We start from the raw sequence: 144,179 nt of genomic DNA, 5'->3' as shown, positions 1-144,179 counted from the left end.
TCGCTGTGCGGTGTAATGTGAGTAACAGAAGTCGCTGTGCGCTGTAATGTGAGTAACGGTAGTCGCTGTGTGGCGTAATGTGAGTAACGGAAGTCGCTGTGCGCTGTAATGTGAGTAACGGAAGTCGCTGTGCGGTGTAATGTGAGTAACGGAAGTCGCTGTGCGCTGTAATGTGAGTAACCGAAGTCGCTGTGTGCTGTAATGTGAATAACTGAAGTCGCTGTGCGCTGTAATGTGAGTAACGGAAGTCGCTGTGTGCTGTAATGTGAGTAACGGAAGTCGCTGTGCGGTGTAATGTGAGTAACGGTAGTCGCTGTGCGCTGTAATGTGAGTAACGGAAGTCGCTGTGCGCTGTAATGTGAATAACCGAAGTCACTGTGCGCTGTAATGTGAGTAACGGAAGTCTCTGTGCGGTGTAATGTGAGTAACGGAAGTCGCTGTGCGCTGTAATGTGAGTAATGGAAGTCGCTGTGCGGTGTAATGTGAGTAACGGAAGTCGCTGTGCGCTGTAATGTGAGTAACGGTAGTCGCTGTGCGGTGTAATGTGAGTAACGGAAGTCGCTGTGTGGTGTATTGTGAGTAACGGAAGTCGCTGTGTGGTGTATTGTGAGTAACGGAAATCGCTGTGCGGTGTAATGTGAATAACAGAAGTCGCTGTGCGCTGTAATGTGAATAACGGAAGTCGCTGTGCGGTGTAATGTGAGTAATGTGATGCTGCTGTGCGGAGTAATGTGAGTACTGGATACTACTGGGCGGTGAAATGGGATTGTATCTGCACACACACAATTTTGTTATACTAGATTTGGAACTATATAGAGCTCCGAAAAATGACCCCTGTTGCATTTAGGTATTCACCATTATTTGTGGGGGTGCTATCGACTACAGCTAAGATTAATCAAAGGAGAAAAAGAAAAAAGGACTGTATTGTCGATGCACAAGAAGAAGGGTGACCTAATCATCACAACCTTCTGAAAAAATTCCTAACATTTAACTTTTATTAATGTCGAATTAAAATGTGTGATGATAACTAACACACAAACTACGAGTATAGACGAAACATAGAGGTTAAAATCAAGACATATACAACATATACCACGAGTGCAATGAAATAATAGATGTGATTAAAGATTAAAATATGTGTCCGCGTGTCTGTTCTTATGTCCAATTATGTAGTATTGCTCTAAATCTTAACTCAGTCTGATAATCGTTGTCAGCAGTTGGTCTCCATCTATTCACATGACCATTTATCAGTATCTATAATGTCCGGAATATCCCACTCCTATGTTTATAATTATGGCTGACAATATAATTCCAATAGTATCTATAATATATTCTACAAGTATCCACACTGTGTATATCTTATATTATAGGCAGAAAGATCTGTCTTGTTCCCCACTCCCAATGAAGTACTTTAATAACACTTGGATGGGTCCCACTCAGTCTAGACTGTTCATGTCCAAATATGCAGCCTTATTAGGGTGGAATATCATTTACTGTATATATATCATTTATTCAGTACTAGATACATCTTTCCTGAGCCTTCTAAGGAGCATTCATGGAAAATACAGGTTGGATTCTTCTGCCTGAGAAATAGCACATTCACTATATTGATTAGTGCTTGTGTGTGGATTATTGTTATGGACAGTGCTAGTAGGCTACAATATACCAGTATTTCTATGTAATTGTATTTAATGTGCTTCTTGGTTTTAATAAGACTCCCTGTAATCACGTAGGGCAATTGTATCAGAAATCATGCCATTTCGTATAGTGAGAGTGAATACCTTCCTCACGCCTCAGTGTAAATGTTATAGATGTACAGCAGTATACTATATTCTAGTGCCCCTCTTAAAGATGGAACCTTCTATACTACCAGATTCAATATATCTGGGTTAGAGAGGGATAATTATATCCCTTGTCGATTATGGGTAACCAGCTAATTATTAATGGTAGATTATACAATGTTGGCTTATATTACTACCTCTAGAGATGTACACGTACTAAATTAACTGTGCTAATTATTTCTGAAATAGCACAGGTTCTGAGGTATTCCTTATAATGTCAATGTACCTGCTGCATAAGTTGATATTGAAACACTTGATCTATTGGCATTTATTAGATTGTATCATAAGTGTCTCCAGTCCACATGCCTTTTAAATTATAGGTAACCAAACAATTGTAAGTTATGAATTGAACGTTGCTGGCTTGATTGCTGCCTCTAGAAACATAGATGTGCTAAATTATCTGTGCTGGTTATTCTCAAATAGCCCAGATTCTGAGGTATTTCCTATGATGTTCATGTATCTGCTGCACAGATTGATACTGTAACGTTTGATCTATTGGCATTTGTTAGATTGTATCATGCATGTCTCCACATGACTATCAGGTGGCCTAAAAAATTAGCTATGAAACATTGTTGCATTTCTGTCTGTTTAAACCACAGCACTATATGTTACAGCTTTCTCACTGACAGATATACTACATATGTCTACTGAATTCAGGCACTAGCTATCCCTTCATAGGAATACAGATCTCTGCCTACTATTCGTCAGCCCTGACGAAGCTGTCAGAGTAACGGCGGAACACGCGTGTGGGCAGCGTGTGTCCGCGTGTCAGTCTATGTCATACTTGCCTACCTGACCCTCTCCATGAGGGAGAAAATGCTCTGTTCCTGGACTTTCCTGGTAATGTATGATTGCCATCACCTGTGGTGAGCTAGTTAATTGATAAGAAAGGTGTTTCACCACAGGTGATGGCAATCATACATTACCAGGAAAGTCCAGGAACAGAGCATTTTCTCCCTCATGGAGAGGGTCAGGTAGGCAAGTATGGCTATGTCCTTGCTCATATATTAATTCAATGTATAACTAGTTCTGATTATGTGATTAGTTAGATTCCAATAGCACCTACAGCACTGAATAGTAGGCAGACGGATTAATTAATGATAGAGATCTGTATTCCTATGAAGGGATAGCTAGTGCTTGGGTGGGTTATTTTGTTTCTGTGCAGGGTAAATACTGGCTGCTTTATTTTTACACTGCAAATTAGATTGCAGATTGAACACACCCCACCCAAATCTAGAGGGCCCTACACACTGGCCGATTTTTTGAAAGATATGAACGATCTCGTTCATAAATGAACGAGAACTCGTTCATATCTTTCAGTGTGGAGACTCCTGCGATGAACGATGCGCGGCCCCGCGCTCGTTCATCGCTGGTCTCCCGTCGGCTGTGCATGCAGGCCAATATGGACGATCTCGTCCATATTTGCCTGCACTTCAATGCAGCCGCGTGACGGGGGGAGTGAAGAAACTTCACTCCCCCCGTCACTGCCCCCCCACCGCCGGGTCGCTCGTCGGCCGTATCCGCCGTCGGCCAGTGAGTAGGGCCCTTAACTCTCTCTGCACATGTTATATCTGCCTCCCCTGCAGTGCACATGGTTTTGCCCAACTGCTAAAAAAAAATACCTGCTGCGATCAACTTGGAATTACCCCCCATGTGCACTGCAGGGGGGGGGGGGGGGGGTCAGATGTAACATGTGCAGAGATATTTAGGTTTGGGTGGGTTATATTGTTTCTGTGCAGGGTAAATACTGGCTGCTTTATTTTTACACTGCAATTTAGATTGCAGATTGAACACACCCCACCCAAATCTAACTCTCTCTGAACATGTTATATCTGCCTCCCCTGCAGTGCACATGGGGGGTCATTCCGAGTTGTTCGCTCGCAAGCTGCTTTTAGCAGCTTTGCACACGCTAAGCCGCCGCCTACTGGGAGTGAATCTTAGCTACTTAAAATTGCAAACGAAAGATTCGCAATATTGCGAGAAGACATCTCTGTGCAGTTTCTGAGTAACTCGAGACTTACTCTGCCAGTGCGATCAGTTCAGTGCTTGTCGTTCCTGGTTTGACGTCACAAACACACCCAGCGTTCGCCCAACCACTCCTCCGTTTCTCCAGCCACTCCCGCGTTTTTCCCAGAAACGGCAGCGTTTTTTCACACACTCCCATAAAACGGCCAGTTTCCGCCCAGAAACACCCACTTCCTGTCAATCACATTACGATCACCAGAACGAAGAAAAAACCGTGAGTAAAATTCCTAACTGCATAGCAAATTTACTTGGCGCAGTCGCAGTGCGGACATTGCGCATGCGCACTAAGCGGAAAATCGCTGCAATGCGAAGAAATTTACCGAGCGAACAACTCGGAATGACCCCCATGGTTTTGCCCAACTGCTAACCAAATTCCTGCTGCGATCAACTTGGAATTACCCCCATGGTTTTGCCCATTAGCTAACAAATGTGCTGCTGCGATCAGATCTGAATTACCCCCTGAGTGACACCACCACTTCCATATGCTGTTTGATGCATTGGATGAGCAACAGAGTATGTTGGTCAAATATTGAGGCGTGTCGAAAACGCTGTTACTGGTTTTGGTTTTGTAATTCTTCCAAAAATTGACAAAAAAGCTAGAATCAGATATTTTGGGCCTTGTTTTGTTCCCAGAGTATTACTAACCTCAATAACATTAATTTTATTTTATTAATAAACCATAGTTTGTGTTTTTTGTGTTTTTGTTTAGACAGGTATATGCTTCATATCAGTGCCGTAACTAGGTAGGGGGCCTTGCCCACAGCGCACATGTGAGCAAGGCGCACCATCTGTCAGCACACCTACCCGTACGGCCAGTACTACTGTCAGTAGTGACAGTCCCCGGCCGGCGCCGCCGCTTGCCTCCCGCCTCTGCATGTGAGGGGAGCGGGAGCGCGGCTGTAGCCGCATCTATCAGCAAACAGCTGCCCCGTGTCCCGCTGCCGCCAGGAGTCCCGCTGTGAGTGCAGCGGGGTGTGGAGCGCCGTCGGAGGTTGGACCCGCGGGAGCCAGCTGCCCGGCGCCCCTCTCCGCTGCCCACTGCACAATAGATCGTTCAGCGGGTGCAGCCGCGCTGGGTGTGGGACACGCTTGACAGACAACAGCCCCCCCCCTCACCGCTACCACGAGGCGATGTCAGGTAGGAATGAGTGGCCGGTCGACATGTTTCTAATCAGCGCTGCCTTGCACCGGCCCCACATGGCGTCTCTACGGCTGCAGGAGCGAACGGTCAGCTCAGGCTGATGGGGGAGATGTTATCTGTAGTGCGGAGCTCAGGAGGATACACTGCCCTGAGCCGTCACCGCTCCCCACGAGGCGCTGTACCCCGCTGCAGAGCTCAGCTCATCAGTTGTGGCCGTGTGTGTATGTATGTATATGTTTATATATATACTAGGTGATTCAGCGCGCCCTACGGGCGCTCTTCACACCATCGCAAGGGGCTACGCCCCTTAACCCCTGCATGCCTTTCTGACATTCAATATTTGTATTATATGGAGTATTACCAGCATTCCTAGTTTTGTTATTGGTTAAATATTGCGCGACAAAAGGGCATCCGATGGTGAAGGGGGCGTATCCCCTTGCGACGGCGTGAACAGCGGCTGCAGGGCATGATGTACAGAATATAGGTGTAAGTTCAGCATGGGGGGGGCTTGAAAAGGGGGTGGGTGCAGTGAGGTGGAGGTGCCTCTCCGTGACGCTGATCACCCCTGATTCAGAGACTCACTGGTAGCGGCTGCGGATGGTGTCCAAGGTGCTGCGTGTGGTGGAGAGGTGGCCTGTGGATGTTGGAGGGGGTCCAGAGGTACTGCAGGTGGTGGAGAAGTGGGGGTGCGGATGGTGGAGGGGTCCAGAGAGACTGCAGGTGGGGTGGATGGGGGAGGGGGTCTGTAGATGTTGCTGGTGGGTGAGGGGCGGGTGTGTGGGGGCCAAGGATGAAGGAGGGGGTCTGGAGGTGCTGTACATGGGGGAGGGGTGGGTACTGCGGATGGGGGGAGGGAGGTGTTGCAGGTGGGGGAGGTGTGGGGGAGTGGGGGCCGTAGAGGAGTTCCGGAGGCGCTGCGGGTGGGGCAGGGGTGTGGCGGGTGGGGGAGGGGGAGGTGCTGTGGTGGATAGGGGAGGTGTTCCGATGGCGCTGTGGGTGGGGAAGGTTCGGGTGTTGGGGTGCCGCGAGTGTAATAAGGGGTCAGGAGGTGCTGTGGGTGAGGGAGGGGCGGGGTTGATGCGGATAAGGGAGTGCCAGGTGTGGGGGTGTCGCTGATGGTGTATGGGGACCATAGCCGCTGCGGGTGGTGCGGGGGGTGGAGTAGGAGGTCTGGAGGCGCCACGGGTGGGGGAGGGGCGGGTATGCGGTGCCGTAGATGGGGGTGTGGGTCCGGGAGAGCTGCAGGTGGGGGAGGGGCGGGTGTGTGATGGGACTGTTTTGGCCAGCAATACATTTAGCCACGTGGAAGTGAGCTCCATAGGCTGGCCTGTGTATACTGCACCTTTACATTTTTGTATTTTTTGGGTGCGTTTGGGAGAGGACCGGGTGCAGGGGGTGGGGTGTGGTTGGGTGAGGGCTTCCAGAGGTGTTGCGGTTGGGGGAGGGGTAGTTGCGGGGTGCCGCGGAAGGGGTCTGTAAATGCAGTGGGTGGGGGATGAGTGGCTGCAGATGGAGAGGGGGTTCTGGAAGTGCTGTGGGTGGGGGAGGGTCGGGTCGGGGAGGGGTGGGAACTGCGGATGGGGGAGGGGTTGGGGAGGTGTAGCGGCTGGGGGAGGGGCACTGTGGATGAGTTCTGGAGATGCTGTGGGTCAGGGAGGGACGGGGGTGTCACGGCTGGGTGAGGTGGAGGTGCTGTGGTGGATGGAGGAGGGGTTCCGGTGGCGCTGCGGGTGGGGAAGGTGCGGATGGCGCGAGTGGAATAGGGGTTTGGGAGGTGTCGTAGGTGGGGGAGGGGTGGGGTTGATGCGGGTGGGGAAGTGGCAGGTGGGGGGGTGTCTGCGATGAGGTCCATAGGCGGTGAGTGTGGTGGAGGGGTGGGTGCGGCGGGTGGGGTAGGGGGTCTGGAGGTGCCACGGCTGGGGGAGGGGTGGGTTGGGGGGTGCCGTGGATGGGGGAGGGGGTCTGGGGGAGTTGCAGGAGGGGGAGGGGTGGGGGAGGGGCGGGTGTGTGAGGGGACTGTTTTGGGCAGCAATACATTTAGCCACGTGGAAGTGAGCTCCATAGGCTGGCCTGTCTATGCAGCACCTTTACATTGTTTATTTATTTTTTGGTGCGTTTGGGGGAGGTGCGTGTGCAGGGAGGGGATGTTGAGTGAGGGGTTCCAGAGGTGTTGCGGGTGGGGGAGGGGTAGTTGCGGGGTGCTGCGGAAGGGGTCTGTATATGCAGTGGGTGGGGGATGAATGAGTGGCTGCAGGTGGGGCGTGGATGGACGCGGGGGTCTGGAGGTGCTGTGGGTGAGGGAGGGGTGGGTACTGCGGAGGCGGAAGGGGTTGGAGAGGTGGAGGGGCGGGGGAGTGGGGGCTGTGGATGAGTTCCAGAGGCGCTGCGGGTGGGGGAGAGGCGGGGGTGTGGTGGATGGGGGAGGGGTTTGGATGGGGCTGCGGGTGGGGAAGGTGCGGGTGCTGGGGTGCAGTGAGTGGAATAGGGGGTGGGGAGGTGGGGTGGGTGGGGGAGCGGTGGGGTTGACGCGGGTGGGGGAGTGGCAGGTGTGTGGGTGTTGCTGATAGGGGATGGGGTCCATAGGCGCTGCGGGTGGTGGAGGGGTGGGTGCGGTGGTGGGGCGGGACTGTTCTGGGCAGCAATACGTTGAGCCACGTGGGAGTGAGCTGCACCTGTACATTTAATTTTTGGTTTGATTGTGGATTTGTCATTGTGTGGTAAGTGCAGTTATAGGACGTGGGAGCCTGTTACATGTGGCTGGGTGCAGGGTGCATGGGGTCTGTGCTGCAGCCCCCTCCTCTCTGTCCCTCTCCCCCCTGACATGCTGCGCAGGCGCAGTGGCGGCAGGTGGGTGTGTGGGCCGGATGGAGACGAATAGGATGACAGAGACCCCAGCATCGGGCGCACGGAGACCCTGCCTCCTCCCCCTCACTTACCGGCACTGACAGTTGTGCGCCCCACTGGTTCCCTGAGCAGAGCCGCACGCCTGGGGGAGGGGCAGGTGTTTGGGCGCCGCAGCAGATCTGGTGTGTAAAGCGCTCTGGCAGCTCCTGCTGCTCTCATGCCGGCATCCACATGAGGGAAGGGGTCCTGGCGGCCGAGAGTGACACCCACCAGCCCAGTACCCGCCGTGTGCAGGAGCCAGAAGGAGCGTGCCGGGGAATCGCAGGCAGGACGTCCTCCTCCTCTCCTCGATCTGTGACTCCGCCCAGATCTGTGACTCCGCCCAGTGTTACGGCCAGGCACAGAATCACAGATATGGGCTATTATATAGGAGATATATATATATATATATATATAATCATCTTCATCTGCTACTATGTGCTGAGTTGTAACTGTGGTGGGGTATATATATATATATATATATATATATATATATATATACACTGAACAGACCATGTGGTACAGTCACGCACACTTATGTTATTTTTTAATTAGATAGTTCATTCATGAGGCCTATTGTTTCACTCTGTTACTGTCTGTCAGTATGCATAATAACTTGAACAGCATCCACTTGCACAGTGTGTTTTGTACTCTCATGCTGCTTGTAGCGTCGCCGCAGCATGTGTCCCGGACCCCAGGAGTGGCTCTGCGCCTGGATGCTGCCTACCACCTCCAGATGACTGACAGAACACACACACACACACACACACACACACACACACACACACACACACACACACACACACTCACTCATTCACTCTCTCTCTCGTGCAAAACAGGGGGGGATGCGTGAACTCTGCTACTGTAATGTGCAAAAAGGGGGGATGCTGTCTGCCGTAATGTGTAAAAAGGGGGGCGCTGTCTGCCGTAATGTGTAAAAAGGGGGGCGCTGTCTGCCGTAATGTGTAAAAAGGGGACGCTATCTACCGTAATGTGTAAATAGGGGAATCTGTCCTCCGTAATGTGAAAAAGGGGCTCTTCCTGGTGTAGTGGTGCTACTGTGCGGCGTAATTTGAATAATGGAGACTACTGTGCACCGTTATATGAATTGGTGTTATTTTGTGGCCACACCCCTTCCCCGTGAAGCCACGCCCATATATTTTTTGCACGCGCCGTGGTGCGCACTACCGCCGTTTTACATTAAGGGGGGGCACCGATGCCGTTTCTTGCACACAGCGCTAAAATGTCTAGTTACGGCACTGCTTCATATAAGCAAAGAGAAGAGGGAGATTGCATTGGGTGAAAGAAGGTGGGTAGCTATGCCCTCCTTGGTGCTAGTCACACCTCACGGCACAGACCACACCCCCATATCAGTAGTCACACCCCCTGCGGCAGCCCCCAATAGGCCCTTTATAAATTTCAGCTCCAGGCCCACCAGGACCTTAATCTGGCACTGATTGCACACCCGATAAGGTAAATGGCTGGGGAGGCACTGGCTAGTATCAGAGCCAGATTTACACACAGTATATGAGCCCAAGGGTTCATTTGGGCATTATACACCTGCAGCAGTATATATTGCTGGAAATTTGGTGAGTTTTGATCAGAGAAGTGCAGAAAAGGTAGGCAGGGGAGGCACTGACTCAGATGTCATAGACCTTTACTTCAGAGTTTTGGCTATAAAAATGATTAGAATAGCACAACGAAGATATTTGTAATATATTCTTTGTTTTGTTCATATACTTTATATAGTCAAAACCCTGGCGTATACTGGAGTATGACAGGAAAGGCTCTGCCTCACCTCATGTCACTGCACCCGAAGTGCCATTTGCACAATCAATTGTCATTTGCACACTCACTGCACATACATCACTTTATGGCAGTTTGCAATGCAATACACAGACCTCAGTGTAATTTACACCACAGAATATTTTTGTACTAATAGTTAAACTGCAGTTATATTTGCACAGACCCCATTGTATGACCTTTTGCAATGAGCTATGGATTTTTGACAGACAACAAAAAGGAGATTTATGGTAAGAACTTACCCTTGTTAAACCTCTTTTTGGTACACTGGATTCCACAGGGAATAACATCAGGGTGTAGACTAGGATCTTGATCCGAGGCACCAACGGCTAAAAGCTTTGACTGTTCCCAAGATGCTCAGCGCCGCCTCCTCTATAACCCCGCCTCCATGTGCAGGAGCTCAGTTTTGTTAACCAGTCCAACGCAGTTGCAGGCAAAAGAGACGACTGCCGTTAGTAGCCACGTACACCACTTTCTCACAACAGGAGACGGTATCAGCGGCTAATGCCATACCAACCCAAAGAAGCTAAGTGCGTCAGGGTGGGCGCCCTGTGGAATCCAGTGTACCTTGCAGAAAGATTTAACAAGGGTAAGTTCTTACCATAAATGTCCTTTTCTGCAGCGGGGTACACTGGTGTTCCACAGGGAATAACATTGGGGATGTCCTAAAGCAGTTCCTTATGGGAGGGGATGCACTGTAGCGGGCACAAGAACCCAACGTCCAAAGGAAGCATCCTGGGAGGCGGAAGTATCGAAGGCATAGAATCTTATGAACGTGTTCACTGAGGACCACGTAGCCGCCTTGCAAATTGTTCAAGGGTCGCACCACGGCAGGCCGCCCAAGAAGGTCCAACAGACTGAGTAGAATGGGCTTTGATGGTAGCAGGATCTGGAAGGCCAACCTGTACATAAGCATGTACAATCACCATTCTAATCCATCTGGCCAAGATCTGCTTATTCGCAGGCCAGCCACGTTTGTGAAAACCAAAAAGGACAAAGAGAGAATCAGACTTCCGAATGGAAGCTGTCGTCTTTACATAGATTCGGAGAGCCCGTACCACATCCAAAAACTGCTCTTTGGATGACAATTCAGGAGAGATAAAGGCCGGAACCACAATCTCTTGGTTAAGGTGGAAAGAAGACATCACCTTGGGTAGATAACCAGGGCATGTCCGAAGAACCGCCCGGTCACGGTGAAAAATCAGAAAGAGAGACAGACAGGATAAGGCACCCAAATCTGAAACCGGTCTAGCAGAGGCAATAGCCAGCAGAAATAAAACCTTAAGAGTAAGCCACTTAAGGTCTGCAGACTAAAGAGGTTGAAACGTAGACTCTTGCAAAGCCTCCAGAACCACCAACAAATCCCAAGGAGCCACAGGTGGGACATAGGGAGGTTGAATACGTAAAACAACCTGAGTAAAGGTATGAACATCAGGCAGAGTCGCAATTTTTCTCTGAAACCATACTGACAAGGCAGAAATATGAACCTTGAGGGAGGCCAGCCGAAGGCCCAAGTCCAGGCCCTGTTGTAGGAAGGCCAAAAGTTTGGCCGTGCTAAACTTGTAAACATCATGATTGTTAGATGCGCACCAAGCAAAGTAAGAATTCCAGACCCTATAGTAAATCCGAGCAGAAGCCGGCTTACGGGCCTTCAACATAGTTTGAATGACCGCCTCAGAAAATCCTTAGGCCCTCAGTACGGAAGCTTCAAGAGCCATGCCGTCAAAGCCAGTCGGGCCAAATCCTGGACCCTGAACGAGGAGGTCTGGTCGTTGCGGAAGCAGAAGAGGATGCTCTAGTGAGAGACAATGTAGATCTGAGAACCAATGCCGTCTGGGCCACGCTGTAGATATTAGAAGAAGGATTCCTCCTTCTTGCTTGAACTACCTCACTACTCTGGGCAGGAGTGACACAGTAGGTAACACGTACGGCAGCTGAAAGTTCCATGGAATTGCCAGTGCATCCACGAACGCCGCTTGAGGATCCTTTGTTCTTGCTCCGAAGACCGGAACCTTGTGATTGTGTCGAGATGCCATCAGGTCTACATCTGGTAGGCCCCACTTGTCCACTAGGAGTTGAAATACTTCTGGATGAAGACTCCACTCTCCGGCGATGACTGTGGAAGTCTGCTTCCCGGTTGAGGACCCCCGGAATGAACACTGCCGATATAGCCGGCAGATGGCGTTCCGCACATTGAAGAATCTTTCACACTTCCAACATTGCAATGCAGCTTCGAGTACCGCCTTGATGATTTATGTACGCCACCATGGTGGCATTGTCTGACTGTACTTGAACAGGCCTGTTCAGTACCAGATGCCGGGCCAGTTTCAGAGCATTGAACACTGCCCGCAATTCCAGAAAGTTTATTGGGAGGAGAGACTCCTCCCTGGTCCACCGACCCTGAGTAGAGTGTTGCTCCAACACCGTTCCCCAACTCTTCAGACTGGCATTCGATGGTCCTGCAGCCACCAGGTCAGTGACAGACGGACCTCCGGAGACAAGGAGATCATTTGAGACCTGATACGGTGAGGCAGGTCGACCCACTTGGCAAGAATCAGTTTCTTCAGAGGGAGGGAATGAAATTGAGCATACTCCACCATGTCGAAAGCCGACACCATGAGGCCTAGTACTTGCATCGCTGAGTGTATCAACACACGCGGACGAGAGAGGAAGCAACGTATCTTGCTCTGAAGCTTCAGGACTTTCTCCTGTGACAAAAACAACCTCTGGTTGTGTGTGTCCAACAACGCTCCCAAATGCACCATGCTCTGGGCAGGGACCAGGAAAGATTTCTTCCAGTTGATGAGCTACCCGTGGGCTTGCAGAAATTGGACCATCAGATCCAAATGACGGAGGAGAACTTCTGGGGAATTGGCCAGGTTCAGCAGATCGTCCAGATACGGCAGGATCCGAATGCCCCGACGGCGGAGTGAAGCCGTCATAACTGCCTTGACTTTGGTGAAAATTCTCAGAGCTTTGGACAGACCAAATGGTAAGGGCCGGAATTGGTAATGGAGATTGCCAATAGCAAACCACAGGTATTGCTGATGTGACATGGCAATAGGGATATGTAGGTAAGCATCCTGTATATCCAGGGATACCATATAGTCCCTTGTTTCCAAAACCAGGACAACAGAGCGAAGGGTCTCCATATGAAACTTAGAGACCCTCACAAACTTGTTCAAAGATTTGAGGTTGAGAATGGGCCGGGAAGAACCATTCGGTTTGGGGACTAGGAACAGCGTTGAATAGTACCCCCTGCCCCTCTGAGCCAGAGGCACCAGTACTACCACTCTGGTGTCCAGGAGGGATTGTACCACTAAACGGAGAGTTGTTGCCTTCACCTGATCCGAAGGGATGTCTGTCAGGCAACAGCGAGGAGCGGGACGTGTCTTGAAGTATATAGCGTATCCGTGAGTGACGACTTCCCGCACACAAGCGTCTGAAGTGGTCTTCAACCATACCTGGGTGAACTGTAGAAGTCAGCCTCCCACCCTGGGATCCCCCAGGGGGAGGCCCACCCCGTCATGCCGCAGGCTTGTCAGATATGGAAGCCAGCTGACGGGCAGCCCAGGCATGTTTAGGCTTGGGCTTGGTGGTTTTGGAATTGCGAGACTGTTTCGGGTACCTCTGACCCTTTGCTTTACCCGGAGGGTGAAAGGAAAGAAAGGAAGTACTCTTAATCTTCGGGGCCGAAGGAGTAGTACTAGGTAGACATGTAGTCTTAGCAGACGCCAAGTCAGCGACAATCTTGTTGAGATCCTCACCAAAGAGGATGTTTCCTTTAAACGGGAGCACCTCCAGGGTTTTCTTAGAGTCCAAGTCCACCGACCAGGACCGCAACCAGAGAATACGGCGAGCCAAAATGGATGTCGTAGCAGCCTTGGCCGCCAGAACACCTGCATCTGAAACTGCTTCTTTAATGTAATGAGATGATGTGACAATATAAGAGAGACATTGTCTGGCATGTTCAGAAAAATTGGACGGAAACTCAACCTCTATTTCCTGAGCCCACGCCTAAATAGCTTCTACGGCGCAAGTAGCCGCAATGGTGGGCATATGCGCAGCCCCTGCAAGCAGCCCTCCACATGCTTATCCGTCTGCTCCTTGAGAGAAGTGATGGTAGTGACAGGCAGAGCAGATGACACCACCAGCCGAGCGATTTGCGAATCCACCGGCTGTGGTGTTTCCCAATTTTTACTTATTTCTGCTGCAAGGGGATAGCGGGCCAGCATCTTCTTGTGCGGGGTGAATGTCTTTCCTGGGTTCTCCCAGGATTTCTGACGTATGTCAACCATGTGGTCAGAATGAGGTAAAACCAATTTAGTAACCTTCTGACATTTGAACCTGTCCGGTTTCTTAGATGTAGTAGCAAGATCAGGATCATCATCAATCTGAAGAATGAGCCTCATAGCCTCTAATAGATCAGGAAAATCCGCCTATGAAACAGATTCCCCATTAGAAACGTCATGATCAGAGTCTGTGGGGTCAGTATACACGGCATCTTCATTGGAAGAGGTATTCTGAACATGCGTGGATTGAGAGGAGGTAACAGCCCGCTTAGAGGACTTCTTAGGTTTAGTCTTAGGCGTGCGAGGGTCAGGAATACGTTTATCCAAAGAGTTATTCAATTGCTGTAACTGAGTGGACAGAGCATCTGTCCATGGCGGATTAACCGCAGGGACCATATAAGGCTGATGAGGCACAGGAGGTCCCATGGGCAACGCGAGTCTAGTTACCAGCATAGTCAGTAAATTAGAAAAGGCAGCCCAAGGCGGGCCCTGATGTGCCCCCGTTGTTACAAACTGACTGGGGGGTACAGAACCCCCAAAACCTGAACCCTCCACAGCCATGTTATCCTCAAATGCATCTGGGACATCATAACCGCGCACGGTGGAATCAGCCCCAGACCCATCGCCCCCTGTAGCTGACATGATATGAAAGCGTAAACCACGGGTGACACAGTACAAAGGCCCTCATTCCGAGTTGATCACTAGCTGCTTTTGGTCGCAGCGCGGCAATTAGTTCAAAAAGCGGCATTTTCTGCACATGCGTATGGGCCGCAGTACGCACGCGCAAAGTACTTTTACACAAAACTATGCAGTTTCACACAAGGACTAGCGATGCTTTTCAGTTGCACTGCTGATCGTTGTGTGATTGACAGGAAGTGGGTTTTCTGGGCGGAAATGACCCTTCCTGCTAGCTAAAAATACACTCAAATTTATTCCTACGAGCAGCAAAAAAAGGAATAAAAATCATAAACCGATGTGGCTTAACAAAAAGATAAAGGAACTTATGGGCAAGAAAAGGAGAGCATTTAAAAAATACAAATCTGACGGGGAAGCAGAGTCATTTCAGCACTATAAGGAATGTAACAAAATATGCAAAAAGGAAATAAGAGCGGCTAAAGTAGAAACTGAAAAACTAGGAAAGCAAAGCGAATCCCAAAAAATTCTTTAAATACATTAATAGCAAGAGATTAAAGAAGGAGAGTATAGGCCCTTTAAAAGACAAGTTGGGAGTCTTAAGCAAAAATGATAATGACATAGCGGACACACTAAATGAGTTTTTTTTAACAGTATTCACTAGAGAGGACCCAATTCAGGGACTAACACATAATCTCAATAATGAGAATATCCCACTGATAGGTACTTATTTATGCGAGGAAGTAGTCTGTGACCGATTAAAACATTTAAAGATTAATAAGTCACCAGGTCCCGATGGTATTCACCCAAGGGTTCTAATGGAGCTTCACTCTGAACTTGCAAAACCGCTATTTTTGATCTTTAAGGATTCAGTAATATCAGGTATGGTTCCCAAAGACTGGCGTAGATTTTGCCAAAGCATTCGACACTGTACCACACATGAGACTTATGTACAAGCTACAAGAATCAGGGCTAGGAAGCACAATATGCACTTGAGTAAAAAACTGGTTAGATAATAGGGAGCAGCGCGTTGTGGTTAATGGATCTTTTTCAACTTGGACCGAAGTGCTAAGTGGTGTGCCGCAAGGCTCAGTATTAGGACCGCTATTGTTCAATATTTTCATTAACGACCTAACAGAAGGTCTAGAGAGCATGGTGTCAATTTTTGCAGATGATACCAAATTGTATAAGGCTATAAATACAGAGGAGGATGCCGAGTCTCTTCAGAACGACTTAGTTAAATTAGAAGCATGGGCAGCCAAATGGAGAATGCGCTTCAACACAGACAAGTGTAAGGTAATGCACTGTGGTAACAAGAACAAAAATTACACCTACCTACTAAATGGGGTAAAATTAGGGGATTCTGTACTGGAAAAGGACTTAGGTGTCCTCATAGATAGCAAACTAAGCAGCAGTACCCAAAGTAGGACTGCAGCAAAGAAGGCTAATAAGATATTAGCATGCATAAAACGGGGAATTGATGCTAGGGACGAGAGTATTATACTCCCGTTATATAAATCACTTGTGAGGCCACACCTTGAATACTGTGTACAATTCTGGGCACCTTACTACAAAAAGGATATCCTGGAGCTAGAAAAGGTTCAAAGGCGGGCAACCAAACTAATTAAGGGTATGGAGATGCTGGAATACGAGGAAAGGCTTGCAAGACTAGGCATGTTTACACTGGAAAAGAGGAGATTAAGAGGGGACATGATCAACATTTACAAATATATAAGGGGACATTATACAGATCTTGCGCAGGACCTGTCTTTGGTTAGATCAACACAGAGAACTCGTGGACACTCGCTCAGGTTAGAGGAGAGGAGATTCCGCACAATACGGCGTAAAGGCTTTTTTACGGTAAGGACGATACGTGTTTGGAATTCCCTGCCTGAGGGAGTTGTAATGGCAGACTCAGTCAACACCTTTAAGAATGGGTTAGATAAATTCCTAATGGATAAGGATATCCAGGGTTACGGGGCATAGTCACGCACTATGGTTATTATAAAAAAGAGGGGTAAAATGTAACGGCAGTCATCAACTTCAGTCAAAATTTTCTACAAAATAATCATGCACAGGAGACCACAAATAGGTTGAACTCGATGGACAATTGTCTTTTTTCAACCTTAGATACTATGTTACTATGTTACTATGTTACTTTTCAGGGAGTGTGCTGAAAAACGCAGGCGTGCAAGTTAAAAACGCACGAGTGGCTGAAGAAACGGGGGACTGGCTGGCCGAACGCAGGGCGTGTTTGCGACGTCAATCAGGAACTAAACTGACTGAGGTGATCGCAAGGTAGGAGTAAGTTTCGAGCTGCTCAGAAACTGCATGAAAATATTTTATAGCAGAACAGTGAACCTTTCGTTCGCACTTCTGCTAAGCTAAGATACACTCCCAGAGGGTGGCGGCCTAGCGTGTGCACTGGTGCTAAAAGCAGCTAGTGAGCAATCAACTCGGAATGAGGGCCAATATCAGCAGATATACTACCTAACACAAACCCCGCCTGCAGTATGACAGGATTTCTGAGGTAAAATGTGACTGAAAAACACAGAGAAAAATACAAAATACGTATATCCTGTGAAATACCTATATTATCTAATAACCTTGATGCACAGAGCCTCCTCAGGTTACAGAATATAGGGATAGCAGTAGGAGTGAGATACACAGAGTAGAGATCACCCAGCAGCTAAATACTATTACTGAGTAAAGCTATGTAAATAACCAGATATGTCAATGCACAGTAATAAGATTCGGTTTTGAGAACCGAGTAAAACCGAGTAAAACCGAATCCGCTCATCTCTAGTAAAAACTGGATGAATATCACAGGCTACTTGTACTAAATAACCCTGAAGTATGCACTTGTTCTCAACTAACACTGTCTAAACGATATGTAGAATACTTAAGTGTCTTGTAAATGCACAGCGCTGATGATGCAGGCAGCTTTACAGAGGAGGCATTTTATTTATTTATTTATTACCAGTTATTTATATAGCGCACACATATTCCGCAGCGCTGTACAGAGAATTTTTGCCCATTCACATCACTCCCTGCCCCAGTGGAGCTTACAATCTATTTTCCCTACCACGTGTACATGCACACACATTCATGCTAGGGTTAATTTTTGTTGGGAGCCAATTAACCTACTAGTATATTTTTGGATTGTGGGAGGAAACCGGAGTACCCGGAGGAAACCCACGCAAGTACGGGGAGAATATACAAACTCCACACAGTAAGGGCCATGATGGGAATCGAACCCATGACCTCAGTGCTGTGAGGCAGTAATGCTAACCACTACACCATCCGTACTGCCCACAATCACTCGGCAGTCCCAGAATCAGCGCAGCTGTGTGTAATGGCGCCCAAACGCTGACAGGGAGTGAAGGAGACAGAGAGATGCAGCTCCAGGGAGGAAACATTTACTCTAAATGGTGTCCAGCGGCTGGGGGAGGGGCTACAGGCCAGAGCCTTATCCCCTTGCTGGACTTCACCACCGGGTGCTGCGGGCCTTAATAAACTGGATTATAGCCTAATCTGACCTGTTCCCTTGCCCTGGTGGTCTCGTGGGGTCCCTGTACTGCCACAGTGTCCACGCCAGTGCGTGCGGCCCGCCTCCTAATGGCCGCAGCTGGGGGACCCTCTTACCTCCTCCCTGAGTGCGGCCACGCGATCCCGGAGAACTTTGGTTAGTGTGTGTGCCCTGTGTGAAGAACCGAAGCCTCCGCTGTAAGTACCTGGCAAGCAGGGACGCGGGAGTATGCAGCGCTGCTGGGGGAGCTGATGGAGCTGCAGCAGGAGATATCAGAATGATATCTAGCACTAGAGTGCCTCTGCTGCAGCCTTTGACATAGGTGGTCATTCCGAGTTGTTCGCTCGTTGCCGTTTTTTCGCAACGCAGCGATTAGGTGGAAAATGCGCATGTGCATGGTACGCAGCGCGCATGCGCTAAGTAATTTAACACAAAACTTTGTAGATTTACACAAGCTCGAGCAACGTTTTTTCATCGCTCGAGTGATCGTAGTGTGATTGACAGGAAGTGGGTGTTTCTGGGAGGAAACTGGACGTTTTCAGGGAGTGTGCTAAAAATCGCAGGCGTGCCAGGTAAAAACGCAGGAGTGGCTGGAGAAACGGAGGAGTGGCTGGCCGAACGCAAGGCGTGTTTGTGACGTCAAACCAGGAACTAAACGGACTGAGGTGATCACAGTCTAGGAATAGGTCTGGAGCTACTCAGAAACTACAGCAAATTATTTAGTAGCAGTTCTGCTAATCTTTCGTTCGCTATTCTGCTAAAATAAGATACACTCCCAGAGGGCGGCGGCCTAGCGTTTGCAATGCTGCTAAAAGCAGCTAGCGAGCGAACAACTCGGAATGAGGGCCTTAATCAAATGAGCAGTGTGGCAATCAACATGAAAGGTTTGGTGCTGTTGATGGTAGTTGGCAGAAGATGATGGCATAAGTGAGGGAAGAAAGACCATATGAGAAAAGAGGGTCCCGCTTATAAGAGCTTACGATCAGGGCCAGTTCTGGCGCTCTGAGCGCCCCGGGCGGCAATAGGGGGCGTGGCTTCGTACAGGGGGCGTGGTCATTTACGCCCCCTGTACAGACTGAAATGATGTGCGGTGCGCGATGACGTCATCGCGCACCGCACAGTAAAGGACCTCTCCACGAAGGGAAACTAGACACGTTCGCGTCTAGTTTCCCTTCACAGCGGCAGCGGGGGGGGGGGCTGCGGCCAGCGTCAGCAGGCGGGCAGCGGGGGGCACACAGCAGCAGCGGATCTTGCCCTGGTGCGGCGCCCTCCGGACGGCGCCCTGCGCCCTCCGGACGGCGCCCTGCGCCCTCCGGAAGGCGGCGCCCCGGGCAAAAGTCCTGCTTGCCCGTGGCAAGATCCGCTACTGCTTACGATCTAAAGGAGAATAGGAGACAGACAGGGGTGATACAGAGAGGAGAGACAGTGAGCAAGGAGTATGATAGCTTAAGCCAGTGGCTTATCAGAGTATGACCTGCACAAAACCTACTTTTACTTTAACATCTGAAGCTTCAGTTAGATGGCTTTTATGAGAAGAGTAGGGGAGAGATTTAACTAGAGATGTGCGGCTGGAACTTTTCATGTTTTGTGTTTGTGTTTTGGTTTTGGTTCTAATTCCACTTTCATGTTTTGGTTTTGGCTTGGTTTTGCCAAAACCAACCTTTCGTGTTTTGGTTTTAGATCTGGATGATTTTTGAAAAAAACATAAAAACAGCTAAATTCACAGAATTTGGGGGTAATTTTGCTCATACGGTATTATTAACCTCAATAACATTCATTTCCACTCATTTCCAATCTATTCTGAAAACCTCACACCTTACAATATTGTTTTTAGGCCTAAATGTTGCACTGAGGTGGCTGTATGACTAAGCTAAGCGACACAAGTGTGCGGCACAAACACCTGGCCCACCTAGGAATGGCACTGCAGTGGCAGACAGGATGGCAGATTTAAAAAATAGGCCCCAAACAGCACATGATGCAAAGAAGAAAAAGAGGTGCAATGAGGTGGCTGTATGACTAAGCTAAGCGACACAAGTGTGCGGCACAAACACCTGGCCCATCTAGGAGTGGCACTGCAGTTACAGACAGGATGGCTTTTAAAAAAACTAGTCCCCTAACAGCACATGATGCAAAGAAGAAAAAGAGGTGCAAGATGGAATTGTCCTTGGGCCCTCCCACCCACCCTTATGTTGTATAAACAGGACATGCACACTTTAACAAACCCATCATTTCGGCGACAGGGTCTGCCACATGACTGTGGCTAAAATGACTGGTTTGTTTGGGCCCCCACCAAAAAAGAAGCAATCAATCTCTCCTTGCACAAACTAGCTTTACAGAAGCAAGATGTCGACCTCATCATCATCCTCCGATTACTCACCCCTTTCACTGTGTACATCCTCCTCACAGAGTATTAATTCGTCCCCACTGGAATCCACCATCACAGGTCCGTGTTTACTTTCTGGAGGCAATTGCTGGTAAAGGTCTTACCGGAGGAATTTATAATTCATTTTGATTAGTGATGAGCGGGTTCGGCTCCTCGGGATCCGAACCCGCCCGAACTTCACCTTTTTTTGCACGGGTCCGAGCAACTCGGATCCTCCCGCCTTGCTCGGTTAACCCGAGCGTGCCCGAACGTCATCATCCCGCGGTCGGATTCTCGCGAGATTCGTATTCTATTTAAGGAGCCACGCGTCGCCGACATTTTTCACTCGTGCATTGGAGATGATCGTGAGAGGACGTGGCTGGCGTCCTCTCAGTTTCTATAATCAGTGGGCTGCAAATTGTGCTGCAAATATCTGTGCTCAGTGTGCTGCAAATATCTGTGCTCAGTGTGCTGCAAGTGCAAATATCCACGTTCTCTGCCTAAAAAACGCTCTATATCTGACTGTGCTCAGTGTGCTGCAAATATCTGTGCTCAGTGTGCTAATTGCTTTATTGTGGGGACTGGGGACCAGCAGTATTATATAGTAGGAGGACAGTGCAGAGTTTTGCTGACCAGTGACCAGTGACCACCAGTATTATACGTTCTCTGCCTGAAAAACGCTCCATATCTGTGCTGCATTGTAGTATATAGTAGGAGGACAGTGCAGAATTTTGCTGACCACCAGTATAACTATATATAGCAGTAAGGTACAGTAGTCCACTGCTCTACATACCTCTGTGTCGTCAAGCATACTATCCATCCATGCAAGAGACAAAATTACCAAGGTAATTTGTCCGGCGCTCGTCAAGAGGATATGCTTGACCTTTAAGCTGCTGTTTAAAGGGATAGTTAGTCCCTGGATAGACAATAGAATAAGAATATATACAGCGCTAAAAAAACTGGATATGGAAAAACAATCACAATTTATTATAAAAATTGTTGCAACAAATAAATTCATATATATATAAAATAGTTTTTCATATGAAAAGATGTCAAACAGGGCAGGCACAGCAAGTTTGTTTGGTAAGTTACCACACGAGGATGCCGGACATCATGCACTGGTAAGAGTCCCTGGAATTATTGCCACAGTCCTGGGTGCCGTTTTCAATGCTAGCAGTTAGAGTCCAAATGCAGAGGCAGACCTTTATGTGCTTGGTTCCGGACCAGAATCGGTCCTATTGAAAGCTGGATCTATTGCGCCTTAATGGACTTCTGCAGTTTTCCCAATTTGCTGTAGGAGCTATACACCACTGGAATCACCATCTATACCCGGAACGAGCCTAGAAGTCCAACAGCAAATTGGGAAAACTGCAGAAGTCCATTAAGGCGCAATAGATCCAGCTTTCAATAGGACCGATTCTGGACTGTGGCAATAATTCCAGGGACTCTTACCAGTGCATGATGTCCGGCATCCTCGTGTGGTAACTTACCAAACAAACTTGCTGTGCCTGCCCTGTTTGACATCTTTTCATATGAAAAACTATTTTATATATATATATGAATTTATTTGTTGCAACAATTTTTATAATAAATTGTGATTGTTTTTCCATATCCAGTTTTTTTAGCGCTGTATATATTCTTATTCTATATACTATCCTATTCTATATACTATCCATCCATACCTGTGGTGCATTTCAGTTTTGCACAGTTTGCTGACCACCAGTATATACTATATAGCAGTACGGTACAGAAGGCCACTGCTCTACCTACCTCTGTGTCGTCAAGTATACTATCCTTCCATACCTGTGGTGCATTTCAGTTTTGCACAGTTTGCTGACCACCAGTATAACTATATATATATAGCAGTACGGTACAGTAGTCCACTGCTCTACCTACCTATGTGTCGTCAAGTATACTATCCATCCATACCTGTGGTGCATTTCAGTTTTGCACAGTTTGCTGACCACCAGTATATACTATATAGCAGTACGGTACAGAAGGCCACTGCTCTACCTACCTCTGTGTCGTCAAGTATACTATCCATCCATACCTGTGGTGCATTTCAGTTTTGCACAGTTTGCTGACCACTAGTATAACTATATATATATAGCAGTACGGTACAGTAGTTCACTGCTCTACCTACCTCTGTGTCGTCAAGTATACTATCCATCCATACCTGTGGTGCATTTCAATTTTGCACAGTTTGCTGACCACCAGTATATACTATACAGCAGTACGGTACAGAAGCCACTGCTCTACCTACCTCTGTGTCGTCAAGTATACTATCCATCCATACCTGTGGTGCATTTCAGTTTTGCACAGTTTGTTGACCACCAGTATAACTATATATATAGCAGTACGGTACAGTAGTCCACTGTTCTACTTACAGTACCTCTGTGTCGTCAAGTATACCATCCATCCATACCTGTGGTGCATTTCAGTTTTGCACAGTTTGCTGACCACCAGTATATACTATATAGCAGTACGGTACAGAAGGCCACTGCTCTACCTTCCTCTGTGTCGTCAAGTATACTATCCAACCATACCTGTGGTGCATTTCAGTTTTGCACAGTTTGCTGACCACCAGTATAACTATATATATAGCAGTACGGTACAGTAGTCCACTGCTCTACCTACCTCTGTGTCGTCAAGTATACTATCCATCCATACCTGTGGTGCATTTCAGTTTTGCACAGTTTGCTGACCACCAGTATATACTATATAGCAGTACGGTACAGAAGGCCACTGCTCTACCTAACTCTGTGTCGTCAAGTATACTATCCATCCATTCCTGTGGTGCATTTCAGTTTTGCACAGTTTGCAGACCACCAGTATAACTATATATATAGCAGTATGGTACACTAGTCCACTGCTCTACCTACCTCTGTGTCGTCAAGTATACTATCCATCCATACCTGTGGTGCATTTCAGTTTTGCACAGTTTGCTGACCACCAGTATATACTATATAGCAGTACGGTACAGAAGGTCACTACTCTACCTACCTCTGTGTCGTCAAGTATACTATCCATCCATACCTGTAGTGCATTTCAGTTTTGCACAGTTTGCTGACCACCAGTATAACTATATATATAGCAGTACGGTACAGTAGTCCACTGCTCTACCTACCTCTGTGTCGTCAAGTATACAATCCATCCATACCTGTGGTGCATTTCAGTTGTACGCAGTATATATAGTAGTAGGCCATTGCTATTGATATATTACTGGCATATAATTCCACACATTAAAAAATGGAGAACAAAAATGTGGAGGGTAAAATAGGGAAAGATCAAGATCCACTTCCACCTCGTGCTGAAGCTGCTGCCACTAGTCATGGCCGAGACGATGAAATGCCATCAACGTCGTCTGCCAAGGCCGATGCCCAATGTCATAGTAGAGAGCATGTAAAATCCAAAAAAATAAAGCTCAGTAAAATGACCCAAAAATCTAAATCAAAATCGTCTGAGGAGAAGCGTAAACTTGCCAATGTGCCATTTACGACACGGAGTGGCAAGGAACGGCTGAGGGCCTGGCCTATGTTCATGGCTAGTGGTTCAGCTTCACATGAGGATGGAAGCACTCATCCTCCTGCTAGAAAACTTAAAAGAGTTAAGATGGCAAAAGCACAGCAAAGAACTGTGCGTTCTTCAAAATCACAAATCCCCAAGGAGAGTCCAATTGTGTCGGTTGCGATGCCTGACCTTCCCAACACTGGACGGGAAGAGGTTGCGCCTTCCACCATTTGCACGCCCCTGCAAGTGCTGGAAGGAGCACCCGCAGTCCAGTTCCTGATAGTCAAATTGAAGATGTCACTGTTGAAGTACACCAGAATGAGGATATGGGTGTTGCTGGCGCTTGGGAGGAAATTGACAAGGAGGATTCTGATAGTGAGGTGGTTTGTTTAAGTCAGGCACCTCTTTTTTTCTTTGCATCATGTGCTGTTTGGGGACTATTTTTTTGAAGTGCAATCCTGTCTGACACTGCAGTGCCACTCCTAGATGGGCCAGATGTTTGTGTCGGCCACTTGGGTAGCTTAGCTTAGCCATCCATCGACCTTGGTGCACCTCTTTTTTTTCTTTGCATCATGTGCTGTTTGGGGACTATTTTTTTGAAGTGCCATCCTGCCTGACACTGCAGTACCACTCCTAGATGGGCCAGGTGTTTGTGTCGGCCACTTGGGTCGCTTAGCTTAGTCACACAGCTACCTCATTGCACCTCTTTTTTTCTTTGCATCATGTGCTGTTTGGGGACTATTTTTTGAAGTGCAATCCTGTCTGACACTGCAGTGCCACTCCTAGATGGGCCAGGTGTTTGTGTCGCCCACTTGGGTAGCTTAGCTTAGCCATCCATCGACCTTGGTGCACCTCTTTTTTTTCTTTGCATCATGTGCTGTTTGGGGACTATTTTTTGAAGTGCCATCCTGTCTCACACTGCAGTGCCACTCCTAGATGGGACAGGTGTTTGTGTCAGCCACTTGGGTAGCTTAGCTTAGTCACACAGCTATCTCATTGCGCCTCTTTTTTTCTTTGCATCATGTGCTGTTTGGGGACTATTTTTTGAAGTGCCATCCTGCCTGACACTGCAGTGCCACTCCTAGATGGGCCAGGTGTTTGTGTCGGCCACTTGGGTCGCTTAGCTTAGTCACACAGCTACCTCATTGCACCTCTTTTTTTCTATGCATCATGTGCTGTTTGGGGACTATTTTTTGAAGTGCCATCCTGTCTGACACTGCAGTGCCACTCCTAGATGGGCCAGGTGTTTGTGTCGGCCACTTGGGTCGCTTAGCTTAGTCATCCAGCGACCTCGGTGCAAATTTTAGGACTAAAAATAATATTGTGAGGTGTGAGGTGTTCAGAATAGACTGGAAATTAGTGGAGATTATGGTTATTGAGGTTAATAGTGCTATGGGATCAAAATGACCCCCAAATTCTATGATTTAAGCTGTTTTTGAGGGTTTTTTGTAAAAAAACACCCGAATCCAAAACACACCCGAATCCGACAAAAAATTTTCAGGGAGGTTTTGCCAAAACGTGTCCGAATCCAAATCACGGCCGCGGAACCGAATCCCAAACCAAAACACAAAACCCGAAAAATTTAAGGTGCGCTAATTTTGATGAACATCACCTTCTCCACATTTAGTGGAAGTAACCTCCTACGCCGATCGCTGACAAGGTTACTGGCTGCACTAAACACTCTTTCGGAGTACACACTGGAGGGGGGGGGGGCAACTTAGGTAAAATAAAGCCAGTTTGTGCAAGGGCCTCCAAATTGCCTCTTTTTCCTGCCAGTATATGTACGGACTGTCTGACATGCCTACTTGGATGCTGTCACTCATATAACCCTCTACCATTCTTTCAATGGTGACAGAATCATATGCAGTGACAGTAGACATGTCAGTAATTGTTGGCAGGTCCTTCAGTCCGGACCAGATGTCAGCTTTCGCTCCTGACTGCCCTGCATCACAGCCAGCGGGTGGGCTAGGAAATCTTATCCTTTTCCTTGCAGCCCCAGTGGCGGGAGAAATTGAAGGAGGAGCTGTTGACGGGTCACGTTCCGCTTGAGTTGACAATTTACTAACCAGCAGGTCTTTGCACCTCTGCACACTTGTATCTGCTGGAAAGAGAGATACAAAGTAGGATTTAAACCTAGGATCGAGCACGGTGGCCAAAATGTAGTGCTCTGATTTCAACAGATTGACCACCCTTGAATCCTGGCAAAGCGAATGAAGGGCTCCATCCACAAGTCCCACATACTTTGCGGAATCGCTCCGTCTTAGCTCCTCCTTCAATTTCTGCAGCTGCTTCTGCAAAAGCCTGATGAGGTGAATGACCTGACTCAAGCTGGCAGTGTCTGAACTGACTTCACTTGTGGCAAGTTCGAAGGGTTGGAGAACCTTGCACAAGACGGAAATCATTCTCCACTGCGCTTGAGTCAGGTGCATTACCCCTCCTTTGCCTATATTGTAGGTGGATGTATAGGCTTGAATGGCCTTTTGCTGCTCCTGCATCCTCTGAAGCATACAGAATTCCACCTCGTTACCACCTCTTGATTCAGTTGATGGCGGGGCAGGTTCAGGAGTGTTTGCTGGTGCTCCAGTCTTCGGAACGCAGTGGCAGAATGCCGAAAGTGGCCTGCAATTTTTCGTGCCACCGACAACATCTCCTGCACACCCCTGTCATTTTTCAAAAAATTCTGCACCACCAAATTAATTGTATGTGCAAAACTTGGGACATGCTGGAATTTGCCCAGATGTAATGCACACACAATATTGGTGGCTTTGTCCGATATCACAAATCCCCAGGAGAGTCTAATTGGGGTAAGCCATTCTGCGATGATGTTCCTCAGTTTCCGTGAGAGGTTGTCAGCTGTGTGCCTCTTAAGGAAAGCGGTGATACATAGCGTAGCCTACCTAGGAATGAGTTGGCATTTGCGAGATGCTGCTACTGGTACCACTGCTGTTGTTGTTGCTGCGGGAGGCAATAAATCTACCCAGTGGGCTGTTACAGTCATATAGTCCTTAGTCTGCCCTGTTCCACTTGTCCACATGTCCATGGTTAAGTGGACACTGGATACAACCGCATTTTGTAGGACACTGGTGACTCTTTCTGACGTCTGTGTACATTCTCGGTATCGTCTGCCTAGAGAAGTGGAACCTAGATGGGATTTGATACCGGGGACACAGTACCTCAAACAATTCTCTAAATACCACTGAACTAATGGTGGATACCGGACGCACGTCTAACACCAACATAGGCCTCAGTTATCCGCTTTGCAAAAAGATGACTGCTGTCATATTTCATATTCCTCACAAAGGCCAGTTGGACAGTCAATTGCTTACTTAAGTAGTACAAGTGGTCTTCCGACTTCCCCTCTGGGATGACGATCGACTCCCAGCAGCAACAACAGCAGCGGCAGCCACAACAGGCGTACAACTCAAGGATCCTACAGAGGAATCCTGGTTAGGAGAGGACTCCTCAGTCTTGACAGTGACATGGCCTGCAGGACTACTGACGTTCCTGATTGAGGACGAAGTTGACGTTGAGGGAGTTGGTGGTATGGCTTGCAGGAGCTTGGGTACAGGAGGAAGAAGGGATTTAGGTGTCAGTGGACTTGCTTACGCTCTTACCCAAAGTTTCACAACTTGACAGTGACTTCTAATGAATGTGCAGCAGATAACGTATAAGGAAGGATGTTCCTGGGTGGTTAACATCCTTACCCCTACTTATTACAGATTGACAGAGGCAACAGATGGCTTGACACCTGTTGTCTGGATTTGTGGAGAAATAATTCCACACCGAAGAGGTGGCTTTTTTGGTAGTTTGCCCAGGCATCACAATGGGCTTCTTCATCCCAAGGACAACAGGTGTCTCCCCCGGTGCCTGACTTAAACCACATCACCATCAGAATCCTCATCGTCAACTTCCTCCTCAGCGCCAGCAACACCCATATCCTCATCCTGGTGTACTTCAACAGTGCCATCTTCAATTTGAATATAAGGAACTGGACTGTGGGTGCTCCTTCCAGCACTTGCAGGGGGCGTGCAAATGGTGGAAGGAGCCACCTCTTCCCGTCCAGTGTTGGGAAGGTCAGGCACCAACACACTTGGACTGTCCTTGGGGATTTGTGATACCATCTCAGAACGCACAGTTCTTTTCTGTGCTCTTTCCAGCTTAACTCTTTTAATTTTTCTAGCGGAAGGATGAGGGCTTCCATTGTCATGTGAAGCTGAACCACTAACCATGAACATAGGCCAGGGCCTCAGCCATTCCTTGCCACTCTGTGTCGTAAATGGCATATTGGTAAGTTTACGTTTCTCCTCAGACCATTTAAATTTCTTTTTTTGGTTCTTTTTACTGAACTTTGGCTTTTGGGATTTTACATGCCCTCTACTATCACATTGGGCATCGGCCTTGACAGACGACGTTGATGGCATTTCATTGTCTATGTCATGGCTAGTGGCAGCAGATTCAGCACTAGGAGGAAGTGTTTCTTCTTGATCTTTTCCTATTTTATCCTCAAAATTTTTGTTCTCCACTATTTTTTGGGAGTTATATGAGACAATATACAGCACAGGAATGACTGATGAGACAGGACACTACCACTGGTCTGATGCAGCACAACACAACAATACTGTAAGGGACTTGTGGTTGTTGTTGTTATTATTATACGGCAGCAGTGAACATATAGCTGCAGCGTATATCGTCTATCTATCTGTCTATCTATCTGTCTATCTATCCTGTTTGCCATAATGTGTAAAAAATGGGACGCTGTCTGCCGTAATGTGTAATAAATGGGACGCTGTCTGCCGTAATATGCAAAAAATGGGACGCTGTCTGCCGTAATATGCAAAAAATGGTACGCTGTAACATAGTAACATAGTATCTGAGGTTGAAAAAAGACAATTGTCCATCGAGTTCAACCTATTTGTGGTCTCCTATGCATGATGATTTGACTAAAATTTCTTACTGATGCTGCTGTCAGCCATTGCATTTTATCCCTATTTATAGTAACTATAATGCATGACTATGCACCATACCCCTGGATATCCTTATCCAATAGGAATTTATCTAACCCATTCTTAAAGGTGTTGACAGATTCCGCCATTACAACTCCCTCGGGCAGGGAATTCCAAACACGTATTGTCCTTACCTTGAAAAAGCCTTTACGCCGTATTGTGCGGAATCTCCTCTCCTCTAACCTGAGCGAGTGTCCACGAGTCCTCTGTGTTGATCTAACCAAAAACAGGTCCCGCGCAAGCTCTGTGTATTGTCCCCTTATATATTTGTAGATGTTGATCATATCCCCTCTTAGTCTCCGCTTTTCCAATGTAAACATGCCTAGTCTTTCAAGCCTTTCCTTGTATTCCATCGTCTCTATGCCCTTAATTAGTTTGGTCGCCCTCCTCTGTACCTTTTCAAGCTCCAGGATATCCTTTTTGTAGTACGGTGCCCAGAATTGTACACAGTATTCAAGGTGTGGCCTCACAAGTGATTTATATAACGGGAGTATAATACTCTCGTCCCTAGCATCAATACCCCGTTTTATGCATGCTAATATCTTATTAGCCTTCTTTGCTGCAGTCCTACTTTGGGTACTACTGCTTAGCTTGCTATCTATGAGGACACCTAAGTCCTTTTCCAGTACAGAATCCCCTAATTTTACCCCATTTAGTAGGTAGGTGTAATTTTTGTTCTTGTTACCACAGTGCATTACCTTACACTTGTCTGTGTTGAAGCGCATTCTCCATTTGGCTGCCCATGCTTCTAATTTAACTAAGTCGTTCTGAAGAGACTCGGCATCCTCCTCTGTATTTATAGCCTTATACAATTTGGTATCATCTGCAAAAATTGACACCATGCTCTCTAGACCTTCTGTTAGGTCGTTAATGAAAATATTGAACAATAGCGGTCCTAATACTGAGCCTTGCGGCACACCACTTAGCACTTCAGTCCAAGTTGAAAAAGATCCATTAACCACAACGCGCTGCTTCCTATTATCTAACCAGTTTTTGACCCAAGTGCATATTGTGCTTCCTAGCCCTGATTCTTGTAGCTTGTAGATAAGTCTCATGTGTGGTACAGTATCGAACGCTTTGGCAAAGTCTAAAAAGATTACATCCACGTCTTTACCCTGATCTAGGTTTGCGCTTACTGTTTCATAAAAGCCAAGTAAGTTGGTTTGACAGGATCTGTCCTTCATAAACCCATGTTGATTCCTTTTAATGACCTTATTGGTTTCAAGGAACTTCTGAATACTATCTCTTAGAATACCTTCCAATACTTTCCCCACTATAGATGTAAGACTAACTGGTCTATAATTAACTGGTTCAGCTTTACTTCCCTTTTTGAATATAGGCACTACTTCCGCTATACGCCAGTCTTTGGGAACCATACCTGATATAACTGAATCCTCAAAGATCAAAGATAGCGGTTTTGCCAGTTCAGAGTGAAGCTCCATTAGAACCCTTGGATGAATACCATCGGGCCCTGGTGATTTATTAATCATTAAATGTTTTAATCGGTCACAGACTACTTCCTCGCTTAAATAAGTACCTATCAGTGTGATATTCTCATTATTGAGATTGTGTGTCAGTCCCTGAATTGGGTCCTCTCTAGTGAATACTGTAGAAAAAAACTAATTTAGTGTGTCCGCTATGTCATTATCATTTTTGCTTAAGACTCCCAACTTGTCTTTTAAAGGGCCTATACTCTCCTTTTTTAATCTCTTGCTATTAATGTATTTAAAGAATTTTTTGGGATTCACTTTGCTTTCCTTTGCTACTAGTTTTTCAGTTTCTACTTTAGCCGCTCTTATTTCCTTTTTGCAATTTTTGTTACATTCCTTATAGTGCTGAAATGACTCTGCTTCCCCGTCTGATTTGTATTTTTTAAATGCTCGCCTTTTCTTGCCCATAAGTTCCTTAATCTTTTTGTTAAGCCACATCGGTTTATGATTTTTATTCCCTTTTTTGCTACTCATAGGAATATATTTGAGTGTATTTTTAGCTAGCAGGAATTTTAGTACCTCCCATTTCTCCGTAGTATTTTTTCCTAAAAACAAACCTTCCCATTCAATATCCCTGAAAAATACCCTCATCTTTTCAAAATTTGCTTTGCTAAAGTTTAAAGTCCTAGTTGAGCCAGTATAGGGCTGTTTGTAGAAACTGATATTGAATGTGACCATATTGTGGTCGCTGTTTCCTATGGGTTCCCCTACTGTCTGCCGTAATGTGCAAAAAATGGGACGCTGTCTGCCGTAATGTGCAAAAAATGGTACGCTGTCTGCCGTAATGTGAAAAAAATGGTACGCTGTCTGCCGTAATGTGCAAAAAATGGTACGCTGTCTGCCGTAATGTGCAAAAAATGGTACGCTGTCTGCCGTAATGTGCAAAAAATGGTACGCTGTCTGCCGTAATGTGCAAAAAATGGTACGCTGTCTGCCGTAATGTGTAAAAATGGGACGCTGTCTGCTGTAATGTGTAAAAAAGGAACGCTGTCTGCCGTAATGTGTAAAAAGGGGACGCTGTCTGCCGTAATGTGCAAAAAATGGGACGCTGTCTGCCGTAATGTGCAAAAAATGGGACGCTGTCTGCCGTAATGTGCAAAAAATGGTACGCTGTCTGCCGTAATGTGCAAAAAATGGTACGCTGTCTGCCGTAATGTGCAAAAAATGGGACGCTGTCTGCCGTAATGTGTAATAAATGGGACGTTGTCTGCCGTAATGTGCAAAAAATGGGACGCTGTCTGCCGTAATGTTTAATAAATGGTACGCTGTCTGCCGTAATGTGTAAAAAAGGGGACGCTGTCTGTCGTAATGTGTAAAAAGGGCACGCTGTCTGCCGTAATGTGTAAAAAGGGGACACTGTCTGCCGTAATGTGTAAAAAGGGGGACGTTGTCTGCCGTAATGTGTAAAAAAGGGGAAGCTGTCCGCCATAATGTGTAAAAGGGTCTCTACATGGTGTAGTGGTAGTACCGTGCGGCGTAATTTAAATAGTGGAGACTACTGTGCACCGTTATATGAATTGGTATTATTTTGTGGCCACACCCCTTCCCCACGAAGCCACGCCCCTATTTTTTTTGTGCGACTGCGGCGCGCACTGCACCTTTTTTGCATAGAGGAGAGGGGCTCCAATGCCGTTTCTTGCACACAGCACTAAAATGACTAATTATGGCACTGTTGCTAGGTATCCATTTCCCTGGCCCTGAGCAGGTCCCCCTCACCAGATCCTCTCCAGGGGTGAGGCGGTGGACTTAGATGGAGGGGGGGGGGGGGGGGCCAAAGCATTTTGTCGTACATGGGCCCACCGCTCGCTAGTTCCGCCACTGACTGTAAGGGACTTGTGGTTGTTGTTATTATTATTATACGGCAGCAGTGGACATATAGCAGCAGCGTACATCATCACTGGAATGACTGATGAGACAGGACACTACCACTGGTCTGATGCAGCACAACACAACAATACTGTAATGGACTTGTGGTTGTTGTTATTATTATTATTAGTGATGTGCACCGGAAATTTTTCGAGTTTTGTGTCCTGGTTTTGGATTCGGTTCCGCGGCCGTGTTTTGGATTCGGACGCGTTTTGGCAAAACCTCCCTGAAATTTTTTGGCGGATTCGGGTGTGTTTTGGATTCGGGTGTTTTTTTACAAAAAACCCTCAAAAACAGCTTAAATCATAGAATTTGGTGATCATTTTGATCCCATAGTATTATTAACCTCAATAACCATAATTTCCACTCATTTCCAGTCTATTCTGAACACCTCACACCTCACAATATTATTTTTAGTCCTAAAATTTGCACCGAAGTCGCTGGATGACTAAGCTAAGCGACCCAAGTGGCCGACACAAACACCTGGCCCATCTAGGAGTGGCACTGCAGTGTCAGACAGGATGGCACTTCAAAAAAATAGTCCCCAAACAGCACATGATGCAAAGAAAAAAAGAGGTGCACCAAGGTCGCTGGATGACTAAGCTAAGCGACCCAAGTGGCCGACACAAACACCTGGACCATCTAGGAGTGGCACTGCAGTGACAGACAGAATGGCAGATTTAAAAAATAGTCCCCAAACAGCACATGATGCAAAGAAAAAAAGAGGTGCACCAAGGCCGCTGGATGGCTAAGCTAAGCGACCCAAGTGGCCGACACAAACACCTGGCCCACCTAGGAGTGGCACTGCAGTGTCAGACAGGATGGCAGATTAAAAAAATAGTCCCCAAACAGCACATGATGCAAAGAAAAAAAGAGGCGAAATGAGGTAGCTGTGTGACTAAGCTAAGCGACACAAGTGGCCGACACAAATACCTGGCCCATCTAGGAGTGGCACTGCAGTGTCAGACAGGATGGCACTTCAAAAAAATAGTCCCCAAACAGCACATGATGCAAAGAAACAAAGAGGCGCAATGAGGTATCTGTGTGACTAAGCTAAGCGACCCAAGTGGCCGACACAAACACCTGGCCCATCTAGGAGTGGCACTGCAATGTCAGACAGGATGGCACTTTAAAAAATTAGTCCCCAAACAGCACATGATGCTAAGAAAAAAAGAGGCGCAATGAGGTAGCTGTGTAACTAATTTAAGTGACCCAAGTGGCCGACACAAACACCTGGCCCATCTAGGAGTGGCACTGCAGTGTCAGACAGGATGGCACTTCAAAAAAATAGTCCCCAAACAGCACATGATGCAAAGAAAAAAAGAGACGCAATGAGGTAGCTGTGTGACTAAGCTAAGCGACACAAGTGGCCGACACAAACACCTGGCCCATCTAGGAGTGGCACTGCAGTGTCAGACAGGATGGCACTTCAAAAAAATAGTCCCCAAACAGCACATGATGCAAAGAAAAAAAGAGGCGCAATGAGGTAGCTGTGTGACTAAGCTAAGCAACCCAAGTGGCCGACACAAACACCTGGCCCATCTAGGAGTGGCACTGCAGTGTCAGACAGGATGGCACTTCCTAAAATAGTCCCCAAACAGCACATGATGCAAAGAAAAATGAAAGAAAAAAGAGGTGCAGGCATCGCAACCGACACAATTGGACTCTCCTTGGGGATTTGTGATTTAGAAGAACGCACAGTTGTTTGCTTTGCTTTTGCCATCTTATCTTTTTTAAGTTTTCTAGCAGGAGGATGAGTGCTTCCATCCTCATGTGAAGCTAAACCACTAGCCTTGAACATAGGCCAGGCCCTCAGCCGTTCCTTGCCACTCCGTGTCGTAAATGGCACATTGGCAAGTTTACGCTTCTCCTCAGACGATTTTGATTTAGATTTTTGGGTCATTTTACTGAGCTTTATTTTTTTGGATTTTACATGCTCTCTACTATGACATTGGGCATCGTCCTTTGCAGACGACGTTGATGGCATTTCATCGTCTCGGCCATGACTAGTGGCAGCAGCTTCAGCACGAGGTGGAAGTGGATCTTGATCTTTCCCTATTTTACCCTCCACTTTTTGTTCTCCATTTTTTAATGTGTGGAATTATATGCCAGTAATATATCAATAGCAATGGCCTACTACTATATATACTGCGCACAACTGAAATGCACCACAGGTATGGATGGATAGTATACTTGACGACACAGAGGTAGGTAGAGCAGTGGACTACTGTACCGTACTGCTATATATATAGTTATACTGGTGGTCAGCAAACTGTGCAAAACTGAAATGCACCACAGGTATGGATGGATAGTATACTTGACGACACAGAGGTAGGTAGAGCAGTGGACTACTGTACCGTACTGCTATATAGTATATACTGGTTGTCAGCAAACTGTGCAAAACTGAAATGCACCACAGGTATGGATGGATAGTATACTTGACGACACAGAGGTAGGTAGAGCAGTGGACTACTGTACCGTACTGCTATATATATAGTTATACTGGTGGTTAGCAAACTGTGCATAACTGAAATGCACCACAGGTATGGATGGATAGTATACTTGACGACACAGAGGTAGGTAGAGCAGTGGCCTTCTGTACCGTACTGCTATATAGTATATACTGGTGGTCAGCAAACTGTGTAAAACTGAAATGCACCACAGGTATGGATGGATAGTATACTTGACAACACAGAGGTAGGTAGAGCAGTGGCCTTCTGTACCGAACTGCTATATAGTATATACTGGTGGTCAGCAAACTGTGCAAAACTAAAATGCACCACAGGTATGGATGGATAGTATACTTGACGACACAGAGGTAGGTAGAGCAGTGGACTACTGTACCGTACTGCTATATATATAGTTATACTGGTGGTCAGCAAACTGTGCAAAACTGAAATGCACCACAGGTATGGATGGATAGTATACTTGACGACACAGAGGTAGGTAGAGCAGTGGCCTTCTGTACCGTACTGCTATATAGTATATACTGGTGGTCATCAAACTGTGCAAAACTGAAATGCACCACAGGTATGGATGGATAGTATACTTGACGACACAGAGGTAGGTAGGGCAGTGGACTACTGTACCGTACTGCTATATGTATAGTTATACTGGTGGTCAGCAAACTGTGCAAAACTGAAATGCACCACAGGTATTGATGGATAGTATACTTGACGACACAGAGGTAGGTAGAGCAGTGGCCTTCTGTACTGTACTGCTATATAGTATATACTGGTGGTCAGCAAACTGTGCAAAACTGAAATGCACCAAAGGTATGGATGGATAGTATACTTGACGACACAGAGGTAGGTAGAGCAGTGGACTATTGTACCGTACTGCTATATATATAGTTATACTGGTGGTCAGCAAACTGTGCAAAACTGAAAAGCACCACAGGTATGGATGGATAGTATACTTGACGACACAGAGGTAGGTAGAGCAGTGGCCTTCTGTACCATACTGCTATATAGTATATACTGGTGGTCAGCAATTTGTGCAAAACTGAAATGCACCACAGGTATGGATGGATAGTATACTTGATGACACAGAGGTAGGTAGAGCAGTGGACTACTGTACCGTACTGCTATATATATAGTTATACTGGTGGTCAGCAAACTGTGCAAAACTGAAATGCACCATAGGTATGGATGGATAGTATACTTGACTACACAGAGGTAGGTAGAGCAGTGGCCTTCTGTACCGTACTGCTATTTAGTATATACTGGTGGTCAGCAAACTGTGCAAAACTGAAAAGCACCACAGGTATGGATGGATAGTATACTTGACGACACAGAGGTAGGTAGAGCAGTGGACTACTGTACCGTACTGCTATGTATATAGTTATACTGGTGGTCAGCAAACTGTGCAAAATTGAAATGCACCACAGGTATGGATGGATAGTATACTTGACGACACAGAGGTAGGTAGAGCAGTGGACTAGTGTACCATACTGCTAAATATATAGTTATACTGGTGGTCAGCAAACTGTGCAAAACTGAAATGCACCACAGGTATGGATGGATAGTATACTTGACGACACAGAGGTAGGTAGAGCAGTGGCCTTCTGTACCGTACTGCTATATAGTATATACTGGTGGTCATCAAACTGTGCAAAACTGAAATGCACCACAGGTATGGATGGATAGTATACTTGACGACACAGAGGTAGGTAGGGCAGTGGACTACTGTACCGTACTGCTATATGTATAGTTATACTGGTGGTCAGCAAACTGTGCAAAACTGAAATGCACCACAGGTATTGATGGATAGTATACTTGACGACACAGAGGTAGGTAGAGCAGTGGCCTTCTGTACCGTACTGCTATATAGTATATACTGGTGGTCAGCAAACTGTGCAAAACTGAAATGCACCACAGGTATGGATGGATAGTATACTTGACGACACAGAGGTAGGTAGAGCAGTGGCCTTCTGTACCATACTGCTATATAGTATATACTGGTGGTCAGCAAACTGTGCAAAACTGAAATGCACCACAGGTATGGATGGATAGTATACTTGATGACACAGAGGTAGGTAGAGCAGTGGACTACTGTACCGTACTGCTATATAGTTATACTGGTGGTCAGCAAACTGTGCAAAACTGAAATGCGCCACAGGTATGGATGGATAGTATACTTGATGACACAGAGGTAGGTAGAGCAGTGGACTACTGTACCGTACTGCTATATATATAGTTATACTGGTGGTCAGCACATTGTGCAAAACTGAAATGCACCACTGGTATGGATGGATAGTATACTTGACGACACAGAGGTAGGTAGAGCAGTGGCCTTCTGTACCGTACTGCTATATATATAGTTATACTGGTGGTCAGCAAACTGTGCAAAACTGAAATGCACCACAGGTATGGATGGATAGTATACTTGACAACACAGAGGTAGGTAGAGCAGTAGCCTTCTGTACCGTACTGCTATATAGTATATACTGGTGGTCAGCAAACTGTGCAAAACTGAAATGCACCACAGGTATGGATGGATAGTATACTTGACGACACAGAGGTAGGTAGAGCAGTGGACTACTGTACCGTACTGCTATATATATAGTTATACTGGTGGTCAGCACATTGTGCAAAACTGAAATGCACCACAGGTATGGATTGATAGTATACTTGACGACACAGAGGTAGGTAGAGCAGTGGCCTTCTGTACCGTACTGCTATATATATAGTTATACTGGTGGTCAGCAAAATTCTGCACTGTCCTCCAATTATATACTACAATGCAGCACAGATATGGAGCGTTTTTCAGGCAGAGAACGTATAATACTGGTGGTCACTGGTCACTGGTCAGCAAAACTCTGCACTGTCCTCCTACTATATAATACTGCTGGTCCCCAGTCAGCACAATAAAGCAATTAGCACACTGAGTACAGATATTTACAGCACACTGAGCACAGTCAGATATGGAGCGTTTTTCAGGCAGAGAACGTAGATATTTGCACTTGCAGCACACTGAGCACAGATATTTGCAGCACACTGAGCACAGATATTTGCAGCACAATTTGCAGCCCACTGAACATAGAAACTGAGAGGACGCCAGCCACGTCCTCTCACGATCATCTCCAATGCACGAGTTAAAAATGGCGGCGACGCGCGGCTCCTTAAATAGAATACGAATCTTGCGAGAATCCGACCGCGGGATGATGACGTTCGGGAGCGCTTGGGTTAACCGAGCAAGGCGGGAGGATCCGAGTCTGCCTCGGACCCGTGTAAAATGGGTGAAGTTCGGGGGGGTTCGGATCCCGAGGATTCGAACCCGCTCATCACTAATTATTATTATTATTATACGGCAGCAGTGGACATATATCAGCAGCGTATATCGTCACTGGAATGACTGATGAGACAGGACGCTACCACTGGTCTGATGCAGCACAACACAACAACACTTTATACAGCTACACTGGATATATGGCAGCAGAGAACACCAACACTGTGACTGGCTGGACTGATGCTGCACAATACACTGACTACACTGGACTGGTCTGCACAACACAGCACCACTTTATACAGCTACACTGGATATATGGCAGCAGAGAACACCAACACTGTGACTGGCTGGACTGATGCAGCACAATACACTGACTACACTGGACTGGACAGCACAACACAGCACCACTTTATACAGCTACACTGGCAGGAGAGAACACCAACACTGTGACTGGCTGGACTGATGCAGCACAACACTGACTACACTGGACTGGACAGAGCAGCACAACACAGCACAAGACTTGCCACCCCACTTTCCCGACCCCACACAGACACTGGAGGACGGAGACACGTCTCTCACTATACTCTCCGAGACTGGAGTGAAAATGGCCACGACGCGCGGCTCCTTATATGGAATCCAAATCCCGCGAGAATCCGACAGCGGGATGATGACGTTTTGCCGCGTTCGCGTTTCCGAGTCAGGCGGGGAAACCTGAGCTGGGCTCAGAACCGAACTCGGAAGGCAAAGTGCGGTAGGGTTCGGTTCTCTGAGGACCGAACCCGCTCATCTCTAGATTTAACCTATGTTCACATTCAGAGAACATCTGTTTGGGTTGTGCTGTGATAAATGGTGCCTAAGATCCAATGACATTTATAACCAAACAAAATTAATACTGTAAGACAAAACAAAGTAAACTCTGCTTGCCCAAACAACTATAAAAGTATGTGATGAAATTATTATATTTCCAGCAGTTTATAAAGTGGCTGACAGCTTCAGATTGCCTTCAGGTTATCATTGTGCATAGGGCAGAGTTCCCCAAACTGTGTGCCGTGGCTCCCTGGGATGCCTCGGGACACTTGCAGGGGTGCCCTGGGTTGGTGGTCCAGGACCAATTCAAATTATTCATGGTCATTATAATTGGCAAAACCAGTGCTGGTGGCTGCCAGTCATAAAACATGTGGCCAAACAGAAGCAAATCTTGTCCCTCACCACACAACTGACCCTAGGGATGACATATAAACGCGATCTACTTAACGTAATATTTCTTTCTAAATTTCTCAATAAGAAATTTTTGGCCTAGGGGTGCCGTGAAATAAATTCTGACATTCTAGGGCGCCGTGATTCAAAAAAGTTTGGAAACCACTGGCATAGGGCATAGTGTAGAATTTCAGTTAGAACCCTTTTGTTACTTCTAGACACACTTTACATGAGGAATTCTAGTTTATATGCATATGTACCAATGTTAGGAAAACATTAAAAAGTACATGTAATGAAGACTCTACCAATCCCCCTGTACCCTCACTATCATGATGAATTTAAGACACAAGGCTAGTCTGATAAATTTTCCGTACAAGAACGAAACGCGTCACTGAGGAGAACAGATTTTTTATACCACTTTGGGATCATTGAGCAGGCAGAATTAATTCTCTTAGTACTGCTGGCACAAATGTCTTTCCCAGACAGGAACATTCTGATTAAAAGTACTGTCACTTCAACAGAGGAGGTCCAACTGGGGAGTTTTCAAATGATTGGTGTGTGATCTGGGACTGCACATTGCCAATTATTTGGAGACTTTCTTAAGCAATAAGTTCCTTTGGACTTCCATTTGACCGGTGAATATATTGGGCACTAATCTGCTTTTAATAATCTATAACGCATTATGCATCATACTAACCTGCTTATTGTCACTCACCGCGGGCAGCGGCGGCCGCGCTTGTCCCTGCGGGTGACCTGGTCTGCCCGGCGCCTCTCTTCTCCCGGCGATCTCTGGTTCCAGCGGCGGGTCGGCGCGTTACTCCGGCGGCTTCCCGGAGCGAGGGCGCCGCCATCATAGTGAGGTCAAGGAGGCGGAGCAGGACTGACGTCACCTGCCTGCTCCGCCAATCAGGCAAGGGCGGGGAATTCAAAACCAGACGCCGGGCAGAGATCCGGTGCCTGAGTATCTTCGTTTCTCCCGCAGAAGCTGTGATTCCAGAGCTCCCACGTTCCTGTGATCTCCGTGCCTCCAAGCACCCTGTACCTCCAAGCGCCTCCGTGCCTCCAAGCACCTCCGTGCCTTCAAGCACCTCCGTGCCTCCAAGCACCTCGTGCCTCCAAGCACCTCCGTGCCTCCAAGCACCTCGTGCCTCCAAGCACCTCCGTGCCTCCAAGCACCCAGTGCCTCCAAGCACCTCCGTGCCTCCAAGCACCTCCGTGCATCCAAGCACCTCCGTGCCTCCAAGCACCTCGTGCCTCCAAGCACCTCCGTGCCTCCAAGCACCTCCGTGCCTCCAAGCATCCCGTGCCTCCAAGCACCTCCGTGCCTCCAAGCACCTCCGTGCCTCCAAGCACCTCCGTGCCTCCAGTGCCTCAGCATTCAGTCTCACTGTGCTCCCGGCACCTGTGTGTCTCAGTACCTGTACTACCAGCACCTCAGTGCCTCCAACACCACAGTGCCTCCAACACCACAGTGCCTCCAACACCACAGTGCCTCCAACACCTCAGTACCTCAGTATTCAGTATTTCTACAAGTCTTGTCTTTCAGGAAACCTTCAAGAATTCTTCCGTGCTTCCTGCCTGCCGTCTTAATCCTGCATGAGGAAGACCTACATCCGGCCATCTCTACTGCGACCCAGTAGCGGTTCCTCTTCCCGGTCATCGGAAGAAGCCCCGAGTCCACAACACTCCCAAATCAGGTCAGTGACAGTATACTCAGGCCAGATGGACCCGGGGAATCGGAACACGGACTCAAGTGCCATCCAGAATCTGGCTTCCCGAGTACAAAGTCAGGAAGCGGCGCAAGGCCAGGTGATGCAGTACCTCCAGCAGTTGTCCGGGCGTCTGGGTCAGATTCAGGCGTCTCTAGCCTCTGTAATTCCGGCACCTGTTCCAGTAGTCGCACCAGTTGCTGTTGCCAGCAATGTTCAACCATCGGCCGATATCACCCCACGCCTTCAGCTGCCTACTCCGTCCCGCTATAATGGGAATCCTAAAAATTGTCGCGATTTCTTAAACCAATGCGAGGTACATTTCGAGCTACTTGCACACAACTTTCCTACAGACCGGTCCAAGGTAGCATATATTATTTCTCTGCTGGAAGGGTCTGCCTTGGATTGGGTGTCTCCATTATGGGAACGATCTGATCCCATGGTTTCCAACTATACCAACTTCATCACGTCCTTTCGAAGAATTTTCGACGAACCCGGCAGAATGACCACTGCTTCTTCCGACTTGCTCCGTGTTCGACAGGGCGCCCGTTCCGTGGGTCAGTACGTGGTTCATTTCCAGACCATTGCCTCCGAACTACGCTGGAATAATGATGCCCTGAGAGCTGCCTTCTGGAACGGTCTTTCCGACCGGCTGAAAGATGAGCTGGTTACTAGAGATCTGCCGGATCCATTAGAAGATTTGATTTCCCTTTGCGTCAAGGTGGATCTTCGGATGCAGGAGCGTGGAAGAGAACATAGCCGTTCGGATCGTTCCAGGTTCCGGAATCCTACTCCTAGACCGGTGGCCTCACCTAGCTCGGACGAGCCCATGCAAATTAACCGATCCCGACTGTCTCCGGAAGAACGACAGCGTTGTCGTGAGGGTAAACTCTGCCTTTACTGTGGAGCCGCAGATCATTTTCTTAAATCTTGTAAATCCCGTCCGGGAAACGGGCAGGCCTAGCTTGTTCCGGAGGAGTCAAGCTGGGAGTTACGACAAAAGCTTCTCCAACTTCGGACTGTTTGCTTCCTGTAACTCTAGTCTCCGATTCAGTCTCCAAGTCTTGTGAAGCCCTGTTGGATTCCGGGGCTGCGGGGAACTTCGTATCTTCCTTCTGTGCCCAAAGCTTGGGTTTAAAGTTACGGCCTATCGAGCGGCCAATTTCACTGACGGCTATCAACGGGACTAGAATTTCCAAAGGTCTTATAATGTGGCGCACGGGGCCAGTTAAGCTGCAGGTCGGGGCTCTACATCAGGAAGGTCTGGAACTCTTGGTAATCCCAGAAATGCACCATGATCTGGTTCTTGGAATGCCTTGGCTAAAAAGTCATAATCCCCACATCGACTGGAAGTCTTCACAAATTCTGTCCTGGAGTTCCTTTTGTCACACTAATTGTCTCACTGTTAGGGTCTCCTGCCCTGTGCTGCCACGTCGTCATGGCAACCGGGAGACAAGTGCTAGCGGAGTAACCTGAGCGCAGCTGATACTCCGGTTCGGGTCTTTTGCTGTGCAGTGGTTACAGGCATGGGATCCGGTGCTGGTTTTTGTGCTCACAGTCTGTGAGGTCTGAGGGGGGCGTGGACAGCACCTGCTTTATAAGGCCTCTTCTCAGGTTAAGCAGATGCTGCTGAATCTTTGTTGGTTAGTCAGTTCCTGAAAGTTAGCCAGTACTGTGTAGCTTTGTATTTTGTTGTTGCTTGCTGCAAATAGGCCTGGGCATTTGGTACTACACTCTGCCAATCCAGACCTAGCAGTAAGACTGGAGTCAGTCGTTTAGCCTGCTGAGGTTCTTTTGCTATCCTGTGAACCCAGCAAGTTTGTGGCTGTACTTTCAGACCTGCCTGCATAATCCTCTCTCACTGTGCAGGGCGTCCATGTGTCAGTTTAGTGGCAGTAAGCTGAACCTGGGCCCTGCAAGTGAGAATTAGGATTGTGGAGACTCTCCTTGTGTCTATTATTCCATCTCTGACCAAGGAGTTTACTGCCACACCCGTTGGTAACCCTTTAGGGTTTTGCTGTTGCCCTTAGCAACAGCATTTCGGGTTCTCTACGTATTAAAACACAACATCTTGCTTTTTCCATCTGAGCATTTCTAATACTAGGGAGACACCCAGTTTCTTAGCCTCTGGGCTTCTCTGTTCACTCTGTGTTGGTTTTGTTACCCTATCACCTTCTGTGTACGTTATGTCATATTTCCCAGTCTGTCTGTGAGTTCATTTGTTTTGCATCCCTCTCTGTTCAGACACCAGTACATTCCTGCAGGCACTGGTGTGTATAACAGTTCAAACACCAGTACATTCCTGCAGGCACTGGTGTGCATAACATATTCAGCAGCCCAATACTCCTGTTGAAATTTTGTGGGAATATGGAGCATACCCCTCAAAATACGTTGCAACAGGTGGTCGATCAGGTGCAGGTCCTGACTCGTCAATTTAATGATTTGTCCATTAAAATGCACACCTCCCAGGCCGCTGGCGGAGCTCCCGCAGCAGCAGCACCTTCAGGGGTTAAGGAGCCGAAAGTAAATCTTCCGGATCGTTTTTCTGGAGATCGCTCGCAGTTCTTTTGTTTCAAGGAGAGCTGCAAGTTATATTTCCAGCTTAGGCCTCAGTCTTCTGGGTCAGAGATTCAGCGGGTGGGCATAGTGATTTCCTTGCTACAAGGAGACCCACAGGTCTGGGCATATGGGTTGCAGCCTGACTGTCCGTCGCTTAAAAGTGTTGATGCTTTTTTTACGGCACTGGGCATGTTGTATGATGACCCTGACAAGACGGCCTCAGCCGAGGCTCAGATTTCGATCCTTAAGCAAGGGCGAAGGCCAGTTGAGGTTTACTGTACGGAGTTTCGGAGGTTGGCCCATGATACCCAGTGGAATGACCCAGCCCTGAGACACCAGTACCGAAGAGGTCTTTCTAACCAGATAAAAGACCAACTGGTACAATATCCCTTGCCTGATAGCTTGGATCAGCTCATGCAGTTATCCATCCGGGTGGATAGACGGCTGAGAGAGCGTAGGCTTGAAAGGGAGACCGAGGTTTCCTTCCTTCCCAAGGGAACCTCAGACTCTGAGGAATTTTCCGAGGAGCCTATGCAGATTGGGGCTACCCGCCTCTCCTCGCGTGAGAAGACGCGGAGGAGACAGCAGGGGTTGTGTTTGTACTGTGGGAATAAGGGTCATGTGGTAGTATCATGCCCAGAAAAGCCGGAAAACTTCAGGGCCTGAGGGTGATGGGAAATATCCTGTCAGGCCAGAAGTCAGAATTTCCCAAGAAGACTTTTATCATTCCGGTGACCTTGAAGATCCTCGGTCAAACTGTCAAGACTGAGGCCTTTGTGGACAGTGGGGCGGACTGGGTTTTTATGGACCGCCAATTCGCCCTGAAACACTCTGTTTCCTTAGTACCCTTGGCGTCGGAAATTGAGATTTGTGGGTTAAACGGGGAACCATTATCCCAGGGTAAAATTACCTCTTGCACTAGCCAGATTTCTTTGTTTATTGGAGCCACACACTCTGAAAAATTGTCCTTTTATGTGACTGTCTGTACTTTTGCCCCATTGGTGTTGGGGTTACCCTGGTTAAGGGCCCACAATCCTCAATTTGACTGGGTCTCTGGGGAGATTCTTAGTTGGGGTACTGATTGTTTCAGGAGTTGCTTGAGCCTTCCAGTCAGGCTCTCGCAGCTAAATTTGCCAGGATTGCCAGGGTGTTATGCAGATTTTGCGGACGTGTTCTCCAAAAAAGTTGCAGAGGTACTACCTCCCCATCGCCCCTATGACTGTGCCATTGATTTGTTGCCGAATGCTAAGCTTCCCAAGAGCAGGTTGTACTCCCTGTCACGTCCTGAGACTCAGGCTATGGCAGAGTACATTCAGGAGAACTTGGCTAAAGGATTTATCAGACCTTCACAGTCTCCAGTTGGGTCGGGGTTCTTCTTCGTGGGTAAAAAGGACGGTTCATTGCGACCCTGCATCGACTTCAGGGAATTGAACCGTATCACGATTAAAAACTCATACCCACTGCCTCTCATTTCGGTCTTGTTTGACCAGCTTCGTACTGCCACCATTTTTTCTAAGATTGACCTACGCGGTGCGTACAATCTAATCTGAATAAGAGAGGGGGATGAATGGAAGACTGCCTTTAATACCCACTCAGGGCATTATGAATATTTGGTGATGCCTTTTGGGCTCTGTAATGCCCCGGCAGTCTTCCAGGATTTCATGAACGATGTGCTCAGGGAATATTTGGATAGATTCTTAGTTGTATACTTAGATGACATCCTAATCTTCTCCCATTCCCTGGAGGAACATCGGAAGCATGTACGCTTAGTCCTCCAGAAACTCAGAGACCACCGGCTTGGGGCGAAGCTGGAGAAGTGCGAATTTGAAGTTCAGCAAATCGCATTTCTAGGATATATTATCTCCCCAGAAGGTTTCCAAATGGAGGGTTCCAAGGTACAGGCAGTCCTGGATTGGGTGCAGCCCACTAGTTTGAAGGCGCTTCAGCGTTTCCTGTGCTTTGCAAATTTTTATAGACGATTTATCGCTGGATTTTCGTCTATAGTGGCGCCCTTGGTGGCACTCACTAAGAAAGGGGCGGATGTTGCTCACTGGTCTCGTGAGGCCAAAGCGGCTTTTGCCCGTCTCAAAAGGGCATTTGTCTCGGCCAAGGTGCTGCGACACCCAGATCCAGAGCGTCCTTTTGTGGTGGAGGTGGATGCTTCTGAGATGGGTATTGGGGCAGTGCTCTCTCAGATGGGAGTGTCTGATAATCGCCTTCATCCCTGTGCTTACTTTTCCCATAAATTTTCGCCTGCCGAGATGAATTATGACGTGGGTAACCGGGAATTGTTGGCTATTAAGGATGCACTCGAGGAGTGGAGACACTGGCTTGAGGGGGCTAAGTTTGTGGTCTCAATTCTCACCGACCATAAGAATTTGGCATATTTAGAGTCAGCGAAGCGTCTCAATGCCAGGCAGGCACGATGGGCTTTGTTTTTTGCTCGCTTTAATTTTTTGATAACATATCGCCCTGGGTCAAAAAACATCAAGGCTGATGCGCTCTCGCTGAGTTTTGCTCCAATCCAGGAGACCACCGATGAGCCATTGCCCATTGTGTCCCCATCATGTATTAAAGTGGGCATTACCCAGGACCTCTTGTCATTAGTCCTTAGAGCACAGGAGCAGGCTCCTCCAGACCTTCCGGTAGGTCTTTTGTTTGTGCCTCCTAGGTTAAGACAGCGAGTGTTCCTGGAATTCCATGCCAAGAAGTCGGCAGGTCACCCGGGTATTGCCAGAACTCGGGAGTTGCTATCTAGGGCGGTGTGGTGGCCCTCGGTGGCTAAGGATGTGGATCAGTGGGTTCGGGCATGTGACATCTGTGCCCGAAATAAGACTCCTAGAGGGGTTCCTGTTGGCCCTTTACATCCACTCTCTATTCCATCTAAGCCATGGACCCACATTTCAATGGATTTTGTTGTGGACTTGCCCAAATCCTCTGGGATGACAGCCATCTGGGTTGTCGTTGACCGTTTTTCGAAGGTGGCGCACTTCGTTCCACTGGTTGGGCTGCCATCGGCCAGACGCCTGTCTGAATTATTTATGCTGCATGTTGTGCGCCTCCACGGGTTGCCACTTGATGTGGTCTCTGACCGCGGATCCCAGTTTGTGGCCAAATTCTGGAGGGCATTTTGTTTCGAATTCTCCAGATTTCTGTCAGCTTGTCGTCAGGCTACCATCCGCAGTCTAATGGGCAGACTGAAAGGGTGAACCAGACCTTGGAGCAGTTCCTCGGGTGTTATGTCTCCAAGTGTCAGACTGACTGGGTTGCTCATCTGTCAATGGCGGAGTTTGCCTATAACAACGCGGCTCACTCTGCTACAGGGATCTCTCCCTTCCTTTGTGTGTATGGGCATCATCCTAAGGCCAATTCTTTTGACCCCCTGGACTCCACGCCTAGTGGTTCCTCTGTCGTTTCGGTCCTTAGAGGTATTTGGAGGAAAGTGAAGAAAGCCCTTGTGTCTGTGTCATTAGTGACCAAAAGGGTTTTTGATAAGCGGAAAAGACCCTGCAGCTTCAAATTAGGAGACTTCGTCTGGTTGTCTACCAAGAATTTGAAGTTGAAACAGCCATCTCATAAGTTAGGCCCCCGGTTCATCGGCCCTTATAAGATCACCAGGGTTATCAATCCGGTGGCATTTCAGTTAGATCTGCCCCGTTCTTTGGGTATCAATAAAACATTTCATTGTTCCCTTTTAAAACGGGCGATTAGTAATCCTTCTTCCAGAGGAAGACCTTCCCCTCTTCTGATACGTGGCCAGAGGGAGTTTGTTGTTGAAAGGATTCTTGACTCCAAGATGGTTCGGGGTCGGCTGTCATTTTTGGTGCACTGGAAGGGGTATGGCCCGGAGGTGCGGTCGTGGGTGCGCAGTTGTGATCTTCATGCCCCCAGACTGATACGCTCTTTCTTCTCGCAGTTCCCCGATAAACCCGGTGGTAGGGGTTCTTTGACCCCTCGTCAGAGGGGGGGTACTGTTAGGGTCTCCTGCCCTGTGCTGCCACGTCGTCATGGCAATCGGTAGACAAGTGCTAGCGGAGTAACCTGAGCGCAGCTGATACTCCGGTTCGGGTCTTTTGCTGTGCAGTGGTTACAGGCATTGGATCCGGTGCTGGTTTTTGTGCTCACAGTCTGTGAGGTCTGAGGGGGGCGTGGACAGCACCTGCTTTATAAGGCCTCTTCTTAGGTTAAGCAGATGCTGCTGAATCTTTGTTGGTTAGTCAGTTCCTGAAAGTTAGCCAGTACTGTGTAGCTTTGTATTTTGTTGTTGCTTACTGCAAATAGGCCTGGGCATTTGGTACTACACTCTGCCAATCCAGACCTAGCAGTAAGACTGGAGTCAATCGTTTAGCCTGCTGAGGTTCTTTTGCTATCCTGTGAACCCAGCAGGTTTGTGGCTGTACTTTCAGACCTGCCTGCATAATCCTCTCTCACTGTGCAGGGCGTCCATGTGTCAGTTTAGTGGCAGTAAGCTGAACCTGGGCCCTGCAAGTGAGAATTAGGATTGTGGAGACTCTCCTTGTGTCTATTATTCCATCTCTGACCAAGGAGTTTACTGCCACACCCGTTGGTAACCCTTTAGGGTTTTGCTGTTGCCCTTAGCAACAGCATTTCGGGTTCTCTACGTATTAAAACACAACATCTTGCTTTTTCCATCTGAGCATTTCTAATACTAGGGAGACACCCAGTTTCTTAGCCTCTGGGCTTCTCTGTTCACTCTGTGTTGGTTTTGTTACCCTATCACCTTCTGTGTACGTTATGTCATATTTCCCAGTCTGTCTGTGAGTTCATTTGTTTTGCATCCCTCTCTGTTCAGACACCAGTACATTCCTGCAGGCACTGGTGTGTATAACAGTTCAAACACCAGTACATTCCTGCAGGCACAGGTGTGCATAACACTCACTCCTGTTTGTCCGCTCCGTGTCTCCTCCAAGACGGATGAAGAGCACATTCCGGAGGCGTATCAAGGGTACAAGGACGTATTTTCGGAACAAGCAGCTGATCTGTTACCACCTCATAGGCCTTGGGACTGCCCTATTGACCTTGTCCCAGGGATGACGCCACCCCGTGGTCGCACATATCCTCTGTCACTTCCCGAGACTCAAGCTATGTCGGAGTATATTAAGTCCAATCTGCTCAAGGGATTTATTCGCTCCTCTTCCTCCCCTGCTGGAGCGGGCTTCTTTTTCGTGAAGAAAAAGGACGGGGGGTTGAGACCATGCATCGACTACCGTGGCTTAAACGATATTACTATCAAGAATAAATACCCCTTGCCACTGATCACAGAGTTATTTGATAGGGTTCGTGGTGCCCGCATTTTTTCCAAACTCGACTTGAGGGGAGCTTATAATCTTATACGCATCCGAGAAGGGGATGAATGGAAGACTGCCTTCAATACCCGAGATGGGTATTACGAATACTTGGTGATGCCGTTCGGTCTCAGTAATGCTCCCTCTGTTTTCCAGGGATTTGTCAATGAAATCTTTCGTGACATGTTATATCAGAGTGTTGTGGTATATTTGGACGACATACTGATCTTTTCCAAGAATCTTGTCGAACACAGGACTCAAGTCAAAGAGGTGCTCCACCGTTTACGAGAGAATCATCTCTATGCCAAGCTTTCCAAATGTACCTTTGAAGTAACATCAATTCCGTTCCTCGGTTATATCATCTCGGGGACGGAGCTTCGCATGGATCCGGAAAAGCTGTCTGCCATTCGTGACTGGACTCAGCCTCTTTCTTTGAAAGCAATACAAAGGTTTCTGGGCTTTGCGAACTACTACAGGAAATTCATTAGGGGTTTCTCCACCATTGTTGCGCCCATTACTGCCCTGACGAGAAAGGGTTCTAATCCAAGTTTGTGGCCTCCGGAAGCCATTGAGGCTTTTTCCCACTTAAAGTTAGCTTTCATGACGGCTCCAGTTCTCCAACAACCAAATTTCGATGAACCTTTCTTCCTAGAGGTTGATGCATCTTCAGTCGGGGTTGGGGCTGTTCTCTCTCAGTACTCCTCTGATAAGAAATTACATCCGTGTGGCTTCCATTCTCGTAAATTCTCTCCGGCCGAACGAAATTACACTATTGGAGACCAGGAACTCTTGGCAATTAAATCCGCCTTGGAAGAGTGGAGATATCTTTTGGAAGGGGCTAAACATGTGTTTACCATCTACACGGATCACAAAAATTTGCTGTACATCAAATCCGCACAATGCTTGAATCCTCGCCAAGCGAGATGGGCACTTTTCTTTTCTCGATTCTCGTTTGTTATCAAGTACCGGGCCGGGACTCTCAATATTAAAGCAGATGCGCTTTCCCATTCACAAGCTTCCACAGACGAGGATGAATCTCCTGAGCGGGGTTTAATTCTAAATCCAGTTTCTGTCTCTGCTGCTTTAACTACTCCAGCTCCTCCTCCTGGAAGAATGTCCGTACCAGCTAGATTCCGGCCAAGAATACTACAGTGGGTCCATAACTCCAAGTTTTCCGGTCATCCCGGTGCCCAGAAGATGTACAAGTTTCTGCAAAGGTCTTACTGGTGGAACACCATGAGGAAGGATGTACAAGGTTGCGTTAATTCTTGTCCACAATGTACACAACATAAATCTCCTCGTCTGCCTCCTGCAGGGTTACTTCGTCCTTTGCCTATCCCTGTGAGACCCTGGACTCACATTTCCATGGACTTCATCACTGACTTGCCCTGTTCCAAGGGTTGCAACACCGTTTGGGTAATCGTTGACCGTTTTTCGAAGATGGCACACTTCGTGCCTTTGACTGGTCTCCCGACAGCTCCGAAACTGGCTCTACTGTTCATCCAAGAACATTTTCGATTGCATGGGTTGCCACAAGAAATTGTTTCTGACCGTGGAGTACAGTTCACCGCCAGGTTTTGGAAAGCCCTCTGTTCAACTCTACAAATTAAACTTAAGTTTTCGTCCGCTTATCATCCCCAAACAAATGGTCAAACGGAACGAGTCAATCAAGATCTAGAGACTTTCCTTCGTTTGTATCTCTCCCCTTCACAGGACAACTGGGTGGAGTTGTTGCCTTGGGCGGAGTTTGCCCATAACCATTTGTTTCATTCTTCCACTGGGGAATCACCATTCTTCGTCAACTACGGGTTCCATCCACGTGTTCCAGAATTTCCAAGCCTTCCGATAGAAGAGGTTCCAGCTGTAACGTCCACTCTACGACACTTCGGACAAATTTGGAGAAAGGTTCATGCTAATCTTAAGAAGGTTTCAGTCCGGTACAAGTTCTTCGCAGATAAGAAACGGCGAGCCGCACCTCAATATAAAGTTGGGGACAGGGTATGGCTGTCCACACATAATCTCCGGTTGAAGGTGCCCACCATGAAGTTCGCTCCAAGGTTCATCGGTCCTTACCCTGTGCTACAAGTCCTAAATCCTGTGGTCTGTAAACTGGGTTTGCCTTCCCACCTTCGAATACCTAACGCCTTTCATGTTTCTCTACTCCGTCCCCTCATTCTGAATCGGTTCCACTCAGCATCCCCTAGGCCAACGTCTGTAGTGACAGAAGCTGGAGCGGAGTTTGAAATCAAAGCTATTCTTGACTCTCGTTATCTTCATAAAAAATTACAGTACTTGGTGGACTGGAAGGGTTATGGTCCTGAGGAGAGAAGTTGGATTAAGGCTACTGAAGTAACGGCTCCTCGACTGGTTCGGATCTTCCACTCCAGACATCCAACTAAGCCCAGAAAGTGTCCAGGGGCCACTCCTGGAGGAGGGGGTACTGTCACTCACCGCGGGCAGCGGCGGCCGCGCTTGTCCCTGCGGGTGATCTGGTCTGCCCGGCGCCTCTCTTCTCCCGGCGATCTCCGGTTCCAGCGGCGGGTCGGCGCGTTCCTCCGGCGGCTTCCCGGAGTGAGGGCGCCGCCATCATAGTGAGGTCAAGGAGGCGGAACAGGACTGACGTCACCTGCTTGCTCCGCCAATCAGGCAAGGGCGGGGAATTCAAAACCAGACGCCGGGCAGAGATCCGGTGCCTGAGTATCTTCGTTTCTCCCGCAGAAGCTGTGATTCCAGAGCTCCCACGTTCCTGTGATCTCCATGCCTCCAAGCACCCTGTACCTCCAAGCGCCTCCGTGCCTCCAAGCACCTCCGTGCCTCCAAGCACCCTGTGCCTCCAAGCACCTCCGTGCCTCCAAGCACCTCCGTGCCTCCAAGCACCTCGTGCCTCCAAGCACCTCCGTGCCTCCAAGCACCTAGTGCCTCCAAGCACCTCCGTGCCTCCAAGCACCTCGTGCCTCCAAGCACCTCCGTGCCTCCAAGCACCTCCGTGCCTCCAAGCATCCTGTGCCTCCAAGCACCTCCGTGCCTCCAAGCACCTCCGTGCCTCCAAGCACCTCCGTGCCTCCAGCACTTCAGTGCCTCCAGTGCCTCAGCATTCAGTCTCACTGTGCTCCCGGCACCTGTGTGTCTCAGCACCTGTACTACCAGCACCTCAGTGCCTCCAACACCACAGTGCCTCCAACACCACAGTGCCTCCAACACCACAGTACCTCAGTATTCAGTATTTCTACAAGTCTTGTCTTTCAGGAAACCTTCAAGAATTCTTCCGTGCTTCCTGCCTGCCGTCTTAATCCTGCATGAGGAAGACCTACATCCGGCCATCTCTACTGCGACCCAGTAGCGGTTCCTCTTCCCGGTCATCGGAAGAAGCCCCGAGTCCACAACACTCCCAAATCAGGTCAGTGACACTTATTACATAAACTTTTGCTTAGTATAAGACAGTCAGAGGTTCTCAAACTCGGTCATCGAGACACTCCAATGGTCTAGGATTTAAGCATATCCATGCTTGGCCACAGGTGACTTAGGGCCTACAGTGCATCCTGAAAGCATTCACAGAGCTTCACCCCCTCCACAACCTGCAACGCCACAATCTCAATAAAACTTCTTCACGTTGTTACCATGTGGCACCGCGTGCAGAATCTTAAGGGGAAAAATAACCCATTCCAGTTTGGAACAAGGCTGCAACACAACAAAATGTGGAAAAAGTGAAGTTATGCCAACACTTTCCGGATGCACTGTAATTCAGACCTGATCGCAACAGCAAACTTTTTCTCTAATGAGCAAAACCCTGTGCAGTGCAAGGGGGGCAGATATGACATGTGCAGAGAGAGCTAGATTTGGGTGGGGTGTGTTCAAACTGAAATCTAAATTGCAGTGTAAAAATAAAGCAGCCAGTATTTACCCTGCACAGAAACAAAATAACCCATTTAACTCTATGGGGGTTATTCAGTGCTTGTTGGATCCTTTCTGACAGGATTTGGCCGTTCCCGACAATGCCAATCCGACTTTTTTTAATGTCGGATTGACATTACTGGTGTTCGTATCTGGGTTTAAATACCTTATTTTATCACCAATATTATTCCTTATTATATTACGCAGATTCAAGTGCGCCTTAGGTAAAAAATATTAAAACAGAGATATATATGATATCCATGTGTATCAAGGGTGCGTATATCAAACATCAATGAGAACACCGAATTATGTAATAAATGATGTGTCCCTTGATAGTGACTCTCTTGGTTCTTAATAATTTCTTGCTAACTTTACTTCTTCTACTGCTTTTTAGTCATTTTATGTAGCGTTTAGTTCAAATTTCCTTTTAGTTCTGTTACCTCCTAGGTTGTTTGGAAAATTAACATGAGCCTGTACAGGAAAATGTAGGATAGAGGTAAGGGTCAATGTTTGATCCACTACTTCTGCTGTTTGCTGTTTAATTCAAGTGTGTAGTTACTACACCTGATATTCCAAGGTGGTGACCCATCCAAGGACTGATCAGGCCTTTCACTGCTTTGCTTCCAAGATCTGACAGATTTGGGCGTGGCCAGTGAAGTATGGCAGTAGTCATTGAATTCAAGAAATGAGAGAGTGTGGTTTTGACTTATTTACCTAAAGGGAGAATTTCTGCTGTCCAGTTGGTTTTCCCCAAGTCTCTGTTACAAATGTATTGCAGAGAACTTGATGTCTGGCAATGGATGAGAGAGTCCTCGAGTCAGACCAGTGAGGATAGAGGTAGAATAGAGTACCCCCACTTCTGCTGTCCATTGTCATTTAGTGTTATAGTGGATAGTGGATGAGAGAGACGGGGTATGAAAATGAGGAAATAAAGTTGACCTCTATCATGTGCAGTACAGAAACAGTTAGAGCCTCTTATCTCAGCAGATAATTTGATTACTTTACTAATAGGTGGTAATCAAAGTAAAGTACACCTGTTGTACCATATGTTTGGATCACAAATGACTTCAGATATACCATATATATATATCTCTGTTTTAATATTTTTCACCCAAGGTGCACTTGAATCTGCATAACATAATAAGGAATAATACTGGTGATAAAATAAGGTATTTAACCCAGATACGAACACCAGTGAATTCCTTCAAAAGGTGATTATGTCCATAAGTCTGTGTTGATTTATTTTAAATAATATTATTAAAAGTTAAATTTTAATACATTTCATTGTGTGCCCCAACATAGAGTCTTTCTTTTCTCTTCCAACTCACAATCTGGGAGCACCACCACCCAAAAATATAACAGATACCCCCCTGAGGGATCTCAGATCAAAACATAACATTGGTCCTTGCAGAGGCACTTTTAAAAACACAACCTCTACAACAAACAGTCTTGTGCGGTGCTCAATCCCATCAAGCTTTTCCTATGTTATGGAGGTGTCTGGGAATGCTGCTGAGCCCCCAATCACAAATCTATTGCATCAGAGCCCATGTTTAGTTCCTATTGAGGAGCGTAGCTAGAGTAGACTCTAGGCTACTGCAAATGTCAACAGTGCTACTGATGTTGCTTCAATGTTGTAGTGTTTACATTATCCATCGCAAGTGCACAGACCACGGAGCCTGAAAGTGGGCATCTCAGTGCTCTTACACTCCATCATGTGGTAGAGCACAAAGGGAAGGCTGAGATTACTATTTGCATATTTCCACAACTGCTATTGACAGAAAGAGTGGCTGCATTCGGGGCTGCATGACCAGCTATCTCTTATTCCGAGACGGTTGGTAATGCAGCCCCAATCACAACCGCTCTCTCAATAGCAGTTGCGGAAATATGCAAATGCTCATCTCAGCCTTACCTTTGTACTGTCTTGTCTACAGGATGAAATTCCATTTTCTATCCATGTGCTGAACAGTCTCAATGCTGTGTCTACGTATTCCTTGCACTCTAGTTGTAACTTTCCTAAGCCATGTTTTTAATGACTTTTGGTAGATCAGTTCAGTCACTATATTTATTTTTACCTATCTTTATTCAGCAATTTATGTTTATAAAGAACCTTTTACACATTACATATTCCGTTTGGATTTAGGAAATGTCTTATGTTTAATTAAGCAACTTGTGTGTAAAGATTGCATTGATTGGCTAATTTGAGTTTAAAAAAGGTGTCTCTTACATTACATCCTTTTTCATTTTCATTTGCCATTCTGTATAATTACTATTGAATAATATGCTATGAATCTGCCAGTGCTTTTCTCAGGATGATCATTTTTACCAGTGAGAAAACCTTATTTGAGAGATGGGTGCCGTTTCCATTAACTGGAATGGGGTTAAGTCTGAAATGTACTGCTCAGTTGTAGGCATGCCTGTTTATTCTAATCAGGGCTGCTGACACGGAGCTACAGAGATGGATTTCACATTCCTACAGTTTCAGAATCTGAGAGTTGTGGGTAAAACCGAATGCATTGAGTACCATTGTCTCCTATACTTTTTTTTATTTTTGAACTAATTTAGAGTTTTATTGTATGATTTATTTAATGTTTTAACATGTATTTTTTTTTTATAAATATTTTTATTGCACAAATATCACAAAAAAAAACTAACGGAAGACATACATACATTTTATAACACATTGAAATTCATCCTAATTTCACATTGCTGGTCACAACGAAATACGTTTATGATGTACATGTTTCATAAATTACTTTTAATAAAATTTTGTTACCCTCCCTCATCTTGCCACATTACTTCCGGGAAACATTTTTTTATTTTTTCCTGGGTGTCTGGTGAAAGCGACTCCATATAGTTTTTAGTGATGTGCACCGGACATTTTTCGGGTTTTGTGTTTTGGTTTTGGATTCGGTTCCGCGGCCGTGTTTTGGATTCGGACGCGTTTTGGCAAAACCTCACCGAAATTTTTTTGTCGGATTCGGGTGTGTTTTGGATTCGGGTGTTTTTTTTTACAAAAAACCCTAAAAAACAGCTTAAATCATAGAATTTGGGGGTCATTTTGATCCCATAGTTTTATTAACCTCAATAACCATAATTTCCACTCATTTCCAGTCTATTCTGAACACCTCACACCTCACAATATTATTTTTAGTCCTAAAATTTGCACCGAGGTCGCTGGATGGCTAAGCTAAGCGACACAAGTGGCCGACACAAACACCTGGCCCATCTAGGAGTGGCACTGCAGTGTCAGGCAGGATGGCACTTCAAAAAAATAGTCCCCAAACAGCACATGATGCAAAGAAAAAAGAGAGGCGCACCAAGGTCGCTGTGTGCCTAAGCTAAGTGACACAAGTGGCCGACACAAACACCTGGCCCATCTAGGAGTGGCACTGCAGTGCCAGGCAGGATGGCACTTCAAAAAAATTGTCCCCAAACAGCACATAATGCAAAGAAAAAAAGAGGCGCACCAAGGTCGCTGTGTGCCTAAGCTAAGTGACACAAGTGGCCGACACAAACACCTGGCCCATCTAGGAGTGGCACTGCAGTGTCAGGCAGGATGGCACTTCAAAAAAATTGTCCCCAAACAGCACATGATGCAAAGAAAAAAAGAGGCGCACCAAGGTCGCTGTGTGACTAAGCTAAGCGACACAAGTGGCCGACACAAACACCTGGCCCATCTAGGAGTGGCACTGCAGTGTCAGGCAGGATGGCACTTCAAAAAAATAGTCCCCAAACAGCACATGATGCAAAGAAAAAAGAGAGGCGCACCAAGGTCGCTGTGTGCCTAAGCTAAGTGACACAAGTGGCCGACACAAACACCTGGCCCATCTAGGAGTGGCACTGCAGTGCCAGGCAGGATGGCACTTCAAAAAAATTGTCCCCAAACAGCACATGATGCAAAGAAAAAAGAGAGGCGCACCAAGGTCGCTGTGTGCCTAAGCTAAGTGACACAAGTGGCCGACACAAACACCTGGCCCATCTAGGAGTGGCACTGCAGTGTCAGGCAGGATGGCACTTCAAAAAAATTGCCCCAAACAGCACATGATGCAAAGAAAAATGAAAGAAAAAAGAGGTGCAAGATGGAATAGTCCTTGGGCCCTCCCACCCACCCTTATGTTGTATAAACAGGACATGCACACTTTAACGAACCCATCATTTCAGTGACAGGGTCTGCCACACGACTGTGACTGAAATGACTGGTTGGTTTGGGCCCCCACCAAAAAAAGAAGCAATCAATCTCCCCTTGCACAAACTGGCTCTACAGAGGCAAGATGTCCACCTCATCATCATCCTCCGATTCCTCACCCCTTTCACTGTGTACATCCCCCTCCTCACAGATTATTAATTCGCACCCAACTGGAATCCACCATCTCAGGTCCCTGTGTACTTTGTGGAGGCAATTGCTGCTGGTGAATGTCTCCACGGAGGAATTGATTATAATTCATTTTGATGAACATCATCTTCTCCACATTTTCTGGAAGTAACCTCGTACGCCGATTGCTGACAAGGTGAGCGGCTGCACTAAACACTCTTTCGGAGTACACACTGGAGGGAGGGCAATTTAGGCAGAATAAAGCCAGTTTGTGCAAGGGCCTCCAAATTGCCTCTTTTTCCTGCCAGTATACGTACGTACTGTCTGACGTGCCTACTTGGATGCGGTCACTCATATAATCCTCCACCATTCTTTCAATGGTGAGAGAATCATATGAAGTGACAGTAGACGACATGTCAGTAATCGTTGGCAGTTCCTTCAGTCCGGACCAGATGTCAGCACTCGCTCCAGACTACCCTGCATCACCACCAGCGGGTGGGCTCGGAATTCTTAGCCTTTTCCTCGCACCCCTAGTTGCGGGAGAATGTGAAGGAGGAGATGTTGACGGGTCACGTTCCGCTTGACTTGACAATTTTCTCACCAGCAGGTCTTTGAACCTCTGCAGACTTGTGTCTGCCGGAAAGAGAGATACAACGTAGGTTTTAAATCTAGGATCGAGCACGGTGGCCAAAATGTAGTGCTCTGATTTCAACAGATTGACCACCCGTGAATCCTGGTTAAGCGAATTAAGGGCTCCATCCACAAGTCCCACATGCCTAGCGGAATCGCTCTGTTTTAGCTCCTCCTTCAATGTCTCCAGCTTCTTCTGCAAAAGCCTGATGAGGGGAATGACCTGACTCAGGCTGGCAGTGTCTGAACTGACTTCACGTGTGGCAAGTTCAAAGGGTTTCAGAACCTTGCACAACGTTGAAATCATTCTCCACTGCGCTTGAGTCAGGTGCATTCCCCCTCCTTTGCCTATATCGTGGGCAGATGTATAGGCTTGAATGGCCTTTTGCTGCTCCTCCATCCTCTGAAGCATATAGAGGGTTGAATTCCACCTCGTTACCACCTCTTGCTTCAGATTATGGCAGGGCAGGTTCAGGAATGTTTGGTGGTGCTCCAGTCTTCTGTACGCGGTGGCTGAATGCCGAAAGTGGCCCGCAATTCTTCTGGCCACCGACAACATCTCTTGCACGCCCCTGTCGTTTTTTAAATAATTCTGCACCACCAAATTCAATGTATGTGCAAAACATGGGACGTGCTGGGATTTGCCCAGATGTAATGCACGCACAATATTGCTGGCGTTGTCCGATGTCACAAATCCCCAGGAGAGTCCAATTGGGGTAAGCCATTCTGCGATGATCTTCCTCAGTTTCCGTAAGAGGTTGTCAGCTGTGTGCCTATTCTGGAAAGCGGTGATACAAAGCGTAGCCTGCCTAGGAATGAGTTGGCGTTTGCGAGATGCTGCTACTGGTGCCGCCGCTGCTGTTCTTGCTGCGGGAGGCAATACATCTACCCAGTGGGCTGTCACAGTCATATAGTCCTGAGTCTGCCCTGCTCCACTTGTCCACATGTCCATGGTTAAGTGGACATTGGGTACAACTGCATTTTTTAGGACACTGGTGAGTCTTTTCCTGAGGTCTGTGTACATTTTCGGTATCGCCTGCCTAGAGAAATGGAACCTAGATGGTATTTGGTACCGGGGACACAGTACCTCAATCAAGTCTCTAGTTGGCTCTGAATTAACGGTGGATACCGGAACCACGTTTCTCACCGCCCAGGCTGCCAAGGCCTGAGTTATCTGCTTTGCAGCAGGATGACTGCTGTGATATTTCATCTTCCTCGCAAAGGACTGTTGGACAGTCAATTGCTTACTGGAAGTAGTACAAGTGGTCTTCCGACTTCCCCTCTGGGATGACGATCGACTCCCAGCAGCTACAACAGCAGCGCCAGCAGCAGTAGGCGTTACACTCAAGGATGCATCGGAGGAATCCCAGGCAGGAGAGGACTCGTCAGACTTGCCAGTGACATGGCCTGCAGGACTATTGGCTTTCCTGGGTAAGGAGGAAATTGACACTGAGGGAGTTGGTGGTGTGGTTTGCAGGAGCTTGGTTACAAGAGGAAGGGATTTAGTGGTCAGTGGACTGCTTCCGCTGTCACCCAAAGTTTTTGAACTTGTCACTGACTTATGATGAATGCGCTGCAGGTGACGTATAAGGGAGGATGTTCCGAGGTGGTTAACGTCCTTACCCCTACTTATTACATCTTGACAAAGGCAACACACGGCTTGACATCTGTTGTCCGCATTTGTGTTTAAATAATTCCACACCGAAGAGCTGATTGTTTTTGTATTTTGACCAGGCATGTCAATGGCCATATTCGTCCCACGGACAACAGGTGTCTCCCCGGGTGCCTGACTTAAACAAACCACCTCACCATCAGAATCCTCCTTGTCAATTTCCTCCCCAGCGCCAGCAACACCCATATCCTCATCCTGGTGTACTTCAACAGTGACATCTTCAATTTGACTATCAGGAACTGGACTGCGGGTGCTCCTTCCAGCACTTGCAGGGGGCGTGCAAATGGTGGAAGGTGCAAGCTCTTCCCGTCCAGTGTTGGGAAGGTCAGGCATCGCAACCGACACAATTGGACTCTCCTTGGGTATTTGTGATTTAGAAGAACGCACGGTTCTTTGCTGTGCTTTTGCCAGCTTAAGTCTTTTCTTTTTTCTAGCGAGAGGATGAGTGCTTCCATCCTCATGTGAAGCTGAACCACTAGCCATGAACATAGGCCAGGGCCTCAGCCGTTCCTTGCCACTTCGTGTCGTAAATGGCATATTGGCAAGTTTACGCTTCTCCTCAGACGCTTTTAATTTTGATTTTTGTGTCATTTTACTGAACTTTTGTTTTTTGGATTTTACATGCTCTCTACTATGACATTGGGCATCGGCCTTGGCAGACGACGTTGATGGCATTTCATCGTCTCGGCCATGACTAGTGGCAGCAGCTTCAGCACAAGGTGGAAGTGGATCTTGATCTTTCCCTATTTTAACCTCCACATTTTTGTTCTCCATTTTTTAATGTGTGGAATTATATGCCAGTATCAATAGCAATGGCCTACTACTATATATACTGCGCACAACTGAAATGCACCACAGGTATGGATGGATAGTATACTTGACGACACAGAGGTAGGTAGAGCAGTGGCCTCCGTACCGTACTGCTATATATACTGGTGGTCACTGTGTCAGCAAACTGCAAAACTAAAATGCACCACAGGTATAGAATGTAGATGGATAGTATACTTAATGACGACACAGAGGTAGGTACAGCAGTGGCCTTCCGTACTGCTATATATAGTATACTGGTGGTCACTGTGTCAGCAAACTGCAAAACTAAAATGCACCACAGGTATAGAATGTAGATGGATAGTATACTTAATGACGACACAGAGGTAGGTACAGCAGTGGCCTTCCATACCGTACTGCTATATATAGTATACTGGTGGTCACTGTGTCAGCAAACTGCAAAATTAAAATGCACCACAGGTATAGAATGTAGATGGATAGTATACTTAATGACGACATGGAGGTAGGTACAGCAGTGGCCTTCCGTACTGCTATATATAGTATACTGGTGGTCACTGTGTCAGCAAACTGCAAAACTAAAATGCACCACAGGTATAGAATGTAGATGGATAGTATACTTAATGACGACACAGAGGTAGGTACAGCAGTGGCCTTCCGTACTGCTATATATAGTATACTGGTGGTCACTGTGTCAGCAAACTGCAAAACTAAAATGCACCACAGATATAGAATGTAGATGGATAGTATACTTAATGACGACACAGAGGTAGGTACAGCAGTGGCCTTCCGTACTGCTATATATAGTATACTGGTGGTCACTGTGTCAGCAAACTGCAAAACTAAAATGCACCACAGGTATAGAATGTAGATGGATAGTATACTTAATGACGACACAGAGGTAGGTACAGCAGTGGCCTTCCGTACTGCTATATATAGTATACTGGTGGTCACTGTGTCAGCAAACTGCAAAACTAAAATGCACCACAGGTATAGAATGTAGATGGATAGTATACTTAATGACGACACAGAGGTAGGTACAGCAGTGGCCTTCCGTACTGCTATATATAGTATACTGGTGGTCACTGTGTCAGCAAACTGCAAAACTAAAATGCACCACAGGTATAGAATGTAGATGGATAGTATTCTTAATGACGACACAGAGGTAGGTACAGCAGTGGCCTACTGTACCGTAATGCTATATATTATATACTGATGGTCACTGGTCAGCAAAACTCTGCACTGTACTCCTCCTATATAATATTATACTGGTGGTCCCCAGTCCCCACAATAAAGCAGCACACTGAGCACAGATATGGAGTGTTTTTCAGGCAGACAACGTATACTGGTGGTCACTGTCAGCAAAACTCTGCACTGTACTCCTGCTATATAATACAGCTGCTCCCCAGTCCCCACAATTAAGCAGTGTGAGCACAGATATATGCAGCACACTGTGAGCACAGATTTGGAGCGTTTTTTTCAGGCAGAGAACGGAATACTGGTGGTCACTGATCAGCAAAACTCTGCACTGTTCTCCTCCTACATTATACAGCTGCTCCCCAGCCCTCCCCACAATTAAGCAATAGTGCACAGCACAATCAAGTTCAACAATAACGGAGAGGACGCCAGCCACGTCCTCTCCCTAACATTTCCAATGCACGAGTGAAAATGGCGGCGACGAGCGGCTGCTTATATAGCATCCGAATCTCGCGAGAATCCGACAGCGGGATGATGACGTTCGGGCGCGCTCGGGTTACCCGAGCCATACGGGAGAATCCGAGTATGGCTCGGACCCGTGTAATAAGGGTGAAGTTCGGGGGGGTTCGGTTTCCGAGAAACCGAACCCGCTCATCACTAATAGTTTTCCCAAACTTTGAAAAACTTCATTATACATTTGCCCTTTTTTATAGAAGCCTCTAACCCAGGCATTTTCAACCACGGTCCTCAAGGCACACCAACAGTGCAGGTTTTAGTGATATCCAGGCTGCAGCACAGATGGTTAAATCAAAATAACTGAGCTACTAATTAAGTCACCTGTGCTGGAGCCTGGATATCACTAAAACCTGCACTGTTGGTGTGCCTTGAGGACCGTGGTTGGGAATGCCTGCTCTAACCAGTCCATACGAAATATAGTATATAGTTTCTCTAGAAACATTGACGTAGGTGGTTCTTTTGTTTTTATCCACATTTGTAATATTGCTTTTTTTGCTGCTACTGAAACAGCCATTATAATTTTTTGACCTTCCCAAGCAAGATTTCTACCTTGGGGATAAATCCCTAAAATGGCCCGTTCCTCTTTTACTTGGAACCCTTTGATCCCATACTGGTCTATGAACCCTTCTACTCTCGTCCAAAATTTGTTTATGACTGGGCAACTCCACAAATTATGATATAAGTCTGCCCTGGCTCCTCCACATTTTGGGCATTCATGTTTTGGTGACAAACTCATCTCCCATCTTCTATTTGGGGACGTATATGCTCTATGGAATATTTTAAAAAACATTTCCCCATTTGACGACGCTGGTACCAGCCTTATTGATTTTTCCAAAGCCTTTAATAACGATGTAATAGTCAGATGTGGGAATTTCTCTAACCATCCCCCAAGTCCTTTTTTATTTTTTCCATAGTCTATCTGTCCTCTTATCATATTATAATAATGAGTAATATCCCTTCTGCTTTGATTTTCCTCTGACAGTGTTTTGTCCAGTTCATTGTCCCAATCATTTTCATCAAAGTTCTGTATCACCTTATTTATATAATTCTGTGCCTGAATAAAATTTAGATCTTTAGAAATTGTTCCTTCCCATTTCTCCATGGCCTGTTGTATGTCAATAATTTCCTATTACGTCTATCAATTAACTGTCCAATATTATACAGCCCTTGGCGCCTCCATTTCCTGAAGGGGGTAGCTTCCTCCACTCCCTGGAAATTTGGATTGCCTATAAATGTAAGGTGTATTGATAACAGGCCCTTCAGCTTTAGCCTTATATGTACTGTCCACCAAGCTTTCTTTGTTGATAAAATTATATGATTAGTTATCATCATCTTATCTACTTCTTTATCTGAAGCGTGTAGGAATGCTGCTAAACTTATTTTTGAGACCAGCGTTTGTTCCATAGACATATGTGCGTAAATCTTGGTTCCCCCTATCCAATCTTTAATATTTCTTAATTGGGCTGCTAAGTTGTAATTTTCCAAATTTGATAGGTTCAGGCCACCATTTGCCACTTTTTGTTGTAGCTTATTCAGACCTATTCTGGGTCTCTTTCCTTCCCATATAAAATGATTAAATATCCTATTTAAATTGCTCACATCTCTACGTGTTAGTATGACCGGGAGCATCTGCAGTGGATACAATAACTTTGGGGCCGACATCATCTTTACTAAATTTACTCTCCCCCACAGGGAGACTGGTAGCTGTGCCCACCCCCTTAATTCAATCGCACATGCTTTTATAGTAGTTTTAATATTGAGATCATATAGTTGGCTCAAGTTTTTGGGGATCATAACCCCTAGATATTTTATATGTTGTTGGGCCCAACTAATAGGTAAGTCCCCTGCCCATCTTGGTTTCCTATAGCCTTGTTTCATATACAGGGTCACTGATTTATCTAGATTGACACTGAATCCTGATATTTTACCAAATTAAAAAAAAATTCCCATTAATGGCGACAATGCAGATCTAGGATTTGCCACGAACATCAGCAAATCGTCGGCAAAGGCCATCATTTTTATTTCCCTTTGTTCCACCTTAATCCCCCTTACCTCTGCCCATCCTTGCATGTATCTTAACATTGGGTCCAAAGCTATATTGAATAGTAGGGGTGAAAGTGGACAGACCTGTCTAGTCCCTCTAGACATTTTTACAAGTTGGCTTTTATTCCCATTGATAAGAAGGGAATTCTGGGGTGCTCTGTAACTGAACCTTATGAAATCTATAAAATCCTCCCCAAATTCCCTCCTATCTAAAATTTCATAAAGGAATTGCCAAGAAATTGAATCAAAGGCCTTGTTGGCATCAAAGCTCAATAAAACACCTGGCTCACCCTTCTGATTTTGTAAATGAGATATAGCCGCAATTGCCGTTCTCACCGCCTTTACCGAGTGCCGTCCAGACACGAACCATAGTTGGTGTTCAGTTAATAGTTCTTTACTAATTGATTGTACCCTATTTGCCATAATTCTGTCCATTATTTTACAATCTATATTTAATAATGTTATTGATCTATAAAAAGATTCGCTCTGTGGTTACTTTCCAGCTTTAAGAAGTAATATTGTATTTGCTGCGTAAAATGATGGTTACTTTGGACTATTCTTTTGTATATATTGATATAGTTCAGTCAAGGTTGGAGCCAACTCCAGTTTTAGCATCTTATAGTACACTGGACTATATCCATCTGGGCCCGGTGCCTTTCCAAGTTGTAATGTGGAGATAACCTCCTGTACTCTTCTATTGAAATTACCTTATTTAATAATTCCTTCTGTACGTCTGATATCTATGGGAGGTTAGATTCGGACATCAATTGACCCATCAACTCCTCATCTGGAGGAATAGAGGTATACAGTTGCGTTTAATACGTATGGAATAGTTGAATTATCTCATCACTTTTATTTGTTAGTCTTTTGCTGTCCGAATCGTGTATCTCCTTGATAAAGTTTCTGGATCTGCTCGGTCTTTTCATTGATGACAGTAATCTCCCAGTACTGTTACCCCATCTATAATAATGGTTCTTTGTATAATCCAGTGTACTTTTGGCTCCTGCCAATAAGAAGCTTTCCAATAGTTGTCTGTTTTGTTTATATGCCCTGTAGTTCTCATCTGTTGGATTTTCTATATAGGCTTTAAAGCTTTCTGTTGCACTATTACTGAGTGTTTCACATTTTAAGTTGTTTTTCTTTTTATAGTTATTCACATATGCAATAATATGTCCTCTTATTACGGCTTTTGAGGTTTCCCAATATAATTTTGGGTCTGCTCTATGTCTCGAGTTGTCCACCCAAAACTGCTCCCATTTATTTTTTAAATATTTATGGAAATCCTCTGATGTAAATAAATACGCAGGGAATCTCCATGTAGGTACTCCTTGTCTAACGTCTGAAATAATTAGAACCAAGTTTATCATACCATGGTCTGATATGACTATCTTGGCTATATCTGAGTCCTCAATTTCTGATACTAGATTGTCTGATACCAGAAAGTAATCTATTCGCGATAGTGATTTGTGGGCCCCTGAATAGCAAGTGTATGATCTGCCCAAAGGGTTAAATAACCGCCACGTATCCACCAATCCATGTTTATTTGTAATTTTATCCAGAATATTTATTCCATATTATATCCTTGGTTACAAAATCTAGAAATTTTACAATAACTAGCCTTGGTCTACTTTGATCTTCTCTCGCTGGGCCTAATCGATGGTCTCTCTCAATTTGGGTATTCTTGATATCCTTCTGAAGTTTTAATTCCCCAATGATGCTATTTATAATATAGCCCGCTTGGGCTGAGTCAGAAACCTCAGAGGGTATACCTATAAAACGCAGATTCTTTCTGAAATCCCTGTTTTCCATTTCGTCTACCTTCTCCAAGAGCCAGTTAATCTGCTCAGAGTGATCCTCATTCGTATTTTGTGCTACTACAGTCTCATCCTCTAAATCACTCACCCTTTGTTCCAAACATTCTATTCGTTGTGTATTTTCTGCAATTTTTGCCAAAGCTGCATCCAAAGATGCCTGTATCAAATCTAATTTTTTGTCAATAGTAGGTAATAATACTGAATAATCATCACCACAGGTCTGAACCGTACCTCCAACCGAGGGTCTTTCTTCAGATGATCTTATTGGTGTATTATTTGAGGTGTTATTGTGCGTATTGGTTCGTACCAGAGAGGCCTGTGTTGATTCCCCCCCACAGTTGTCTTTGTTTTACCGTTTCTGTCTGTTGTATCTTTGGTACTGCTTTTGAACTACTTGCTTTTGCAATATATTTATCTATCCCCAAAGGGTCAGATTTAAATAGCTGCCAATAGGCCCCAGACAATTTTTTGTTTTCCCCTAGCCCCTCAGTGATGAAACATTGCCATAAACTATGCAAGACAAGAGAAAGTATAACTCATCCAAAAGTGGTTATAGGTACCAACAAGGCACTCCCAGGTCGGCCCTACAATTTTCCCTAAATATAATCTCTGAGGCTTACCACATTTCGATGCTCTATATCATTACACAGTATAATCATTCAGTTTAACCAACTTTTCTCATACAGTCCCCAGTGGCCTTCAAAGAATAAAAGCTGAAGCACCACTATACCAGGGAAATTATCATCTCTACTTCAATCCCCTTCAGACCACCAAAAAAGTCTGGCTTGTTGTTACAATATTGATATGTCCTTTGATTGTGTATTTAAATAATAGGTAAGCAGTCATATGTCCCCAAACCCTTTATATATCAATAGGGTATTACATTTATAATGCTCACTCCACAGACCAGTTGGCGCATATTTCGCCTCCCCTTTCGTTTTCTTATAGGAAAGTTTTTAACTGAATAATAGAATCATAGAATAATCCTCTCCAGGTCTGGTTCAGTCATTTAAGTTGTATTCCAAGAATGTCTTTACAATTACAACTTTTGTTACCCCTATGGCAGAGGCCCACCCCAATTTTCCAGATCTGGCACATTATGATTTTAATTTATATTCAGCAGTTCGCTCATGCAGAGAAATAGCCAGAGCAATTATTCCAATGCTTATTACTCCTCAATTAATCAATATACCTAGCTGTATAGGCTTGTGAAATTAATACAAAAAGACTTGGTCACCTTCTCTCACGTCTGGCCTATTTTCAGCAATACCAATCATTATAGGCAATCCCAGCCTCTATTAGTGCAAACGAATAATGCTTTCCATGTACATTACATTACCACCATGGCGTTTCTTTGGAGAGTTGCCCAGGGATACCGCCTGTAGTCCCAACAGCGTGGAATTTGCGCTTCCCGGTTACCCTTCCAGATCTCCTCCGATCACTCACAGGGTCCTGGCAGCAGCCTTCCTCCATTACTTGTCTCCTCTCTCACCGGGGATCCAGAGGCATCACTGGAGCTCAGCTGATAATTATAGGGACCTTGCAGTTGGAGGGCGCTCGCCCCCTTCCTCTCCTGCAGGCTTTCTACACAGCTGCTATGTTCTTTTGAGCAGGGGGATCTACCCCAGCCACCGCGAACACACCTATTCCGGAGCCGCTCTTTAGTATGGGAGTTGCTCTGCCCCACCATGCGCACTCTCTCCCAGTTGGTGTTTGCTGGCTTTGGCTGGGGGACAGCTTGTCGCACACACGCGGCTGCGTGGTGCGTCCCTGCGGCAGTGCCAGATTAAGGTACACATGGGCCTGGAGCTGAAATTCACGAAGGGCCTAATGTGTGCCGCTGCAGGGGGCGTGGCCAATGCTGCAGGTTAATTTTTTTTATGGGGGCATGTCCAATGGTGTGTGGGCCCCACCGTGGGTAGTTGAAAAAAAGCGTGGTGGTGGTGGGGACTGAACAGGTAAAGAAGAGAGGATGAGCATCAGTCACAGTGGCGGGCAGGGCAAACTGGAATGTCCTGGCATGTGGTTCCTTTGCCGGTGTAGTTTAAGCACTGCCCACTGGTTCCTTGGCAGAGCTCTTGCCAGCTGCTCTGCTTTGCCTGCTGGAACGTCTCCTGGCTGCTAAATACCGGGGCTGCCTTCTCTGAGCTCACAGGATTAGTGTGCGGGGACAGGTCTGGTGGGTGACAGGGTGAGAGTGCAGTGACAGGTCTGGTAGGGGACAGGGTGAGGGTGCGGGGACAGGTCTGGTAGGGGACAGGATGAGGGTGCTGGGACATGTCTGTTAGGGGACAGGGTGAGGGGACAGGGTAAGGGGACAGGTCTGGTAGGGGACAGGATGAGGGTGCTGGGACAGGTCTGGTAGGGACAGGGTGAGGGTGCAGTGACAGGGCTGGTAGGGGACCAGGTGAGGGGACAGGTCTGGTAGGGGTCATGGAGAGAGTGCGGGGATAGGTCTGGTAGGGGACAGGGTGAGGGTGCTGGGACATGTCTGGTAGGGGACAAGGTGAGGGGACAGGGAGAGAGTGCAGGGACTGGTCTGGTAGTGGACAAGGGGAGGGTGTGGGGACAGGTTTGGGAGGGGACAGGTCTGGTAGGGGACAGGGTGAGGGGACAGTCCTGGTAGGGGGCAGGGTTCGGGTGCTGGAACATGTCTGGTAGGGGACAGGGTGAGGGTGCGGGGACAGAACAGGGTGAGGGGACAGGACTGGTAGGGGTCAGGGAGAGGGTGCAGGGATAGGTCTGGTAGGGGACAAGGTGAGGGTGCGGGGACAGGGTGAGGGGACAGGTCTGGTAGGGGACAGGGTGAGGGTGCTGGGATATGTCTGGTAGGGGACAATGTGAGGGGACAGGTCTGTTAGGGGACATGTCTGGTAGGGGACAGGGAGAAAGTGCGGGGACATGTCTGGTATGGGACAAGATGAGGGTGCGGGGACAGGGTGCGGGGACAGGTCTGGTATGGGACAGGGTGAGGGTGCGGGGACAGGTCTGGTAGGGGACAGGGTGATGGGACAGGTCTGGTAGTAGACAAGATGAGGGTGCTGGAACAGGTCTGATAAGGGACAAGGTGAGGGTGCGGGGACAGGTCTGGTAGGGGATAGGGTGAGGGTGCGTGGACAGGGTGAGGGGACAGGTCTGATAGGGGACAAGGTGAGGTGCGGGGACAGGTCTGGTAGGGACAGGGTGAGGGTGCAGTGACAGGTCTGGTAGGGGACCAGGTGAGGGGACAAGTCTGTTAGGGGACATGTATGGTAGGGGACAAGGTGAGGAGACAGGTCTGGTAGGGGCAGGATGAGGGTGCTGGGACAGGTCTGATAGGGGACAAGGTGAGGGTGCGTGGACAGGGTGAGGGGACAGGTCTGATAGGGGACAGGGTGAGGGTGCGGGGACAGGTCTGGTAGGGGACAGGGTGAGGGGACAGGTCTGGTAGGGGACAGGATGAGGGTGCTGGAACAGGTCTGATAGGGGACAAGGTGAGAGTGCGGGGACAGGTCTGGTAGGGGATAGGGTGAGGGGACAGGTCTGGTAGGGGACAGGATGAGAGTGCTGGAACAGGTCTGATAAGGGGCAAGGTGAGTGCGCGGGGACAGGTCTGGTAGGGACAGGGTGAGGGGACAGATCTGATAGGGGACAGGATGAGGGTGCTGGAACAGGTCTGATAGGGGACAAGGTGAGTGTGCGGGGACAGGTCTGGTAAGGACAGGGTGAGGGTGCAGTGAAAGGTCTAGTAGGGGACCAGGTTAGGGGACAGGTCTGTTAGGGGACAGGGTGAGGGTGCGGGGACAGGGTAAGTGTGCTAGGTCAGGTCTGGTAGGAGACAGGGTGCAGGGACAGAGTGAGAGACTGTGCAGGCAGGTACAGGCACAGCCAACACCCCCCTTCTCCCCCATTTTGTCCTCTCACAGCAACCCCCACCCCCTAATATTCACCCCAAATCGGTAACCTCCCTTCAATATTTTCCACTAGTTATGCACAGTGTTCTCCCCATAGGCAACACCAGCAAACAGTAAAAGTACCTTGTAATAAACGCTCCTGCGCCTGCAGTAGCTTCCCCGGCAGCCTTGCCAGATGTGACACCGAGAAAACTGGAAGAGGGGAGATATGGGAGGCGGAGCTGCTCAGACTCAACACAAAACGGCCGGTTACGAGTGCCTCCCATCTGCGGCCAGCCAAGCGCATGTGGCTTCGGATGGCCATAAATCTGACATATTACCCTGAGCAGGTGTGGGGGGTTGTCAGATGTCTCCCCCGACGTGCCCCCGGCCCATCTGGCACCTGTGATGTCTAGCCCGGAGCTGAAATCTGGAGGCGGAGCTTGACTACACTGCATGTGGGAGGAGCCTCATCAAGGTGCGGGCCCGTGCATCTGCCTGCAACAAAAAATCTTTTAAATGACACGGAGGGGTCACGTGGCTGGATGCACCCCGACCCCCACACACACACCCCCTGAGTCCGCCACAGGGACAGAGGTTATTATGACAGATGCTGGCAGCTTGTGACAGGAAAAAGTTTTTTCCTGTCACCACTGTCAGTCTCCTTGGGCCTATTTTCATGGGGAGGCCTGGAGCTGCAGCTCCATCCGCCCCATTGTTAATCCGGCCCTGCCCTGCGGCACTACTTGCTCTGGGCCTTGGTTATTAGTAAATGGTCCCTGGCTGGACCAGACTCCGGTGCATCTCTCCGCCTCAGTCCCCGCCGCTAGGTCGTGCCTGGGTCAGCTCACGCTTGCTGCCCAGCGATGTTTTCCGACCCAGCACGGAGTTCTCCTCCACGCAGCCACCACATGTGCACCGCCCACCGGAAGTCTGTTTCCTATACTTATGTATCTTTCTTCAGAATGAAAGGACTCTTGTCAGCACTGCCCCATTGGCTGTGCCTTCTGTGTGTGTGCCTCCTCCATGCAGACCTGGATTAAGGGCCTCATGAGCCAGGGGCTGAAAATGTTCAAGGGCCTATTATGAGAAGCAGTGGAGGTGTGACCAGTACTGTGTGGGCATGGCCATTGCCATGTAAACTCCATACACTATCAGCACCAATGTTTCCCTAAATATGTAAAAGTATAAAAATGTAATCATTTTGTGTGGAGAAGAGAAATACAGTTTAATGCTGATGATTTATGACTGACCGTGTGGCTAACTGGTGGCTGGTCATCATCGTGCTGGCATGATGATGGGCCTCTTTTTATGTGGAGGCCAGGAGCTGGAGCTCCATCCGCCCCATTGTTAATCTGGCCCTGCCTCCATGTCACCTCCATGTGGCAACAGAACAAATATTTCCATGCTGTTGCTGGAAGAGCTGTTGCTGGCGGTGGAGGCTGGAGATGAGCACAATCATCCCTGGACAGCAGCACGCCAGCAACAGGAACACTTTTGGCCCTGTATACAAATTTTTCTTGAGACACCCATCCCTTCCCACTAGGTATAGGCCAGTCGGCTTGAGTCTTTTCTTACCTATATGGTGGCTTCTCTCCAAAGGGGAACCTCTGAAGAAGTGGATCCTCACTGGGTAGACAATAACTTCAGTCGATATACACTATTCATGTAGGAAATCACATGGTACGGAAGACATCTGTTTTACGTAGTAATATAACCAATGTCATCATCATGCGACTGGGATAATATGTAGCTGTTTTTTTATTTTTATTAGTGGGGTCTTAATGAAGATTATTGTGCCCTACCCATTTCCTTCTAAACTTGAAAATCGTGGAAAATCTCTAGCCCATTCCTCACTTTCTCCAACATTCTCATCCCACTACATCTCTCCGTAGCTTCAGCATCCCCCATGTCTTTCCAGCAGCCTCAATAACTTCTCAGTTGGAGCAGGCCTGCACCGGGGGGCCCACTGAGAAAAGGAGGCCTGGGGGTACTATCCATCTGTATTCCCTTCCTCATTGGCAGATTCAGAGTGGGGCCCCATAACACACAGCCAACATCTCACCCACGCCACTTATCTTGCGCAGTGCTGGGACCTGGCTGTCACAGCGATGATGGCTGGCCCTAGAGCTAGAGGCTCTGACATAGCAGCCGTGCATGTGCATAAGAGGACAGGGCCAGCTGTCATCGCTGTGACAGCAAGGTCCTGGCGCCACGCAAGATAAGTAAGTTGCGTGGGGAAAGTGTCTAGAACACTGACATCTGAAAGTGCCATTTTCAGCAGCAGAGTTTCCCCAAGATCAGTCTCCAATCAGGAGTTTCCAATACTGCTCCAAGCTCAGGTCTTCTGCCCGCTGTTGATACAGCAGGTTCACTACCGCCAGGTACACACCCTGCCCGGCTCCGTCCAGGGCAAAGTTGTTAGTGGGGTGCCCAGACTGGATCCATTTAAGTAGATGCAGCATGTGCCATGTCTGGGCATAGGGTGGGGGGGAATGGGGCACGGCACTGTAGATGGTAAGCTCTTTATTCCAGAGCCTTGCTGCATAGCGTCAGCTGGCTGCCTGGTGCCCTTTCACACACTCTCCACTGTCTCTCCCAATTCTTCTGACTCTCTCTCAGTCTGACTCCCTGATTCCTCTCTCCCTCTCAATTCCCTACTATATCTATGAATTCCCTTAGCCCCCTTTCTCACTCACCCCTCATTATCTGTCTTCCCTTATCCCCCTCTCCTCTCTCCCCTTACACCCCTCTATCTCTCCCCCCTTATCCCCACTCTCTCACCCTTTTCCCTCTCTGTCCATTTTCCACTTCCCCCCAACTTCTGTCTCTCTCACCAGCTTCTGTTTCACCTTATCTCTCTCTCCAGCTTCTGTCTCTCTCCCCTTATCTCTCTTTCTCTCCAGCTTCTGTCTCTCTCCCCTCCTTCCCTCCTCTCTCATTACCAGCTTCTCTCCCGCAGTCTCTGTCCCTTTGTCATGTGAATATGATTAAGTACTGTAATATTATATATATACATATATATACATATATATATATATATATAGAATAAACGACTGCTCCGGCACTCCATATAGTCCAATGCTGGACTAGTCTTGCTCTGGTGCCCTCCCCGACCGGGAACCGGTGGCATGCAGGGAAAGAATTGAGGCGGCACTCAGAGGCTTGAAACAGCATTCATATATTTGTGCAAATGGTGCAAATCATATCGACGTTTCGGGGACCTATTCCCCTTCTTCAGGATAACACAAGTGGCAAACATGGGTGTTTAAATATATAACACAAACACTTACCCTCTGTCCCCATCCAATCTACAGCTGCAGCGTGTCCGTCCGGCCGCCCTCTCATGACTTCCGCCCGGCTGCTCGTGTCTCAGCGGAACCGGAAATGATGTTACGAATGCAAGGCGCGTTACCATGGTTACCTCTCGGGGCTTTACACACTGCCCGAGTGTCATACCACGGCCGCTTCACTTCCACTGCCTCTCACCAATCGCACGATCCCGCGAGATCTCGAGTCCTGGCAAGGAAGACAAATAGCGTTACCATGGAACCGCTGTCAACTGTGCACAATATAAACAAACAAATAATGAAAAATGAAAAAAGTGACATGTTAAGATGACGTTTTACCGTCAATATTGTGACAAAACATCTAATTAAAAAATACTAGTGCAAACTCTATTGGGCATAAGTTTAAAAACATCTGAAAGTATAAAGCAGAGCAAAGTGCACATCTGGATCTCCATGTCATAAAAAACAGAGAACCTGTTAGACAGAATATTAAAACAGGCACTATCTATGTGGCAGCTGGAATTTCATGATACTGCTTTGTATTAAGAAAATGAACTATGAATGACATACACACAGAGCCCCAAGAGCTGACTTGTCTTACACATGGGGTCGGCTAACTGAGGCCCAATCACTTTTACACAAAAATTTTTTTACAAAAAATTAATTAATCCCAAATTGTCATTAAGCCCCCCAGGTTTTAAAGTGTTAAGCCTATGGATCCACATGGACTCTAGCTGTAGTAATTTGCGTCCCCGATCACCCCCCCGTATTGATTCGGGGACGTGGTCGATACTGCGGTGTTTAAATTAGAGATGAGCGGGTTCGGTTTCTCTGAATCCGAACCCGCCCGAACTTCATGTTTTTTTACACGGGTCCGAGCGACTCGGATCTTCCCGCCTTGCTCGGTTAACCCGAGCGCGCCCGAACGTCATCATCACGCTGTCGGATTCTCGCGAGGCTCGGATTCTATCGCGAGACTCGGATTCTATATAAGGAGCCGCGCGTCGCGGCCATTTTCACACGTGCTTTGAGATTGATAGGGAGAGGACATGGCTGGCGTCCTCTCCGTTTAGAAATTAAAATAGATAGGAGTGTGAGAGTGAGACACTTCATTTACTTACTGGAGCTTAGGAGGAGTTATACTAGTGACTGATGACCACTGACCAGTGACCTGACCACCAGTGCAGTTTTATAATTTATTATTATTTAATAATCCGTTCTGTTCTTGTTCTCTGCCTGAAAAAAACGATACACAGTGACTCAGTCACACTCACATACCATATCTGTGCTCAGCCCAGTGTGCTGCATCATCTATGTATAATATCTGACTGTGCTCACACAGCTTAATTGTGGGGGAGACTGGGGAGCAGTTATTGGTTATAGCAGGAGCCAGGAGTACATATTAAACACAGTGCACACTTTTGCTGCCAGAGTGCCACTGCCAGTGTGACTGACCACTGACCACTGTGACCAGTGACCTGACCACACTGACCACCAGTATAGTATATTGTGATTGAATGTCTGCCTGAAAAAGTACACTCGTCGTGTGACTTGTGTGGTGTTTTTTTATTCTATAAAAATTAAAAAACTCATTCTGCTGACAGACAGTGTCCAGCAGGTCCGTCATTATATAATATATACCTGTCCGGCTGCAGTAGTGATATATATATATATATTTTATATCATTATTTATCATCCAGTCTATACTAGCAGCAGACACAGTACGGTAGTTCACGGCTGTAGCTACCTCTGTGTCGGCACTCGGCAGTCCATCCATAATTGTATACCACCTACCCGTGGTTTTTTTTTTCTTTCTTCTTTATACATACTACATCTCATTATCATCCAGTCTATATTAGCAGCAGACACAGTACAGTACGGTAGTCCACGGCTGTAGCTACCTCTGTGTCGGCACTCGGCAGTCCATCCATAATTGTATACCACCTACCCGTGTTTTTTCTTTTCTTTCTTCTTTATACATACTACATCTCATTATCATCCAGTCTATATTAGCAGCAGACACAGTACAGTACGGTAGTCCACGGCTGTAGCTACCTCTGTGTCGGCACTCGGCAGTCCATCCATAATTGTATACCACCTACCCGTGGTTTTTTTTTTCTTTCTTCTTTATACACACTACATCTCATTATCATCCAGTCTATATTAGCAGCAGACACAGTACAGTACGGTAGTCCACAGCTGTAGCTACCTCTGTGTCGGCACTCGGCAGTCCATCCATAATTGTATACCACCTACCCGTGGTTTTTTTTTTTCTTTCTTCTTTATACATACTACATCTCATTATCATCCAGTCTATATTAGCAGCAGACACAGTACAGTACGGTAGTCCACGGCTGTAGCTACCTCTGTGTCGGCACTCGGCAGTCCATCCATAATTGTATACCACCTACCCGTGTTTTTTTTTTCTTTCTTCTTTATACATACTACATCTCATTATCATCCAGTCTATATTAGCAGCAGACACAGTACAGTACGGTAGTCCATGGCTGTAGCTACCTCTGTGTCGGCACTCGGCAGTCCATCCATAATTGTATACCACCTACCCGTGGTTTTTTTTTTCTTTCTTCTTTATACATACTACATCTCATTATCATCCAGTCTATATTAGCAGCAGACACAGTACAGTACGGTAGTCCATGGCTGTAGCTACCTCTGTGTCGGCACTCGGCAGTCCATCCATAATTGTATACCACCTACCCGTGGTTTTTTTTTTCTTTCTTCTTTATACATACTACATCTCATTATCATCCAGTCTATATTAGCAGCAGACACAGTACAGTACGGTAGTCCACGGCTGTAGCTACCTCTGTGTCGGCACTCGGCAGTCCATCCATAATTGTATACCACCTACCCGTGGTTTTTTTTTCTTTCTTCTTTATACATACTACATCTCATTATCATCCAGTCTATATTAGCAGCAGACACAGTACAGTACGGTAGTCCACGGCTGTAGCTACCTCTGTGTCGGCACTTGGCAGTCCATCCATAATTGTATACCACCTAACCGTGGTTTTTTTTTCTTTCTTCTTTATACATACTACATCTCATTATCATCCAGTATATATTAGCAGCAGACACAGTACAGTACGGTAGTCCACGGCTGTAGCTACCTCTGTGTCGGCACTCGGCAGTCCATCCATAATTGTATACCACCTACCCGTGGTTTTTTTTTTCTTTCTTCTTTATACATACTACATCTCATTATCAACCAGTCTATATTAGCAGCAGACACAGTACAGTACAGTAGTCCACGGCTGTAGCTACCTCTGTGTCGGCACTCGGCAGTCCATCCATAATTGTATACCACCTACCCGTGGTTTTTTTCTTTCTTTCTTCTTTATACATACTACATCTCATTATCATCCAGTCTATATTAGCAGCAGACACAGTACAGTACGGTAGTCCACGGCTGTAGCTACCTCTGTGTCGGCACTCTGCAGTCCATCCATAATTGTATACCACCTACCCGTGGTTTTTTTTTCTTTCTTCTTTATACATACTACATCTCATTATCATCCAGTCTATATTAGCAGCAGACACAGTACAGTACGGTAGTCCACGGCTGTAGCTACCTCTGTGTCGGCACTCGGCAGTCCATCCATAATTGTATACCACCTACCCGAGGTTTTTTTTTCTTTCTTCTTTATACATACTACATCTCATTATCATCCAGTCTATATTAGCAGCAGACACAGTACAGTACGGTAGTCCACGGCTGTAGCTACCTCTGTGTCGGCACTCGGCAGTCCATCCATAATTGTATACCACCTACCCGTGGTTTTTCTTTTTCTTTCTTCTTTATACATACTACATCTCATTATCATCCAGTCTATATTAGCAGCAGACACAGTACAGTACGGTAGTCCACGGCTGTAGCTACCTCTGTGTCGGCACTCGGCAGTCCATCCATAATTGTATACCACCTACCCGTGTTTTTTTTTTTTTTCTTCTTTATACATACTACATCTCATTATCATCCAGTCTATATTAGCAGCAGACACAGTACAGTACGGTAGTCCACGGCTGTAGCTACCTCTGTGTCGGCACTCGGCAGTCCATCCATAATTGTATACCACCTACCCGTGGTTTTTTTTTCTTTCTTCTTTATACATACTACATCTCATTATCATCCAGTCTATATTAGCAGCAGACACAGTACAGTACGGTAGTCCACGGCTGTAGCTACCTCTGTGTCGGCACTCGGCAGTCCATCCATAATTGTATACCACCTACCCGTGTTTTTTTTTTTTCTTCTTTATACATACTACATCTCATTATCATCCAGTCTATATTAGCAGCAGACACAGTACAGTAGGGTAGTCCACGGCTGTAGCTACCTCTGTGTCGGCACTCGGCAGTCCATCCATAATTGTATACCACCTACCCGTGGTTTTTTTTTCTTTCTTCTTTATACATACTACATCTCATTATCATCCAGTCTATATTAGCAGCAGACACAGTACAGTACGGTAGTCCACGGCTGTAGCTACCTCTGTGTCGGCACTCGGCAGTCCATCCATAATTGTATACCACCTACCCGTGGTTTTTTTTTCTTTCTTCTTTATACATACTACATCTCATTATCATCCAGTCTATATTAGCAGCAGACACAGTACAGTACGGTAGTCCACGGCTGTAGCTACCTCTGTGTCGGCACTCGGCAGTCCATCCATAATTGTATACCACCTACCCGTGGTTTTTTTTTCTTTCTTCTTTATACATACTACATCTCATTATCATCCAGTCTATATTAGCAGCAGACACAGTACAGTACGGTAGTCCACGGCTGTAGCTACCTCTGTGTCGGCACTCGGCAGTCCATCCATAATTGTATACCACCTACCCGTGGTTTTTTTTTTCTTTCTTCTTTATACATACTACATCTCATTATCATCCAGTCTATATTAGCAGCAGACACAGTACAGTACGGTAGTCCACGGCTGTAGCTACCTCTGTGTCGGCACTCGGCAGTCCATCCATAATTGTATACCACCTACCCGTGGTTTTTTTTTCTTTCTTCTTTATACATACTACATCTCATTATCATCCAGTCTATATTAGCAGCAGACACAGTACAGTACGGTAGTCCACGGCTGTAGCTACCTCTGTGTCGGCACTTGGCAGTCCATCCATAATTGTATACCACCTAACCGTGGTTTTTTTTTCTTTCTTCTTTATACATACTACATCTCATTATCATCCAGTATATATTAGCAGCAGACACAGTACAGTACGGTAGTCCACGGCTGTAGCTACCTCTGTGTCGGCACTCGGCAGTCCATCCATAATTGTATACCACCTACCCGTGGTTTTTTTTTTCTTTCTTCTTTATACATACTACATCTCATTATCAACCAGTCTATATTAGCAGCAGACACAGTACAGTACAGTAGTCCACGGCTGTAGCTACCTCTGTGTCGGCACTCGGCAGTCCATCCATAATTGTATACCACCTACCCGTGGTTTTTTTCTTTCTTTCTTCTTTATACATACTACATCTCATTATCATCCAGTCTATATTAGCAGCAGACACAGTACAGTACGGTAGTCCACGGCTGTAGCTACCTCTGTGTCGGCACTCTGCAGTCCATCCATAATTGTATACCACCTACCCGTGGTTTTTTTTTCTTTCTTCTTTATACATACTACATCTCATTATCATCCAGTCTATATTAGCAGCAGACACAGTACAGTACGGTAGTCCACGGCTGTAGCTACCTCTGTGTCGGCACTCGGCAGTCCATCCATAATTGTATACCACCTACCCGAGGTTTTTTTTTCTTTCTTCTTTATACATACTACATCTCATTATCATCCAGTCTATATTAGCAGCAGACACAGTACAGTACGGTAGTCCACGGCTGTAGCTACCTCTGTGTCGGCACTCGGCAGTCCATCCATAATTGTATACCACCTACCCGTGGTTTTTCTTTTTCTTTCTTCTTTATACATACTACATCTCATTATCATCCAGTCTATATTAGCAGCAGACACAGTACAGTACGGTAGTCCACGGCTGTAGCTACCTCTGTGTCGGCACTCGGCAGTCCATCCATAATTGTATACCACCTACCCGTGTTTTTTTTTTTTTTCTTCTTTATACATACTACATCTCATTATCATCCAGTCTATATTAGCAGCAGACACAGTACAGTACGGTAGTCCACGGCTGTAGCTACCTCTGTGTCGGCACTCGGCAGTCCATCCATAATTGTATACCACCTACCCGTGGTTTTTTTTTCTTTCTTCTTTATACATACTACATCTCATTATCATCCAGTCTATATTAGCAGCAGACACAGTACAGTACGGTAGTCCACGGCTGTAGCTACCTCTGTGTCGGCACTCGGCAGTCCATCCATAATTGTATACCACCTACCCGTGTTTTTTTTTTTTCTTCTTTATACATACTACATCTCATTATCATCCAGTCTATATTAGCAGCAGACACAGTACAGTAGGGTAGTCCACGGCTGTAGCTACCTCTGTGTCGGCACTCGGCAGTCCATCCATAATTGTATACCACCTACCCGTGGTTTTTTTTTCTTTCTTCTTTATACATACTACATCTCATTATCATCCAGTCTATATTAGCAGCAGACACAGTACAGTACGGTAGTCCACGGCTGTAGCTACCTCTGTGTCGGCACTCGGCAGTCCATCCATAATTGTATACCACCTACCCGTGGTTTTTTTTTCTTTCTTCTTTATACATACTACATCTCATTATCATCCAGTCTATATTAGCAGCAGACACAGTACAGTACGGTAGTCCACGGCTGTAGCTACCTCTGTGTCGGCACTCGGCAGTCCATCCATAATTGTATACCACCTACCCGTGGTTTTTTTTTCTTTCTTCTTTATACATACTACATCTCATTATCATCCAGTCTATATTAGCAGCAGACACAGTACAGTACGGTAGTCCACGGCTGTAGCTACCTCTGTGTCGGCACTCGGCAGTCCATCCATAATTGTATACCACCTACCCGTGGTTTTTTTTTTCTTTCTTCTTTATACATACTACATCTCATTATCATCCAGTCTATATTAGCAGCAGACACAGTACAGTACGGTAGTCCACGGCTGTAGCTACCTCTGTGTCGGCACTCGGCAGTCCATCCATAATTGTATACCACCTACCCGTGGTTTTTTTTTCTTTCTTCTTTATACATACTACATCTCATTATCATCCAGTCTATATTAGCAGCAGACACAGTACAGTACGGTAGTCCACGGCTGTAGCTATCTCTGTGTCGGCACTCGGCAGTCCATCCATAATTGTATACTAGTATCCATCCATCTCCATTGTTTACCTGAGGTGCCTTTTAGTTGTGCCTATTAAAATATGGAGAACAAAAATGTTGAGGTTCCAAAATTAGGGAAAGATCAAGATCCACTTCCACCTCGTGCTGAAGCTGCTGCCACTAGTCATGGCCGAGACGATGAAATGCCAGCAGCGTCGTCTGCCAAGGCCGATGCCCAATGTCATAGTACAGAGCATGTCAAATCCAAAACACCAAATATCAGTAAAAAAAGGACTCCAAAACCTAAAATAAAATTGTCGGAGGAGAAGCGTAAACTTGCCAATATGCCATTTACCACACGGAGTGGCAAGGAACGGCTGAGGCCCTGGCCTATGTTCATGGCTAGTGGTTCAGCTTCACATGAGGATGGAAGCACTCAGCCTCTCGCTAGAAAACTGAAAAGACTCAAGCTGGCAAAAGCACCGCAAAGAACTGTGCGTTCTTCGAAATCCCAAATCCACAAGGAGAGTCCAATTGTGTCGGTTGCGATGCCTGACCTTCCCAACACTGGACGTGAAGAGCATGCGCCTTCCACCATTTGCACGCCCCCTGCAAGTGCTGGAAGGAGCACCCGCAGTCCAGTTCCTGATAGTCAGATTGAAGATGTCAGTGTTGAAGTACACCAGGATGAGGAGGATATGGGTGTTGCTGGCGCTGGGGAGGAAATTGACCAGGAGGATTCTGATGGTGAGGTGGTTTGTTTAAGTCAGGCACCCAGGGAGACACCTGTTGTCCGTGGGAGGAATATGGCCGTTGACATGCCTGGTGAAAATACCAAAAAAATCAGCTCTTCAGTGTGGAGGTATTTCAACAGAAAAGCGGACAACAGGTGTCAAGCCGTGTGTTGCCTTTTGCCTTTGTCAAGCTGTAATAAGTAGGGGTAAGGACGTTAACCACCTCGGAACATCCTCCCTTATACGTCACCTGCAGCGCATTCATAATAAGTCAGTGACAAGTTCAAAAACTTTGGGCGACAGCGGAAGCAGTCCACTGACCAGTAAATCCCTTCCTCTTGTAACCAAGCTCACGCAAACCACCCCACCAACTCCCTCAGTGTCAATTTCCTCCTTCCCCAGGAATGCCAATAGTCCTGCAGGCCATGTCACTGGCAATTCTGACGAGTCCTCTCCTGCCTGGGATTCCTCCGATGCATCCTTGCGTGTAACGCCTACTGCTGCTGGCGCTGCTGTTGTTGCTGCTGGGAGTCGATGGTCATCCCAGAGGGGAAGTCGTAAGCCCACTTGTACTACTTCCAGTAAGCAATTGACTGTTCAACAGTCCTTTGCGAGGAAGATGAAATATCACAGCAGTCATCCTGCTGCAAAGCGGATAACTGAGGCCTTGACAACTATGTTGGTGTTAGACGTGCGTCCGGTATCCGCCGTTAGTTCACAGGGAACTAGACAATTTATTGAGGCAGTGTGCCCCCGTTACCAAATACCATCTAGGTTCCACTTCTCTAGGCAGGCGATACCGAGAATGTACACGGACGTCAGAAAAAGACTCACCAGTGTCCTAAAAAATGCAGTTGTACCCAATGTCCACTTAACCACGGACATGTGGACAAGTGGAGCAGGGCAGGGTCAGGACTATATGACTGTGACAGCCCACTGGGTAGATGTATGGACTCCCGCCGCAAGAACAGCAGCGGCGGCACCAGTAGCAGCATCTCGCAAACGCCAACTCTTTCCTTGGCAGGCTACGCTTTGTATCACCGGTTTCCAGAATACGCACACAGCTGAAAACCTCTTACGGCAACTGAGGAAGATCATCGCGGAATGGCTTACCCCAATTGGACTCTCCTGTGGATTTGTGGCATCGGACAACGCCAGCAATATTGTGTGTGCATTAAATATGGGCAAATTCCAGCACGTCCCATGTTTTGCACATACCTTGAATTTGGTGGTGCAGAATTTTTTAAAAAACGACAGGGGCGTGCAAGAGATGCTGTCGGTGGCCAGAAGAATTGCGGGACACTTTCGGCGTACAGGCACCACGTACAGAAGACTGGAGCACCACCAAAAACTACTGAACCTGCCCTGCCATCATCTGAAGCAAGAAGTGGTAACGAGGTGGAATTCAACCCTCTATATGCTTCAGAGGTTGGAGGAGCAGCAAAAGGCCATTCAAGCCTATACAATTGAGCACGATATAGGAGGTGGAATGCACCTGTCTCAAGCGCAGTGGAGAATGATTTCAACGTTGTGCAAGGTTCTGATGCCCTTTGAACTTGCCACACGTGAAGTCAGTTCAGACACTGCCAGCCTGAGTCAGGTCATTCCCCTCATCAGGCTTTTGCAGAAGAAGCTGGAGACATTGAAGGAGGAGCTAACACGGAGCGATTCCGCTAGGCATGTGGGACTTGTGGATGGAGCCCTTAATTCGCTTAACAAGGATTCACGGGTGGTCAATCTGTTGAAATCAGAGCACTACATTTTGGCCACCGTGCTCGATCCTAGATTTAAAGCCTACCTTGGATCTCTCTTTCCGGCAGACACAAGTCTGCTGGGGTTGAAAGACCTGCTGGTGAGAAAATTGTCAAGTCAAGCGGAACGCGACCTGTCAACATCTCCTCCTTCACATTCTCCCGCAACTGGGGGTGCGAGGAAAAGGCTCAGAATTCCGAGCCCACCCGCTGGCGGTGATGCAGGGCAGTCTGGAGCGACTGCTGATGCTGACATCTGGTCCGGACTGAAGGACCTGACAACGATTATGGATACGGACATGTCGTCTACTGGCACTGCATATGATTCTCTCCCCATTGAAAGAATGGTGGAGGATTATATGAGTGACCGCATCCAAGTAGGCACGTCAGACAGTCCGTACTTATACTGGCAGGAAAAAGAGGCAATTTGGAGGCCCTTGCACAAACTGGCTTTATTCTACCTAAGTTGCCCTCCCTCAAGTGTGTACTCCGAAAGAGTGTTTAGTGCCGCCGCTCACCTTGTCAGCAATCGGCGTACGAGGTTACATCCAGAAAATGTGGAGAAGATGATGTTCATTAAAATGAATTATAATCAATTCCTCCGCGGAGACACTGACCAGCAGCAATTGCCTCCACAAAGTACACAGGGAGCTGAGATGGTGGATTCCAGTGGGGACGAATTGATAATCTGTGAGGAGGGGGATGTACACGGTGATATATCGGAGGATGATGATGAGGTGGACATCTTGCCTCTGTAGAGCCAGTTTGTGCAAGGAGAGATTAATTGCTTCTTTTTTGGTGGGGGTCCAAACCAACCCGTCATATCAGTCACAGTCGTGTGGCAGACCCTGTCACTGAAATGATGGGTTGGTTAAAGTGTGCATGTCCTGTTTATACAACATAAGGGTGGGTGGGAGGGCCCAAGGACAATTCCATCTTGCACCTCTTTTTTCTTTAATTTTTCTTTGCGTCATGTGCTGTTTGGGGAGGGTTTTTTGGAAGGGACATCCTGCGTGACACTGCAGTGACACTCCTAGATGGGCCCGATGTTTGTGTCGGCCACTAGGGTCGCTTATCTTACTCACACAGCTACCTCATTGCGCCTCTTTTTTTCTTTGCGTCATGTGCTGTTTGGGGAGGGTTTTTTGGAAGGGACATCCTGCGTGACACTGCAGTGACACTCCTAAATGGGCCCGGTGTTTGTGTCGGCCACTAGGGTCGCTTATCTTACTCACACAGCTACCTCATTGCGCCTCTTTTTTTCTTTGCGTCATGTGCTGTTTGGGGTTTTTTTTTTGGAAGGGACATCCTGCGTGACACTGCAGTGCCACTCCTAGATGGGCCCGGTGTTTGTGTCGGCCACTAGGGTCGCTTATCTTACTCACACAGCTACCTCATTGCGCCTCTTTTTTTCTTTGCGTCATGTGCTGTTTGGGGATGGTTTTTTGGAAGGGACATCCTGCGTGACACTGCAGTGACACTCCTAGATGGGCCCGGTGTTTGTGTCGGCCACTAGGGTCGCTTATCTTACTCACACAGCTACCTCATTGCGCCTCTTTTTTTCTTTGCGTCATGTGCTGTTTGGGGAGGGTTTTTTGGAAGGGACATCCTGCGTGACACTGCAGTGACACTCCTAGATGGGCCCGGTGTTTGTGTCGGCCACTAGGGTCGCTTATCTTACTCACACAGCTACCTCATTGCGCCTCTTTTTTTCTTTGCGTCATGTGCTGTTTGGGGAGGGTTTTTTGGAAGGGACATCCTGCGTGACACTGCAGTGCCACTCCTAGATGGGCCAGGTGTTTGTGTCGGCCACTAGGGTCGCTTAGCTTAGTCATCCAGCGACCTCGGTGCAAATTTTAGGACTAAAAATAATATTGTGAGGTGTGAGGTATTCAGAATAGACTGAAAATGAGTGGAAATGATGGTTTTTGAGGTTAATAATACTTTGGGATCAAAATGACCCCCAAATTCTATGATTTAAGCTGTTTTTTAGGTTTTTTGGAAAAAAACACCCGAATCCAAAACACACCCGAATCCGACAAAAAAAATTCGGTTAGGTTTTGCCAAAACGCGGTCGAACCCAAAACACGGCCGCGGAACCGAACCCAAAACCAAAACACAAAACCCGAAAAATTTCCGGCGCTCATCTCTAGTTTAAATGTGGCCATTGAATGTCTGAATGTAACAAAATGCTTGGCAACGGGCTGTTCCCCGCTGCCCGATGCCAACGCATTCCTAATGGCAAGTCTGTGCTGTGCCATTCTGATTTTAAATTGGCATTCTGTTTTGCCAACATAATACCGCCCGCATGGGCAAATGATGGCGTAGATGACGAACTTGGTACTGCATGTAAGGGGCCATTTAATTTTGTACAACTTTCCTGAAAACGGATGAGCTATGGTGGTACCTATTGACATGTGGGAACAGGTAGTGCAACCAGTGCACTTAAAGCAACCATTACATCTGGTAAGGAAGTGTGTGGGATTAGCTCTCAATTTTGCCATGTCAGTTTTTACTAATATATCCCTGATGCTTCTTCCTTTTTTATAACTGGGCATGATGCGTTTGTCGTGTAGCATCTTTAATTCCGGATCTGATGTAACAATGGGCCACAGCTGATTTAATTGACGTTGCCTTTCCCTACTTGTCACATCGTATTCACACACCCAAGGGATAATTTTAGTCATATCTTTGGTGTGTTTGGGTTTCTTTGAGGCTTCCCTCTGAGAAGCCTCTGCCTTTAAGCGGGCCGATCGTATTAGCGCCAGGGGATAACCTCTAGACAGGAATCTGTCTTCCATATCTTTAAGCTGATCCATCTTGGTGGAATCGCTATTATTGGCCCTACACACCCTCAGGAACTGGGAGTAAGGAAGACCCCTGACAGTAGATCGGGGATGGAAGCTGTCAAATCGCAAGATCGTGTTGCGATCGGTTGGCTTTCTGTAAAGACATGTCAGGATTTTATTCTCCTGGATTTTAATAAAAATGTCCAGAAAGCAAATTTCGACTGGGCTACTGGTCATGGTGAGTTTGGCCGAGTTGTCAGACTGGTTGTGTGAATCAATCAATGAACCTAGATCCTGTATGTCACCCCGCCAAAAGATCAGCACGTCATCTATGTATCTATAATACACAAACAGTCTGTCGGCAATGGTTCTGTTGACTAGAAATAGATCACGTTCTGTTTCCCACATAAAGGCATTTGCGAACGAGGGTGCCACAGAAGACCCCATGGCACACCCCGTTCGCTGCCTATAAAATTTGCCATCAAAGATGAAAAAATTGTGTGTCAATGTGAAACATAACAACTCAAGGAAAAACTTCAATTTCATAATTTGCAGCATGATGAGCGTGCAGCTTTAAAAGCGTTAAGTAACAGGAAGGACATCATAATTCGTGGTGCCGATAAAGGCGGATCCATAGTTGTGCAGAATACCACAGATTACACAACTGAGTGTCTGAGACTTCTCGCGGATAGCAAGACATATTGTCTTTTGGATAAAGATCCTTCTGCAGATTATAAAGTCGAATTAACAACATTGTTGGAAAATGCCAAATCGCAAGATTTAATTTCAACAGATATCTTTCAGAGATTGGTACCCGATAAACCGGTGGTACCTATTTTTTATACCATTCCGAAGGTCCACAAGGACGCACAGAGACCCCCGGGCAGACCGATCATATCTGCTCGTGGGTCCCTGTGTGAGCCGGTGGCCATTTTCCTGGACACTTATTTACAACCTTGTATTCAAGGTATTTGCACATATTTAAAGGACTCTAGCACTTTATTACAGACACTTAGCACTTTTGATGAAATTCCTACTGATGTGTCGCTGGCCTCAGTGGACGTCACCAGCTTATACACCTGCATTCCTCACCAACAGGGGTTGCAGGCGGTGAGACGTCTTATAGTTGGTAATGCACGGTACACTGGGCCAGATATTGAGTTTTTCCTTGAGTTGTTATGTTTCACATTGACACACAATTTTTTCATCTTTGATGGCAAATTTTATAGGCAGCGAACGGGGTGTGCCATGGGGTCTTCTGTGGCACCCTCATTCGCAAATGCCTTTATGTGGGAAACAGAACGTGATCTATTTCTAGTCAACAGAACCATTGCCGACAGACTGTTTGTGTATTATAGATACATAGATGACGTGCTGATCTTTTGGCGGGGTGACATACAGGATCTAGGTTCATTGATTGATTCACACAACCAGTCTGACAACTCGGCCAAACTCACCATGACCAGTAGCCCAGTCGAAATTTGCTTTCTGGACATTTTTATTAAAATCCAGGAGAATAAAATCCTGACATGTCTTTACAGAAAGCCAACCGATCGCAACACGATCTTGCGATTTGACAGCTTCCATCCCCGATCTACTGTCAGGGGTCTTCCTTACTCCCAGTTCCTGAGGGTGTGTAGGGCCAATAATAGCGATTCCACCAAGATGGATCAGCTTAAAGATATGGAAGACAGATTCCTGTCTAGAGGTTATCCCCTGGCGCTAATACGATCGGCCCGCTTAAAGGCAGAGGCTTCTCAGAGGGAAGCCTCAAAGAAACCCAAACACACCAAAGATATGACTAAAATTATCCCTTGGGTGTGTGAATACGATGTGACAAGTAGGGAAAGGCAACGTCAATTAAATCAGCTGTGGCCCATTGTTACATCAGATCCGGAATTAAAGATGCTACACGACAAACGCATCATGCCCAGTTATAAAAAAGGAAGAAGCATCAGGGATATATTAGTAAAAACTGACATGGCAAAATTGAGAGCTAATCCCACACACTTCCTTACCAGACGTAATGGTTGCTTTAAGTGCACTGGTTGCACTACCTGTTCCCACATGTCAATAGGTACCACCATAGCTCATCCGTTTTCAGGAAAGTTGTACAAAATTAAATGGCCCCTTACATGCAGTACCAAGTTCGTCATCTACCCCATCATTTGCCCATGCGGGCGGTATTATGTTGGCAAAACAGAATGCCAATTTAAAATCAGAATGGCACAGCACAGACTTGCCATTAGGAATGCGTTGGCATCGGGCAGCGGGGAACAGCCCGTTGCCAAGCATTTTGTTACATTCAGACATTCAATGGCCACATTTAAACACCGCATTATTGACCACGTCCCCGAATCAATACGGGGGGGTGATCGGGGATGCAAATTACTACAGCTAGAGTCCATGTGGATCCATAGGCTTAACACTTTAAAACCTGGGGGGCTTAATGACAATTTGGGATTAATTAATTTTTTGTAAACATTTTTTTGTGTAAAAGTGATTGGGCCTCAGTTAGCCGACCCCATGTGTAAGACAAGTCAGCTCTTGGGGCTCTGTGTGTATGTCATTCATAGTTCATTTTCTTAATACAAAGCAGTATCATGAAATTCCAGCTGCCACATAGATAGTGCCTGTTTTAATATTCTGTCTAACAGGTTCTCTGTTTTTTATGACATGGAGATCCAGATGTGCACTTTGCTCTGCTTTATACTTTCAGATGTTTTTAAACTTATGCCCAATAGAGTTTGCACTAGTATTTTTTAATTAGATGTTTTGTCACAATATTGACGGTAAAACGTCATCTTAACATGTCACTTTTTTCATTTTTCATTATTTGTTTGTTTATATTGTGCACAGTTGACAGCGGTTCCATGGTAACGCTATTTGTCTTCCTTGCCAGGACTCGAGATCTCGCGGGATCGTGCGATTGGTGAGAGGCAGTGGAAGTGAAGCGGCCGTGGTATGACACTCGGGCAGTGTGTAAAGCCCCGAGAGGTAACCATGGTAACGCGCCTTGCATTCGTAACATCATTTCCGGTTCCGCTGAGACACGAGCAGCCGGGCGGAAGTCATGAGAGGGCGGCCGGACGGACACGCTGCAGCTGTAGATTGGATGGGGACAGAGGGTAAGTGTTTGTGTTATATATTTAAACACCCATGTTTGCCACTTGTGTTATCCTGAAGAAGGGGAATAGGTCCCCGAAACGTCGATATGATTTGCACCATTTGCACAAATATATGAATGCTGTTTCAAGCCTCTGAGTGCCGCCTCAATTCTTTCCCTATATATATATATATATATATATACACTGTAAGTGGGAGGAGGAATGTGTAGAGAGGGAAGGCATCAGTATTCTTAAACACCCCCTTCCCCAAAGTAAGGTCTAGATCCGCCACTGCCCTTCCTTAGTCCGGTTCTGGGTTTATTGATATTTTGAGACCCTTCCCAGTGGTCTCAACTCAATAATGCATATCTCGACTACGTGAATCATGTTGAAGGACATGCTATTTCTGTGCTAGAGATCTAATAATGAGGCAAACATGCCAAATATTATTTAACAACTAAACTCAACCTAGAAACATAGAATTTGACAGCAGATAAGAATCACTTGGCCCATCTAGTCTGCCCCTTTTTTAGCCTTTAGGTAATCTCAACCCTTTGTGATCCTTAGTTCTTTGCAAGGATATTCATAATGCCTATCCCAAGCATGTTTAAATTGCTCTACTGTCTTAGCATCACAAAGGTAAGATCCAATTAAATCAAGCAATTCAATTAATTTCTTTCTCTAAATTTACAGAGACAATTATACACATATTGCTAGATACTTATATGGTAACCCTTATTGGTACAGGTAAATTCACAGATTCATAACACTGGATGTGCAATTTGAGAAGATAATTTTTTTCCTTGAACTCACACACCCCCTTTCAGAGAAGTAACTTCCCTAACTGATCATTTTAGTAACTGATAGGTCCCTGCAAGTTGGGAATAACACTCCAGTCTCAATTACTTTGGCTCAATGGATGTCGACCTCTGTAGAGTTTATGTACACTTTCTCCATACAGGCCTTAGACTCTTGGGCTAAATTTAATAGCCTTCAAGTTGCCGGAAGTGCAAGACTTTTTGTGAGTCTGTCCGTGTTTTAAAAGCAGCAATTTTTTTCAGGGCAAAACCTTACACTTAGCCTTTAGTATAATGCACCCACAAATAATAAATACAGTCACAGCAAACATGTTTATTTTATTTTAAAGGAGTGGGTCATTAGAAGTATCTGCTGTAGATTACTTTCCACAAAATTGATAATTTCTTGCAAAACACATTTGTTACTACATTAAGGGGGAGATGTACTAAGCAGTGATGAAAGTGGAGACGTGAGCCAGTAGAGAAGTTGCCCATGACAAGCAATCAGATACTCTGCATACTTTTATAGTATGCAAATTATAAATGGTACGTCAATGCTGTTTGGTTGCCATGGGCAACTTCTCCACTGGCTCACTTCTACACTGTTTTCACTGCTTAGTACATCTCCCCCTTAGGGGTTTATTTACTAAAGATCAATTTTGATCGATTTTTATTAATTTGAAATTGATCCAAATCAATCTGAATCGATGTTGGCTTTCAGGGGCTGAAACACACATTTATTAACAGATGATTTTCTAAAATACATTTTTAAATGTTAGTAAATGTATGTTTTAGTCTTAGAGTACAACATTGATTTAGATCACTTTTCATAGATTTGAAATCGATCAAAACCAATCAAATCGACCTTCAGTAAATATACCTCTTGGATAGTGCAACATAGATAAACTATAGATCGACGATAAACTGGTATGCTACTACATAGTAGTATTCACCTATTACACTTTACTGCCTAAATATGTATCTGTTTCTATAAACAAAATCAAAAAATCTATATATCCCTTTCCCACTAACTACATTTACATTTATACTGCAGTATAAAATCCATGAGTTCCATTATTTGTCTCTTATATTGTAAACTTAGGTTATAAGCTCAATAGGGCACAAAGTTCTTCTATTACGACGACCCAGGATTAATATTTGGCTGAGGGCATTTGCAATTTATTATAAATGTAATTGTACTAGGGAGTTACTGTTGCTTTACAATGGAGACGCTTAGGCTTTTCCTATTGGAGGGAAACGTAATGTCTCTGTAAAGGTGCATACACACGGAGAGATTTTGACTATGAGAGATTTTGACTAACTTTTCCCTTGAACTGGCAGTAGGAGATTTTGACTAACTTTACCAGAGATTTTGTCTAACTATGTAAGAGATTTTGGCTATGGGAGATTTTGACTATCTCATTTAAATAAGGGGATGAGTGTCATATATAGGACGATTTTACAGGGTGGCTGGTATTTAAATAGCTAAAAGTAAAAAAAAAAATTTGCGTGGGGTCCCCCCTCCTATGTAAAACCAGCCTCGGGCTCTTTGAGCCAGTCCTGGTTGTTAAAATACAGAGGAAAAAATGAGTAGGGTTCCCCCATATTTGGACAACCAGCACCGGGCTCTGCGTCCGGTCCTTGTTTAAAAAATACGGGGGACAAAAGACATAGGGGTCCCCCGTACTTTTAAAACCAGCACCGGGCTCCACTAGCCAGGGAGATAATGCCACAGCCGGGGGACACTTTTATATTGGTCCCTGCGGCCGTGCCATTACCCCCCCAACTAGTCACCCCTGGCCGGGGTACACTGGAGGAGTGAGGACCCCTTAAATCAAGGGGTCCCCCCCCCCAGCCACCCAAGGGCCAGGGGTGAAGCCCGAGGCTGCCCCCCCCCATCCAATGGGCTGCGGATGGGGGGGCTGATAGCCTTTCAATAGTAATATGGGGGGTGATGTATGAAAAACGTCCTAACGGACGTTATGTGCCTGGGGGCGTATCACCACATTATCGTGGTGATACGCCCCCACCCGCCGCCACAATGTATTATTTGCATGCCTGCCGATGTGGGAGGGCGTTATGTCACCTGTAGTGTGATATGCCTTCTTCCACATCGGCGAGGCTGTTATCGGCGCAGCAGTCTGTGCGCATGCGCCCTTCTCCCCTCCTTCCAGCAGGCACTGCTAGCAGCCTCCGGCTCATGCGCCGCCGGAGGTTTGTCCAGGAACAATAAAGTTTTTTCATCTCAATTTCATTTAAAAAAAAAAACAACAGCACATCCATGATTGATGGTAACACACAGCGCCTGGCCGGGGGAGGCGTTACGCCCGGCGTTCACAAGAGACGAAAAGTGACAGCAGAGGCAATCATACATTGCCTCTGCTCTTCGTCTCCCATTCACTTCAGCGGGGTAGCGGTAAGTGGCGGGGGCGCGCGGCGGAGAGGCCATACGGCGTTAACACGCCATTCATACATTAAGAGGAAGTGCTAAATGCAGGCTTAAGGTGCGCTGTGGTCAGCGGAAACCACAGCGCACTTTCATACATCTGCCCCATTGTTCTTTACAGGTGGCCTACAGGTCCCAGCAAGCCTGCCCCAGCATGCTGGCACTTGGAGAACCACAAGTGCCAGCATGCCCGGACATAAAGGGCCCGCTGGCACCTGTAGTCCACCTGTAAAGAGAATATTGAAAAAAAAACACAACACATTCTTTAAAAAATCCTTTATTAAACTGGGTCTTCACCTGGGGGCGGCGGCCTTTAAGCTCTTTTGCATGGCCGCCGCCTTCCCAGGGCTTCCGGCGTCTTCACCTGGTGGGCGGCGGCTGCTAAGCTCTTTTGCATAGCCGCCGCCCATCCAGGACTTCCACGGCGTCTTCAGGATTCAGGAGCTCTTCTCCGCTCCTCCTCCGCCGTCGGACTGAAAGCCGCTGCCTCGCGCTGACTTATATAAGTCAGCGGGAGGGGGCGGGGCATTGACGCGGCGAGCCGTGATTGGCTCGCGGCGGCCATCTTGAATTTCAAAAATGACGCTGAGGCGCCATTTTTGAAACTGGTACCGCTCCGCTGCCAAACTCTGCAAGATAAAGATAAAGGTAAATTTCCCCCGCCCGCACCGCTGCCGCAACCCGCCGCCGCCCGCACCGCCGCCGCCCACACCACCACCGCAACCCACTGCCGCCCACACCGCAACCCGACGCCACCCGCACCGCCGCCGCAACCCGCCGTCACCCACACCGCCACCGCAACCCGCCGCCGCCCGCACCGCCGCCACAACCCGCCGCCGCCCGCACCACCGCCGCCTGCAAAATCGCTATCGCTGGGAAAAATCGCTGGCCTCTTAAAGTATAGCGATTTTGACTAACTTTAGCAGCGACATAGCCAAAATTGACTTGCCTGCACTGACTATTTTTCCCAGCGATAGCGACCTAGCGGGGACGCGCATCGCTATCGCTGCCTGTATACACACGGAGCGATCTGCACTAACTTTCTGAGCGATTTTGACTATATAGTCAAAATCGCTCAGTTATATCGCTCCGTGTGTATGCACCTTAACTGTTGTCTAGTTTTTTTTATAGTTACATTTACTGGATGACTTTAGAGTTGTAAAGTCTGGACGAAGAACTGATAAATACAAAAAAATATTTCAGTCCTATGAAGTACTGTATTAGCTGTAATAATTACATGAGTTACATTTTTCAAAGTTCATCTAGTTACTTTACTTCACTTCTTTTAACAGTTTTTGCAAGGTAAATAATGTGAGTAATGCAATTAATACAAATAGACCATGCTTTGGTATGGGTGTGGATTAGGTCGACCACTATTGGTCGACAGTAACTAGGTCAACACCTGAAATAGGTCAACACGGTCATTAGGTCGACCTGAACAAGGTCGACATGGAAAATGTCTACATTACTTTTTTTTTTAAAAAATTGGTGTCGTTTTCTTCGTAAAGTGACCGGGAACCCCAATTAGTGCACTGTATCCCCTCGCAATGTTCGCTTCGCTCGCCATGCTTTGGACAAGGTTACTATTCCCAATCGTAATCCACTTTGATCGTAAAGTATTAAAAGGTTCAAAAATGTATTTATTTTTTAAAATTCATGTCGACCTTTTTCCATGTCAAACTAGTGACCATGTCGACCTATAGAACATGCCGACCTAATGCATGTCGAACACCCGCGCGGTTGGCCCATCTGATGTGCAGTACATCAGATGGGATGATCCCACTGACAATGGTCGGGGCCGTACATTCGTGGGCACACACTATTTGATGTGGACGATGTATCAGCCAATAAGTCGCTTAGTGTGTATCCAGCTTTATTCTACTCATCCACTGTAGATCAGGGACTGCAGGAGGACAGTGGTTGGAGGTTACACATTGGCGGCATTGGGGCTAGTGACACCCGGTGCAGCCAAGAGACCACTTGCTCTCAACAAGTGGGCATGGCTTTGTGGGCAGAGGGTGTGGCCTCACGGGAGCCCCACTGATGTCACCAAACAGGGTGTGGCCTCCCAGGATGCCCCTTGATTACTTCATTCTGAGGGTGTGCGGGCTGCCGGCTCCTTCTCAGTGACAGAAACCAAGTGCTGCAGGATAATGTCACACTGCAGCTCCCAGCTCCTGTCATAGTGGAGGAGTTAGTATTTTGGGGCCAACCCCTGGAAGGGTGATAGTCGGGTGCGACCCACACCCCGTTTGTGTTGCCTCTGGGGTTACACTGTCTGTGTCTGTAGGAGCAGCAACTGTCACTTCGGTAAGCAGTTAGTAATTAGTATAAGCTCTATTGGGGCAGGGACTGATGTGAATGGTCAAATATTCTCTGTAATGCACTATGGAATATGTGTGTGCTATAATCTGGTAATATATAATAGGATTTTAATACCTACCGGTAAATCCTTTTCTCTTAGCCCATAGAGGATGCTGGGGTCACATCAAGAACCATGGGGTATAGACGGGATCCGCAGGAGACATGGGCACTTTAAGACTTTGAGTGGGTGTGAACTGGCTCCTCCCTCTATGCCCCTCCTCCAGACTCCAGTTTAAGTAACTGTGCCCAGGGAGACGGACATTTCGAGGAAAGGATTTATTGTTAAACCACGGTGAGCCTCTTACCAGCTCACACCTTAAGTATGCCGCCGAACGTGGCATTCAACAGAATACAAGCCAACGGCATGAACAATTGCAGCACCAGGCTGACAAGAAACGTAACACAACATGTGTGTAACCACAAAGCATTACTGCAGATACAGTACGCACTGGGACGGGCGCCCAGCATCCTCTACGGACTAAGAGAAAAGGATTTACCGGTAGGTATTAAAATCCTATTTTCTCATACGTCCTAGAGGATGCTGGGGTCACATCAAGAACCATGGGGTGATACCAAAGGTCTAAAATGGGTGGGAGTGTGCGGACGACTCTGCAGTACCGAATGACCAAATGTGAGGTCAACCTCGGCCAAGGTAATAAACCTGTAAACTTAGCCAAATTGTTTGCTAAATAGCTGCTCGGCAAAGTTGCAATGCCTAGACCCCCTGGTCAACCGCCCCGGACAAGCTCACCTTTCTAGTAGAATGGGCCTTCACCTATTTCGGTAACGGCAATCCTGCCATGAGATGAGCATGCTGAATCATACCACAGATCCAGCGCGCAACAGTCTGCTTGGAAGCAGGACACTCAATCCTTTTGGGAGCAAACAGGACAACAGAGCCTGTGTTCCTAAACGGAGTCGTCCTGGCGACATAAATTTTCAAAACTCTGACCACATGCAGAGACTTCGACTCAGCGAAGGCGTCAGTAGTCAAAGGCACCACAATAGGTTGGTACATGTGGAAAGAAGAAACCACCTTCAGTAGAAATTGTTGACGAGTTTCGAACTCTGCTCTATCTTCATGGAAGATCAAATAAGGTCTCTTGTGAGACCAGGCTGCTAACTCAGACACTCGCCTTGCGTATGCCAAGGCCAACCTGACGACCACTTCCCAAGTGATGAATGTCAACTCCACCTTCTGTAAAGGTTCAAATCAATATGAGTGAAGGAACTGCAACACCACGTTAAGATCCCATGCTGCCACTGGGGCACAAATGGAGGTTGGATGTGCAACCCGCCCTTCACGACAGTCTGAACTTCTGAAAGGGAGTCCAATTTATTCTGAAAGAAACCCGATTATAATTGAGGCCAAGGTTAGGCCCGCATCCACACCGGCTTGTAGGAAATGGAGAAAATGTCCTAGCTGACAAGTCTGCCGTAAGAGTCTTCTTGTATTCACACCAAGAAATTTATTTTCTCCAACTACGGTAGTAATGTGTAGACGCTACCCCTTTTTCCAGCCCAAATAAGCGTGGAGAACAAATACCGTAGGAATACCCTTACAGACTAGGATTTGGCGGTCAACCGCCATGTCGTCAAATGTAGCCGCAGTAAGTCCTAATACACGCACGGCCCCTGCCGCAACAGGTCCTCGCGCAAAGGAAAAAGCCAGGGATCTCCTATGAGTAATTCCTGAGATCTGGATACCAAGCTCTTCGTGGCCAGTCTGAGACCATGATGCTCGCTCGAATTTCCTTTTTATAATCCTAGAACTATTGGAACCGAGAGAAAACGTATGGAATACATATCCTGACTGATAACACCCACGGTGTCACCAGTGCATTCACTGTTCCAGTTTGAGGGTCCCTTGACCTGGAATTCTGAAGCTTCTTGTTGAGACGAGATGCCATCATTCCTACTTGAGGAAATCCCATTGACATGCCACTTCTCCGAAGATTACTTGGAGGAGGTTTCCCCTCTCCTGGATGGAGATCGTGTCTGCTGAGGAAGTCTGCTTCCCAGTTGTCCACTCTTGGAACGACATCGCCGACAGAGCACTTGCATGTTTTTCCGCCCAGTGGAAAATCTTTGTGGTTTCTGCCATTGCCGTTCTGCTTTTCGTTTGTAGCAAACCGTTGTAAACGGCCCTTAACTCTGGACCTTTTATGTGGTGACAAGTTTTCTAACTTGACCATCTTCCTTGGAAGTTTTCCCCCCTGTGTGACTGCCTCCCCGCCTCGGAGGCTTGCATTCGTGGTCGCTAGGATCCAGTCCTGGATTTCGAACCTGCGCCCCTCTAGGGAGGTAAGAACTGCGCAGCCACCACAGGAGTGATATTCTGGAATTGGAAGGCAGGATTATCCTCCGGTGTATGCGTTTGTGGGAACCGGACTCCTTGTCCAACAGGTCCCACTGGAACATCCTGGTATGAAACCTGCCAAACAGAGTGGCCCCGTAGGCCGCAACCAGCTTTTCCAGCAACCGGACGTATTGATGAATTGACATTCTTGCTGGTCTCGGAATTTGTTTTACCAGACTCTGGCTCTCCAGAGCCTTTTCCACTGGAAGAAAAACTCTCTGTAGGTCTGTGTCTAGTATTATTCCCAAAACTGACAACCGCGTCGATGGGACCATCAGTGAATCTGGCCAGTTCAGGAGCCAACCCTGTTGTTGAAGAACTGTCAGGGAGAGTGCAATGTTTTGCACCCATTTGTTTCTTGATCTCGCCGTTATCAGGAGACCATCCCAGCACGGGATAAATGTGACTCCGTACTAGAGAAGGAGAACCATCATTACCGCCATCACCCTGGTGAAATTGGTAATGACCAACCTGAAAAGCAAACCTCAGGTAAATCTAATGCGGAGGAAAATGTAAGTTGACCTCCTGTATCCTTTTTTCCAGATTGGAGATCACTGCCCTGAGAGATTCCATCTTGGATTTGAATTTCTTTAAGTAGAAATTGAGTGATTTCAGATGTAGGATTGGTCTGACCGAGTCGTCTGGCTTCGGGACCACAAGAGGCTTGAATAAAAGCCTTCTTCCTGTAGTGATAGGGGAAACCAGGCCAATAACCTGATCCTGACACAACTCTTGTGTATCGTCGAATACTACCTCCCCATCCGGAGGAGAATCGTTTATTTGAAAAATTGGTGAGGGGAAACGTCTGGAAACTCCAGTATGTGCCCTTGGGACACTATTCGTAAAACCCCGGGTCCAGGTCCATTCCAGGACTGACTGTAGAGTTTTAGACGTGGCCCCACCGGTGTGGGTTCCCGCAAGAGAGTCCCGGCGTCATGCAGTGGGTGTGGCAGAACATTCATGCCTCACAACATGCCTCACATTCACATGCAATTCTTTTGCCCAGTCAGATATTGGTGGTGCCGACAGGGCCACCCACACACGTCTGTGTCCCTAATATACATTTCTCTTAGGAAAAACATTCATCCCCCGACCTGTTGACACACTTGTGCCAAGTACTATAAGGAGTCGGCGGTGCCGACAGGGTCTCTCCCACAGCTGTTTGTGGAAAGCACTCTGCCACCGACATGCCGACACATGTGTACTAAACACCGACGTATAGGGGACAGACTCACAGTAAATTCTGTCAGTGAGACACAGAAATAGTTTGCCAGCTCATAACCCAGCGCTTAATAGCGGTTTTGAACATTACAGAATGCCCCAAACCTGCAGCAGTTTATATTAAACATATATTTCACCACCCTTACTGCGCCCCCCCCCCCCCCCCTTCCCCTGTTTTTCACCCTGATACTTCCAGCAGTGTGAGGTAGGACCAGCATTTTTACAACAGAAATTGGCTCTGGCTGTGTGAGCTGTGAGGGCTTAATGGCGCGCTTCAGCCCCGCTATTTTTTTACTATAATGACACAGGTGGGAGTTAGGATTTAGTGCCTAGGCACTTATTATCCACATTGCCAGCCTTAATGAGGATTTTATGCTGCCCAGGGCGCCCCCCCTGCACCCTGCACCCTGTAGTGCCGCTGTGTGTGTGGGAGCATGGCGTGCAGCGCAATCGCTGTGCGGTACCTCAGAAGCCGTCACTGAAGCCTTCTTTTCTTCTTCTACTCACCTGTCTTCTGACTTCTGGCTCTGCAAGGGGGGTGACGGCGGGCTCCGGGAGTGAACCCCTAGGCGTACCTAGTGTTCCAAACCCTCAGGAGCCCTGTAGCCAAGAAGCAGTGCCTTTAAATTCATTAGAAGTAGGTCTGACTTCTCTCCCCTAAGTCCCACGATGCAGGGAGATTGTTGCCAGCAGTCCTCCCTGAAAATAGAAAACCTAACAAAGTATTTTCCGAGAAACTCAGTAGAGCTCCTCAGTGTGCATCCAGTCTGCCTGGGCACAGATCTAAACTGGAGTCTGGAGGAGGGGCATAGAGGGAGGAGCCAGTTCACACCCATTCAAAGTCTTAAAGTGCCCATGTCTCCTGCGGATCCCGTCTATACCCCATGGTTCTTGATGTGACCCCAGCATCCTCTAGGACGTATGAGAAAAATATATTACAATTAATTCAACACAAAGAAACAGTTCTCCAAGCAGGGGCAGCCTGGCCAGGGAGCTGATGCCTCTGAATTTTCCTGGGAGGCCAACCGCTCTAAGGGGACAGATGTACTAAACCTTAAAAAATGATTAAGTGGAGAGTGATAAAGTGCCAGCCAATCAGCACCTAACTGCCATGTCACAGGTCCTGTTTTAAAAATGGCAGTTAGGAGCTGATTGGTTGCTAATTTATCACTCTCCACTTTATCACTTTTCGGCATCCTTCAGTGATGCAGCCGCAATGTGAAAGGTCATGCACTGCAGCCAGTGCATATGTGCAGACCACCAGAGTGCAGTTGCTGCATACAGGTGCATGGCTGCATCTCTGATGCGATCCATACTGAATAAGGCCCTATATGAGATACATATGGAGTTTGTGCATGTAATACACTGCTTCTGTGTAGTGTAGCTTTATGTGTATTGGGGGTAATTCCAAGTTGATCGCAGCAGGAAATTTTTTAGCAGTTGGGCAAAACCATGTGCACTGCAGGTGTGGCAGATGTAACATTTGCAGAGAGAGTTAGATTTGGGTGGGTAATTTTATTTCTGTGCAGGGTAAATACTGGCTGCTTTATTTTTACACTGCAATTTAGATTGCAGATTGAAGACACCACACCCAAATCTAACTCTCTCTGCACATGTTATATCTGCCCCCCCTGCAGTGCACATGGTTTTGCCCAATTGCTAACAGAATTCCTGCTGCGATCAACTTGGAATTAACCCCATTGTGTGAATCATTATGTAAGTGGATTTGCTTATACTGTGAATAACATGGTTTTTGCTATTATTTGCAGTTAGTTTAATTTGGAATATTTTAATCTGAGATGCTGCTGAGAGGGTTTGGAGCGTAAAATATAGTTACATTGGTGGTCATTCCAAGTTGTTCGCTCACTGACGTTTTTCGCAACGGAGCGATTAGGTAGAACTGCGCATGCGCATGTTACGCAGCGCGCATGCGCTTAGTTATTTAACACAAAACTGAGTAGATTTACACAGGCTTGAGCGACGTTTTTTCAACGCTCGAGTGATCGTAGTGTGATTGACAGGAAGTGGGTGTTTCTGGGCGGCAACATGGCGTTTTCAGGAAGTGTGATAAAAAACGCAGGCGTGCCAGGTAAAAACGCAGGAGTGGCTGGAGAAACGGGGGAGTTGCTGGCCAAACGCAGGGCGTGTTTGTGACATCAAACCAGGAACTAAATGGACTGAGCTGATCGCAATCTAGGAGTAGGTCTGGAGCTACTCATAAACTGCAAGGAATTATTTAGTAGCAGTTCTGCTAACCTTTCGTTCGCTATTCTGCTAAGCTAAGATACACTTCCAGAGGGCGGCGGCCTAGCGTTGCAATGCTGCTAAAAGCAGCTAGCGAGCGAACAACTCGGAATGAGGGCCATTGTACTGTGGAAGTCAAGGACGTCTTAACAGTATTGTAGGCCCTGGGAAAAGCTATGTACTGGTTCCCCTTACCCATTCACAGGAATAAATAATATAATAGGAAATCTCATAACTTACCCCTCCTGCGGCCCTGCACTCTCTCGCCAGGTGCTTCCATACAGTGAATGGCTGTCAGCACTCTGATTGGTGGATAGCTCCAGCCATCCATCAATCTGCATTTACTGTCTGGCTGCAGGCTGAGAGGCAGGTAGAGAATACCACCTGGCTGCTCCAAGTATGTGTAACTAGCCAACCACGTTGCTCAGAATTGAGCAAAGAAAATGTTATTGTGTGTTCTACAGTGCGCTCATCTAAAGTTTCCTGTATCCTGACAGTTTATTGCATACCGAAATGATCTTACAGACTACTCAGTAATAAAAAATAAAAATAATAATCCTACAGTCTTAAGTATTCCAGTGTTCAAAGAAGATGCTGAAATAAAGATAGGGACATTTACCCTAACTAAAATGTCCAGAATACTCTGTAGGTTATGGGTGCTCTTTCAGTGTTTTGGGTAGTGGCACTCTATTTATATAGAGGGACTATTCCCACTCGTGTGTGTCCACAACACCCACAGAGTGGTAACAGAACCTGTGGTGAGCGCAGCAAGCATGCAAGGTGCTTCATTTCACTCCCCCCCCCCCACCCCCCCCATGCCGGCCACCTAACAGCTGGGATCCCGGCATCGGTATGGTGACCGGCAGCCTCCCAATCACTGCGTCGGTTGCATCTTGTACTTACTATGGCTTGCGGACCTTACCTTATTGAAAAGTTGGATCAGGGGAAGGAGGGGATGAGCAAACATGGCCAATGTTTGTCTGTTGCCACTAATGCATGTATGAAGACTGGGATACAAAATACATATGTGCCTGTTATGTACCAGGAAACCTGCATGTGCTCATCTCTGGTGCAAGTTACAATATTATAATGATGCGATTTTTGTGAAAACAGACGGGAGAGTTTTGGACACAATTTATGAATATGGTTTAGGTACAAATTGCATCCAACTCAATCTGACCCCTCAATATCCTAAGGAGCACATAACATAATTCTAGAATAACAGCAGTCTTTGCCCAACATTATGAACAGTGTAGTTATGCATATAAACCAAAGCTTGGGCAAAGCGATTGCACTCTGCAGCATATTTTCCCCCTGTGCTGAGACATTAATGACCCACATTGCTGGTTTAGGGGCTAATTCAGGTTGGATCGCAGTGTGCGATCCAACTGGAATTTTTGCTGAAAAGGTGCGGGCGCATGCGAAGCACCCATCCTGCGCATGCGCACGCATTTTCTGCGGGGGCCCAAAGAAAATGCGATCACCTCTGCTTGTCAATCAGGCAGAGGCGTTGCGGGGTGGGTGGAAAGGGGTGGCGGGCAACGCTCCGTTTCCAGGGAGGAGACGGAGCATTGCGGGGGCGGGACAACCCGAACGGTGGGTGGCGCGAATGGGGCCGTATCAGGGGCGTGGTCACAGTGGCTGCACGATATCACACAAAGCCGCTGCGACAGGTAAGATGGAGCCGGGACTCCTGCGGGCGCAGCTAAACTGCGCCGGCAGGAGTCATCTTTAATTTCTGCTGACAAACAGTTTTGCATCGCAATTTCTGCTTGTTGAAAGGGGGGGGGGGGGAGGTGCCGGTCAGTATGCTGGGGCGGCCTTGCCCAGCGATGAGCGACCCTCAGCATGCTAGGAAAAGGAAAGCAAATTCTGCTGATAAGCAGAATTTGCTATCCTTACTGAATTAGCCCCATATAGGGGGTCATTCCGAGTTGTTCGCTCGTTATTTTATTCGCTTCAAACTTACTCGGCAACTGCGATCAGTTCAGTGCTTGTCGTTCCTGGTTTGACGTCACAAACACACCTAGCGTTCGCCCAGACACTCCTCCGTTTCTCCAGCCACTCCCGCGTTTTTCCCAGAAACGGTAGCGTTTTTTCACACACTCCCATAAAACGGTCTGTTTCCGCCCAGAAACACCCACTTCCTGTCAATCACATTACGATCACCAGAACGAAGAAAAAACCGTGAGTAAAATTCCTAACTGCATTGCAAATTTACTTGGCGCAGTCGCACTGCGGACATTGCGCATGCGCATTCGCGACTAATCGCTCCGTTGCGGAAAAAAAATAACGAGCGAACAACTCGGAATGACCCCCATCGTCCACTTATGTGCGACATAACCACTGCGTCTACCCGTGAATTAATCAGCCCCAAAGTATTCTTCTCTAGGTTATGTATGAAGTATGCATGGCTGCAAAGTGTGTATGAGTGCAGAAAGAGCCCTAATAAACCTGTGCTGAAAAGTATGTCAATGATTTGACTGCTAAACTCCACTCCACTCCCCTCCACTGTAAGTCCTGCAGCCACTGTTGGGTTTCACAAATAACCCTATAAGTGCTCATCCTCCAGTAAAACTCTTGAAATGACGTCACTCCCAGCAGGATCTCCGAGCAAACCACAAGCTGGCATCTGGTAGATCTAAATAGATGTAAAAACACTGTGTGCAGAGATCCTACGTCAACAAAGTGTACAGTGGCCAAACTGTCATTCATTCTACATAAAGACTGCTTCAGCTATTTATTTATTTATTTATTTTAATCAAAATGCATTTTTATTTGCTCATAGTGAAGTATGTGCCACAGAATTACAGATTATACAACAATACACACTTAGAAACTACTTCAGAACACAATTACTGTAGAAATGAAATGCAACAGCATCATTTAACCCCTTTATATGCTGACTGTAGTATTAATTGTCAGTGATGGTATATAGAAGCTGGAAAGGGTGCAGTGGGAATAGTTAGCACCTGGATCATGCTGGACAGGCTTTCTTCTTACTCTCTTTTGTCTGCTGTCCTCTGGGTGTTTCTCTGAGTCACCACTGCCACTTCAGTCTCTCCAGCCTGATCACCCTTTCTCAAGGTTAATTTAGCTAATGACCGGGAGTCCGAGCAGACAGAGGAGCAACACATACTGTATATCCAAACACAACAGGTCCTAATGAGCTGTGACCCCTTTGATGCTGCAACTGACTATTCATCTCTCCTTCCTGTGGTGGTGGTGGTGCTGCTGCTGTTGTCTGTACATCACACAAAGGCAAATAATGTCAGCACAGGGAGGACACAGGTTCCTGCGAGTCACTTACTGCTTCTGCACTTCAAGTGTTATTGATGCCATCTATTTTGCTGTGTCTTTTAGTTAATTCGTGTTTATATTACACGTGTTACAAATCACAAAACTTCTTCCGATAGAGAAAAGGCTGTTCTAGATTAATGTACAGTGGTGGACACTGGACACCATTGCACTGTACAATCTATAACGTGAGTTTATCATTGTAGAGTGCGGTAACCTGCGGTTACATGCGGCAGCAGAAGTCGCAGGGAGGGGGATTTGTGGGGAATAAATAGTCTGCTGTACTATTATGCCAGGAAACATATCATAAGCAAGGGTGATGCTATAAAGTGGAACGGTCCTATATATGTAGATAGATCTATCTATCTATCTATCTTTATGTCTCTTTCTATTTATTTATTTATTTATTTATTTATGTAGGTAGGTAGGTAGATATGTATGTATTTATTTATTTATTTATTTATACATACAATGATACAATACGTGGATATGAAACACATTCTTGTACGAATACACATGGTCTTGATCAAAAAAGATAAAACAGTTTTTAGCAATTTTACTAAATACAAACATTCACCGTTAGATAATAGTTAGCAAAGGATTTAAAGAAAGACATGCACGAGCCAGTAAATGGAATTATTTGCAGGAATAACACCACTTTGACTACGACCCTGTCATGTAACAGCTATATACTATAGAGTCAGGAGTCTGGGTCACCAGTAAAATCCAGTGACCGCTGTTTTAGCTGCATATAGATTTATTCATTTTGCAAACACGCTGGATTGTATTGGACTGGACAGTGAGCTGTGACATCTCCCCTGTAATATATAACTTGTACTCCGTGAGCAGTGCGCCACATGACGCGTTCCATAATGGAATAACTGTCTGTGAAGGCAAATCACACCTGGAAAATGAGTATCATAGCATACAAACATCTTGTGGAGTTTAAAATTGAAACCTATGGAATATATCTATCTATCTATCTATCTATCTATCTATCTATCTATCTATCTATATATTAAACAAAGTAGCGTAATCTACTGTGTAATAAATAATTCAGTAAATAAATAAATAAATAAATAAATAGTGTAATCCCATACAGCTAGAATTTCTATGAAACGTATGGGGTCACAGAACTCGGTGATGGCTCTTCACGTTCTTATATTTTACATTACGGTATGGGGTACATGTATGGTTCATGTGTTTTTTAGATTTGGAAAGCTGCCATATAGGATGGTACTGCTGTTACTGGGTGTGAGCGCAGAGACATTTCTCCAAAACGATTTTATGTGCAACAGTCATCTGCTAAAATACCATCTGAAAGTAACACACAGAACTCTATTGATTCATACTATGGTATTTATAAAGGAAACATACATGTAGCAGTAGGGAAAGCGATATATTTCTCGTGACCCTCTATCAGTAGAGCATTTGATACAATTTCCAGAAAGATTTTCTACAGATTCAGTTACACGAGTAACATACAGTAGAAACGCCCCAAATTGACAACAGTTTCTTTCAGTTTGTTTCCAGTTGTCTGACAGACCGCATTACTATGGGATAATTGCACTCAGTGTCCGGGGTTGCTGATGTGACGCTAAACTTGTGCATTAGGACGCAGATGAGCCTGTGCTGTCACATGGGTAAGGGAGGACGCAGGGAAGACACGGTGCAATTCAGAGGGCTGAGATAAGATAACATAAGACAAGAGGACAAACAGTTTAAGATAATAAAGGGCACTTATCTCCAAAACAATTATTTCCCACGATAGAAGAGATTCCTAATAAAAACAAGCAGAGTGTTTGCATCAAAACATTTATAATGATTTAACACTAACCACACTGCATAAAGACATCAAGCAATCCTACAAGCCCATGGGATAGGCGATGACAGACTATTAATGCTGATACCTTACAAATTATATCATGTAAGCATGGGACTAATATGAAAGGAATTATTCCTTTATATTTTACCACACTTACAATACTAACAGTAACAGTAACACAGAGAGAGAGAGAGAGAGAGAGAGAGAGAGAGAGAGAGAGAGAGAGAGAGAGAGAGAGAGAGAGAGAGAGAGAATTCACAGATTTCGACATATAATAATAATAATAATAATAATAATAATAATAATAGTCATAATTACAAAAAGAAGAATCATTACAAATACTACTAAAGTAACTGGTGTTCAGTCGATCCCTCTGAGTCGGCGAGACCCATACCTCAGACAGCATAGTTAAGCTTAAACGTAAAAAAGTATTCATCTAAAAAAAAAGAAATAATTAACATTAAAAACACATACAATATCGGAATTGTTTAATAAACAAACGTTGGTGGGGATATTGTATTTTGGTGAAGTCTTCCTGGGATGTCGGGGTAACATTTTATTGTCAACGAAGAGTAGTTTGTTCTGTATTTTCATATGGGATTATTATTTTACAAAGGTTTCCAAAATATGTATATTGATATTGACCTACATATTTACTAATATGTGCCTCGTCTTCGTATTACTAGTACGATTTGCATGTGATCGATATCTGCGTGTCATTAGTGTTTTGTGCATAATAGTTATTTCATAATGTCCCCGTCGCTCCCACCAGCCTGTCGGGCACTTGGTACGTGACGGATCAGGGTTTTGTGCGATTTGCACTAATCGATTTCACATGGTGGATGAGAGTATCCTGCAGGCTGCTATTTTACCAACACACAATCATACAGTTGTTTAAGGAACCATAGATACTCCTGGTAATGGATCGATTGTACATTTTAAATAATTATTACTTTTCGCCACATTACTAAGAAAATTCCCCATAACATAGTAAAATAAAAGTTAAACAAATATGCACATTTTCAAGTATTATAATATAATGTATAATGCATTCACATTATTTTCACATGTTCTTTTAAAACGAATGGTAATTAAAGATTAGTTTATCAAAGCGATGAAATGCGGCGTGTTTCGTTTTAACTAATTAGTGCAGTTCTGTGTATTAAACAATATTTTATTAAATATTTCTAATAATGATATTGTATGGCTCCTATTATATTTAAATCAATGTTTAACGGGTATACCTAACCTCACCAATACATAAGCCACGGATACAGCACTTTAACAATAAAATAAGTATTAATCTGAATGTAACAAAACATCAGCCATTTGTAAATACTTATATTACCCATAGAAATACTATACAGAATGAACATAAAACACTAAACAGTACATGACACTGTTAGATCTGGCAGGGAGAAGGTTAATATACAGTAGAAGGCGGATTTCCAGCTGGGTCTGCATGGTCCTTAGCTGTGACCTGTGTTTTTAGTAGCTAGAGTACAAGTGTAGAACATGATTGTCAAGGGGAAATATGGGGGGAGTATTCCTCTCCCTGCGGCCCCTGAGCTAAGGAGCAGGGGGGCATAGAGCAGTAATCAGGATCAAGCTGATTATTCTTTCGGATCATTGTGTTAATGACTCTAGTGTGACACAACTCCTATGGAAGTAACAAATATAAATGTATTCACAAAGGGGCGCTACCCCCAGTCTGGGATACTCTTAACAAATTCCTTAATATACTGTAGATACAGGTCTGATGTCATTGCCCCAGTCTTAATTATGGGAAACATGTTTTCTAAAGGATAATGCACTCTCTGCTGTGAAGTATTGAAGATTGTCACTAAATGGACAGTACTGTATATATTAGAAAACTCCGATTTCAGACAGTCACTAACAAGACAGCATTAAATGAAGAGTATACAGTATACAGTATAATACGAGGATGGGCCTTCTGGGCTCCTATCACTGACATATATTAAATTAATACAACTAGATTCCTTCCCTGCTATAATTTGTTAAAGATTTCTACAAAAACGACCCGAGGATTGTATAGAAATGAAAGGAAAGAGGTCACTGTTCATTCTTTTACCGAGTCTGGCATCTGTCATCATAGGTTCAGTGCAATCAAGGAAATGTCCAACATTTCAATCGGTTTGGTCCGGGAGTGTGCGGTTTCAGGTGTTCTAATAGTATTTTGACTCTCTACTTACAACATGCGTTTTCCTGTCTGTGGCTCTATATGCAAATTAGACGATTGTGGTATACAGTAGATAGCAATAATACGGTAAATTCTGGCCCATTCCCTTGTGCTGGAGAGATCTCGTTATATCCATACCGTATCCGTATGGGGGACTAATCATTCTTACATTGTAGCCGGCGCATGTGTGACAGTGATGCAATGGAATATCCATGCCTCCTACGTGTGTTGTGCTCACCATGATGGGGCAATCCATCAGTCTGAGCTGGGGAAACAGGTGTATGGGACCCACATTCCATTCACTTAAGGTATGGCCTTCTACCATATTATGTGGGGTCTTATTACATTTAGGGACTTGACAAATCACAGTACTATCATAACATTTAGGAGCAAAATGTACTCTGGATCACAGCAACTAATCAGCAGACAGCTATCATCTCTCTTGTACATGATGGGAAATGACATCAAGTGTAAGATTGGGTAGTTGGGATTATGGTTTATTTGTAAATTGTGTGCTTAAGCATATGAGCCCTTGTGACCCTGTTTAACTAATCTTTACATTCATACAAATAATGACATTTATGTATTGAGGCTTGTAAATTTGCCATGGTTGCCTGACAATAGAAAGGCTAAAATATCTATATATGCACACACTTAATAAACTTCCATTACTGTTCATCGGAGAGAAAGACTACAGGATTTCAGAACCATTTTGGATCCTAAGAAAGTGAAACACCTAACCAATGATCCCATCATATGTTCCTGCTGATTTACACGTGAAGATTGAGAATTACCATATCTCCTCACATACTGATGGTGTGCAGGTGTCGTAATTCTGTATTGTGTGAAGAAAGTGGACAGATAAATAGTTTCAAGCTTAAATAAGACAACATATAGGCAAATATAACCATCATTTATATGATTAATATGTGTATTGGATCTCTGATATTTCATCTTATAGTATAGTACAATCTGTAGATAATTATTAGAAGTAACCACACATGGTAAAGTTGGTCTTGCTTAAGTATTTTTTTTATACTCTTATTTTCCATTACATTTTCTTAATAGTTTTGAGTGCATACTAATTTTATATACAAAACTGTTTCATTAATATATTCAACTGTGAGACTTGACTTGAGTATATCTCATAGGACTGTACACCTCTGAAGTCTGTATGAGTTCACATAGAATTGTATAATGGGACAACATAAATCATACACCTTATCACAGCACAATACACAGTGGTGAATAATATAAGTGAACAACACGCACATTCTCTATAGCACAGGTATCAAACGGGTGGTATTCATGTGACCGCCGGTCTGCTGACCGACAGTCACATGACCTCCTCCAGGGAGGGACTATTTCCACTCGTGGGTGTCCACGACCAGTGGTGCAAGTAGAAATATTTTCTTAGTGGTACTGAGTGAAGAAAAATGGGCGTGGTCATGTGTTGTGAGGGGGCGTGGTCACGTGCTGCTATTGGGAGTGGCTATATGACACTAGCGGCGTGGCCACACGACAGTCCCTTTTTTCTTTTGGAACCTGGAGGCAAGGCTAAAAATATATAGTAATGCCTCCAGTATAATAGAAATATATAGTGCTACCTCCAATATAATAGAAATATATAGTAATTCCCCCAATTTAATAACAATATTTAGGAAAATACAGCCACTGTCGCACTCCCAGTAACCCTGACATGGTCTTGTTGCTTTGTGGCACATTATAATTGTGGTAATGGCAAAGTGTATGCCAGGGGGTACTGCGTACCTGCTGCAAAATTCTTAAGGGTACTCCGTACCCGAGCGTACCCGCATACTTGCACCGCTGTCCACGACACCCATAGAGTCGGAATAGAACCCGTGGCGACCGTATCAAACATCTTACACATGGATTTCTATGATGACTGAATGCTCTGTACCTATGGTAGATACAGTATATCCATGTAAGAGTCATTTACTAATGTGTTGGCTGTTTAGCAAATACTCCAGTGTTTGTTTCAAGATTGACTACACATGCACCATGTTTAGTATGTTTCCATGTACTGAGTACTGCAGCCTATACACCTCTGTAATGAATACCTCTGAGTACTGTAGCCAATACACCTCTGACTATCTAACACAACATGTTCTGCATGTATACCTGTAATCTAAAACACGGTTGTCTGAATAATTACACATACAGTAGGCAACTTCTTTAAGATTTGAGATTATTTTCTTCTTAATGTTTATATAATTTTAGTTTATTGTGTGTTTGATTTATTTTACATAAACATGATTCAGAATATATTGGTCACAGAATTAGAAAGAAATTAGAGCCAAATTGAAAGGTGTAATAAGAGGATGTCTTCACCTGCCCCGTTTTTCCATAGTCAACCTTGCTTGTGGGGTAATTCAGATCTGATCTCTGGATTTAGCTGTCCTGCGTTCAGATAGTCACAGCCTCCAGGGGGAGTGAAAATTTGCTGTGCAAGTGTGCGATCCTGTGTGTACGCAGAGCTGCAAAAATCCACTTTGTGCAGTCTCTGCGCAGCCCAGGACTTACTCCGACAGTGCGATCACATCAGGCTGATTGGTGCTAGAGCTGACATCACACACACCCTCCCTGAAAACGCTTGGGCATGCCTGCGTTTTTCCAAACACTCCCAATAAACAGTCAGTTGCCACCCACAAATGACCTCTTCTTGTCAATCACCTTGCGAACGTCCGTGCAATTGGATTTTTTGCACCATCCCATCGCTGACCAGTGATGCCCATTGTTGTTGTCCGACACACATGCAGCAAAAACGCACAGCAGCGATCATGTCTGAATCACCTGCTTGATACGATGCACAGCTGCTGGAGAGTACTGCACCTCTTACGTAAGAGATACCCAAGCGAGTATTTAATGCAGGGTTTAACTTATACCTGTTCGTGGAGTGGATGGTATTTTGCATGAGTTTGCACTGCACATGTTCCAAAAATGGCCGCCTGGAAGCATGGGTGATCCAGCTGCATACACATTTATTTTACATTCAGTTTGTAAAAGGACAAAGTAGTAACATAGGCAAAGTTCAGTAAGTACATGTTAAGCAAGTGCAGACTATACAGGCTTGGATGTATTTTTGTACCTAGTTAGGGGTGCCAAGTGGGTGGGGGGGTTAGCAGGAACTAATTACCTGTGCCTGTTGGAGGGGCCCGGCAGCACCTAGCTCTGCTGCTAAAGGAGACAAATGTCTCCTTGCAGTGCATGACGCATGGCCAAGCCTAGTCAGGGGCGTATCTAGAGAGGAGGATGCCCATGTGCAGGATCCATCTGGGCTCCCTCCTCTCTAGCCGGCAGAGGTCCATGTGCACCGCACACACTGCACCCATTATAAATAGCACCTCGTATAGGTAGGCTTGGGTTAAATTCCCTTTAATCCAGGACACTTATAATTTACAGAGGTTCTGTGGCTGGCTAAGCCTGCATTATACCTCGTTTTAATCAGCCACAGAACCTGTGTAAATTGTAGGTGTCCTGAAATAAAGGGATACTATGACCAGCCTAAGTGGGCAAGTGGAAGTACTCACTGATGATGATGATGATAATAGCTATTAGTAAACCAGACGTGCACACAGAGTCTTTCATGGGCAAATATATCCATTTCTTTTGTGCACATCTATTGAGCAGTCTGTGCACAATTTATATCTTACTCTGCATAAGCACCTCAGGGTCTACAGTAAGGGTTCCAGTTCTGTTGTCATTGTGACACGTTGCTGGTAAATGTCACATTTAGACATATGCGGCTCAGTTCTCCAGAAATCTGAATCCGCCAGAATGTTGTGAATCCGAATTAAACCAAAACCCGATCTAGATCTCCTGAGGAGATCTGATCCAAATCAAGTTCCAATTCGGATAGTCCCGCGGATCGGAATTTGTATTTTTTATCGGAATTTCGGATTTTTGATTGCAACAATTACATGATTCTAGCTGTTTTTGTATCAATTTTTATCAATGATTATCCTTTTTTAAATCTATTTTTAACCAGACCAAATACTTGAGGATGGTTTTGCCAAAACCAAAATACAATGATGAATTAGCACCAAATCCAAAACACGGAGGTTCGCATACATCTCTAGTCACATTATAAATTTTTGCTATAAGCGGCCTAGGTTGTAGGGTCTTGGGTGGGGCACAAGCATCCAGATCACGACACGTGCAATATCCACAGTTGTTTTCAAGTGTTAACTGCTGTGCACTCCACTGTCCATCTGCACCTTCAGGTCAATGAAAGAGGATGTCTTTCTTATGATACCACAACCATGGGTGTAGCTGTATGGGGTATTGGGTGCAGGGGGGTGACATTGGCTGACACCCCCCCCCCACACACACACACACACACTACCCCCCCACCAATTACCCTTCACTACTTCTGTGAGCTTCTATGGTCCCAGGCAGTTAAGTATAGCTGCAAAGCCACCCAGCTTCAGTGATAGGCAGCTCTGCATAGATATCATGATAGTGTCCCATAGCTGAAGCCGCCGGAGAGACAGCAGTTAGGCAGATAGCCTCAACCTCTACTGTACCTCCTGCAGCAAATCACCAGACATACAGGACATAGGCTGTTGTGGCATCTTCTCTCCTTACAGCATCCGTCCCCTGTGAGTGTGATTACCTCTAGCAGCAGCAGGTGAGTTGCTGCCACCGCTGCTGCTGTTTTGTTGCCACTGGGAGATATGTTTTTTAGGGCTCTGAGCCAATGAAACATAAACTAACAACATATATCAGTCTTAAATTAAATAAATTATTATTATTATTATTATAATAATAATTATATTTTTATTATTATTATTATTATTATTACTTTGAAGAAGTAATTGTAGTTGTGTACATCCATAGTGCCGTCACCAGATATTTGCCCCTCCCTTGTTGTGACCCCAGCCTGAATGGTGCCCATGTTATGCCCAGTATAGAGCCCAGACTGCTGGCATCACTGATATCTATGTGATTTCTCATGCCCCCTTTGCCTAATGTCCTTACCAGCCAGAGCCAGGATCTTGGCCTGCTACATGGCTGCATATCCTTCTCCTCTGACCCACAGTAAATGGTGCTAACTTTCTGGTTGTCGGCATGCGCACTGTGGGATGACTGTGCCCTGGATACAGTGTAGAGCATATTAGGGTTGATTCTTATTTCAGCCTGATTCCTATTTGCTCATGCTGGATATCACAGCATTCTATTGGTCAAGTGTTCACGGCCATATTGACATTTTCCCGATGTTAGATGATGGCATTTTAGTCATGACGACATAGTAAATGTTGACTTGGTGAATGCATACTAGTGTACCCTCATCTCTGTGACAAAAAGCCAGTCAGTCATACAGCTTCTTACTGTTAACAAATTGATGTTGATGGAATAGGGGTATATTGTGCTATGAACATGCATGCTGAAACAGTGAATTTCATAGCCTCTCTGCTCCCTATATCATATGTCATGTGACTAGTTGCCATGGCAATCACACACTTAACAATTGATTAAAGCAGGATGTAGAAAATACTAAGGAAAAATGAAAACCGCCATGTCTTTAATTACAGGTAACCACATCATGTAGATATTGGAATACAGCTTTAAACTGTAACTATATTATCCTGATAGCAAATGTGCACATTTTAGTAACAGTTTACATACATTCTTGGGACTCATGTAGTCCATTATAATGACTCACACATGGATTGTGGCTGGGAATCACTGGCCTGTCACAGCTGTAGGCACTGCTGCCATTTGGCTGTGGTTGTTTTCCCTGTAGTATAGGAAGACAGAAGAGGTAAAGTGAGAGCTGCATCAGGGGGACACCTTGCATCCTTCAAACCCCTCACAGTCACCCAGGGACAAAGTGGCCACAACTCATGAAATGGTTTTCAAGGGACTTGACCCTGTCACCCCTAAGGGCACATTTTATCTGAGATTTACATGTTACAATAGGACACAGATAGTCCCGCACATAAGTAAGGATAAGGAACAGATAATGGCTCAGGTCTATGCTAGTCACAAAGTACAGTAGGTTCATGTTTTATTTACAAACCTGTTTCATTATCATTAAGAGCTAATTCTATCCAAGAAGAAGAGCAGGTAGGCCAATGTTCCCTAGGTGGTGGTTTGAGAGTTCTGAGGACAGACCTGTTTTTCTCCTCACCTAAAGGGGAATTAGGAAGATTTTCTATCCTACATTATTGTGTAATTAACACATTAGGGCAAAACTAATTCCTCTGCTAGGTAATAGAACCTCATCTATTTAATCACCTTGTAATTACTTGCGACATTTTACAAAATTTTATTATTCACTTGTAGACATTTTAATTCAACTACAGATTGCATGCTTTGTTAGTAGTATGGCATGAAGGCCCGCCTGTTGCACTGTATTTGACATGTAAAAATAAATGAATAACACACACACACACACACACACACACACACACACACACACACACACACACACACATATAAAGCATGAGAAGAAGAACATCACCTACTAGTGTATAACAAGTGGATTATTCATTTAACAATAATATGCTGCCAAATGTTATAATAAATCTGCTTATCTGTAAATATTTGGTAGACTTCCTTGCCCAAGAGGTACTGATGCAAAGACTGGGACACTGGGAATCCCAAGGACTGGGAATCCAATACTTGAGAGGGAGAGTGATGATCTCCACAACACTCCCATGTTCCAGAGAGTGCAAGAAAAGAGGATCCACAATAGTGTAATTCATTTAGAATGATGAGGGAAGGAAAGTGAACTGTGAGCAATATACACAAAAGTCTATTTACTAAGCCTTAGATGGAGATAAAGTCCACAGAGATAAAGTACCAGCCAATCAGCTCCTAACTGACATGTCACAGGCTGTGTTTGAAAAATGACAGTTAGGAGCTGGATGGCTGGGACTTTATCTCCGTTGACTTTATCTCCAGCCAAGACTTAGTAAATAGACCCAAAAGTGCTAAATGCTGGATTTGTTCAAAAAAAGTGTTCCAAAATAAAGTGCAAAACTAAACAATAGATGGCAGTGTAGCAAATCAAGAAATTGAAAGGGTTATCTCTCCATGTAATAGTTACTTCTTATGTGAAAGTGAGGATATCCTTAGTGCTGACACATGAATCAAGCTGATGCTGCCGCTATCAGAATCACATGCTCTCCTGACTACTGCAGCAGCAGCAGCAGCAGCAGCAGCAGCAGTGGAATTCGGATTCCTGTGTGAGCAGGAAGGATATTCTCACCTTAGTTTGCCATATCCCCATTCTGCCCTACCCCCTCTCTTTCTGCTGCTCTGCCCCTGCTCTGACTGCTGCCCTGTCCCACTCTGCTCCTGCTCTGTCCCACTCTACCCCCTTTCTGCTATTCAGTTCCACTTCACCACTCGTGCTCCATCCTAACCTCCACTCTGTCCCAGCCCCACACTTACCCCATTTCTGGCAGCCTCCTCCTCCTCTCTGACTAGGGCCCATCTTCTAGCAGTGGGTGTTGTTGGATTGAGGGAGAGTGCTTTGACTCCCACTGCACTAAGCATGCATGTTGAAGATGGGACAGACCTGTATATATTTATATATAAAAAGGGTGCTATGACCAAACGCAATTTAAGTGATTGTCCTATATGTTAGGATTTGGAATATTTGACTCGATCACTTTGGATTCTGATATACCCCTATATCAAGTGTCCCATAAGATGACCATATAGTATCTTAATTTTATACATTTATTATTATTTATTAAAATAGAAAAATGAAATACATTAAAACCAAGACATTAACATTTGACATTTAGCATAATACATAAAATACAGAGTTGTTTTAAAGATCCAGTATCGTTTCTTATCTCTGTTAGGATAGAGAATAAACCTTTTCCCATATTGCTTTAGATGGTACTGAAATCCTTTAAGTTTTTAAACAGAGTTGCATGCATCAGTCTTATATGTCCAATGCGTTTCATCTATTCTAGACTTCATCAGGGGATCAACTTATGGACAAAAATGCAAAGGAGGATTTAAAATTATGACATAGTAATATGGACATACATATGTGTATGGTAACTTATTGGTAGGGGATTCTGGCTTCCAATAACCTTTATTAGGCTGTTGTTTTAAACTGGTATCAATGTGGATTGCATAGATATATGGACATACGTATGTGTATGGTAGCAAGCCAGTGGAAACAAGGGGATGCCCTGGGCAATGTTCTGCTTGGAAACATAGAGTACTGTCATTCATGAGGCTTTAACTTTGGCATGTGCCTCCTACCAAAACATTGTTGTAGACCAAGTACACCTCTTCATGGCAATGATACACCCTGATGGCAGTGGCCTCCATCAGCAGGATAATGTACTCTGCCACACTACAAAAATTGCTCAGTAATAGCTTGAGGAGCTTGACAAAGAGTTCAAGGTGTTGACTGGGATTCAACAATCCCCAGTTTTGGTGGTACAGGGGGACCAACACAATATTAAGCAAGTGGTTATGTCTGATTGATTGATGTATGTATATATAAAAGTGGTTCAAGATGTAAGGTAACAAGACCTCTCACATGGGTAATGTTCTCTATTTCATTCTAATATCCTGCCAGGCCAGAGCAGGTAGACCACTCTCACTGCCATTAGACTGCGCCTAATCATACTGTCCCAACATCAGTTGTAAGATGGTGGGGCTGGCGGAAACATGTTGTGATCAGATTTCTGCATCTAAAGGGCACATTAGCAGCTGAAATTGATAGCCAGGTTGTCGAGGTGTATGGTGATTACGTCATGTCAGGGAAATAGATTTGAGTTTGGTGCTCTGCCTGTGGTGGAAATACTTGGCCAGCCATTACAGTGCTTATATTGAACATCCCCAGGAGTAGGTAAGTATGAAGTGTATGTGTTTTTCTTTTTAATAAAGGGTTACAACAATTGAAGTGTGTGTACTGTCATTATTTTAATATTTTATTTACAGTGAGACTACAGGTTCCAGCAGGCTCTTAATGTCCGAGCATGCTGGCAGTTTTGGTTCTCCAAGTGCCGGCATGCCAGGTCAGGCTCACTGGGATCTGTAGTTTCACTGTGAAAAACAATATTAGCCTCTATCCTTTACACCATGAACCCTGCATCTACGGCCACCAGCCCAGACCTGGTGGGTTCTAGGGAAGTGGCAGCCCTTTACCCTTGATTTGGGGGTTTCCCACTTCCTGAGGAACTCCCGGAGTGGGTTGACCAGTTTGGGGGTGCATTATGTAATGGCAGGGGGTCCCAAAATGTGTGTCTCCCTGCTATGGTGTAAGACCCCCTTCCTGGCTGGTTCAGTCCAGCTCTAGTTACTGGAAAAATGGGGGACCCCATGCATGTTTTCCCCCCTGATATCTAGTTTCAGACTGGGTTCAGAGGTAGTGCGCTGGATATGCTATTGTAAACCTTTTTTTTTTTCCACAACAGAATGCCCCAAAACTTGCACAGATCATACTGATTTAGGCAGTGCTTTGAATCAGCTGCCAATTGTAAGCAGATTCAGACTTTCATTGTAAATGGAACAATAAGACTGAATCGACACAAACTGATGATCACCATTGGCAGTCGAAAACACACGTTAGTAAATTTTTGATTTTGAGTCAAACGTTTTAGCCATATCCAGTGATTTGGTTTGGGTCAAACTTGATTCTTGGTAAATTTACCCCCTTCAGTGATGGTGGAAGGCTGTTAGAGAAGCTTCTGGAAGAGATTTTGGAGGGTTCTTTATTATGTTCAGGATAATCAACATCTCACAGAAACCTGAGGGTTTTTACAATGTTACCCAGAAGGCTGCACAAATACTAGATTTCAATGATAGTTAGCATTGATGTTTTGTATATTATGTTGAACATTTATCTATGTTGAGAGAGGAGAGTGGTAGTTTTAGTACTATATGTATTAGATTGTCTCGCGTAAGTATAAGCTGAAACTTCTTACTAGTGTTGGCCATTGAAAGATTGACTGACAATGGTGTCCATAGATGGCACCATCAGTGCTTAGCATAGATGGCATGAAATTGTTGATGGATGTCTATCAATGGTTAAGAATCATCAATAAATATCCCTGTGTGGGAGTAATCGGTCCAATCAAGGAGAGGGGCAGGGCTGAGTGGGATATTGGAGGTGCGGCTTAGTGCTGTGCCCCCTATCCAGAAGGGGAAAAAACAAACAAATCAAACTTCTCTGTTTGTCATTACAACAGAAAACAATTAGATCTCTGCCGTGTATGGAAAAACCATTAACCATCACTGAGAAACCATCGATAGTTGATAACCGTCCTTACTTCTTACTTGTTACTTTCTGATTTCTGTTATATATCTGTTCTGTTCATAAAGTTACATTGTTGTTATATGTTGTTCCTCAGTAAAGAAGCACAAAGGGGGCCTGTTTCTGTCTTGCACACCGGCCAATGTCAGACGCAGTAGAGCGATTGTATTTCTTCTGAGCATGTTTCCCGATTGTGTTTGTACAGAGATTTAGTTGCAATTTCACGCCATGCATAAAGTGCATTGAAAATGCATTGGGTGTTCCTGAGCAGTGACAGGGAGATGGCTTAGGGCACGCACAGAGATATTCCATCTTATGGGCGTGTTATGGGGTGGTTGAGTTCACAGATGCTTAATTGCTGACATAGGAGGCCATAATAGGATGCAGAAACTGCACCTCCTATCATCTCTTTGCCCAGGAGAAAGTGAAGGGGGCTGAGAAACTTGTGCGGAGACAGTGTCGTACTGGGGCATGAAGGGCCCACCAGGGAAATGCTGTCGTAGAGGCCCATGCTTAAAGCTGTGGCCAGGCTCCACTGGGGCGTGGCCAGCCACCACAGAGGTTTGGTTAACCATTACAGAGTACATGTTCTGTTCCCCTTGGTAAATATATAATAATCTATATTCTTGTGAAGTATAATGTAACATATGGATAATTCAAGTGCATTAGGATAGAGTCTGGATCCTGATCCCTTGAGGAGGAGGAGGGCCCCCAGGCAATGGGGCCCACCGGTGGTTTCCCCTGTTCCCCTGTGGGCCAGTCTGACCCTGTGCGGAGAGATCTCAAAGGTCCAACCACTGGAATACTCTTATATAATTCTTGAGGTCAGCACAATGGAGACTTTTCATGCAACTAAGACTCTTAGGGCTGCTGTAAATTTCAGTGGTATGAACACCAATCAGAGTCTCTGCATCTAAAGACACTGACAGTGGGTGTCTCTTGTTTCTTGCACAGATGTACACCAGGGAGGGACTGTGTAGTAACATTTGTGTAGTAGACACAGAGACGGATATAGCTGCATCTGACTCAGAATCAGTCAACTATCCTCTTATTAATGTAGCACCAGTGTTTCTTTAGTGCAAGGCGATATTATCTGGTGATTACACACAGTGGCGTAAGTTCGTCCCAGTCGCCCGGAGGCAAGATAAATATTGGTGCCCCCCCTATATTTAAATAAATACATGTATGTATGTATGTATGTATGTATGAATGTATGTATGTATGTATGTATGTATGTATGTATGTGTGCATATAATATATATGTATATATATATATATATATATATATAGCAAAGATGCGGCACTCCAGGCTTAAATGATTCACCACAAGCAAGTAAATACTTTTCCAGCAACGTTTCAGTAGTCGCACCTACTGTCGTCAGGCTTTATTACAAGATTAAAATAGTGTACATACCTTTATACTGTCACCCCCCGTGTGAATTCCCGCCGACTCGTGCCGGGACTCCTCGCCCGCTGAGCCGAATAGCGTCTGACGTCATCGTCAAACGACAGCGCCGTGAAACAAACACACCATCACCATAGCAACCAAGAAGCGTGCAGTGTAACATACGAGGTTAACTGTAACAATGTAATGACAATAAAATAACAGTATATTATCCTATATATTCATTTCACAAGTTGTTAAAAAACTTATATATATCCTTGTTAACTTACTTTAATAAATATTGAGTCTTAAAGCAACAGAACCTTTCAATGGTTAACACTTTCGGCTATTACCCACTCTGTTATTATTTTAGGAAACATGCATATGAGATATTTTCATTGAGGCCTTTAGGATATATTACATCTAAACGCAATATCCATCTTGTTTCTAATTGCAACAATCTTGCGCCTCTGTTGCCTCCTCTCATGTCTTCCACCACACAGTCTATCATTCTATATCTAATACTGTGTAGCGGATGTTTATTTTGGGCAAAATGCCGGGCTACAGGCTGTTCGCTATCACCTGTGTCCAAGGCATTACGGATGGCTGACCTGTGAGCTGACATTCTTTCCTTAAATTTTCGTTCGGTCTTGCCGATGTAGCTCAGGCCACATGGGCAAATAATTTGGTATATTACAAAACTCGAATTACAGGTTAGCTGATGTTTAATGGAGATTCTTTCTCCCGTATGTGGATGGTTAAAAGAATCTCCTGTCAGAAGATATTGGCAAGTGACACAAGCACATTTGATGTTACCTAATTTAACTGTCATCGACAAAAAAGTTGTTTTTTTCGAAGAGTCTCGCTTTAATTTTGCCACATCTGTTTTTACAAGTAAATCCCGCAAGTTTTGTCCTCGCGAATAACAGGGCATTAATTTGGTATCACTAAGATGTAACATATTGTCTGAACTTACAATCGACCAATGTTTTTTGGATATAGAATTAATATGCGTAGAATTAACATTATATTTATTAACCCATGGTAAAACTGGCCTATCTGCCCTGGTTTTCTTAGTTGTATTTAATAATGTGTCTCTATTGAGGGCCATAACTCTGTCTTTTGAACTTTTTAGACTTTTTCTAGAGTAACCTCTATCTACCAACTTGTCTATTAGACTATCTATCTGTTGTTCTGCCGTCTCCTTACTGCTGTTAATGCGTCTAATTCTAACCATTTGAGAGTACGGGAGACCTCTCATCATTGATTTTGGATGACAACTCCTAGCATGAAGTAGTTGTTGTCTATCAGTTGGCTTCATATAAACAGTAGTGGTAAGTGTAGAATTTTTAATCTGAATATTCACATCCAAAAAATTAATAGCCTGCTGATTCATACAATAGGTGAATTTGATGGGTCCCTCTGTGGCATTGTACTCCATGATAATGTTCTCCAATACTGTATGGTTACCTTTCCACACGATGATTAAATCATCTATGTACCTGTTAAACAGTAACGCCTGTGCTGTAAACAGTGGGTTGTTATAAAACAGATCCTCTTCCACCCCAAACATCACTATGTTAGCGTACACTGGAGCCACAGAAGAACCCATCGCACACCCCTTAACTTGCAAGTAGAATTGTTTGTTATATAAGAAGAAATTCATTGTCAGAATTAATTCTAACAACTGTAATATCACATCTACCTTGGCCAAAGTAAATGTGTTTTTCTTCAACAAAAATCTTTTAACAGCATTTAATCCAAACTCGTGTGGAATCGATGTGTACAAACTTACTACATCTACTGTAATTAACCATGTGTCATCTGGAATTAAAGTTAATCCCTTTAAATTATTAAGTGAGCTGGTTGTGTCTAGCAGAAAACTTGGTTCGTTCCGAATTAACGGCTGCAATAGAGAGTCCAACAGACAAGCTGTCGGTTGCAATAACTACCCTCTGGCCGACACAATTGGGCGGCCCGGTGGAGGATCCACCCCTTTGTGGATCTTAGGAATCAAATAAAAAATTGGTACCAATGGATACTCAGGGATAAGAATCCTAAATATATCTTCTGATATTAAATCTACCGTTAATGCTTGTTGTAAAATAACTTCCAATCTCTTTTTACAAACATTTGTAGGGTTAGATTGCAGTTTTGTATACACCTGTAAATCAGACAATTGTTTAAGAGCCTCCTTGTTATAATCAGTAAAATCCTGGAGGACAATTGCTCCCCCCTTATCAGCTGACCGAATTATCAGATTATGATTGTTGGATAATGATTTCAACGCCTGTCTTTCTTGTAAGGTTAGATTAGGATGCTTGGAACTGTCATTATTGGTGACAGCTTCCACATCCTTTTCCAGCAATCTTATAAAAGTTTTGACACTAGGGTTATATGATATTGGTTCAAATGAAGATTTTGGGACAAATGATCTTAGTTGTTTAGGAATTGGATTTTCTTCTCCTCCTGATTGTCCTTTGTCTTTGAAATGTTCCTTCAGCTTGATTTTTCTCTGCAAAGAATGTTTCTCTATATTCCATTGTAGTGGATCAAATTGTACTGAGGGAATAAAAGATAGACCTTTATTGAGCAAACTGATTTCTGTCGGTGTCAGTTCATGAGAAGACAAATTGACTATGTTGTCTTTTTGGCTGCTGGAGGACGTCCTGCTCTTCCTCTGCCTTTCGTTTTGCCCACTTCTCCTGGTGCGCCATCTTTGTCTGGGAATCTTCCTCCCCGTGTTTTCACACCTAAAGGGGCAGCGGCCTTATTAGATCTATCAGTGTCGCTGTTGGTCTCTTGTGATGACTCTGTGTCAAACCTAGCAAAGGGTCTCCGATCTCTGCGGAAAAATGGTCGTCTCCTCCCCTCAGGTCTAGTGTCTGAGAGCCATCTATATACAGAATGTTTTTCATAGTCCTGTTCCACCTTTTTGAGTTTCTCTTGTTTAAAGGCTATCAATTCCCTCTTGTATTGGGACACTTGTTGTTGGATCTTTTCCATCCAATTTTCCTCCTTGTCGGCTATAAGTGCCGAAGTGTGCACCAATTCATAAGCTGATATCTTGTTTTTGATTACTTCCATTTCTTTCTTGGACTGCTCTATGACCAGAAGTATTAAATCTAATGAGCATTTGTTTAGTATAGCCGTCCAGCGTCGACCAAATTGAACATCATAGCGTCCAACAGTAGGACAATTCCTAACCCGAAACCCTCGGGGGAATTTTCTTCATCTTATAATAATCACTGAGTGATAATCCGTGAAGATAGAAGTCTACTTCTTTCTTTTTTAATTTAAGTAGTTCTTTAAAGATATGTTCTACTGGCATGGCTTCCGCTTCGTCATTGATACCTTTATCACATAATATTCCCTCTGCTTCTGATTCAGAGAAAGTCAACGTGTCACCCACAGGGAATTTGAAGTGTCCAAATTGATCATCCGCTTGCTCCATGTTAACAGTAGTGATGAGCGGGTTCGGTTTTACTCGGTTTTACTCGGTTCTCAAAACAGAACCTTATGGACTATCCAAAACACGTGACATCCGTGAGCCAATAAGATGCCGTTTTGAGAACCGAGTAAAACCGAGTAAAACCGAACCCGCTCATCACTAGTTAACAGTAGGGTAAATATCACCCCGCAGTGTAATCACAGTACTGCCTGTAACTGAGACCTCCTATAGAGCACTGCACAAAAACACTTGGCTATGTGACTGTTAAAAACAACAAGTTCTAGATAATCCAGAACCACAGGAATTGCCCGGTAACAGAAAATTCTTTCAATAGCTGGGTGCCTTGACAGGAAATCAACTCTATTCAGTGATGATTCCAAAATAAACATCCGCTACACAGTATTAGATATAGAATGATAGACTGTGTGGTGGGAGACATGAGAGGAGGCAACAGAGGCGCAAGATTGTTGCAATTAGAAACAAGATGGATATTGCGTTTAAATGTAATATATCCTAAAGGCCTCAATGAAAATATCTCATATGCATGTTTCCTAAAATAATAACAGAGTGGGTAATAGCCGAAAGTGTTAACCATTGAGAGGTTCTGTTGCTTTAAGACTCAATATTTATTAAAGTAAGTTAACAAGGATATATATAAGTTTTTTAACAACTTGTGAAATGAATATATAGGATAATATACTGTTATTTTATTGTCATTACATTGTTACAGTTAACCTCGTATGTTACACTGCACGCTTCTTGGTTGCTATGGTGATGGTGTGTTTGTTTCACGGCGCCGTCGTTTGACGATGACGTCAGACGCTATGCGGCTCAGCGGGCGAGGAGTCCCGGCACAAGTCGGCGGGAATTCACACGGGGGGTGACAGTATAAAGGTATGTACACTATTTTAATCTTGTAATAAAGCCTGACGACAGTAGGTGCGACTACTGAAACGTTGCTGGAAAAGTATTTACTTGCTTGTGGTGAATCATTTAAGCCTGGAGTGCCGCATCTTTGCTATATATGTTTACATTTCTATGAGGGCACCGGCTGCAGTTGGAAGTATGCTTGGGGAGTGCCAGGCTTTGTGTTGAATATATATATATATATATATGATATATACATATATGTGTGTGTATATATATATATAAATTATATATCCATTCTCTCTTTCTCTCTCTCTCTCTCTCTCTCTCTATATATATATATATATATATATATATATACATATATATATGTGTGTATGGAGTGTTCTGAAAAAAAAATGTATACTGTGTATTTGCAGTGTATTAAAAATGTATATTAATGTAATACATTTTTTTAAAAGATTATATACTGTGTATACATTTCATTGTCTTTTTTTTAAATCACACATTTCTTAGCAGTTATACCCAGGATTAGAACTCATGACCTGTTACACTGAAAGCAGACACATTACTGATGGCGCGATTTGCTTCTGTACAGGAAGCATAAGAATTCTAACTATATGAAGTTACGTGTAATTGTCAGAGAAGTATCTTCATATAATTAGAATTCTCATATTTCCTATACAGGAGCAAATAGCTTCATCAGTAAGGTGTCTGCTTCCAGTGTAATAGGTCGTGGTTTCTAATCCTGGGTATGAGACTTGTAAAATGTGCATCTACAGTATAATAAAAAATGGTGTGATTTGTAAGGTGCAGGGACCAGTGACGAAGTCGGCCCCTGAAGAGATAGCGACAGCTATCAATTAACTTAATTCAGTGGTGTCACAGAATGGGAGGAAAGGTGCCCCCCTTCAGAGCAGGAGCCCGGTGGCAGTTGACTCCGTTGCCTCCCAGAGTTCTGCCTCTGATTACACATGATCACCAGCCAATAACCACTAACGGTTAGTGAAAGAGCATTATAAAGGGTAAATCATTTGAAAGATGATTATAAAGGAGTGGAGCTTATCCATTAGTATTGAGATGTATAAAAGTGTGTGACTTAGGGACAGGGCTGCAGTGTCCTACTTAACAGTCATAGGCCCTCATTCCGAGTTGTTCGCTCGCTAGCTGCTTTTAGCAGCCGTGCAAACGCTAAGCCACCGCCCTCTGGGAGTGTATCTTAGCTTAGCAGAAGTGTGAACGAAAGGATCGCACAGCGGCTACAAAATAATTTTGTGCAGCTTTAGAGTAGCTCCAGACCTACTCCTAGCTTGCGATCACTTCAGACTACAGGTTGAGTATCCCATATCCAAATATTCCGAAATATCCGGAATATTCCGAAATACGGACTTTTTTGAGTGAGAGTGAGATAGTGAAACCTTTGTTTTTCGATGGCTCAATGTACACAAACTTTGTTTAATACACAAAGTTATTAAAAAGATTGTATTAAATGACCTTCAGGCTGTGTGTATAAGGTGTATATGAAACGTAAATGAATTGTGTGAATGTAGACACACTTTGTTTAATGCACAAAGTTATAAAAAATATTGGCTAAAATGACCTTCAGGCTGTGTGTATAAGGTGTATATGAAACATAAATGCATTCTGTGCTTATATTTGGGTCCCATCGCCATGATATCTCATTATGGTATGCAATTATTCCAAAATACGGAAAAATCCGATATCCAAAATACCTCTGGTCCCAAGCCTTTTGGATAAGGGATACTCAACCTGTATTTAGTTCCTATTACTATTTAGTTGACGTCACAAACACGCCCTACGTTTGGCCAGCCACGCCTGCGTTACCCCAGGCACGCCTGCGTTTGTATCTGACACTCCTGCGTTTTTACACACACTCCCAGAAAATGGTCAGTTACCTCCCAGAAACACCCACTTCCTGTCAATCACTCTGCGGCCAGCAGTGCCACTGAAAAGCGTTGCTAGACCTTGTGTGAAACTGCATCGGCTATTGTGAAAGTACGTTGTGCGTGCGCAGTGCGCACCATACGCATGCGCAGAACTGCCGTTTTTTTGCCTGATCGCTGCGCTGCGAACGAAAGCAGCTAGTGATCCTCTCGGAATGACCACCATAGGGCGGAATTCAATTTGAAAATGAAGGGTGCAAATTGCTGTTGCTGCAGCGTTTCAACACCGGCAAAAGCAGCATGGCTCGGACCTTTCACCCTGCCGATTCACACCATGATTTGCTCAAAAGTACTTGCTACCCTATGGGGGAGCGAACACTTTTGAGCGAGATCAAGCTGCCATAAAGTGCAGTGGCTGCCGCGCATATTCGGCCAGGTGAATCCATTCACCCTCAATTGAATTCCCCAACACTTGGTAAAGACAAGTGTATTCACACACAGGGGCTGGCCAGCAATGCCACTTCAGTATTGAGGGAACAAACTACCACTGACAGTTCTGCATCAGAAACTGCTGTAGAACCAGAAACTTTATGCAGTTTAGCTGAATTTGAAAGTACTGAACAAAACACATATTTCCCTAAAATGTGCAAATGTGAGATGGGGCAACTGTTATGCTTTCTGCTGGCTATCATGTTTCCTAGAGGGGAGTAAGAATGACAATGCAGGGAATGATATGCTAACTAAACCTGGATTAGCAGTGAAGCAAAACCTGAAGCTAGTGATGACTGTATGAAGTGGGACTAGTCTAGCTGCATGTACTTGTATGTCAGTGCCTATGGGCTTACTGTGCAAAGAAGCATTTGGAAGTGTTGCACATTTCAAGATATCTGAGCGGATTGTAAAACACAGTTAAAGTGAACGTTATTCTGCTGTCTGATGTCATTCTATTGCTTACGGAAATATGTTGATGCATATATTTATTTTTATTAGAGATGTGCGGGTTCAGTTCCCTGAGAACCGAACCACCCTGAACTTCACTACCTGAGCCAAGATCCGAGTCAGGGTTTTCCTGCCTGACTCGGAAACCAGAACGAGGCAAAACGTCATCATACCGCTTTCGGATTCTCGCGGGGTTTTAGATTCCATATAAGGAGCCGCGCGTCGCCGCCACAGTGGTAGTATTCTCTGCTGCCATATGTCCAGTGCTGCTGTATAAGTCCAGTGTTGCTGTGTTGTGATGCATCAGCTCAGTGGTGGTGTATTGTGCTGCATCAGTCTAGTCACAGTGGTGGTGTCCTCTGCTGCCATATGTCCAGTGCTGCTGTATAAGACCAGTCCAGTGTTGCTGTGTTGTGATGCATCAGCTCAGTGGTGGTGTATTGTGCTGCATCAGTCTAGTCACAGTGGTGGTGTCCTCTGCTGCCATATATCCAGTGCTTCTGTATAAGTCCAGTCCATTGCAGTGGTGCTGTGTTATCCTGCTCAGTACAGTGGTGGTGTCTTGTGCTGCATCAGTCCAGTCCCAGTGGTGGTGTCCTCTGCTGCCATAAGTCCAGTGCTGCTGTATAAGTCCAGTCTATTGCAGTGGTGCTGTGTTGTCCTGCATCAGTCCAGTGGCTGCGTCTTGTGCTGCATCAGTCCAGCCACAGTGGTGGTGTCCTCTGCTGCCATAAGTCCAGTGCTGCTGTATAAGTCCAGTCCAGTGGTGCTGTGTTGTGCTGCATCAGTTCAGTGGTGGTGTATTGTGCTGTATCAGTCCAGTCCCAGTGATGGTGTCCTCTGCTGCCATATGTCCAGTGCTGCTGTATAAGTCCAGTCCATTGCAGTGGTGCTGTGTTGTCCTGCTCAGTACAGTGGTGGTGTCTTGTGCTGCATCAGTCCAGTCCCAGTGCTGGTGTCCTCTGCTGCCATATGTCCAGTGCTGCTGTATAAGTCCAGTCCATTGCAGTGGTGCTGTGTTGTCCTGCATCAGTCCAGTGGTGGTGTCTTGTGCTGCATCAGTCCAGTCACAGTGGTGGTGTCCTCTGCTGCCATATGTCCAGTGCTGCTGTATAAGTCCAGTCCATTGCAGTGGTGCTGTTTTGTCCTGCATCAGTCCAGTGGTGGTGTCTTGTGCTGCATCAGTCCAGTTACAGTGGTGGTGTCCTCTGATTCCATATGTCCAGTGCTGCTGTATAAGTCCAGACCAGTGGTGCTGTGTTGTGCTGCATCAGTTCAGTGGTGGTGTATTGTGCTGCATCAGTCCAGTCCCAGTGGTGGTGTCCTCTGCTGCCATATGTCCAGTGCTATAAGTCCAGTCCATTGCAGTGGTGCTGTGTTGTCCTGCATCAGTCCAGTGGTGGTGTCTTGTGCTGCATCAGTCCAGTCACAGTGGTGGTGTCCTCTGCTGCCATATGTCCAGTGCTGCTGTATAAGTCTAGTCCATTTCAGTGGTGCTGTGTTATCCTGCATCACTCCAGTGGTGGTGTCCCTCAGGGCTGGATTAACAATGGGGCAGATGGAGCTGCAGCCCCAGGCCCCCCATCAAAATAGGCCCATAGCATCCACTGTGCTGCGGCTGTAGACAGGAAACATTTTTCCTGCTACAGCAGCCTGCAATTGCCACCCTCCGACCTCCTGCCCTCCGACAGTGGGCTGTAACCTCCCTTTCTCCTGTGGCACCTGCGCACAAACCACCGCAGACACGAACTTCATACACACGGCGGCGGAGCGGAAGGGGTCACTAACCCTCCCTGCACCGCACAGGCAATGATGTGACTCCAGTGTTTCTTACTCTCTTCCGGAGTCCCAGGTAGCTCTACCTCCAGCCAGGTGCTGTCATGCTGCATGCTAGGGTTTTCTTCATTAAAAATGGGCATGACCATGGGGGGTCAGTTGTTAGGCCACGCCCCCGAATTTGCTTGTCTGTATGTGGCCTGCCCCTCACTGCTTCCTCTGTGGGGACTTGGAGGTGACAGGTACAGTATATATGTGTGTTTGTGAGTGGGGGGAGGGGGCAGGCTGTGTGTATTTGTAGTGACTGGGGGTAAAAGGCTGTGTGTGTGGGGAGGGGGGATGACTGGGGGTAACAGGCTTTTTGTGTGTGGGGGGGTGGCTGGGGGTAACAGGCTGTGTGTGTGTGGGGAAGGGGTGTGTGACTGGGGGGGACAGGCTGAGTGTATGTGGGGAGGGGGAATGACTGGGGTCAACAGGCTATGTGTGTGTGTGTGTGGGGGGTGACTGGGGGTTACAGGCTGTGTGTGTGGAGGGGTGACTGGGAGTAACAGGCTGTTTGTGTGGAGGGGTGACTGGGAGTAACAGGCTGTGTGTGTGTGTGTGTGTGCGTGTGTGCGTGTGTGCGTGTGTGTGTGTGTGTGGGTGTGTATGTGTGTGTGTTTGTGTGTGTGTGGGTGACTGGGGGTAACAGGCTGTGTGTGTGTGTGTGTGTGTGTGATGGTGACTGGGTGTAACAGGCTGTGTGTGTGTGGGGTGACTGGGGGTAACAGGCTGTGTGCATGTGAGGAGAGGGGGATGACTTGGCTGGGGGTAACAGGCTCTGTGTGTGTGCCGAGGGGGGTGGGACTAGGAGGATCAGGCTGTGTGTTTTTGGGACAGGGTGTGTGACTGGGGGTAACAGGCTGTATGTGTGTGTGGGAGGGTGACTGGGGGTAACAGGGTGTGTCTGTGTGTGTGTGTGGTGGGGGGTGACTGGGGGTAACAGGTTGTATGCGTGTGAGGGGAGGGGGGTAACTTGGCTGGGGGTAACAGGCTGTGTGTGTGTGTGTGTGTGTGTGTGTGGTGAGGGGGTGGGACTAGGGGGAGCAGGCTGTGTATGTGCGGGGAGGATGTATGTGGCTGGGGGGAATAGGCTGTGGGCTGTGTGTGTGGGGAGGGGGGTGTGACTGGGGTAACAGGCTGTGCATGTGTGTGTGTGTGTGCGTGTGTGTGTGTGTGTGAGGGAGGTGTGACTGGGGGGGAACAGGCTGTGTGGGGTGACTGGAGGCACTGTCGGATCCACCCCATGTTGTTTCTGCCACTTTTTTTTTTTTTAAGCAGGGACCTGCGGCAGTGTGGTGCAATGAAGGGGCATGCTGCAGTACTAGCAGGAGGAGGTGGTCCAGCCAATCCAGCCGCACTCACCTTTTTTACCACTCTCTGATGCTGTTGCCCGACGTAATGATCCAACATAAAACAGAAGAAGGGACCCACTGCTGCCGGAGAAGAAAGGGAACCCACTGTTACCGTCACTGATGAAAAGTGGGACCCACTACTGCCCAAGGTACACAGTGCCGTTTCACTGAAGGGAGGAACGCACAGTGATGCTTGTACTGGGGGCAGGGGGACAGAGTTAGGTACACAGGGCCACCTGTACCCCCTCTCTCTCAACCCTCCATCCGTCTCACCTCTCTCTTTTTTTCTTTCTTTCTCTAACTCCCCTCTCTCAACCCTGGTCTCTCTCTATCCCCCCAGACCCCTCTCTCTCTCCATCAACCCTCTCTCTCACCCCCACTGTTTCCCTCTTTCTTTTTCTTTCATTCTATATCCCCCCACCTCTTTGTCACACCCTTCTCTCTCTCTTTCTCTCTTTTTAACTCTCTCTCTCGTTCTCTCTTTTCTTTCTCTCATTTCTCTGTCTTGCTCTTTCTTTCTCTCTCACTTTCTCTGTCTCCTCTATCTCTCTATACCATGCTCCCTCTTCTCCGACCCTCTCCCTCGTTTACCCAACCCTGTCTCACTCAACTTTATGTCTCATCCTCCCTGTCTCTCTCTCATTCCCTCTCCCCTGCTCTCCACCCCATCCCATTCTCTCTCAACCCTCTCTCTTACACTACCTCTCTGTCTCACCTTTCTCTTCCCTTACTTTCTCTCTTTAACCCTCTCTCCCGTCTCTCCCTCACTTTCTTTTGCTCTCTCTTTCCCTCTCTCCTCCCTCCCCTCTCTCTCTTACACCCTGCTCCCCCACTCTATCAGCCCTCTTTCTTTCTTTCTTTCTTTCTTTCTTTCTTTCTTTCTTTCTTTCTTTCTTTCTTTCTTTCTTTCTTTCTTTCGTTCTTTCTTTCGTTCTTTCTTTCGTTCTTTCTCTCTCTGCCTTTTTTCTCTTTCTCCTCCTCTCGCCTCTCTCTCACGCTGCTTTCTCTACCCTGCTGTCTGTCTCAGCTCTCTTTTTCTCTCCTTTCTCTCTCCTCTCTCTTTCTCTCTCTCTCTCACCCACACTCTGTCACCTCTTTCACTTCCCCTCTCCCTCCCGCCTGCCCTCTCACTCTGAACCCTCTCACCTCCTTCTCTCTTTCTCTCCCCTCTCCCTCCCTTGTTCTCTCTCACCCCCTCCTTTGTCTCACCCCTCTCTTTCTCTCTCATTCTTTTCTCTCTCTCATTCTCTCCCCTGCCTCCTCTCCCCCTGCCCCCTCTCCCTCTTTCAAACCTCTCTCACCCACCTATCTCTTTCTTTCTTTCTTTCTTTCTTTCTTTCTTTCTTTCTTTCTTTCTTTCTTTCTTTCTTTCTTTCTTTCTTTCTTTCTTTCTTCTCTCTCTCTCTCTCTCTCTTTCTTTCTCTACCTTATCTCTCATCCTTCCTCTGTCTCCACTCTTTCATTCTCTTTATTTATTTTTCTCTCTATCCCCTGCTCTCTCCTTTCAGCCCTCCCTCTCTGTCTCACCTCCTCTCAGGCTAACTGATTCTCCTGAGGTGAAGCGTCAGCCCTGCTAGCTGCGTGACAGCTTATAAAATAACAATAACTGAGGCACTGGTATACTATATATATTATATAATATAAATATATAATTATACCACAAATTGGCACTCTCTGAATAAAATCAAGTGTCTGCGTGCCTTTGCCAAATATGTAATGTTGATGTGTGAAGTCCCAGCATGTGGCATAAATATGGCACAGTAATTCAGGACTTCCAAAAGTATATGAATACCGGACCCCTGTCTTCAGGAGTACATAATGTACGTTTATGTATGTATGTATGTATGTATGTATATATATATATATATATATATATATATATATATATTACAATATTTTAGTTTTTTCGGTATGGCACTCCCAGTAACAGATTAAGCTTCATAGCATAGTATATATGTGTTTATATATATATATATATATATATATAGCAGTAGGCAACGGAGTAACGTTACTCACCTTGACAACGGGACTTGCGTGTCCCGAAACGTTGGAGCTTATGGAGTGATTTTAAATACACTTTAACTTTTGCATAAGACCCCGAGTGCCGCTGTCTGCTTCGTTTACTTCGTTGCCTACTGCTTTACCTCACTTTATCAGAGGGCACCTGGGCACATTTACGCTACATAGAGGGAGTGCCGGTCCATCCACCCAAGCTTATATATACATACACACACACACACACACACACACACACACACACACACACACACTTACATACTTACATATATATTTTGGATGAGACCTACTGTGTCCTTTGACATAGGAGGATATTCAGACCTGATCGCTCTCTGGTTTTTTTTTTTTTCACTGCTGCAAGCAGATAGTCGCCGCCCATAGGGGAGTGTATTTTCGCTTTGCAAGTGTGCGAATGCATGTGCAGCCGACCAGTACAAAAATGTTTTGTGCAGTTTCTGAGTAGCCCAGGACTTACTCAGCCGCTGCGATCACTTCAGCCTGTCCGGGACCGGAATTGACGTCAGACACCTGACCTGCAAATGCTTGAACACGCCTGCATTTTTCCTACCACTCCCAGAAAACCGTCAGTTGACACCCACAAATGCCTTCTTCCTGTAAATCTCCTTTAGATTGGCTGTGAGAATGGATTCTTCGTACAATTCATCGCTCAGCAACGATCCGCTTTGTAGCCGTATGACACACCTGCCCCTTAGTGAGTTGAATCAAATTGTTTCCTGCATGCCTGCAACTAATGGCAGCTCGACAGAGCTATTCAATTGTAATGCAAATGGAAGTGAGGTCCGTGGCCACCTAATGATTATCAGTCCAGTGCCCGGAGGCAAGAAAAATATTGGAGCCCCCCTATTTCCTATATTAAGATAAATATATGTATGTATGTATGTATGTGTGCGTATATATATATATATATATATATATATATATATACGTGTGTGTGTGTGTGTGTGTGTGTGTGGAGTGTTCTGGAAAAAAAGTATATACTATATTTATACATTTAATTGTCTTTTATTTTAAATTACACATTTCTTAGCAGTCATACCCAGGATTAGAATCCATGACCTGTTACACTGCAGCAGACACTTTATTGATGGAGCTATTTGCTCCTGTAGAGGAAGCATGAGAATTCTAACTATATGAACTTACGTGTAATTGTCAGAGAATTATCTTCATATAGTTAGAATTCTCATATTTCCAATACAGGAGCAAATAGCTTCATCAGTAAGGTGTCTGCTTCCAGTGTAATAGGTCGTGGTTTCTAATCCTGGGTATGACACTTGTAAAATGTGTATATTCAGTATAATAAAGAGGGTGTGATTTGTAAGGTGCAGGGACCAGTGAGGAAGTCGGCCACTGAAGAGATAGCGGCAGCTATCAATTAACTTAATTCAATGGTGTCACAGAATGGGAGGAGAGGAGCCCCCCTTCAGAGCAGGAGCCGGCGGCAGATGATTCCGTTGCCTCCCAGAGTTCTGCCTCTGATTATCACTCAAAAGCACTTGGTTAAACTGCGTAAAGTGGCTAAACCGGTCTAAACTATTGGGCATGCTGACGAAACAGCAGTTTGGGCGCTCCAACAGCCAATTTTTCACAGATTTTTGCTCACCACCTCAAGAGACTGCGAGCAGAACTCATGCAGTCATGGCAATACAATTGAATAGTTTAATTGGGCACCCATTACTTATGGGCACCCAAAAAATAAATTACCCCCAGTGACTCTCTCCTCTCTCTCTCTTGATAGATAGATAGATAGATAGATAGATAGATAGAGAGAGAGATAAAGATTTATATAGATAGATAGATTTTTTTTTTTCAAACACGCATACACACATTCATATATATATTTAAATACAGCACTGGTCACACACTCATATCCGTAGCCCCCATCACTGCCCCACAACCCCTGCCGAAGCACACAACAGTCCCTTCAAAAATTTCAGCTCCAGGCCCATTGGGGCCATTATTCAGGCACTGGTGTCCCTGTGCTGCTGTATATGTCCAGTGGTACTGCCGTATATGTCCAGTGGTACTGCCATATAATTCCAGTGATACTGCCATATATGTCCAGTGGTATTGCTGTATAAATTCAGTGGTACTGGCGTATAAATCCAGTCCAGTGATACTGCTGTATATGTCCAGTGGTACTGCCATATAATTCCAGTGATGCTGCCGTATATGTCCATTGGTACTGCCGTATAAATCCATTGGTACTGGCGTATAAATCCAGTCCAGTGATACTGCCGTATATGTCCAGCGGTACTGCCATATAATTCCAGTGATACTGCCGTATATGTCCAGTGGTACTGCCGTATAAATCCAGTGATACTGGCAAATAAATCCAGTCCAGTGATACTGCCATATATGTCCAGTGGTACTGCCGTATAAATCCAGTGATGTTGCCGTACATGTCCAGTGGTACTGCCGTATAAATCCAGTGATACTGTCGTATAAATCCAGTCCAGTGATACTGCAGTATATGTCCAGTGATATTGCTGTATATGTCCAGTGGTACTGCTGTATAATTCCAGTGGTACTGCCGTATAATTCCAGTGATACTGCCATATAATTCCAATGGTACTGGCATAAAAGTCCTGTGATACCACCATGTAAATCCAGTCCAGTGGTACTGCCGTATAATACCAGTGATACTGCCACATAATTCCAGTGGTACTGGCATATAAATCCAGTGATACTGCCATACAAATCCAGTCCAGTGGTACTGCCGTATAGTTCCAGTGGTACTGCTGTATAATTCCAGTGATACTGGCGTATAAGTCCAGTGATACTGCTGTATAAATCCAGTCCAGTGGTACTGCCATACAAGTCCATTGGTACTGCCGTATAATTCCAGTCATACTGACGTATAATTCCAGTGGTACTGGCGTATAAATCCAGTGATACTGCCGTATAAATCCAGTCCATTGATACTGCCGTATAATAACAGTGGTAATGGCATATAAGTCCAGTGAACTGCCGTATGAATCCAGCCCAGTAGTACTGCCATATAATTCCAGTGATACTGCCGTATAATTCCAGTGATACTGCCGTATAATTCCAGTGGTACTGGCATATAAGTCCAGTGATATTGCCGTATAAATCCAGTCCAGTGGTACCGCGATATACGTCCAGTGGTACTACCGTATAATTCCAGTGATACTGCCATATAATTCCAATGGTACTGGCATAAAAGTCCTGTGATACCGCCATGTCCAGTGGTACTGCCGTATTATACCAGTGATACGGCCACATAATTCCAGTGGTACTGGCGTATAAATCCAGTGATACTGCCATACAAATCCAGTCCAGTGGTACTGCCGTATAGTTCCAGTGGTACTGCTGTATAATTCCAGTGATACTGGCGTATAAGTCCAGTGATACTGCTGTATAAATCCAGTCCAGTGGTACTGCCATACAAGTCCATTGGTACTGCCGTATAATTCCAGTGATACTGACGTATAATTCCAGTGGTACTAGCGTATAAATCCAGTGATACTGCCGTATAAATCCAGTCCATTGATACTGCCGTATAATAACAGTGGTAATGGCATATAAGTCCAGTGAAACTGCCGTATGAATCCAGCCCTGTGGTACTGCCGTATAATTCCTGTGATACTGCCGTATAATTCCAGTGATACTGCCGTATAATTCCAGTGGTACTGGCATATAAATCCAGTGATACTGCCGTATAAATCCAGTCTAGTGGTACCGCCATATAAGTCCAGTGGTACTGCCGTATAATTCCAGTGATACTGCCATATAATTCCAGTGATACTGACGTATAATTCCATTGGTACTGGCATATAAATCCAGTGATACTGCCGTATAAATCTAGTCCAGTGGTACTGCCGTATAAATCCAGTGGTGCTGCCATATAATTCCAATGATACTGCCGTATAATTCCAGTGGTACTGGTGTATTAGTCCAGTGATACTGCCGTATAAATCCAGTCCAGTGGTACTGCCATATAAGTCCAGTGGTACTGAGCTGTGCTGTATATTATTTACTCCATTTAAAGGGGTTATTAATATTTAATCCGAATAATTTTTACAGGGTTTGCCCTGTGTGGTGTAGAGGTACGCTCGCCTGTGCTGCATATTATTATAATAGCTCCAAATAAAAGGGTTATTATTATCCAAATCAATTTTACAAGCTTTGCTGTGTGTGTGTGTGTGTGTGTGGTTTTGGGGTATGCTCTCCTGTGCCACCAATATTGTGCGTGTATTATATCTGGCCATATTCCAGCATGTCCCATGTTGTTTGTGCCGCACACTTGTGTCGCTTAGCTTAGTCATACAGCTACCTCATTGCACCTCTTTTACTTCTTTGCATGATGTGCTGTTTGGGGAGTATTTTTTTGAAGGGCCATCCTGCGTGACACTGCAGTGCCACTCCTAGATGGGCCAGGTGTTTGTGTCGGCCACTTGTGTCACTTAGCTTAGTCACACAGCGACCTTGGTGCGCCTCTTTTTTTCTTTGCATCATGTGCTGTTTGGGGACAATTTTTTTGAAGTGCCATCCTGCCTGACACTGCAGTGCCACTCCTAGATGGGCCAGGTGTTTGTGTCGGCCACTTGTGTCGCTTAGCTTAGCCATCCAGCGACCTCGGTGCAAATTTTAGGACTAAAAATAATATTGTGAGGTGTGAGGTGTTCAGAATAGACTGGAAATGAGTGGAAATTAATGTTATTGAGGTTAATACCGTAGGATCAAAATTACCCCCAAATTCCGTGATTTTAGCTGTTTTATGTTTTTTTCAAAAATTATCCAGATCCAAACCAAAACCAAAACACGAAAGGGTGGATTTGGCAAAACCAATCCAGATCCAAAACACGAGCATGGAACCAGAACCAAAACCAAAATATAAAACGCGAAAAGTGCCCACCGCACATCCCTACTTTTTTTTATACATCTTTTGTAAAGATTCAGATCAATCAAATCTGCGTGAAGCACTGGTGCAGCTACCTTAAACATTGCTGCTTAGGGAAAGTATAGCGGCCTGATTCTGAGTAGGATGCAGTGGAAATGGATGCAGTGAAGGGATGATTTTCCGTGTACGTATCCATCTGAGTTGCACCGTGCATGTGATTTTGTATGTACAGAGTTGTAGTACAGATTTGGACTAACGGTAGCGGAAGTTTATTGGAAATGTATGGGGCATTCCTTGGTGGAGACTGGGAGATAGGATGCAGGTGGCAAATCAGCCGCATGGATATGTCGCGTCTTTTGGGAGTTCTATATTCTATAGGGGAGGTACTCGATATCCCAGCTTTCAGGATCCCGGCGCTCTATATACCGGCGCCAGGATATCGACCATTGGTATACGACAACTATTCTCCCTCTTGGGGTGTCCACGACACCTCTGGAGGGAGTTTAAATAGTGTGGCGCGCGTAGTGCACCAGCGTGCCCGCAGCGTGGCGAGCGCAGCATGGCGAGCACAGGGAGCCCGCAAGGGGCTCTTTCGCGCTTGCCCCGCTGCCAGCATTCCGGTGGTCAGGATCCCGGCACTGGTATGCTGGGCACCAGGATCCCGAGCGCCGGTATATCGTTGTACACCCATCCTATAGATTGTAAGCTTGCGAGCAGGGCCCTCTTACCTCTTGTCTGTTATTACCCAGTTTTTTTTCTATTACTGTTTGTTCCCAATTGTAAAGTGCAATGGAATATACTGCACTATATAAAAACTGTTCATAAATAAAAATAAATAAATAAATAATCTGCACCTGCCATAGGGCTTGTACAAGTGGTATTTGAGCATGTAAGGACACTGAAAGTTGGCATCTCAGTGCTTGCAGATTCGGACAAACTGATATACTGTACACCAGGGAAGGGCTTTGTAGTGGATTTAGCATAAGGTGGCACAACTGCAGCTGAAGATGCAGATACAGATGCATCTGACACAGAAGCAGGCCCTAAATGTGTATTATCAAGGACAAATTGGCCCATAGGGCAGAGGCCGCATGGCGTTGGTGACACTTGGTGCGCGCCAAAGAAGTGCCTTCCAAAAAAGGGGCATGACCGAAAAGAGGCATGGCCAGAGTTTACTTCCATTGGGGGACATGGCATCACAGGGAGGGAGCGTGATCTTGTGGGTGTTGCCAGAATTCCTGGAGGAGATGCTGGAGATCCTGGCTGCACTGCAAGCTTATCTTCAGTGACGGGGCACTGCACGAGAATGTCACTGCAGAGTAGCCAGCACTTTGGTGTCATCCCCTGGAAGAGTAACACCAGGGTGCCATACGGACCCCTCGCACCCACATTGTGACACATCTGCCACAGGGGTAGTGGTAAAATCCCTGTGGTGGGGCCCACTGCCTTCTATAATGTCAGGTACCAGACCATGTAGCTGAATTATACATTGTTAATCTATTAGAGGTCAGTTACCTGGTAGAGCAAAAACATATTGTAGATAAACACGTGTGCTTGTTTTTTTCTACAGAAACTACTACAAGATTTGTCCTCCTGCCAATCAAATTAGCAGTTAGGCTAACCGATCTAATGTACTCTTGTGGGAAAATAACAAAATAAAGCATATTGCAAACATTGGTGTGTGTGTATAATGGATGCAGGGTGTGTGGTGTACATGGTCCCGGGGTGACCAAACTGTACACCCTGCACCCATCTAATTATACTTACCACTCTGTAGTACCGCAGTGGCCAGTGCAGCAGACATGCACATTAGATATGTCCCTGGTAACAAAGCGCGAGCACCAAGTGTGCCTGCCTCCCTGAATCTTATTTGCTTCCCTAGTGTCTACCAAGTGCTCAGCCTGTAAGATATATACCAACTGAACAGTGCTCGTAGTCCACCTCAACGCGCATCCTCTGCCTTCGCTTGGGGTCTCACTCAGTCCTGTTCCTTACCCCCCCGTGTTCCAGTCTAGTCCATTACTTACTCTCGTATATTACTCCAGGCTCCTATCCCATGGTTTCCAGCCAATTGTGTAAGACTCTACTGCCAGAGGTATAAGACCTGGAGGCATCCTAAGTACCGGTGTGTGTGTTATACACTAAGGGAACTATGGGCGGCTGTTGTTGGCAATAGACCATCACTAGGGCTCTAGAGGACTTACACAATTGTGCTGAAGTTCATAACATCATGCTGCACTATTATTTAGCAATTTATAGATAAGGGATTTATACATTTTCCCCACTTTACATTATTGGCATTATGCCTTTATTACATGATGATAACGTTTATTTTATATCCCTTTTCAGATTTCTTAAGGACATTACTATTTAGTGTACTGTTATGTAAGGGTACAATAATAAAAATTATGTTTTATATCTATTTTCATTTTGTAGTTACTAGAAAAGTGCCCCTGAAAAAAAAAGAAAATATATATTTTTTGTCTTTTGCCATTACATATTAGTATATATGTGTACTTTACAAAACTCTAGGAGTACTGTTAACCCAGTGCCATCTCACATTTGGCCTTTTGGACATGCCTTCTATGTTGGTTCAACCGTCTATCCATTTATTTTCTCTGCATTTCTTCATTAGTTTTTCTCAGTATTTTAGATTAATGCTGAATCAAGAAACTAAGGGGTACATTTACTAAGCAGTGATAAGAGCAGAGAAGTGAGCCAGTGGAGAAGTTGCCCATGGCAACCAATCAGCACTGAAGTAACATCTATAATTTGCATACTATAAAATGATACAGAGCTGCTGATTGGTTGATGGGGAAATTTCTCCACTGGCTCACTTCTCCACTCTTATCACTGCTTAGTAAATGTACCCCAAAGTATTTATTTGTGGTCTGTATAAACGAAATATACACATTTACCTTTCATTCATTTTCTTGCAATTTCAAGAAACATATACCTTTTTGACCATTTTTATGAAACTTTTATTTGATGTGTTAAAAGAAACAAAAAGCCTAAATGGTTTTTCAGAAAAACAAACAAACCATAGAAAAACACAGATAAAAATGATGTGTATAATACAATAAATATCAGTTATATTATTGTTGGAATGGGACAAGTGTGAACATACAAAAATGCGTTCAGCTCAGTAGTGAGAAAGACCTCAGCAGTGAAGGGGTTATAGTTATGTTATGTTCCATGACAGGTAAAGTTTATTGCTATGAGTAACATTTATTCCTATGGTGTGTTTATATTTACATGAGTAATTTTAACAAACATAGCTGTTATAACCTCTTTAATCCTATGTAAAATAAGGCAAATGCATTGTAAACGGTTTGTGTAAATGCCACATAACTATCAATATGCATTGCAATTTTATTTTAATTTTGTGATGTACTATCGCTGTAATGACAGCAGTTTCTATAGAATTTGGATGCAATAATAAAACATTCATCCCTATGTTTCAGTGACCTCTTGTGGACATTGATGGGTATAGCACAATGACTGCACAGTGATATACAGGTAGTGGGCATGAAAAAACATATGTATAAAGTCCCTTTATAGGGTGTTAGGTGACCCTGTATGTCCGTATGGTCTGTATATGCTGTGGCATCGAGTCTACCATGGCTGGTACTATTTTTCAGCAAGAAAGTCACTCACACATGTGGTTGATAGGGCTGGAGGATAACTGTGTCCCATACTGATGTGAATGGCCAAATGTTCTCTGTAAAGCTCTGCCGAATATGTGTGCGCTATATAAATAACTGGTAATAAATAATAATAAATAATAAATGCTTGATTATGGTCAGAGCTGATGACTGAGGAGGGCATGATATATAAATAACATCTGTGTCATCCTCACTGTGTGACCGTACCTGGGGGTAAATTTACTAAAGTGGGAGATTTTTAGAACTGGTGATGTTGCCTATAGCAACCAATCGGATTATATCTATTATCTGCTAGAAGCAGCTAGATAAATGGTAAATAGAATCTGATTGGTTGCCATGGGCAACATCACCAGTTCTAAAAATCTCCCACTTTAGTAAAATTTACCCCCTGGTCTGTTGGTTGCTGTCTGATAAACACACCTCTCATCAAGAATACATTTATTTGACAAGCAAGCATTCCAAAAATACAGGTGGGCTGATGGACAGTTAATCGCAAATCCATTTGCAATGTGTATCCAGTGTCTGACTGGGACATGAAGGGCACACGAGGGAATACAGTTGTAAGGGCCCACAAGAGAAAACAATTGTAAGAGCCCAAGCTTAAGGGGTGTGGACATCCACTAGAGGGAGTGAGGCACGCAAAAACAAAGGCCCTTTACAAAGGAGGGGGCATAGGTATTTCATGCTAGCCATTTTGACTGTAAGGAGGGCAAATCTTGTTGTAGTTTACATAGAATCAAACTAAGCACCAAAGTTCATTCATGATCCTGCTCCACCAATTTACTGACCCTTAGAGAAAGGGGTGAGGCTCTCAGATAGTGAGAGCCCACTGGGGATTTCTCCTGTACACCCAGAGGCAGATTTAGGGGCCTGGCCATCCCTAGGCACAAGCTATTGCACCCCCCCCCCCCCCAAAAAATAAAAAAAATAAAATAAAATAAAAACAAATTGTGTTTTGAACCTCCCCATAGCATAGCCACACTATGGGGGTCATTCCAAGTTGATCGCTCGCTACCTACTTTTTGCAGGTGCAAACGCATAGTCGCTGCCCACTGGGAAGTGTATTTTAGCTTTGCAAGTTTGCGAACGCCTGTGCAGCCGAGCAGTACAAAAGCATTTTGTGCAGGTCTAAACTTACTCTGCTGCTGCGATCACCTCAGCCTGTCCGGTCCCGGAACTGACGTCAGACACCCTCCCTGCAAACGCTTGGACACGCCTGCGTTTTTCCAACCACTCCCTGAAAATGGTCAGTTGACACCCATAAACGCCTTCTTGTCAATCTTCTTGCGATCGGCTATGCAAATGGATTCTTAGTTAAAACCATTGCCCTGCAATGATCCGCTTTGTACCCGTACAATGTGCCTGCGCATTGCGGTGCATACGCATGTGCAGTAGTGACCTGATCGCTGTGCTGCGAAAAATGGCAGCGTGCGATCAGGTCGGAATGACCCCCTCATGTCCTTCTTCCACATAGTATACAATATAATGTGCTGCCCCCCATTGTATATAATGTATTGTGCCTCCCCATAGCATTTGCCTTTCCCTCAGGCACGGCACTGCCCGCTCAGCAAAGGGATGCAAACCAAGGAGGCACCAGGCCGGAGAGGTGCTCTCCCTACTCTGCATCCCTGCAGCTGTGCCTGTATGACAGGCAGCTGCGACAGCAGCTTGAAATATCCTTATTTTCCCCTTGTGACAACGTCAATGCTTGGCCAGAAAATGGAGAGGAGCTAAATGAGGCAGAGAGGGTGGAGCTACACAGGACCAGGCTGCTACAGATCTGGCCAGCCAGACTGTGATCAGTAAGTAGTGGATAGAGAGAGATAAAGTGTGTGTGTGTGTGTGTGTGTGTGTGTATGTATGTATGTATGTATGTGTGTATATGTATCTGTGTGTGTATGTATGTTTGTGTATCTGTGTGTGGGGGCATTATTTATATAAGTGGCACTTCTGTAGGCATTATGTGTAAGTGGCACTACTACTGGGGGCATTATGTATAAGTGGCACCCCTACTGGGGGCATTATGTATAAGCGGCACCACCGCTGAGGGCATACTGTGTATAAGTAGCACTACTACTGGGGGCATTATGTGCATAAGTGGCACTGCTACTGGGGGCATTATGTGTATAAGCGCACTACTACTGTGTCAATTATGTGTATAAGTAATGCTACTTCTGTTGGTAATATGCGTATAAGTGGCACCAGGGGCAGATTTAGGGTCGAGGGCACCCCTAGCACAACCTTGATGTCCACCCCCTGCCTGCCCATTTTTCTTATTTTTATTGATTAATTACAAGCTCTCATTTGATGATAGACAATTTTAAAAAATAATTTAAAAAAGCCTATGATTTTTTTTTAAATTATGTATACATATTTACCAAGTAGGACCACTTAAAGGGGCAGTATGTGGACTGACAGTACAATCACAATCATCCAAGTGCCACCCCACTTGTACTGACTGTACCATCACAATCATCCAAGTGCCACCCCAAGCAAGTGTCTTACATGCCTAATGGTAAATTTGCCACTGAGCGGCACTACTACTACAGGCATTATATGTTTAAGTGGTACTACTCCTGGGGGCATTATGTGTCATGCGGTGTAAGGTGAATCAGAGCATGCTTTTAAAATGGGGGTACTATTGTGTGGCCACATCCCTTCATTGTGAGACCACACCCCTTTTTCCTACACGCCAAATGGTGCATGCTGTCCCTTTGTAAAGTATGGGAGGGCGCAAACTTATAATTTGCAGGGGGGGGGGGCACCGAACACCCTAGCACTGGCCCTGCTTCCCCTCCCCATAGTATAGAATGTAATATGCCACCCACATTCCCTGGGCCTTCCCATGGCTTATAATGTGACCAGCATGATGGGCAGAGGGGGGAGCGTGAGGAAAAAGCAGGAGGACAGAGGATAGGGTGTGACTGAAATTTAGATATACAGAGGATGGCATGTGAGAGAAAAGCTGGTGGGTTGGGTGGTTTGTCAAACTCTTTGTCGAAAACTTTCACCTGTCACATAAAGGCTTAATAGGCGTGTTCCTTGCACAATACAGATATGGTATACCATCATAGCCTGTGGGTAAGTGCAGATTCAGCACTCTCACAGAGTGAGATTGCTGTCACTCACACAAGGGTGGAGCTACTAATTCACAGATTTGTGTGCTCATTGGAATACACACATGTGGTAAATTTACTAAGATGGGAGTTCTATTTAAGATGGGATTCAGATTTTATTTCTCATTTATCTAGCACCTTCTAGAAGATAATACATGGACTCGGGTTGCTATAGGCAACATCACATCTAAAATAGAACTCCAATCTTAGTAAATTTACCCGCTGTAGTCTATACAACTGAAGGTCTAAGCAGGAAGGTCTAAGCAGTTATGTAGTACACCCATCCCTCTCAGTGCCCACAATCAACCCACTGGGTTCCAACATCCTTCTCACTCCTTGCATGCAAATTATTCCGCATTGGTTCCCTCAAAATGTTCTGCTTAAAAGCCAAATCTTCACACTCCATGTAAGGTCCATGCTTCTACACATTCTTTCTTCCCTCCTCTGCACTGCTCTGTCTTCCCTCATCTGTGCCACTCTGCCTTCCCCGTCCATGCTATACTGTCTTACCCCATACGCACCACTCTGTCTTCCCCATCTGCTCTACTCTGTCTTCCCCCATCCTCGCCGATCCGTGTTCACTGATCCACGCTGCTCTGCCTTACTCCATCCATGCCTCTTTGCCATCTTACATTCATGCAGCGCTTTCCCCCACACCATCCATATCACTCAGTCAACCCCACAACCTGGTCAGCATTCACATGATCTATCGCACTTAGGGGGACATTTACTAAGCAGTGATAAGAGCAGAGAAGTGAGCCAGTGGAGAAGTTGCCCATGGCAACCAATCAGCACTGAAGTAACATCTATAATTTGCATACTGCAAAATGATACAGAGCTGCCGATTGGTTGAAGGGGTAATTTCTCCACTGGCTCACTTCTCCACTCTTATTACTGCTTAGTAAATGTCCCCCTTAGGGCCTTATTGCAATTTGTACGCACATGGCTATGCAGCTGAAATTTTTCATGCTACGGACTTGCTAAGCATCACAAGTGAAGCAACAACCCAGAAAGGAATATAGGGGGTCATTCCGACTCATTTGCATGCAGCGGTTCTTTGTTGCGGTGCGAACGGTTGGGGGTCGCCGGGCAATGACACTGGATACGAAGAAAGTGGTCGCAGTGGCGACCGCAAGAAGATTGACAGAAGGAAGGCGTTCCAGGGCGTCACCTGTCCGTTGGCGGACGTTTTAGGGGAGTGGTAAGGAAAACGGAGGCGGGTCCAG

The sequence above is a fragment of the Pseudophryne corroboree genome, chromosome 6, assembly GCF_028390025.1.
Source record: "Pseudophryne corroboree isolate aPseCor3 chromosome 6, aPseCor3.hap2, whole genome shotgun sequence".
Lineage (NCBI taxonomy): Eukaryota > Metazoa > Chordata > Amphibia > Anura > Myobatrachidae > Pseudophryne > Pseudophryne corroboree.
Note: the sequence above shows the minus strand (reverse complement) of the source record.